The following is a 144,179-nucleotide window of genomic DNA, read 5'->3' on the forward strand; positions in this document are numbered from 1 at the left end:
ATTATAAATTTACTGTATGCTGAGCTGACGGGGGAGGGAAAGCGAAAGCACGCGATGCGCGCGCTGTGCCGCCGCTTTGGTGCTTGAAGGGAGACAGGAGGTGGCCCGCGCAGACAGGAGATGTGCACACGTACGGACTGCACATCTCCTGTCCGCATGTGCCTCCTCCTGTCTCCCTTCCAGCACCAAAGCGGTAATAATAGTCTCGCTAGCGAAACAGCGCCTGTGCTGCGTTCGCACGTGAGACCTAAAAAGAGAAGAGAAATCCAGGGAGAAAATGACTCTTCGAAGGATTTCCCTTCCCCTTCAATGCTCACCTGGCATGAAGTCATGCCATAACTCTTCCACTAGTGAGAAGTGAGCTGTGTGAGCAGGAGCACATTGATGTGCCCGCTGTCACTGCACTCTGGGGAAAAAACGGACTGTGTGCTAGGGCACCACACAGAGCCCGATAGAGACCCTTTTCAAGGCCCCCTTAAAAAACTGCTGGTGCTCAGCACCGGTGAGACCCGGCCCACTTAAAGCCCTGAGCCTCTGTCTTCCTAGAGGAAAATAACTTGTAATCAGCAGGCGCGGCTGGTCCATTGGGGCTGAGGGCCCACCCCCCCCACCTTTTGCCCCTCATGATCAGTGTCTGTCAGGCTGCACAAAGGTCAGCCTGACAGAAACTGTTCACTTTCAGTTGAAGCAGCCAGGAGCCACACATGTACAAAATGTTCAAGCTTCTGGTTCCCTGAGCTGAACTTTGGTGGCCTGAGGAAGTAACAGCTCCTGTGGGCATGACCTCCTAAGCTCAGCAAAGGTCCCTGAGGCCCTCCCTTCAGTGACAAGGGGTAGCGTCACTGATTGCCTCGCACCTGGGCGCTTCAGTGCAGGGTCGAGTGTCAATCAGTGACACTTCATCACAGAGTGGGGTGGGGTCAGCAGTCTGACTGAACCCATACCACTATGTGATGATGTTGGGACTGCTGCCTTCCCTCATTGGCTGACCTCAGCCAATGAAGGAAGGCAGCCAGGGCCGGACTGGCCATAGCAGGTACCGGGCAATGCCCCGGTACGCCGCACAGGTGGGGGCCGGTTTTGGGCCCTCGGGGGCCGTTTTTGTTACAGGGCCGTTTTTGCAGCATAGCTGCAAAATCAGCCCTGTACCAAAATCGGCCGAACACCGGCCCGGCAAAGAGCTTGGTGGCACCTCCAACCGCCCCCCCCCCCCCGAGTGGGGCCAGCCGAGCACTTTGCCCGGGCCGGTTGTGGCTCCCAGTCCGGCCCTGAAGGCAGCCGTCCCAAGCCTCCTGGAACCTCCTAGGCAGAGCTGGCTACAGGTAAGTGTGTTTTGTATTCTTTTTAATTAATGTTTGGTGCGTGTGTGCGTGTATGTATGACTGTTTGGTAAAGATTGTTGTGATTGGATGTGTTTCCGTGCATGCGCATGTGTGAATGCCTAGCTGTGAGTGTTATGTGTATGTGTGCATGTGTGTGTCCTGCCTGCCCATCTCCCTCGAAAACTTACCGGCCGCCACTGGTAATCAGATTCCCATTCAGGCCAGAAATTCGCCTTAATTTCAAAATAGAACACCACAGTTGAGAAGAGCTGAGATGCCATTATTTCTAGGCGGGTTCTCTTCAACCTTTGACATAGTACATCACCCCTCATTTGTATATAGATGAAGAAACCTCGGAATTCTGAGTACCACTCTGGAATACACCTCAATCTAAGTCACCAAAATGTTTTAAACCCAGCTGTCTTAGACAGCTGTGTTAGAGAAAGCGCAGCCCTCCAGTGTTCTGGGGAATTCTGCGATAGGCCGCTCCCTCCAATCTTGATGTGTCCCTCATGTTGAGAAATGCGCCAAGATTGGTGAGTACAGTTTCCTGGTCCCCTACTGGTGTCTGCCTGGAAGGGAGATGACCGGTGGAGGAGGATGTCGCATCGGGCCTCAAGGTAAGTGTTTATTTTATAATTTCTTGTTTTTGCATCCCTCCTTTCTGACCACCCTCTGTACGTGGCAGCCGCCACTGCTTTCCTCTCTAGCATTGAGATGTAGAACAGTCACAAAAAGCGTACTTGATCAAATATTAAGATTCTCTCTTGTGAAACCTGGAACAACAAACATTCTACCAAACTGTGGCCCTTGGAGCTTGGATGTCCATCAACCTCTTTAAATGGCATAAAGAACCTCTTTCTTATCACAGACTTTGACCGTTATCTTGTTCCACAGGTTCAAGAAGTAAGCAAATCTTGCTTCTTCACCATGAAAACCCAATGCCTTATTTCTACACCCTCTAGGTTCCCGCACAGGATGTGGGTCGCAATCAAAAAGGTATTTTGTGCTTACATTATGCCAATAGGTAGTACCTTGTTGTGTGTCTCTTTCTTCTCTGCAGACTCCAGCTCATCTAGAAGGCTAGGGAACATCCACCCTTTTCAACTTAGCTGTCTTTGAGAAGTGATTCTAATTGAAGGAGCTTAGAATTACCCACAAGACCCTTCATGGCAGTGGGTTGACCTTCATACCACTCAAATAATTTAGCACATTCAGCTAAAAAACACCCTAATACCTAGACTAGCCTGTGATAAGACCTACATAAAGTAGCATTTGCATTGCTGGTAAAGTATTCTCATTGTAGAATGCTGTTTGGAAACTCTCTGGAAGCAAGAATAAGGATACTTCACAATCACCTCAACATGTGAAGAACTGTATCCACAAGCAGAGCGCTGTCTACTTCACAATTCTCTACCTCACTTTATGCTTCGGTGTAGCTTAAAGTATACAATAAAATTATGGATGGAACGCTTGAATTAATCTCAGTCACTGGTAATTACTCGGGCCACAGCCCAATCCATTGCTATTTTGCACACCATGCCACCCAAAGTTGGACCCAGTCATATGCCAAGCTATTTTCCTCCCTAAACTAGAACACAAGCAACCCAGGACCAGTTTTTTCTCGTTAGGGCTAATCAGCCAGGTAGAGCTTGGTTCCAGTGACACAGGGCCTCATTACGATGAGGCCCGGAAAGCCTCTGAGTGCAGTTCGGGGCTTTCCGAGTCTTACTGCAGTTTCAAAATTGACAGCCTCATTACAATGCAGGCTGTCAGTTTTTAAACAGGCTGGACATTCCAGCTGGCTTCTGATGAGCTCGGGTAGCCCTTCTGCCAGTCGAAACCGGCATGTAATCCCTATGGACGGCGCTTTACGCTGTCCGGATTATGATGTTGGTTTCTGGCATGGACCCCTTCAGCCAGTGGTCTTCAGTTGAAAGGGTGCGGTAGCACCTATGGTACCCCCTGTCAATTCCTGCACCTCTCGGTGCCTGCCACGCGGTGCAGGGATGAACACAAACTCCCATTTCTCTATGGGAGTTTGTGCTGCTGCAGGTTTCTGACCGCAGCAAAAGCTTCCATACAGAAAGGGAGCTTGCGGCCTCACCATGTATTTTCACATCAAAGTTCAGCGATGGGGACCGCCAACCAGAGGTTAGTCAGACCTGTATCCGCAACAGTGTTGGGGGAACACAAGTCCACCTGACATCGAAATAAAGCCCATGGTGTGGACAGCACCCATATATGGGCATACTTGTCCCACTTAGGGCAATATACAAAAATATACAAAAAAGTGATGGATGGAATGCTTGAATCAATCTCAGCAATTGGTAATAACTTAGGGCTGCATCGCAGTCCATTGTTATTGTGCACAGCATGCCACTTAAGTTTGGACCCAGCCATATGCAAGTCAGTCTTTACCCTGCTCCAAGGGGAAAGGTCCAGCCTGAACTACAAATGCCAGTTCCTCCCTGAAATAGGACACAAGGAACCCAAGACCAGGTTCATTCTAGTTAGGGCTCAGCAGCTAGGAACAGCTAGGTTCCAGAGACACAGTTATGAAAAAGACACAGATCTGGGCATAACTGTTTCACTTAGGGCCACACTTTAGGATACAAAAAAAACCTGCTGCTGAGATTAATGCAAGTATTTCATCCATCCCTTTTTGTATACTTTAGTTTTTTGTACACTCTGGTGCTGCATAAGGCTTGCCACAAAGTGTTTGGCACAGTCTTTTAAACCGCTCCCACTGTTTACAGAAAAGGCGACACTATAGTTGTAAACCTACCCAGCCCACAACAATAAATGTGATAGCCTCAAGCTCGAATTTACAGTAGAGATCTTCAGGGCTGTGGTATGAAGTACTATATAAACTTCAAATTAGAGTACATTATAATAATTATTCTAGTTGGCTGCTGAATTAACGCACAGGCGTACATCTGCCTGCTTCAATATTCTACTGCACCTTTTGTTTATGAGCAGCAAGGTGCACTATGAACTGATGGCCCATGTGTCACAGAGCTGCCAGATCAAAGTCACGGTCTGCTTTGCCCTTTATAGGGCAGGGCAAACATTACTATATTTCCCTACCCAGGACCAGGTAATGATTCGCTCAACATCCAGTGATTCTGGGCAAATCGATAAATCTATCCATGCCTAAACAAAACGTAACGTAGTTTGGTTCTCTTGTAAAGCACTTAGGCCAAGTTCATGATATATAAAATTACAAAAAAGTAAAAACGTACAGAGAGAATATTCCTTGCGAATCATAGTCATTGGCAATGTACCTTTTCAATAACAAACAATTGCTTTGGGAGTTTGTAAAAAAACACTTTGCTGAGCTGGTGACAAACATGGTGATCCCTCGACAAACGTCTCTGCCTGGCGAGCCAGCAGGCCACTTACCAAATTCTAAATGACCCCCTTAGTATTCAGGTTCTCCATCTGGCCCTGTTTTGTGGTCTGGGGGAACCATTTTTCCTCAATGGGCCTCATTTACTTTGGTGTATATTTTGGTGCACCCGAAATTATTCCGTTTCTTATGTACTCTACATAAAACAAAACTCATACATATTTTTTAATGGTCTATATTTTAATCCTATATGATAGTGCGTATTACGTATATAGTACACACACACCAAAGTGTAATTGTTTTCTGACTCGCTGGTGGACAAATTGTTCAGTAATCATGCATTTGAATAAATGTCCCTGAAAATAGTATGATAATCTAATGCACTGAAATGAAACACATACATATTACAAATATAAATTGGTTGAACAAATAGTTAAACGTTTGATATTTTTACTAAAAAAAACAACCAGCAGATATTTCCTGTTTTAGGGGGTCATTTATAGTTTGATTGAAAAAATGTATCCACCAAAAAATGGTGGATTCACCAGTCCACCAAATCGTCTGCCTCCATCAAAGGTGGGTAAACCATTGGGATTCCATCAGCGGACTCTCAGCCTTCCACACAGTAGAAACGTTTAACCTTTCGGACTGTCCATCACAGAACCACTGGGTCGTAGTGGCGTTTGCCTCACGTTTTTTGGGGTCTGGCGACCGTCACTCTTTTTCCCTATCTGGGACCTCCATGTTTAGTGGCTTTATTGAAGGTACAGAGATCCCTGGGGAATATGTTTTAATTTTTTAACTGTAAGAATATAAATATCTTAAACATTTTGTCTTATTTAGATGGAGGGCAAAAACTTACAAATGAGGCATCTGTCCTCTGACAATGCACTGGCACTGATATGCTGTTAGTTCACTCACTGGGAAGAAAAGACCTGAGAGCAGATTAGGCTTTGGGGGTTAGAAAAGTGTTGGTTTTGGGGTGAATTCTGAGCATGCGCACAACATGCACTATAGCCACGACCCCAGCACAAATTTATGGATGAATGCAACAGGAATGTCTGTAGTTAAAAAACGAAATCCCTAAAGTGTCTTTTTTTCTCCCTGGAAACACTTTATGATGTTTCTTTACAACTTAAACACAATGGGGCAGATTTATGATAACTGGCGCATCCCCAGGGATGCGCCAGTTATTTTGCGCCGCTGCTCCGCCACCCATGGTGCGCCGCATTTACAATGCGGCGCACCATGGGGCAAAAACGGCACAGATGCGTGACGCATCTGTGCCGTAAAGGTGGCGCATTGCTGGAGTTGCGTCGCAAGCGCGATGCAGCTCCGGCAAGGCTCGGGGGTGCCCCATCTTTACAATGCTGCGTCAAGACCTACGCCTGCTTAAAGCAGGCGCAGCGTTTTGACGCAGCATTGGCCTGAAAGTGACTGAGTGAAATCTTATAGATTTCACTCAGCCACTTTTGCGAGGCGCACCTGCCACGGAACGCCCACCCTGCGCCGGAACGCTCACAAGTGGCGCAGGGCTTTACAACGTGACGCATCTGCCTAGATGCGTCACATTGTAAATGGGTCGTAGGGATGCGCCACGTTTACGCCGCAGTTGCATGACGCAAACGTGGCGCATTCCCAACATAAATCTGCCCCAATGGCTATTGGAAACGGGCACGCAGAGGCTCAAATAGCTATCGGTCTTCCGAGGCAAGCAGCAGGGCCATTTCACTTTGTGAGAATACTCAACCAGTTTAACAAATGCAGCCTAAGTGTTATTGCTTTATTGCACTTCGAGTGTGAAGAACATTCAGAAATATCTAAAGGCATGTGATGTACCGAAACAAAACGACCGACCTTGGTCCCAAGCCTTATGCTAAATGGCAGATGGCCGCCGGTAAGGGTGTTCAAAATGATTGATTTTCCCTATACTGGAACACATTTTATCTTGTTACAAACAGTCGGAACGAAAATTACATCAAAAGGGTACACGAGGTGATGTGCCTTAACTGAAAACATAAAAATCACAATTTTATTCTTAAGAAATTGACTATTTTTCACAGTTGCATTTTATCTCTTTTAAAATGTAAGAGAGTTGACACATCTTGATTTCAAGCAGCATTTACCCACTCTCTTATAAGAAGGTTGGGAAAAAAGTATATTTGAGAACATTATGGGCCAATTATAATTCAAAGCCTGAAGCTTTTCCAAATGTGGCAAAACACACGGTGCAACCTTGTTTCAAACGATATCAGCTCCCTTCACACCGTCACCCGGTGAGGAGCTGATATCACACAGTGGCCTGGATTACAAGCTAGAAATCACTGCACAGAGTGAATTTCTAACTTGTCGTTATCGACTCTGATCACGGGCTGCTCTAGGCTCATGGCGGCACTGGGCAGGGAGTGTAGGTAGGGGGCCCCGGAACAGGAGGTCCGGGCAGGGCGGAGCCCCCCGGAGCTCAGGAAGGTGTTTTAATATAACGTCCAGAAAAGGCGTTAGATGACCAGTACCTGTGGCTGCTCCTACCCTTCCGAATTCGTCTCAGAATGATAACATTTAGGAGGAGGAGGAGCCAGATTGCTCCTTCCTGTGACGCTACGAAAGCCTGCTGAGCCGCCTTTCTCTTTCGTTTCGAATAACCAGATTAGTGTACTCAAATTCTCTTCATTTTGCTTGCAATGTTATCTACGCCTGTACCAGTGGGCCAGCAGTGAGTAGGGAAAAAAGAAGCCAATCAGGAACCAGGAGGAACGCAGGCATGGAGGCCAGTGAAGAGGTGTTTGGTCAGGGTGTTTGGAAGTGGAACAGAGCCGGAGGCCGCCAAATCCCTGCCAGGGGCCGCCACACAAATATGTATCCATCCTCAGAGGATTATTATATTAAGGATATATATTGGCGTGGCGCCCCCTGGGGTTTGGCGGCCCTGTGCAGGTGCACAGCTTGCACATGCCTAAGCCTGCCCCAGCTCTGATTAGCTGATGTTGATTAAGGGGTGTGAACACACCGCAGACCATTAGAAAGCCTCTGCAAGCTTTTTTTAATTTTTTGGAGGGTGTGTTCATGGAGTAAGGGGGAAAAACCCTCCAAGGACCCGCACTCTTCTTAACACATTGAAATTTCGTTTTTAGTTGGTAGTTCTGTTATCCCCGTGTAGATACCGCTCAACCCAATCACAAGTGTTCTCGAAATACTACACCCAAAATTACACTAATGGCCCTGCTTTTATATTAAAAACAGAGCTTTGGACTATGCCATTTACCACTGAAAGGCAATATTTCTCTCCAGGTGTTCCCACACCTGGCGTGTCACGCAATTTGGTACTTACTATCCCACCATGTTAAAGATCAGTAGATGTTTCAGAACCCAGGCTAATGTGCTGCATAGCTAAATACATATAAGGTCCCAAAGGTGAGACCAATTGCATTGCAAATGATTCCTTTGTTTATGTAGCCTAGGACCTCCTGTTCCCACTATGTTGCCTCTGGCCCTTAGTTTCTGTTCTTCTCCTTGTCAATCCATTCCCATCATTCCTCTCTAGGTTTCAATTTTAGTGCAGACTTTGCTGGTCTCTCGCAGCTCAAGCCATGCCACCATGTTTTGAAGTCAAGGAAAAACCAAGGGCCTTGACTCTACTTAGAAAGGCTGAGCCAATATAATACAAACCGAAACAAGTGCCAGTACTGAACACTATTTGCGACTCAATTTAACACTGGTCCCAATGCAAATTCGTCACTGGTTCCATGAATACTCAATTTCAGAAAAACATTTTCTTTTTATTTTAGTCTTTACCTTATTTTTCAATAAATACATGCAAATACAAATACATAATCAATGACAAATATAAAGGATACAAAAAAACAAACCTTCCCAATTGCACAACTTATCAAGAGACACCACAAACACTCAATCCTCTCCTTCATCCATTCAACATTCATTCCTGACACATAACCAACTCCACATACTCCCAAGTTCACCTAAGGGTTAAGCCAAATTACTCACAGTTTTTTAAAAAGGCAAAACCCAAAAGGGGACACTGCACACACAGCCAAACAACATCAAACTATACTACCAATTAAAGTAAAGCAATGCTTCAGAAAATCAACAAAATCAGCAGAAAATCATGTTAAAGTGCATTATAGACAACAGCATAATTTTAAGTATTTTTGTTTGACTCGAAAATGCGCAAGGTCAAAATGTTTTGAAGTGGTGCATTGACAACTTCTGTCTGCTGTTTCCAAGTTGCCAGTTATCCTCTGGTTTGGTGAAAATCTTGCTAGTCTCTCTCCACAACCTCCATATTTACCCTCATTCATCAGTGTATTAGCTACTTTTGATAGCCCCTCTCTGCTGTGTTCATTTTCCTTATAACCATCTGGCATGGTGCCACCACTGGCCTTCCTTTTTAGTAACTTTCCTTTTGTCCCTTGTCCCAATGCTCCAATCATGTCCCAAATCCTATATTTTGGAGCATCCATTTGTCTTCCACTCTTCGTTTCCACCAAGTTACTCAGATATTTATTTCCATGCTCCCCCTTCTTGTCCCTCCCATTATGATGTCCCTTATCCTTCAATTTGATCCTCCCCCTTGCTGGTGCCATCATCTCCTAGCATGCATCTCCAGACATGCCCTTTCTGCTCAGTATCTCACAGGCTGCAGTAGGCAATTCCAGACCTTAGCTTTGGTACTCCTCTTGCTGGTCACAGTCTAAAACTACCATGCTGCCTCTTACCAGTCATTACGTTGAATCACCCTGTAAGAACATTCACACTGTGACATTATATTAACACTGTCCCTCCGTTTTGATACTTACCTTTGCCTGTACCCCCAATCTATCACCAATGTTTTGTTTTTTTCTTTATTGACTATACAATGCTTTCCTATGCTTTGCAAGGATCAAAGCGCTTTCAGGATGATCTGATTGTATTATTTACGTAGCGCTTCATAACCTGCTGCAGTTGAGAAACATCACATTTCTGGATGACCTTCAAGGTGCATGAATGCAAGGTTAATTTGGGCTTGTTTGTAGTTTGTTCTGCATAGTGCATGCTGGGTGAGGTGATGGTATTAGACAATGTGGTAAAGAAACAATGGGGCCTCAAAGACAAAGGGGTCAGGGGAGAAAGCGGTGGTTCCACAGACAAGCCAGTGAACATTGGGCTATGGAGACAATGAGCCTAGGGTAGGCTACGAGCCAGGAAGGTGTTGCAGAGAGAAAGCTCTGATGATAAAAGGGCCTGGGCCACAGAAGGAGCAAGGTTTAGCAACAATCTGGGAAAACGGAGAAACTACAACAGGAAGTAACTATGAGGCATATTCTCAAGGACTTATCGCCGAGTTATCAGCGCTTTATCGCAGCCAAGTGGCAATAAAGTTGTCGTCGCATTCACAAGCTGGTGCTAACAGCCGCTATCACCCCACAAAAAACATCACCACAGATAACACCAGCAACTAACGCTAATGAGATGCAGAGTAGGCGTTCGCGTGCAAAAAGCCGCAACAAAACTACTTCGCAACATTCTCAACGACCAGCCAGATCAGCAATAAGATCCCAAAACAGGCGATAAGGAGCGTTATTAGCACGGATTTAAAACCTTCTCTTACCTGGTGTAAAGTCGGATGACAACAACACTTTGACGATAGTAATGTACAATGGAATGCACCTCAAATAGATATATCATCAGATTGGATAGTCAAATATTGTTTTCAATTTCACAATTCACAAATTCACAAATGTTTATCACGGTGAATGCAATCCTGCATTGCATTCACAGTGATAAACAATATAACAAACAAATATCCCGGCACTCAGAAGTAAAGACTCTATTCGATTTTTTATAACCAAAACACGCTACATTGAATAGTATCAAAATATCAGTGGTAACAAACAGGTTTGGATTCATACAAAAACTGTAATTTTAAATTTAGAAAGACATTGTGTGAGACATTACAGTATTCAAAAAAGATCAAGAAAGAACCATTGTCCCTGGAATAAATATAATATTGAAGAGACTGTTCATAAAGAGATGGTTGTCGCCTTCTGATCTTGGTCCAAATGCGCAACAGCCGACACGTGTTTCGTCACTTCAAGTGACTTCCTCAAGGCTGCGAAAATAATGACATGGTCTCATTTACACTAATTACATATATCTAAAAACATACCCCAGTTGTTGGGCTCACTTTTCCCAAACCATGAAGGGAAGATAAATTGTGTAAAAGTGAGTGGAACCAGAAAAAGAAGGTGCTACAAAGTGAGATAAGGGATTATTTTTCCAATTACCTACAAGTGCTAACCACCTCAAAAGATAAGAAAATGACTGAAAAGGAGAGAGATAGACCCATTGCCACACCGTGCACCAAAATGATGTCAGCCAATGTGTTTATGACCATTGGTAGTCGTAGTACCTTGACCACAGACAGTTCATTCACTAACCTTTTTCAAATTTAAAGGTTTCAGTAGATGCACATGTACTTGGTTCTCGATGTCTTCTCAGACACAGACCAATATGACCAAAGATCTGAGACAAAATGTATAATCGCAGTATCTAAAATTTAAAATTACAATAAAAGTTTTCAGAATTATCACTATTCTGAACATAGTATTATTTTGCGTATAGGAATGCCGATACTCACTTTCTGATTTATAGGACGCCGTCCACCTATTTTCTTTGACTTAAGTTGCGGAAGAACTCCCAACACAGGTAGTTCAAAAAAGTATATAGCAAATGTTTTCTAATGGACAAAAGAGATGGGGAGAGTATACATTAAGTAACCCATCCCATAACTCCAATAAATAATGACATTTTTCAAACGTCCACTATACCTGTACTAAATCCCAAATTGTAAAAGTTATAACAGTACGTTGAGCCCAAAGAGCCTCTTGTGTATTGTATTTGTCCCCGTTGGCAAGATCTTCATACCCTCATACGACTTCTTTTCCCCAAGGGCAAAAATGGTGCTGTAATAAATTCAGGATATTTGTTTAATGCAATTTCCAAGTAGTCAAGTCTATAGTGACAAAATCTATCATTTTCCCTGAGTCAGGACTTTTGCTTACTTTGACAGTCTCTTGTGTGAAATACACAAATATTGGATTCCCGACGGGCTGTGATAGGCCCCATAAAAAATAAGAGAATTGATTTCCTTATATTAAAGAATGTAATATATTTATTCGTCTCATGCTGGTAGTATCAAGTGATATTCAAGAGTTCTGAATCATAGGAGATATAATACCATTACTTGGCAAGTCAGCGCCAATACCGCTGGACAATATTATTCTAGTGTGTACGTGGTGTTGGTACCAAAAACGCGTACTATGCATTAAGGTACTCCTTTACTTTACCAGTTACGAACGTCATACGAGATAATCAGCACCCAATCTTTATTCCTATTATAAAAACGATTTTTCTTTGACTGTTTTAATGGTAAGAGAGTGGTGCATTTCTCATGCTTCACTAGACCTGAAACGGCTATATTACCCGTTTCTAAAAAAATGTGTTCACTTCTACTGACTCAAGGTTAGTCTATTTGCAAAAAAGGGGTGAACAACCTTTACAACGAAACTTTTACAACGCACTACCATTACAATGCGGTCATTACAACGCAAACCATTACAACGCATTGCGCTGGGGGTGCTCTAGGATAGGGAATATATTTAATTTACTATCCAACACCTTCCCTACTATCCACGGGGACTGGAGTTGGAATAGTAAATTAAATAAATCACTATCCAGCGCCTAAAAGCACTATGCGTTGTAATGGTATGCGATGTAAAAACCGTGTTGTAAAGGCAGGCGTTGTAATAGCCTGCGTTGTAACGTCATACATCCCAAAAAAGGATAGTACTGAGAGGAATATGGAGAACCCCTCTTCATTAAACAGCAAACTGTGTTAAGCAGTACTACATTATATTGACTATATATACAAACAAAGGGGGCACTGACAAATCAATTGTATCGCTCACTGTGTGTTTTTGTATCGAGTTCCAACGGCGTGGGCTCAGCAGGAAGCGTCCGGACGAGACCACATACACATTGTCGGTCTCTATTTAAGCCAAACGGAAAACCAGGGAACCGGAAATGAAGCAAAACGCCGAGAGATAGTCACCTTCTCTGTTTCTCTCGACTCATACCAGGTTTGTAGTTTTTACATACCACCAAATACGGCGGCCATATTTGAATGGTATTTCAGAAAGGTTGTTCTTAGTATCAGACGGGACAAACGTAACAAAGCGGTCATTCCTATAAATTTCAAATACTAGTCTCCCAACAATATTAATTCTCCATATGTTCCGTTTGAATTGTGAAATGGGAAATATAAGTATTATTTATAAAAAGTTTTCTATATCACTGAAAGCATGAGTATATTTTCAGCTCGAGCATTGTTACATATAAAGTCCCTGGTGCAAGAAGAGCCGGCATGTGCCCTGAGGCACTACATCTATGTAAAATGTAGACACCTTGTGTGACGACCGATGCGGAGGACACCTTTTTACGGGTTTTTACGAATTTAGAGACACACCCGGTTATAAGAAAGACATTCTCAAAGTGTAAATTGTGCCAAAGACAAGTCCCTCCACGTGTGTTTTTACTGGAAAATAGAGAAAGAATCAAAAGGAAAACATATTTAACACGTGAGAAAAAAGAGAGAAAAATCACATGACATTTTACATTACATCAATAGCTACTACAATTAGGATACAATTATAGATTCACAATCATGTATCAATCACATTAGTGGTTTTCTAAACATTAGATTCTTTAAATCCCACACCAAAAAGACATGGAGTCAGTCCCCACAAGTTCTCATTCATGCTATACAGAACTCCCTCGTTCTTAACTTCAGCAGTTTAACCAGATATTCTAAATCCTCATTCTGCTAGAAACACATGCAATTCCTTGTCCAAATTGAGCCCCATTTCTACCACTCGCAATTTGATAATCCATTGTGTCTCTGTTCTTCTCAAGGTTAGTGTTATATCACCACCCCTCTGCCCACTCATAGTGTGTGAAACACCGTGAAATCTGATTTTTCTCATGTCCTCCAATGTGTGACTTTGATTGAAGTGTACCGCAAATGGGTAACTACAGTTGTTGTTTCGCACTGTCCTTATGTGTTCCTGTATTCTTTCCCTTAGGGGTCGTATAGTACTCCCCACATAGATTAATCCGCAGCAACAAATAATGCAATAAACCACATAGTTGGTATTACAGTTAATACACTGGTGAATGCGATGTTTGACTGCTGTATTGTATTGAAAATCAAAGGTCTTATTTGCAGCAAACTGGCAGATGCTGCAGTTAGTACATTTGGTTTAGATGGTAGCCAAGTGGCTGCTTTTTTCTTAGGAGGCAGAAGCTTGGACAGAGGAGTTCTCCTGAAGTTGTACCCCTTCTATGTGACACAGTAGGATTAATAGCAGTGTATTTCTCTATTGACTTGTCTAGTTTCAGGATGTGCCAGTGTTTTCGGAAGTTATTTTAGATTTGGTGACTATGTGTATTAAAATCCGTTACCAATGCAATTTTGCGTTCCCTGTTCTTTCTCTTGTCATTATTTCCCGATTTTAGTAGACATGATCTTAGTTTCTGCTGTATCTTGTTCTTTGCACAATCCAATATTTCTTTCGAGTATCCTCTATTTTGGAATCTTGACTTCAGTTTTTGTAACTCCATTAGGAACACTGTGTTGTCACTGCAGTTCCTTTTGAGTCTCGTCATTTCTCCCAGGGGGATCACATTTATTTGAGACTTAGGATGAGCACTACTTGCGTGCAGCACTTCTTTGCAAGCTGTGGGCTTCCTAAATAATCTGGAAACGATCTTATTTTCTTTAGTGTATAAGATTACATCTAAGAATTCTATTTCCAGTTTGCTGATCTTATGAGTGAATCTGAGATTGTATGTGTTATTATATAGATGTTCCAGCAACTCTTGGAGACATTGGTTGTTACCCGACCAAAGAATGAAAATATCACTGATGTAGCGACCCCAATACACTATATGTTCTGTGAGTTTGGTATTTGACATTTTCCACAAGTGTTGCTGTTCAAAAGAGCCCATGTAGAGGTTAGCATAGGACGGGAAATACTTTGATCCCATAGCTACCCCTATCACTTGTCTGTACCAGTTTTCCTGATGTGAGAAGACATTATTTTCTAGAGTGAGACATGTTAGATCTAATAACATCTGGGTATGTTAAACAAATGTTGCATCTCTATTTGATAGGCATTATGCTAGAGCTTGTAGGCCTTTATCCAGGGGTATACAGGTGTACAATGAACAAACGTCCATTGAGACGAATGAGAGATCATCAGTCCATTCTACATCTTCTAATTTACTTAGAAGATCCCCTGTGTCCCTTATGTAAGAGGGAAGATTATGTACTAGGGGTTGAAGGAACACATCTATATATTCTGAGATGTGTTCCGTAGGGGAACCAATGCCGGATATTATCAGTAGACCCTGGGGAAAAGTACTCAGTTTGTGTATTTTGAGTAAGATATACATACAGGGTGACCTAGGTGTAGGATTATAGAGGTACCTAAATTCAGTTTCTGCAATTTTACCAAGTTTCCTCCAACCTGTAAGTTTAGTACGTATCAGGGATGTGATTTCTTTTAAGGGATTTCCCTTTAATTTCACATAGGACTGATCTCCCGTTAGTTGTCTCTCAATTTCTTTAATATAGTGCACATCTCGCATAATGACTATATTTCCCCCCTTGTCTGTCTGCCTCCTTACAAAATAACACCCGGTAGTGCTGTTAGGTTTTTTAGAGCCTTATTTTCCTCCTTGGTTAGATTGTAATGTATGTAGCAATGATTTGAGTTATACCTATCCTCAAGTTTGTGCAAATCTGATGTTACAGCTTTATAAAAGGTGTCCACCAAGTTGTCTGATTGCAGGGTAGGGGTGAACACAGACTTACGTTTGAGACCACTGTCTAAAGTGTGGTCTGGCATAATATTCAGATCAGTGAGTATGTCATGGCAGGAGGTGCACTGAAGCAGTCATCTAAAGATAACAGTAGATATATGTCCTGTATTTCTTTTATTGTCTTGTTACAAGGTATGGAGGCAGGATTTGATGAATACACAGGTACAGATTGGTACTCAAAAATTTCTTTTAGTTTAAGTTGACGGACAAATTTGAACAGATCAACATGGATACTTGTGAAATCAGGTAACTTAGTCGGACAGAAACTTAGTCCCTTACTCAGTACATCAGTGTCAGAAAGGACAAGGTCAGACAAATTCACAATGGAAACATTTTCCATGACAGCAGTCGAGCGACAACCTGCACCCTAAAAGGAATCCCAGCCCAGAGTCACACCAGAAGCATGGAGCTACTGATCATGCAGCTCGGAGCCCCAAGAAGGCCACAACACCCACCCCCCGCCGCCTCCCCTGGACTACCACAGAGGCAGTGCAGACAAAGACAGCGTACCTTCAGAAAATGCACCAGCCTCACAGACTTAACACCGGAGGATGTCATTGCCCACTACAGGCTCAAAAGGACAACCATCCTCCGCATTCTGAACATCATTTCCCACAGGCTGACGGTACCAACACAGCGGACAACCAACATCCCTCCGCAGACAAAGCTGCTGGCTGTGCTGCACTTGTTGGCCTCTGGTACCTTCCAGCCAACAACCACGAGAGTCGAAGGAGTCTCACAGCCAGCCCTATCAAAGTTCATCACCACTGTCTTGGATGCCATCATCAGCTTGGCACCCCATCACCTTCACTTCCCCCACACTGCGCAGGAACAACTGGAGACCAAGCAAGGTTTCTACGTCATAGCTGGCTTCCCTCACGTATTGGGGGCAATTGACTGCACACATGTGCTACTTGTGCCCCCTACCCACCTGTCAACACGGCACACAATTACCGCGACAGAAAGCACCATCATTCCATCAATGTGAAGGCAATGGTGGACCACCAGGGACTCTTCACCAATGTCGTCGCCAACTACCCAGGCAGTGTGCATGATTCCTACATCTTTCGACAGTCCATCATCAACCAGCACTTCCGGGATGGCACCTATGGGAATGCACTGCTCGTTGGTAAGTGCCAACTGAACACACCCCACATCTCAACTCCACAATTATGCAACTCACAACTCTGGGGATGCACATGTTACAAACTCACATACAACAGGCCAAACAACATGCTCACCTACCAGACAGGACAGCACAACTTACTGTGGCAACCTGGGCTGGCCATGTACATAGGACATCAATGGCATGTCACCTCAGCCACACAATAGAAGATTGTGGAGAGAGGTGGGTACCAGGCATGTGCGAAGGAGGCAAGTGACCCATGAATGAGAATGTACACAATGCCAAGTGTGGCGTTGATGTGCTGGACAGACTGCAGTATGCAGACCACAGACAAATCCATGTCGACATACACTGCTGGTGTTTGGAGTGTAGTAGACAGTGGACGCAACCATGTTACCTCAGTAGGGAAGATCACGGAAATGCAGCTTGTTACGTCCCCCCCTGTAAGCGTGAGCAGAGTGGGCTGGCCCGGCGTACGCCAGGATAGCGTAGGGGTATGAATAAAAAGCACATAGCTCTGGACGTGGTTCTCTTGCGGAATGGCTAACGTGTCTGCCAGGTCGGCGCCTCTCACCCCACGACGAGGCCGATGCCGTGAGCGATGTTGCCTGCGATCCTGTGCGCCTGCTGCACCCCAGCCCGCTGGTCCCCAAACCCGCTTTGCCTTTCCCTGCACACCCAGGCCTCACTGCTCACCTGCTGACACCGTCATGTGTCAAAGAGGGCCCACCACGTGCCGGTGCAAGCTCCAAGCCCATGGCCAGCGACCTTGAGAGCCTCGTCAGAGCATCACAGCCTCTGCGACACAGGCCCCCACCATTCCTTTCTCGTTGACGTACTCCACCACTGCTTCCGGCCTACACTGTGGTCTAGTAGGTCACACATTTGGAACTGAGTCTTGATTTTTTATGGCAGAGTTCATATGTTAATGGGACGTTTTCTGTCAATGTACTCCCTTCGATGTGGTGCCACCAATTCTGCGCATAGCATTCCAACGACACCTGTCTGTGGTCCCTTGCTGACTACTGCCTTCGGCCTAAACTGCGGTCAAGTAGGTCACACATTTGGAACTGAGTCTTGATTCCTTTATGGCAGAGTACATATCATTGTACGCAAGGAGAGGAGTAAGAGGAAGACAAGGTTCAGTCCGGAGGAGAAAAGGATAATCATTACTGAGGTGACCGAACACTACCAACAGCTGCTCTGGTGCTACTAACTCTGTGCTTCGCAAGTCAGTGACACGTGGCTGTGGGCCCTTGCTGACTACTGCCTTCGGCCTACACTGCAGTCGAATAGGTCACACATTTGGAACTGAGCCTTGATTTATTTATGGCAGAGTTTATATCATTGTACAGGCCTCATCACAGACTGCATCCCCTTTCAGCTCTGGTGCCACAAACTCTTTGCCCCGAAATTCATAGACACTCTCTGGTTGAACTTTGGTGACATCTGAGTATATGGCCTGGGGGTTGTCTTCAACATCATGTAGCTGATACTGACATGGTGTTAATAATTAGTCTGTATCATTCATCTCCTCCATATTGCCTGTTTCTGCTTGGGTCTGCCCTCTGCATCATGCCCTGGAAGAAAACCTTCCACTGTCCCCCGAAACACTCCAAGACATTCTCCTTGGACATCGACGAGGACCCACTCAGCTCTTGTGGCCCTACCTCAGTGCACCGCAAGTCACCGTACCGTGGTGGTGTGCCTGTGCCAGCCGCAGTGCATCGGTGGACACTAACTCTGTGCAGCTCAAGTCATGGACCCTTGCTGTTTGAACTTTGAACTTCTGCTTGTCTTTTGTATTTGTTGCCAACACCAACCACTTCCTGAGGGCTGGCTTACACTCACCACACACCCATCCGACAGAGGAGTCACTTGACATGTGACCCTGGCAATAGAAGGGGCCGGGCGCAAGTGCCCCTAGCCAGTTCCACAAACTATCTAAGTGTGCCCTTGTGGTTATTATGTAAGCATGAGGGCCCCGGGCCCTACCACATTATATTGTTCTGTGTACAGCGGATGCAACCATGTCACCTTAGGTAGTGGGGTAGACCTGGGACATGTAGCTGTGTTGTACCCCCTTGTAAGTGTAAGCAGAGTGGACTGGCGTACAACAATCCAGCGTAGGGGTGTGGTTCATTAACCTGTAGCTCTGGGTGTGGTTAAGTTTTGGCCTTGCCAAGGAAGTAACTAATGTGTGTGTCTCTGTTGTAGTGTTGGTGCAACCCATCTCACAATGACAATGTTGCAACGTAGCATGCCCCAGGAGTGCCGGCTCAGCCTAAGGGGTAAATGAAGGAGCGCAAGCCCGCTCGAAGTCCGGGATCATACATGCCAACTGTTGTGTGTGTGTCTATTACCGCAGTATAAGCCAAAGGTCTACCCTCAACCGCATCGCAAGTTCAGCCAGCCATGAACTCGACATCTGTGTCCACCCTATCCTTACCATAGGCCTTCACACACGTGGCCGCCCACCTTCAACGCACAACATCACAGTGTCGATGTCAGGCTTGTGGACATGCGCAGACAGGCATGACAATGGTGTGCCATAGGGGTTCAAGTGATGTAACCGTGCTGCGCACACTAGTAAATAGGCTCGGGAGAGGGAGGAGCAGAAGTGAGGCTACATATTACACATTGATGCCGCTCATTTGCTACAAGCAGTACATGTCAATCAGGAATCACTAAGTCATATATAACACACACACCAATAAACCAGTGAGCCTGCCAACACATCATGCAGAACCAACTATTGACTCATGTCTATCTGCACTGTCACAGGTGATCAAGGTTTTGCAATCTGCCCTTGGATGATGACACCCCTCCGAGCCCCGAATACACAGGCCCAGAGGCAGTACAATGCAGCCCACAATTGCACCAGGGGCATCGTGGAACGCACATTTGGCGTGTTGAAGTCACATTTCAGATGCCCAGACATTGTGTGCAAGATGATCGCTGCATGCTGTGGGTTGCACAACATATGTGTACGCACAAATGCCCCATGGACACAAGTGACAGATGCACTGAACGATGATGAGGAATATGAGGCAAGTGGATCACACCCCAATGAAGCCGCAGCAGGAATAGCCAGTAGGAACACCATCAATGACAATTTATTCACACGAGCACGTCTCATTTTCATAGTCCTTAGCAATCATGGGACAGTACAAAATGACCACAGGCACAGCATGTGCAAATGAATACATTACAACACACATTCCCTAAGTGCATGTCACTCCTCTGTACAAGCATATCACTCTGACAAGCATAAGTGCAACATGTAGTGCTAACAATCTCAAAATTTGAAAATAGATGGTGGGTGTGTCACCTATGTACAGAGAGGCTGTTTAGGGTGTCACGTATTAGAAATGCCATTTCTGTGTGTCAAAGATAGTATGGAATCCCAATCATCAGCGTTTCACATGTGTCCCTACTCATTACATATTGGCTGTAATTTGTGACCTACAATTGACAACAGGTCTTCTTTTTGGGTCAGATATCTACCACCATGATGCAGGGAGGCACCCTGTTATTCAAATCCCACAACATGAGCAACATGGACTTAAGGGGGAATCACTGCCCCTACATTTGTCCATGGTTTCATACCTGATTAATCATAGACATGACACATCTGTGTGTATTAGTATGTATTATTCACGTTAAGTGGCGTGTTGAAGCTGTCTTAGTACTGGGCCATGCAGACAACACTTTACAATGTTGCTCCGTGGAGGGCCAGCCAGGGACCTTTATGAATTGACAAGTTACTCAGAAGGGAAGAGTTCAGTCCGCAGGCTGATTGCTCTGTCATTGTTAAGCAAATAAAACATGGCAGTCCATGTCGAGGTCCAAGGTTAGTGTCGCAGAGTGTATCGGGGGACGTAGGAAGGTGTTATTCCAGTGCATGATGCAGAGGGCAGAACCAAGTCGTATTTATCAGCCCAAATCATTTCTTTAACAGCTAAAGACACATGTTGAGCTAGATTTTCGCTCCTGGAAGGTACTACACCGTCCCCCAAGAGTGGCAATGCCACTTCCTTACCAAGTGCGGGCACCGGGGGCGGCTGCCCTTGTACTCCGTCCAGCTGAGGAACACTTGGACCTGCAAGGGGAGAAGAAATTGGCAATGCAACACTGTCGGCGACCGGTGCCGATCTGATTTTTTCTACAAACCTTGCCGCCTCTGCCGCATGGTCTGCAGAATTCGGGAAGGCTCCCCCTTTTTGGAGCCATGGCATCATGGCCGTTAACTGAGACAATAATTCGGGTGGCATTGAATCTATATTACCCCCCGGGACAACAGGTACCACTGGGGTTATGCCCAGTGGTCCTGGCACGGCTGGCAGGGCGGGCGCCGGGTGCGGCCCGCCTGTACCCGGGATTGTGGGCACCGGAGCGGGAGCAGACCCAGCGTCTACTGGTTGACCTGCCGGCACCGGCACCACAGGGGCAATGGGTGTAGGCACATGCGGGGGTGGGACCACCGCAGGCGGTGCGGCTGGTAACGGATCCACTGGGCCTGGGGTGGGGACCGCCTCCCTGGGTCTTTTCGACCTTGGTTTCCCTTGCGGGGTGACAAAATCCCCTCTTGGCACTGGTGCCACCCTCTTGCGGATCGGTCTCCCCGACGGGCCCGGTGCTTCGCCCTCCCTGTCCTCCAACCGGGCTTCCCGCTCCTTAATTTGTCCTAGCTGTTGCTTAATGTCACTCATCTCCCGCATCATAGCCCGCATCATAGCCTCCATGTTGGACCCCCTTTTTCCACCCCTTGGACCTGGCATGACGCTTACCCCAAAAAACACCCGCTGCCTACTTAGCTCCCAACAGGTCAACTGTGTGTACCTTTCAGATGGAGGGTCACCAGGGGGCTTTCAGCACCATGCAACGGCGACCGCAACACTAGCGGCTTGTCCGCTTATGTAAGGGGTGAGTAAACCTAATGTAGACCCACCCGGCGGCCACCAGGAGCGATGAATGCCAGCCCCCCGTACCCCTCTTACCGACCAATCCTGGGAACTCGCCGGCGATATCGGTCTGTGATCACGCCACCACCAGGTTCAGCCACAACTCCTTACGTCCTCTCTGGGAGTAAATTGCACCTAAGTTATCGATAAATGCCTGAAATAGAGAAATGTATTAATACCGTGTGGTATAGGCGGGAGCAGATTGGGAAAAAACCCGGTTTAAATACAATGGAGGCTTGAACCCCCCCCTGGGCACCCTTAAATTCAGTAAGGCCACAAAACTAAATTAACTCACGCTCAAGGCAAGAATAATCGCGAAAAAACAGTGAATTCGCTCTTTAACCTAAATTGCACACGTTTACAGTATTCACCACCTAGCACAATAACACTCTCTTAATGCAAGAACGTTAAAGCAAACACTTATGCAGTATTAATTTACTTCTCCCCTAAAATTGCACACTTTTCATCAAGGGTCTCCCATCCAGGTGCTGCCCTGGTCGACCCTGCTTCACTTCTTGCCCTAGTAGGACGTGCTAATCTGCCCTGGGACAACCGGCGAGCAGAAACAGAAAACGCACATTAGATATTTGAACAACGAGTGCTCTTTGAGTTTTCCCGCTCAGTTGAATTGTCCTGAATGGCGGGAAAAGCGGCAAAATTCTTACGTACTGGCTAACCAAGCTGGAGCCGCTCGAGTCCACCGTGCGTCACCGCCCGGTCTCAAATCCCCAATGCGGCGCCCCACCCCGCCAGACTACCTCGTCACACGCCGGTCCCTCAGATACGCTGGTCTCACCAAAACGGCAATATAGCGGCAATACCGACTTGCTCACTGGTCCCCAGCAGTACCTCGTCACACGCCGGTCCCTCACACACGCTGGTCCCAAGCCGGGCTCACCACAACAGTGAGACAACGGCAATACCGACTTGTTCGCAGGTCCCCCGAAGCGGCGCAGCTCCTTCGCCACTCAGGTGTCTACAAGCACCTTCCCGACCTCCGCTCGCGCTGGGAATCGTCCGCCTGAAACCTGAAAAAGAAAGCGGGAAAATTTAAACAAAACAAAGAAGCCCCGAACGCGGGGCACAACGTTCAGCGAGGGAGCGTCCAGGGACAAGGGGGTCTCCTGGGCGCTCCCTACCTCTTATTCCCGAGGGGCCGGATGGCCCCTCCTAACGCCCGCCCCCCCCGACCCGGAACCAGTCCATTGATTCCGGGTCAGGAGGGGCGCCGGCCAATCGGCGGTGGGCCGCGCCCCCAGGGCACGCCCCCACCGTCGAAGGACACGAGGGGAGAGGGGGTGAGGCGGTCGCCGCGCCGCCATGCGTGCGGGGGGGCCGAGGGCCCCCCCTTTTCATATGCTCACGAGGCTCGTCGAGTATGAAGCTTGCTATGTTGGCAAAACACATTCACCAGACTCCTCAGTGTGTACCCAAAAACCGGAAAGTGGCAAGAAGACGAGAAATTGGTGAACTAATCTATAATAAAACTATACATAGAGAACTGGGCTTGAAGACCACCGAACAGTAAAATCCTATAACATTTTCTTAATACCAGAAACACGTACATTATCTCTGCCTCTACATTTCACTCAATACATATTAATTAATTGTTTTTATCATTATTCGGTTGTACTATTTGAGCGGTCGACAATCCAGACTGCATGCACACCATAACAGAAATTGTCTTCCTGTCCCTTTGCCCTGGAGAGAGTGGCATCAAGTGAAGGCATCAAGTGAAGGCTTACATCTCAAGAGCTCCGTGTGGCAGAACAACCTCTTCTAATCTCTAGAATATCCCACTCTCTCACCTGAGACGCCACGGCAGGCGCTGAGAAGCCCTCAGTGTCATCCACGCACTCGAAGTCCCACGGTTGTGATAAATACTGCCCATATTCGAGTTGTTGGCAAAGAATGTGGATTTTGATGCTTATCGCACCAAAATCAGAATGTTCCAGTGAACGTGCAGTACCCCTCCGCCCCCCACCCCCAACAAAGGCTTGGCCTGTCGGATTTATTACAAAACTCAACATAGCGATATGTGTGCTGTTATAGAATACAAGTGGTCCTAGACTAGCGTTGTATTAGTTAGAAGCAAAACATGGCTAGAAGGATATATGTATATATCAATCACAAAGAATGCTCCATTTTACATCGTTCGTATAGGGGTAGGCCACATTTGTAATGAGAGACCGGATTCTAAATTACATTGGATCTCATATGTAAAAATTGTATTTAAAACAATCACTGCTTCCATTCTTCCGTATTCTTCTATCCTTTTTCACATGAGCACTGATTCTTCACATACCACTTCCTGTCTGATGATGATAACCATGTGATGTAACATTGTATGTTTTGCTTTTTGAAAAAAACTTCATTTGATCGATTAAACTACGTCATCAATCAATATCTTAGTGGCTCTAGAATTGAAATTAATTTCCTTGCGTACAGACTATTGGTGCCTTCTCATTTTGTGATTGATATATACATATATCCTTCTAGCCATGTTTTGCTTGTAACTAATACAACGCTAGTCTAGGACACTTGTATTCTATAACGACATATACCTAGGTCCTTTTGACTATATTGGGTCACCCCATTTTTCCATAATGGTAATAACAGTTACCGCACTTAGCATATTTAACAGGGCAGCTCGTAAAAATGGCGTAAACATATACTTTATAAAGGGAGGCTTTCTAGTTTTTAACATTATAGATGTATTTGTACCATGCTCATGCTTCTGTAAAAGTATTTGCCTCATATATAGCCAAGTTATCTCACGTTTACATCACACATTCTTTCGTTGCTAGGCAGTGTATCAAGCAAGCCGCGTTCTGAGAATGCTGGCTGGAGTAAAGTGAGATTATCTGGCTGGTTTCTGCAAGAAATCTACCTTAAAACGAAAACCTTTTCCTGAGCACGGTGTAAGGTGAGTTGCTAGTCTAAACCACTTCACAGCAGTTTAGACTTGCAAATATCCTTGGGGCAAACTTCCCCGTGACTCAGTTTGATCTTGTGTTCCATGGCTTGTCACTTGATGTGTCAGGTGCAGGAGTCATAAGAAACAGGTGACCTTTGTGCAATAAGCCAAGCGTCTCAGAGTTTACACAAGGAGATAAGTTATTCTCATAATGTTCTGTATAGTATGAAAAGTGTGTATGCACAAGAAAAATATCGCGGGCCGGTCATAAACTATCACATGCTGAGTTGAACTACGATATCTTCACCAAACAAATTAATAGCATAGACTAATCACCCTTCACAAATTAAATCATTTATGGGAGGTATCACTAAAGAAAATTTATATTTACTCAGTGGCGTAAGGAAAATTGAGGGAGCCCCCTGTAAAGTACAGGCAGACCCCCCACCCCCCATGCTCCGGACCCAATCCGATGCTCTCCGACCTGCTAGAGGGGGCCCCTGGAGCTGGGGGACCCCCAGACCACAGAGGCTGCAGGGGCTTTTGTTACACCACTGTATTTACTCACACGTATAGTTAATTCTATTCCTAAATGTAGCTCTACACATTTTTGCTATTCGCCATTTCTAAGTGTGCACCTACGTTTAGTTTTACTGTTATGTCTCCAGTACTTCAAATAAGATGTGGACACTGCTACAACGGGATTTATCAGTGTTAAGTTAGTACAAGTAACTTTTCACACATAGGTGGAGACAGACCTCTGTCACCAAGGTGGCACACTTTGCATTGAAAAATATGGAGGCAGAGGTCTTGCACATTTTGTAGTACATGAGTAATACTCTTGTACTACTATTTTACACACTACAAAAATGAAGTTTTCGAATAGGCCCTTAACTGTACATCTTTTTCTTGAAGCCAAGGCGGTATAGTTTTCTTCCTCCTTATATTAATCATTCACTTTCTCATCAGACTCACTCTCCTCCTCCTTTCAGTCAGGATCAGGAAATTAAAATGTCTGGTTGTTCCCCACTTTCCTCAATCTTCCTGACTGCATCTCTTTTCTTTGGGCCTGGTGAAGGACGGTAATGAAGGACTAAAGAAACCAGGTTAGCCATAACCAGTGGCAGGTGAAGGGTTTACATTTGCTTGTAAAGTTGAAAATGGTCAGGAAAACTTTCTCATTGAAGACAGGCAAGATTCCACCTAACTTCACCAAGATGAAGTTTAAAACGTAGTCAATACACCACGAAAAAGACTGCTAAAGGAAAATAAATTAGTAGGCTATTGAGTAGAGAGGCAACATTCATAATGTGAGCGTTGCCTGAGATCGCATATTGTTGAACAAGATTTCCGAAGAGGTACATTGACTTCTGATACAAAACCCTAATCTCATATTTGATTGCTTGACCTGAAGGAACACATGCAATGTGTTGTGTTTAACAAGTAAAGCAACAACATTACAGAATAAAGAAACAAACAATTTAAACACACACACCAAGTGTAAGTAAAAAAGGAATAAACAAATACAAAAATGAAGAAAAACGGATAAGGGGTTGACATTTTTTTTACTCAAAAATGGGCAAAAGGAGTCCTTGTTTTAGCACTCTGAATACGAGTCACATAAACAATTTGAACAAGAGGGCAGCAATACACAAAGGTCCAGACTTCCAAACACTACCTCACATTTGTGTTAATTATTTTACGCAAACCTCACACAAAGTGTTGTGGTGGGATTAACAATCCAACGCAAATAGCAACTTGTTTTGGATTGCAACTCAAAGTAATGCAAAGCTTTGTAATGGGGATGCTCAATGGGTGGTGCATTGCATAACCATGGGTTTCGATGCAAATCCTTGTCTACAGGTAACTGCAGACAAGGATGTGCACCAGAATCGTGTGCATCCTAGATGCAGGCATAACCAGAAGAAACGTTTTAATTTTTCCTCCCTTTTCTTTCTTTGCATGTGTGCCAAATTCTACAGCACAAATTCAAAGTTGGAAATGCCTTGAAGCAAACAGCTAGATTCATCAATGTCTCAATCTGCGAATCCGAAATTGTGAGAAAAAGCGTATCGCAATTAAGAAATTGCAGATTGGCATTCATGAATTTTTGTGGGAAAAAAAGCGATTCGCAATCGGCCGCAATCGCCAATTGCGAGTTCCAGAAAATCGGTAAATATTCGCATAATCGGCCGATACCCATTTAGAAATTGCGATTTCGCAATTAGCGAGATCGCAAATTGAAAACGGGAAGTCGCATCTTGAGCACAGTGATGACATCACAACCAGGAAGTAGGCAGGTTCGCCCCTCATTTAGCAGTGAGAGCCTGAACAGGAAGCATCACCATCAGAGGTCCCCTCCAGTGTGCCTACAGGAGTTGTGCAGGAGAAACCCCAGTGACAAGCATGTCTGAGGAAGCTGCAGCTGGATCTGCTAGTGGGAGGAAAAGAAAAATCAAATTTTCTGAGCAAGAGCTAGAATTTTTAATAGAAGGAGTCTGCAAGGACTACAATCGGCTGTTTGGGAAAGATTCGAGGAGGGTGCCCGAGGCCGATAAAAGGCGGCTATGGTTGCGCATCCGCGCTAAAGTTAACTCTGTGGGGGTGACCCAGCGCTCGGTGGACGAACTTAAAAAACGCTGGTATGACCTCAGAGGGAGGTCAAAGGAGAAGATAGCGGAGAGGCTGGGGGAGCGTGTGGCAACAGTTGGAGGGGAGCCCACTGTCCCACCGGATACACCACTGGAGGACCGAGTGGAGGACACAATAAATCCACAGACATGCTTGGGTGTGACACAGCTTGACTCCTCCCGACCTACCCAAGACACACCAGGTAAGTGCCATGCGACTGCGACCCCCTGTCCCCTAACTATGTCCATGACTCCAGAGCCTCCCATATCAAACCCCAGTCATGCAGCCAAAGCACACCACTAAAGCGCTATTGCATTGTGGGACATGTAGTCTGACCACAATTACCATCTTGCCCCATTACGCCAGACATGTTTAGTGAGAGTCAATCCTGCCGCGACTCAGTGAATGGTAGTCTGCATGTATGTAGGAAGCCTAAATGTGTAAGAAATATGTCACTAATCAACGTTCACTTTACATCACAGGTGGCGTAGAAGTCCCAAGCACAGACAGCGATGGCCTGGTCATGGACATCACGGAGGACACAGAGGGAGACACAAATCTCTCCCCACAGCCCGGACCATCTGTGCAAGCTGCCGCACCAGCGCTCATCACACCACCTGCCCTTGTGGCCAGTGCCACCCCTGTGCCTGCACGCGCTGCAGTAGCACTGCCCGTCACACAGTCCCCAGTGGGACATGCAACACCAGCTCCAGTTCGCCAACCAACCCGCCGCCCTGCGGCTGTGAGGAGCCAGTCCAGCGGACTGGTGAGGGGTCAGCGCACAAACAATTCCCGTGCTGGTAGGGGAAAAAATGTGCAAGCAGGTGGGCTATCCATCGAGCGCAGGATGCTACATGTGCATCAGACACAGGCACGTCATCTGGGGGCCATCCACCTGCAACTGGACAAGACCGCCCGAAATGTTGCAGTAATGTCTGAGCGCATGGAGCGGATGACAACTGCTATGGAGGCCAACACACAGGCCATTAACAGGCAGCGGGATCTCATTCGCCGCAGACACCGCCAACTGCTGACCCGCCTGTCAGCGTACACGTGGTCGAACTACATTTTAGGGAACGATACCTCCCAGCTCTCGCGACGCTCCTTGGCAATGTAGGTCCAAATGGTCCAGTGCTGCCAGGATGTCGCGAGAGCTCTGGAGCATGTGTCTACTGCAGTCCAGGGTATACAGGCTGCCGGCCAGGGGGGGGGCTGACGACACAAGTGAGGCTACATCCAGCCATAGCAGCCAGTCCCTTCCTCCGGTGGTAGCACCCCGCCGCAGCAACAGGACCTCTGCTCCCTCACGGCCTAATCAGGAGGACGATGGGGAAAGGAGGCTGGGAGCATCTGCCCGGAGGCGGCATCGAACATTAACACTGAAATGAAGGGCCATGCTGCTGCAACAAGCATGCCCTCCTGAAGGACAGACCTATGACGCAATATGTCATTCATGTACCAGTTAGCAGAATGCCAAGTTTATTGTGCTGTAACAATTACTAAAATTCGGACTTACTTAATCTGACTCATGTCATTATTGATGTTGTCATGCATGAGTAAGGTAATGGGTGTGGGGAGTGGTTGCACTAGAAATAGTTCATGCAGATTTGGTTGCGGCGCCTGGGTCCTTCTGCAGGATTCTCGCCGCGTGCGTGACGCACATGTGCAGGTGGTCGGGTTTCCCCTACAGACTCACTGCCAGAGATGTCTACAGGTATCCTGCGCTTGGTTGCAATGTTGTGGAGGATTGCAAACACGGCCACGATGCGGCAGCAGACCTCTGGCTCGTATTTGATGGCCCCACCAGTCTTGTGCAGCATGCGGAATCTGCTTTTCAAAAGGCCAAATGTCCTCTCAATGCAATTTCGTGTGCGTATGTGTGCCTCATTGTAACGCCATTGCTGTGGTGTTGCAGGGTTGAGGTATGGTGTGAGGAGGTACTCCCGGAGAGCGTAGCCGCTGTCACCTGAATGATAGGAGCAGAGGGTGAGTGCCTGTGCTGCGCTGCTACATTATCACAGTGTTATATTGTGGGGCATGTGTACTTACCCAGTAGGTGTCCTTCACCAAAGTCTCACCTGGCCAGTCGTGTGTGAATGCCACTGTGCCGGAATATGAAGGAGTCATGTGTGCTCCCCGGGTACTGTGCCACTATGTCCGTGATTATTGTCTTTGCATTGCACACCATCTGGATATTGAGGGAGTGGTAGGACTTGCGGTTGCGATACATGTATTCCGTTTGTGCTGGTGGGCAGATGTGGATGTGGGTACAGTAAATGCATCCTATTATATGTGGAAATTGGGCTACATTGTAAAATTGCAGCTTGGTGTCATTCAAATCCTGTTGGCTGGTGGGGAAAGAGATGTAGTGGTGTAGCCGGGTCAGCATGGCCTCCAGGAAACTCCTTAGGCAGCGGGGCATGGTGGGCTGGGATATCGCCCCTGCAACAGCGACTATCCCCTGGAAGCTTCCGGAGGCCAGTAGGTGCAGGCTGCACAGTACCTGCACATGGGTGGGAACGGCATTGGTCCTCCTTGTTGGGTGCTGCATCAGGGGGTCTAGGTCCTGGATCAGCTTGATGATCATTGCCCCATTTAGGCGGTACTTTGCGTAAATTTGCTCCCTGGTTTGGCCCAGAAGGGTGACCTGCACACGGAATATCCGCTCCTGGATCCTACGTCTGTTCCGTGCTGCTCGCTGTAGCCTTCGCCGCCTGACCACCATGTAGAGTCCTGTCATTGTGAGAGTCCTCAGGCTCCAGCTGCATGTCCTTAAGTGTGTTTGGTCAGGCCTGCACCTGTTTGTAATTTGCTAACTTTTTTTTGAGTATTTTTTTATTTATTTACTGGTTACCACCTGGTTTGGCTTTTCCTTAAATTGCGCGTCGCAAATAGCGATTTTCGGGTTTTTTGCTAAATGCGATTTTTCATGAATGCCCTTTGCGATAAATTTGCGAATTTGAATAATAATTCGCAGATTCAATGGTTTTTTGCTATTTCCGATTCGCTAATGGGTTTGTTCTCGGATTCTGCGAATTTATTTGCGGACTCGCAATATTTATTTTGAGAATTCGCTATTTTGGATATTTTACTATCAGGAATCCCTTTCTTTGGAATTGCGATCGCAATAGCTAATTCGCAGCTATTGCGATCGCAATTTTGCTTCATGAATCTAGCTGATAGTTTTTGTACTGGAATTGACCATTTCACAGCACGTGACCCCTTCACAGCACAACAGTGCGATTGTGTCTGCATTGGCGTATGGCAGCCAAAAGTGAGCTAGTGCAGAGAGAGAGCAGAACAGGGCTATTTCTTAGTAGATATGGTGCTGTTCTGCTCTCTCCTGTTTACAGAATGTGTTGCAGCAACTTTACTTGCTGCACTGCGTTGCATGAACTGTATTTATATCTGGGCCAAAGAACATTACCTAGGGAAAACGATGTGGGGCCATCAAACTAGTGGGAATGATAACTACCTGCGCAGACAGCATCTCAGTGCTTAGAAGCAATATCTACTCTGCCATCAGGGTGATTACTTAAAATGGTTTATTAAGTTGGTATTTTACAATTAGTCTTTGAGATATCACTCATCTAGAAATCATTTACAAGGGCTCCACGGTGCTCTTAATAGAATAACATTTAACTAAGATCCAATCAACTGTCCAGCAGCTCAACTGCCTCCTTTGTTAGAACAGCTTTTTAAAAAAAGCCTTTTATTGGCATTTATAACAAGAAAAAAAATACAGACATTCCATCTGCATTTCATCATCATTCAGAGGCTACCAAAGCTAATAGCCTTTTGAATCACTTGAGTTCTAGCAATATGTATGGATCCACCCTCTTCAAGGCAAACACAGATACTGCATATTGATTTCCCATATCTTGTGATGTATTTAGGAGCATCCCTTGAATCAGTGCTTTCCAAACTTTTTAGAACCATAACACACTTTTTAGAACACCAAACTTTCATCACCCACTTACCATTAAAGGGCATGAGGCTGGGTGATTTTTTAATGTAACTAATGCATTGTGTGGTAGCGCATTTTGATTTACATAAAGTACAGCTTCCCTTGAAAGTGCCACTAACTTTGTACAGACATACAGTTTATACTGAGAACACTACATAGCACACAAGTGATAATGTGTGGAAATCAGTTTTCTGTGAATATTTATCATTTGTATATCACCAAGTAAAGTGTCTTGACTCCTTTTGATACAATTGAATTTACAGATATTTCCATTTTGTTGAAACAAAGATGGGAGCACACTTTGTTTCATGTTAAATGGCTCCAGTGAGCCTCCGGAGCTGACGAGCTATTGGTGATGCACCTGCGCGCCCGAGAGGCAACGATGCCTGTGACTGTTGTTTGGCAGCCTTCACAGCCACCCCAAAACTGATCTCTACTGATGAAGGATATGATCCTGAAACACGAGTCGTGTCTAGAGATACCAAATACTTACTTGCACCAACCTTGGTGAAATACTTACGAACTTTTTTCTACATCTTCAAGCCATACGAACTGCATGTACCAGAATGCAAAGTGGCGATCCGGCTGAGAAGCTAGGAGTGTGCTCCCATCTTTGTTTCATGTCAAAGGGCTCCCGTGAGCCTCCGTAGCTGACAAGCTATTGGTGATGCACCTGCGCACCCGAGAGGCAACAAAGCCTGTGACTGTTGTTTGGCAGCCTTCACAGCTACCCCAAAACTGATCTCTACTGATGAAGGATATGATCCTGAAACACGAGTCATGTCTAGAGATACCAAGTACTTACTTGCACCAACCTTGGTGAAATACTTACGAACTTTTTTCTACATCTTCAAGCCATACGAACTGCATGTACCAGAATGCAAAGGGGCGATCCGGCTGAGAAGGTAGGAGTGTGCTCCCATCTTTGTTTCATGTTAAAGGGCTCCAGTGAGCCTCCGTAGCTGACGAGCTATTGGTGTTGGCGAGGTTCTACAGGAGGGCGGTGGGGCTATGGTACTCCTGGTTATCCAGGTGGAAGTTTAGGTCTCCGAGTAGGATGTAGTCTGTGGAGGCGAGGGTGTGGGGTGCGATGAGATCAACAATGATGTTGGTGAAAGGAGCTCATGGGGTGGGCGGCCTGTAGGTGAGGGTTCCGCGGAGAGTCATTTTAGGGGTGGTTTGAATCTGGAAGTGGAGATGCTCGATGAAGGTGGAAGTGTCATCCGGGCTGGTGTTTGTCATGTGGAGGGAGTTTTTGTGGACAATGGCGATGCCTCCTCCTGGGGGGGTGGGGCGGTCTTTTCCCAGGATCTTGTACCCATCGGGAATGGCAGCGGTGATGTCAGGCGAGGAGCTGGTGTTGGTCCAGGTTTCTGTGAGGAAGGCGACATCGGGCATGTGGGTGTTGAGGTAGTCCCCGGTTTCTATGGCATGCTTGTGTAGGGAGCACACTTTGAGGAAGATGCAGTTCAGTGGTTTGTGAGCTGTAATGTCTAGTAGGCTGGGCGCTGCTGCTAGGGTCCCCAAGAAGGGTGAAGGTGCAGCAGCAGTGTCGACAGAAGATCGGACTATGGGTGTTGCTTGGTGTTGAGAGCTGACAGTTGTTGCTGTATCCGGGATTGAGAGCATGGAGGGTGCTGGAGTCGTAGCAGAGGCGGGTCGGAGGACCAGGGTACTTGACGCCTTTGGCGCACCTTCGGCAATGAAGATTTTTCATAGGATGTAGAATTAAGTGGCGCTTACTGCATTGACTTGTGCTCTGATGTTCAGCTTGTTGTCCAGGATGATGCCCAGATTTCTGGCATGGTTGGCAGGTGTTGGTGTGGGTACCAGTTCTGTCAACCACTAGGGGGAATCCTACAGGGAGTAGTTTTTTTCTAAAGACCTGTATTTCAGGCTTGTCAAAGATAATTTTCAAGGATGTGGTTTTCATCCCTCCGCTACCAGGGTCATGCATTTGGTTAATTTGGATCTGGTCGTGGGTGTCGGTCAGGCAGGGAATAAGGTGGGTGTCGTCTGCATAGTAGATGATGGTGATGCCTTCAGACCTGATGATACTGGTGAGTGAAGCCATGTAGCCATTGAACAGGGTCGGGCTGGGAAATTAACCTGAAGGACTCTTTATACATGTTTCTTGGCCTCCGATGTGAAAGTTGGCAGTCTGACTCTGGGCTCTCCCTGTGAGGAACAAACAGATCCAGTCGAGTGCTGGTCCTTGGATGCCACTCTTGTGGAGTCTTCTGATGAGTGCGTTGTGGGAGGCTGTCTCAAATGCTGCAGAGAAGTCAAGCAGGTTGAGGGCAGATGTTTCTGCTCAATCAAGAATGGTCCTGATATTGTCAGTGGCTGTGTGGTTTCTGTGCTATAGTTCTTTCAAAAGCCTGATTCTGTGTTGTACAGTAGGTAGTGGAGCTCGAGGTGGATTGTGAGTTGTTTGTTGATGGTTTTTCTGATTACTTTCGCTGGGTAGGAAGGCGGGGTGAAAGGCTAAAACTTGGCCAGTTGGCTAGGGTCTGCTGAAGTTGTCTTGAGGAGGGTGTTGACTGATGCATGCTTCTAGGCTTCTGGAAAGGTGGCAGGGGTGATGGAGGTGTTCATGATATGGGTAAGTGCTATGCTACCGTCCAAGGTTATAGATGTGGTGGGACAAGGGTCCAATGATGCCCCACAGTGGATGATCTGCATGATTGGGGCTGTTACTTTGCTGTTGAGGGATTAGGTTGCCTTGATTTGTGATAAGCAAGTTAGTGATTACTTGGCTGGAACCTGTTTAGTGCACAAAGTTGCTGTTCATGATTTTACTGTGAAAGAAGTTGTATTCGTTGTTGCAGAGTTCTTGACAGGAGGTAATGCTGTTCAAGGAGGCTGTGGGTGTGGTGAAATCATTGATGAACACAATTTCTTTGCCGCTGAAGGATCTCTCTTCGATGCGCTCTGCTCATGCTCTTTCCTTGGTTTCTCTTAGTGGCTGGTGGCATCGTCTGAGTGCAGATTTAAAGGTGGCTCAGTCAGTGCCTTCGTGGCTGACTCTCCACTTTCTCTCTAGCTGTTTGCAGTGTCTTCAAATGTCCTGGTGGTACTTTGTGTACCACCTGCCTTGCTTGTTGGATCTTCTCTGTTTGTTGAGTTTGATGAGTGTGAAGGAGTCTGCACAGTTATTGATCCAGTTACTAAAGTTATTGATGTCCTTGTTGATTCAACACCTCCTCACTGTATGATAAAAAAAAACCATTCCACCAGTCAACATTCAAAGCAAGAAGGGGAGGTATTTCAATTCTTATGCCAAAAACTGTGCCTGGTGAAATAGTCCCAATTTAGAAATTTGAAGAAAAACCTTAAAACATCCTAATACTCCAAAAGCAAATGTTCTCCAGAGGCTAGTCTCACATGTGGGCAGGCAGCTGTCACCAGCTGTTGGCCAGGTTCTTGACAGTTCCAGTTTTCAGAATCAGTTTTTGGAAGGCAGAGATTTTGATACATTATTCTTTATTGTGCTCTAGCAGCGATGCTTGTTTTTGTCTTAACTAAAAAGGAATGGAAGTCTCTATCTTTTGCCCAGTGAGTTTCTTATGTGCCTGTGCAACTAACATAGGCTTTAACCCCTTCGGGGCTGATGACGAGCTGGGCTCGTCATGGTGCACACCGGTTGTGCGCTGATGACGAGCCCAGCTCGTCATGAGCCCCACCCTCGAGGGAAGCGCTGGCGCTCCCCCGAGGGTCTGCGATCTTTTTGCAAAGTACAGGGATGGCAGCGAAAGAGTTTCCGCTGCCCCCCCGCCCCTCCCCATGGGAATCGGTGATGACGTCAGCGCGCACAGCGCGCGCTGACATCATCAGGGATTCCCAGGCACTCGGGAAGCCATTTGCTTCCTGCGCCCCGAGGGAAAAGGTAGGTTTCTCGTGCTTGGGGGGTGTTTGGGGCCGCAAAGAGGCATCAGGGGAGAGGAAAATCTCTTTCCTCTCCCCTGATGTCTCTTTGCTGGGCATTTCTGCCTCACGATCGCGCACAGCGTCGCGATCGTGCGGCAGAAATTCCCCACTAGCACTAGCACCAGGGATTTTTGTTGGGGCAATGTGTTTGTTTTGGGAAGTGACCCCTTGGGTAAGGGTCGCTTCCAGGTGGCCATGATTGTGTTTATGATTTTCTGTCCCCCCTGGGGGCAAATCGGCCTGTTTTGTTTGCCGTTTTGCCCCCGGGGGGGGGCAGAAAATGCCGACTAGCACCAGGGAATTTAAATTTTGTTTTTAGGAAGCGACCCCTTGGGCAAGGGTCCCTTCCAGGTGGGCTGTGATAATCTTTTTGATTTTCTGCCCCCCCCTTGGAGGCAAATCAGCCGTTTTTTTCGGCCGTTTTGCCCCCGGGGGGGGAGGGGCAGAAATTCCCCACTAGCACCAGGGATTTGTTTTGGGGCAATGTATATGTTTTGGAAGCGACCCCTTGGGCAAGGGTCGCTTCCTGGTGGCAAGTAGTTATGTTTTTGAATTTCTGCTCCCCCCCCCCCCCCCGGGGCAAATTGGCTTTTTTATTTGACGTTTTGCCTCCTGGGGGGGGGGGGCAGAAAATTGCCGCTAGCACCAGGGTTATTTTATTTTGCATGGTTTGTATTGACCCCTTGCGCAATGGTCACTTCGTGGAGGGGTCTTAATTTTTTATGTTTATTTTTGCCCCACCCGGGGGCAAATAGGACAGTTTTTTTGCCCGTTTTGCCCCCAGGGGGGGCAGAAAATGCCACTAGGCACCAGGGATTTTTTTTTTTGTGATGGCGGCTACCCCTTGGGCAATGTTTGCTTTTTAGAGGGAACTTGTTTTAGGAATGTTTTTCTGCTTCACCCCCACACCCCTGAGGGCGAATTGGCTCTTTTCTTTTCTGTTCTTTGGCCCACTAGGCCCTAGGATTTGAGTTTTGTAGTCTGTCGAAGCGAGCCCTTGGGCAAGGCTTGGTTCCAATGGTGGTTATATTTTTGGTTGTTTTTTACTGGCCGCCTCCCTTGGTGCCAGTTGGTCTTTTTTTGTCCTTACTGCCCCCGTGTGATGGGGGTACTGTTAGGAGCAAAAGACCGACTGGCACCAAAGGGGTCAGGCAGTAAAAAACCTTCAGAAAATTAACCAGTGTCTTGATGGTTTTCCTCACCTAATCCCAATTTGTCTAAGCCCTATTTGATGGCCCATCTGGGCGAATGTAAATTTGGGGGGCAAATTTGTGTGTTGTTTTTTTAATTGTTATATTGTTTGTGAAATATGATAGTAATTTTGTTTTTCATCTCTAATTTTGTCTTGTTCCAGGCTTTTGCTGTTTGGATTGTTGTAGGTTGCGGGTCTGTTACTGCTGGTTTTGCAACTTGTGTAGTTGCTTGTGCTTGGTAAGTGAATGTATTTTGTACTACTTTCCCTTGATGATTGTCTTTTTGAAAAAGGTGTACTTATAGCAGTTTGTGTGGCTCTGTGTTTTTTGTTTGTTTATTTTTTTTCAGCATTAGTGCTTGATGTGCACTTTGTTTTCTAATCTGTAGATTTTTTTTTCTTTCTAGTGGGATATCATTTCTTTTTGCTGTTTCTCAGCAGAGTAGGTGCTGGTGAGTGAAGCTATATTTGGTAAGAGTGAAATTGTTTTGGATTGTATTGATCTTTGTGTGAAAGCCTTACCTTGTTTACTTCTTACTTTGCACAGTGTAGGTTGTTGTTCACTTGTGTGTGCAGTCTTCTTGCTTTGTAATGATAATGGCTAGTCACAGGATTACTGCTCAGCAGGTTCTTGGTTTGCTTTTTGAGTCTTCCTCTGACCATGGTTCAGAGACTGAGTTCGATTTGGACCCAGAGATAGGGGCAGAAGATTCAGGCAGTGAGTTTTCTCTTCGCATGTAATCATCGGATGATGAATCTTCTTCTAGTGCTGATGAAGTGCCTATGGTAGAGGAGGACATTGATGTGCCGGTAGTGGGCCAAGAGGCATCAGTGCGGCTGCCTAGGGCTGCAAGGTTTCCTTTCTTTTTACGTCGGCAAGAGGCAGGTGGGCTGCAGCCTGCGCCCAAAAGGCTTCATATTACTGTGGTGCGCCAAGAGGCATCTGGTGCTGTTAGTCTTCCTGTTGGTGTAGAGCGGCAAGAGGCATCTGGGCCACCTTGGTTTCCCGGTGGTGTAGTGCAGCAAGAAGCATCTCAGGCTGCTAGGCTTCCCGTTGGTGTAGTGCAGCAAGAGCCCTCTGGGGATGCTATGTTTTCTGTTGGTGTTGTGCAGCCAGAAGTATCTGAGGCTTCTGGGCTGGAGGCTGGGGTGGCTGCTCCCCCCGTTGATAGGGATGGCCTCTGGGTACCCCCTGGCATGGTGCAGCCGGCATTGCAAGAGTTCACTGGTGTTCCTGGGTGTAGAGTGAATACTGAGAATTTTCTGCCAATACATTTTTTTCAGTTGTTTTTTGACGATGTGTTTTTGCAAGAGATTGTTGAGCAAACTAATTTGTATGCAGAACAGTTTTTGAGGGACAACAGTGCCAGCCTTAAGCCCCATTCTAGAGCTACCCGGTGGACTCCCACAAATGTTGAAGAGATGAAGAAGTTTTTGGGATTAACTTTTTTGATGGGCTTGCTAAGGAAGCCATCAATGTCTTCATATTGGTCCACTAGTCCCTTGATGGCAACAGCTAGATTTCTAGCAGTCATAAGTCGTGATCTGTATATGCTTCTTCTTCGGATGATGCGTTTTGTTCATAATGGTTTAGCGTTGCCACGCGATCACCCTGATAGTGACCGTCTGTTTAAAATTCGGCCTGTCCTTGATCACTTTGTTGATCGTTTTTCTGAGACCTTTGCTCCTGGTAAAGAAATTGCAGTGGATGAGTCTTTGCTATTGTTCAAGGGCCGCTTGGTTTTTAGGCGATACATTCCTAGTAAGACGGCACGCTATGGAATCAAACTGTATATGCTGTGTGACAGTGAGACTGGATATGTCTACAATTTCAGGGTGTACACTGGTAAGGAGTCCAGAATTAACCCTCCTGGTTGTCCTTCCAGTTTTGGAGTGACTGAGAAAATTGTGTGGGAACTTGGTAGAGGATTATTTAACAAAGGCCACCATTTATATGTAGATAACTTCCACACTGGTGTGCGGTTGTTCAAGGAGTTGGCCAAAGTGGGCACTGTTGCTTGTGGCACATTGCGCTGTAACCGTAAAGGTTTCCCAAAGGAACTTGTTTGCAAAAGGCTTGAGTGGGGACAGGCTAGTGCATTGCGATGTGGGGAGCTTCTAGCTGTGAAGTTTTAAGACAAGAGAGATGTGGACATGCTGACTACTATCCATGATGAAAGTACTGTACCTGTGCCTGTTAGGAGTCAGGGTGCTGAAGTGCGCAAACCTGTGTGCATTTTAGCTTACAATAAGTACATGGGAGGTGTTGACAGAGTAGATCAGAGGTTGGAACCTTATGCTGCTCTTTGAAAGGCTTAAATTTTTTGCAAGAAGTTGGCTATCCATATTTTCCACTTGGCATCCTTTAATGCTTTTGTTGTGTTCCAGAAGTCTTGTCCTGAGTCGAAGATGACTTTTGTTAAGTTTCAGGAGTCTATAATAGGCAGCCTTGTACTAGTGGAGCAGGCAAGTGTTCCTAGATTTGGAGTGGTGGAGGATGTGGCTAGATTGAAAGATCGCCACTTTCCTGAATACATTCCTCCCACTTCCGCAAGAGACTTTCCTACTAGAAGATGCAGAGTCTGTTGGCGAAGAAGCGTGCGGAAGGAGTCTCGTATGTACTGCCCTGACTGTCCTTCTAAGCCTGGATTGTGTGTGTCAGCTTGTTTTAAATCGTACCACACGCAAAAGAAGTTTTGGGAGTTTTAATGAGCTGTAAAGTGAATTGCCTGGTCTGTATTCTGTAAACATTTTTAGTTTGTTTCAAGTTTTGGCATTAGTGCAATGTGTTTAGTTTTAGAATTTGTGTTAGCTGATTTGTAGGTATTTCCATTGTTTAGTGTTATTTTGAAAAAAAGAATTCTAAATGTGATTGTGGTGTGTGCAGGCTGGTGCTTGGATGGCGGTGTGCGTGGACTGGCGCTTGGCTGGTGGTGTGCGTGGACTGGTGCCTGGCTGGCAGAGTGCATGGAGTGGTGTTTTGCGGGTGGTGTGTGTGAATTTTTGTTTGGCTGGCGGAGTGCATGGTTAGGTGCTTGGCTGGCGGTGTGAGTGGATGGTGCTTGGCTGGTGGAGTGCAAGGATTGGTGCTTGGCTGGTGGTGTGCGTGCACTGGTGGTTGGCTGGCGGGCTGCCTGGACTGGCGTTTGGCTGGTGGTGTGTGTGGAGTGGTGCTTGGCTGGTGGTGTGTGTGGAGTGGTGCTTGGCTGGCGGTGTGTGTGGAGTGGCCCTTGGCTGGATGGTGTGCGTGGAGTGGTAATTGGCTGTCTGTGCACGGAGTGGTGCTTGGCTGGCGGTGTGTGTGGAGTGGCGCTTGGCTGGATGGTGTGCGTGGAGTGGTACTTGGCTGTCTGTGCACGGAGTGGTGCTTGGCTGGCGGTGTGTGTGGAGTGGCGCTTGGCTGGTGGTGTGCGTGGAGTGGTACTTGGCTGTCTGTGCGCGGAGTGGTGCTTGGCTGGCGGTGTGTGTGGAGTGGCACTTATCTGGATGGTGTGCGTGGAGTGGTACTTGGCTGTCTGTGCACGGAGTGGTGCTTGGCTGGCGGTGTGTGTGGAGTGGCGCTTGGCTGGATGGTGTGTGTGGAGTGGTACTTGGCTGTCTGTGCACAGAGTGGTGCTTGGCTGGCGGTGTGTGTGGAGTGGCGCTTGGCTGGTGGTGTGCGTGGAGTGGTACTTGGCTGTCTGTGCACGGAGTGGTGCTTGGCTGGCAGTGTGTGTGGAGTGGCGCTTGGCTTGCGGTGTGCGTGGAGTGGTGCTTGGCTGGTGGTATGTGTGGAGTGGTGCTTGGCTTGCGGTGTGCGTGGAGTGGTGCTTGGCTGGTGGTGTGTGTGGAGTGGTGCTTGTCTGGCGGTGTGTGTGGAGTGGCGCTTGGCTGGTGGTGTGCGTGGAGTGGTACTTGGCTGTCTGTGCACGGAGTGGTGCTTGGCCGGCGGTGTGTGTGGAGTGGCGCTTGGCTTGCGGTGTGCGTGGAGTGGTGCTTGGCTGGTGGTGTGTGTGAAGTGGCGCTTGGCTTGCGGTGTGCGTGGAGTGGTGCTTGGCTGGTGGTGTGTGTGGAGTGGTGCTTGGCTGGCGGTGTGTGTGGAGTGGTGCTTGGCTGGATGGTGTGCGTGGAGTGGTACTTGGCTGTCTGTGCACGGAGTGGTGCTTGGCTGGCGGTGTGTGTGGAGTGGCGCTTGGCTTGCGGTGTGCGTGGAGTGGTGCTTGGCTGGTGGTGTGTGTGGAGTGGTGCTTGGCTGGCGGTGTGTGTGGAGTGGCGCTTAGCTGGATGGTGTGCGTGGAGGGGTACTTGGCTGTCTGTGCACGGAGTGGTGCTTGGCCGGCGGTGTGTGTGGAGTGGCGCTTGGCTTGGCTCAGCTGGCGGTGTGTGAGTAGTTACTTTCTGTTGGTCATTACACACACTGCTAGTTGAGTGACACTCCACGCAGTCCATCATTTTGTGAAGTTGCAGTGTCAGATATGTGGGCGTGTGAAAGTGATGGGCCCTTGAATGGCGCTGTCTGCTGGTGTGAGTGTTGTAATGTGATGGGTCCGCGGCTGGCGGTGTGAATGTTTTGTATGTGTCACACGTACGAAAGGTGTATGAATGGCCTGTAAAGAGGTTGGTGCCTTGACGTGGATTTACAGCTCACGAGCTGTGAGTCAGTGGTTCAGTTTATCATACTTTCAATTACACGCAGTGTATTTCATTTTTGTGAAATTACTTGCGAATACAATTGTATGTACTGAGTCATCACTCACCCTCGTGCCAAATCCAACCAGTATGTGTGTGTGTTTGCGGTTTAGATGGCTGTCCAGTAATATGTCTTTTTTCTCTTTCTGAAGTAGGGTGTACCTTGTCCCTTTTTGTGAATGTTGTAATGTCTTGCTTTTCCTTCCGGATGGTGTCAATGGTCTGGTGTGTATCAGGTATGAAAGGTGCGTGAATGGCCTGTAATACGGTTGGTGCCTTGTTGCAGCTTTACAGCTCACGAGTTGCGAGTCACTGGTTCGGTTTTTATGCATTTATTTATTGACAGAGCATTTCATTTTTCTGAAATATCTTGTTAATAAAATTTTATGTGCTGAACCATCACTCGTCCTCGTGCCAAATCCAACCTGTATGTGTGTGTCTTTGAGGAATAGATAGCCGTGCTTGAATGTTTGACTTTTGAGTAACTCTGTTAAGGTGTACAATATAGCTATAAATAACTTACTAAATTTAGATATTATTGTTAAACCATGGGAGTATATGGTCATGTCTTTCTGGTGTAATCTATTGTTTTTTTTTATCCACAATCTCCTGCAAACTTGAAAATGTCTGTCACATTTGCCATGCAATATTGTCCCAAGAATCGCACGCTCTCAAATTGAAAACTTAATTCTTTCAAAACAATTTGGTTTTGCAAGGGGGTTCCCATGAGTTTTTGGCCCAGGGCTCGGCGGGAATCTTTGGAAACTACCATACCCAAACTGTTCTGAAAACTAGACACCCGGGGGAGTCCAGGGATGTACGGCATGCGTGGGTCCCCCAATGTTTTTCTATCCAGAAATCCCTGCAAACCTTAAATTTAGTTTAAAATAAGCACTTTTCCATACATTTTTGCGTGCGATCTCCGTGCCGGCACAAATGTCCTACCACCCTGCGTTTCCCTTGATCTCCCGAGTAAAATGATACCTCACTTGTGTGGGTGGGTCAAAGGCCTGTGACTAAGGTGAGGTGCTTAATTTGTCAATCCCAAATACTAAAATTTTTAAAAATTCATTTTTAGCCTGTTCTGCTTTGGGGCACCCACACAAGTGAGGTATCATTTTACTCGGGAGAACAAGGGGAACACTGGGCTGTAGGACATTTTTGCCGCCACGGTGATCCCATGCAAAAATGCATGGAAAATTGTTTTTTTAACCTAAATGTAAGGTTTGCATTGATTTCTGGGTAGGAAGACATTGACTCCTGAGCAAACTGGCGGAGAAACATGTCAACATCCATGTCTCCAGTTTCATAGAGGCAACAGGGGGCCTGGACCACTCACAATCTGGGTTCAGGCCCAACTACAGCACCGAATCAGCACTCCTCTCCGTGACCGACAACATCAAGATGTCACAGGATAGAGGAGGCTCAATGATTCTGGTGCTGTTAGACCTGTCGGCCGCTTTTGATACTGTGTCTCATAAAATACTTCTAAGCCGTTTGCAGGGAGTGGGCATTGGAGGACAGGCTCTGTCCTGGCTGGAGAGTTTCCTCACCGGGCGATCACAATCTGTCAGCTTGGGCCCCTATCGTTCCACCTCAAGGGTGCTCACGAAGGGGGTGCCACAGGGCTCATGCCTAAGCCCCACATTGTTTAATGTGTACGTGGCCCCCCTTGCTGAGATTGTAAGGAAGTACGGATTAACACCGGTGTCTTACGCTGACGACACCCAACTTCTCTACCCTTTCCATTCTCTTAACTCGATTATTAGGGAATATTTTGCTGAGGGTATGAGGGCAGTGACAAATTGGATAGCTTCCAACTGCCTCCAATGCAATTTCGGGAAGATGGAGGTAATGCTTTTTGGGAAAGCCACCATACTCTGGTCTCCCGACTGGTGGCCTCAGGACTTGGGACCAGTACCCTGCCCAAAGTTGACCGTGAAAAACCTGGGTGTGAAGTTAGATCAAAATCTAACCTTAAAGGAGCATCTAAATGTAATCTCGGGAGCATGTTTCCACACCATTGGCCTGCTAAGGCGAGTTTTTCCCCTCCTGCCCGACGCGTGTAGAAAGACCCTTGTAGAAGCCCTGGTGATAAGCCAGGTTGGATTATTGTAACGGGCTCCTGATATTAGCTAACGAGGATGCTTTAAACCGGCTGCAGGTGGTCCAAAATACGGCGGCAAGACTGATCCTGAATGCTCCTGCAAGAACCCCCTCCAAGCCCCTCCTGAGAAAACTCCACTGGCTGCCGATACGGCAACGTATCAAGTTTAAAATCTGTTGCACTGTTCATAAATACCTTTTTGGAGGTGGCCCCAAATACCTGGCCCAAAAATTCCAGCTCTATAAACCGGATCGCCTTCTTCGATCAAGCAACCAACTGTTACTAAAATCTCCGTTCATTAAGAAGACCAGACAAGGTGGCCGTGCCCTCTCTCTTGTGGGGCCGACCTTGTGGAACAATCTGCCCCTTAGCCTCAGACAAAACACCAACCACATATCCTTCAGGAAAATGCTTAAAACAACTCTGTTCCTGGAAGACTAATGGCCTTTAGCTCATCCACATAGGTACGAACTTTTCCATCCTGGCGTGCAAAGCGCGGAGATACCCCATTGGGGTCGATTCTGGCGCGATATAAGAAACTAAATAAATAAATAAATTGGGGGACTCACGCATGCCATACCTCCCTGGACTCCCCCGGGTGTCTAGTTTTCAGAACTGTTTGGGTTTGGTAGTTTCCAAAGATGGCCACCGAGCCCCGGGCCAAAAACTCAGGTGCCCCCCCCCAAAAACAGAAGGTAGTTTTTCTATAGGTTATTTTAAATTCTCCACCGTACGATTTGGACCTTTTCCTGTTGCAGCCACTATGCCTACCCACGCAAGTGAGGTACCATTTTTATCGGGAGACCTGGGGGAACGCAGGGTGGGAGGAAATTTGTGTGAGCCCAGTGATGCCACGCTTTCCCACACAAAAAAGTTGAAATTGAGGTTTGCAAGGGATTCTGGGTAAAGGAACGTTGGAGGAACCACGCAAGCCATACCTCCTTGGAAGCCCTCGGGTGTCTACTTTTCAGAAATGTGTGGGTTTGGTAGGTTTCCCTAGATGGCTGTCGAGCACGGGGCTAAAAACCCGGGTAACTCCTCATGCAAAAGCTGGTGGTTTAGTGATAGGTTATTTTGAAGTCGCCTCCTTAGGTTTGGTGCCCTTGCCTATCACGGGTCCTTGAGTCACCCACGCAAGTGACGTACCATGTTTTTTCGGGAGACCCTGGGGAACGCTGGGTGGGTGAAAATCTGTTGATTCACGCAGATTCCAGAACTTTCCACCACAGAAATGTGAGGAAAATGCGTTTTTTTGTCAATTTCTTAGCTTTGCAAGGGATTCTGGGTAACAGAACCTGGTGGTAGGCAGTCGAGTCTCCCCTGGGTGTCTAGTTTTAAAAAATGTATAGGTTTGCTAGGTTTCACTAGGTGCCGGCAGAGCTAGGGTTCAAAAACAAAAGGTAGTCTCTTTGCCCAAAAAGGGCACGATTTCACTGCGAAATTGCTGTGCGACCTCGTTGCATTTTGCGCTGTTTCCTGTCGCAGGCACTAGGCAGACCCAGGCAAGTGAGGTACCATTTTTTTCGGGAGACCCGGGGGAACGGTGGGTGGGTGGAAATTTGTTGATCCATGCAGATTCCAGAAATTTCCACCATAGAAACGTGAGGAAAATGCGTTTCTTTTTGGCAATTTCTTAGCTTTGCAAGTCATTCTGGGAAACATAACCTGGTGGTAGGCAGTCGAGTCACCCCATCCTGAATTTCCCTGGGTGTCCAGTTTTAAAAAATGTATAGGTTTTCTAGGTTTCCCTAGGTGCCGGCAGAGCTAGGGTTCAAAAAGAAAAGGTAGTCTCTTTGCCCAAAAAGGGCACGATTTCACTGAGAAATTGTGGTGCAACCACGTTGTATTTTGCGCTGTTTCCTGTTGCAGCCACTATGCCTACCCACGCAAGTGAGGCACCATTTTTATCGGGAGACCTGGGGGAACGCAGGGTGGGAGGAAATTTGTGTGAGCCCAGTGATGCCACGCTTTCCCACACAAAAAAGTTGAAATTGAGGTTTGCAAGGGATTCTGGGTAAAGGAACGTTGGAGGAACCACGCAAGCCATACCTCCTTGGAAGCCCCCGGGTGTCTACTTTTCAGAAATGTGTGGGTTTGGTAGGTTTCCCTAGATGGCCGTCGAGCACGGGGCCAAAAACCCAGGTAACTCCTCTTGCAAAAGCTGGTGGTTTAGTGATAGGTTATTTTGAAGTCGCCTCCTTAGGTTTGGTGCCCTTGCCTATCGCGGGTCATTGAGCCACCCACGCAAGTGACGTACCATGTTTTTTCGGGAGACCCTGGGGAACGCTGGGTGGGTGGAAATTTGTTGATTCACGCAGATTCCAGAACTTTCCACCACAGAAATGTGAGGAAAATGCGTTTTTTTTGTCAATTTCTTAGGTTTGCAAGGGATTCTGGGTAACAGAACCTGGTGGTAGGCAGTCGAGTCTCCCCATCCTGAATTCCCCTGGGTGTCTAGTTTTCAAAAATGTATAGGTTTGCTAGGTTTCACTAGGTGCCGGCAGAGCTAGGGTTCAAAAACAAAAGTAGTCTCTTTGCTCAAAAAGGGCACGATTTCACTGCGAATTTGCGGTGCAACCACGTTGCGTTTTGTGCTGTTTCCTGTCGCAGGCACTAGGCAGACCCAGGCAAGTGAGGTACCATTTTTTTTGGGAGACCTGTGGGAACGCTGGGTGGGTGGAAATTTGTTGATCCATGCAGATTCCAGAACTTTCCACGACAGAAACGTGAGGAAAATGCGTTTTTTTGTCAATTTCTTAGCTTTGCAAGGGATTCTGGGCAACGGAACCTTGTGGTAGGCAGTTCAGTCACCCCATCCTGAATTTCCCTGGGTGTCTGCTTTTCAAAATTGTATAAGTTTGCTAGGTTTCCCTAGGTGCCGGCAGAGCTAGGGTTCAAAAACAAAAGGTAGTCTCTTTGCCCAAAAAGGGCACGATTTCATTGCAACATTGCGGTGCAACCATGTTGCGTTTTGCGCTGTTTACTGTCGCAGGCACTAGGCAGACCCAGGCAAGTGAGGTACCATTTTTTTGGGAGACCCGGGGGAACGCTGGGTGGGTGGAAATTTGTTGATACACACAGATTCCAGAACTTTCCACCACAGAAATGTGAGGAAAATGCATTTTTTGGTCAATTTTTTAGCTTTGCAAGGGATTCTGGGTAACAGAACCTGGTGGTAGGCATTCGAGTCACCCTATCCTGAATTCCCCTGGGTGTCTATTTTTCAAAAATGTATAGGTTTGCTAGGTTTCCCTAGGTGCCGGCAGAGCTAGGGTTCAAAAACAAAAGGTAGTCTCTTTGCCCAAAAAGGGCACGATTTCACGGCGAAATTGCGGTACGACCACGTTGCGTTTTGCGCTGTTTCCTGTCGCAGGCACTAGGCAGACCCAGGCAAGTGAGGTACCATTTTTTTTCGGGTGACCCAGGGGAATGCTGGGTGGGTGGAAATTCGTGGATCCACGCAGATTCCAGAACTTTCCTCCACAGAAACGTGAGGAAAATGTGTTTTTTTTGTCAATTTCCTAGCTTTGCAAGGCATTCTGGGTAACAGAACCTGGTGGTAGGCAGTCGAGTCACCCCATCCTGAATTCCCCTGGATGTCTAGTTTTCATAAATGTATAGGTTTGCTAGGTTTCCCTAGGTGCCGGCAGAGCTAGGGTTAAAAAAGAAAAGGCAGTCTCTTTGCCCATAAAGGGCACGATTTCACTTCGAAATTGCTGTGCTACCACATTGCGTTTTGCACTGTTTCCTGTTGCAGGCACTAGGCAGACCCAGGCAAGTGAGGTACCATTTTTTTGTGGAGACCCAGGGGAACTCTGGGTGGGTGGAAATTTGTTGATCCACGCAGATTCCAGAACTTTCCACCACAAAAATGTGAGGAAAATGTATTTTTTTTGTCAATTTCTTAGATTTGCAAGGGATTCTGGGTAACAGAACCTGGTGTTAGGCAGTCGAGTCACCCCATCCTGAATTCCCCTGGGTGTCTACTTTTCAAAAATGTATAGGTTTGCTAGGTTTCCCAAGGTGCCGGCAGAGCTAGGGTTCAAAAACAAAAGGTAGTCTCTTTTCCCAAAAAGGGCACCATTTCACTGCGAAATTGAGGTGCGACCACGTTGCGTTTTGCGCTGTTTCCTGTCGTAGGCACTAGGCAGACCCAGGCAAGTGAGTACCAGTTTTTTTTGGGAGACCCGGGGGAATGCTGGGTGGGTGGAAATTTGTTGATCCACACAGATTTCAGAACTTTCCACCACAGAAATGTGAGGAAAATGCATTTTATTTGTCAATTTCTTAGCTTTGAAAGGGATTCTGGGTAACAGAAGATGGTGGTAGGCAGTCGAGTCACCACATCCTGAATTCCCCTGGCCGTTTAGTTTTCAAAAATGTATAGGTTTGCTAGGTTTCCCTAGGTGCTGGCAGAGCTAGGGTGCAAAAACAACAGCTAGGCACTTTGCCATAAAAGGGTCAATTTTTAACTGCAAAATTGAGGTGTGACCATGTTGCATTTTGAGCCGTTTCCTGTCGCAGGCACAAGGCCGACCCACACAATTGAAGTACCATTTTTATCGGGAGACTTAGGGTAATTCAGATTTGTAAATCAACTGTTATTACCAATTGAGTTTTCATGTATTTCTCCCTTCCCAATGAAAGACATTGTGTAAAAAAAATCTTTTTCACAAATGACCAATAATTTTTATGCTGGTATGAGTATTCCCAATTTTGAAAATGTGCAAATATATACTGTTTCTAAACTCTATAATTTGTACCCAATTCAGAAATACATAGGTGTCTTTCATACAGATTGTTCCATGTATACATTTTCCAAGAAAAAGTGCTCTATACCCAGTAAATAAAAAAATACCATTGCAAGTTGCTGCTCAGTTTGTGGATCTGGGTTCGTCGGGTTCTTGGTGAAACTACAAGTCCTATATATCCCCACAACCAGGAAGGACTAACGGATGTAACGGTATATTGATTTCCAAGAGCTGTCAAAATTACAAGAAGTTATAGGTGAAAACGTTGAGACAAAAGGCTGTTTTTTTAAACAAATTTTCAATTATTCCAATATTTAACTGTTAGTTTCTATAAAGAAACCTTTATGGATTTAGACAAATGACCCCTTTCTGAATTCAGAATATTGTCTACTTTTCGAAAATGTATAGCTTTCCAGGATCCATTATTGCTTTCAAACTAATTTCTACCATTAACTGGAAGGAGGTTGAAAGCTCTAAAAAAAGAAAAAATAGGCTATGTCCCCGAAAAATGCCAAAACTGTGTGAAAAATGTTGGTTCTCTGACAAAAGACTGTCATTCCCTAAAAGCTGAGAAAATGGAGATTTCAGCCCCACAAACCCTTTTTTGATAACATTTGCAGGGAAAAACCTAGAGGCTTTCATTTGCAGCCCGTGTTTCCCATTTTTCTGAAAAAAACAAAAATGTCACTGTATTTTGGTTAATTTCTGGTACCCCTCTAAGGGAATCCACAAACCCTGGGCACCTTTAGAATCCACATGATGTTGGAAGAAAAGGACGCAAATTTGGCATGGATACCTTATGTGGTAAAAAAGTTACAGGGGCCTAAGTGCGCACTACCCCAAATCGCCAAAAAAAGGCTTAGCACAGTAGGGGAAAAGGCCTAGCAGCGAAGGGGTTAAAAGCAAAGTGATCCTAATGCAGTGCCTAAAATGGTACCATGCTCCATATTCCCACTTTCATCTCACCGTCACATTCCTCCACACCATTATTGTCAAGCATTTTGTTTCATCGATAGACTTCTTCATCATCAATCAGCATTTAAATATAATGGGCATCTTGCACCTCTAATACAAAAGGGGACCTGAGTTGTTCAGAGGGTATATGAATTATCAACTTTTCCCATTGAGAATGGCAAGGGCTTTCGATGGTCTGGTGAATGTGAGCAGCGCAACCTCTGCTAAGGAACAAAATGGGGCATGCAATGAAAAAGAATGGGTGACATCATAGGGTTACAAGTGAAGTCTAACAGATGTGACTATAATCCAGCGAAAGGCCAGGATGACCATTTCACAAATCACCAATTACTCCAAATGGGCCCATATCACATTCAAGTTTCTTGACTGTTTCGCTGGGGGTCAAGTTTTGTTTCACTTTGATCTGAATTAGTCAATGTCTAACCAACCTTCACAGATCAACACTCTTCCCTTGGTCAATGGACCATTAGTCAAGTAGTTGATGGTGATATTAACAAATTCATTAATCTATCTTATAACTTTCAAAAAAATAATCACAGACGCCAAGTAAGATTCAATACATTTTATCTAATAACTCATTCAAAGTGAACGCTCATTTGTACAGATTCACAGTGCAAACTCCATCAACTTTCAAGGGAGAGAAAAATTGATTTGTCAAATAATCATTCAATTACACAAACACATTCAACAATCTTAACGCATTAGAAGTGATAGATAAAGAGACAAAAGACAGAGAAACTCATACTTTGCAAAGGATATGCAAATTCAATACAGAAATGTAATTACCGAGTTGTGAAATGGGAAACCCAACCCCTGGCCAAAAGGATTGGTGGAGGTCACCTGATAAAGAGTCAGGAGACAAAGACTATAGGACAGGTGCAGGATAGGATTATACGTACTACACTTGCCTAGAACCTGATACACAGGAGCACATCTCTCTCTTACACTCTCTCCCTCCTCGATATTCTTCCGCAATTCTTCAATCTTATCAGGTAGTCGTTCAGAATTGAATCTTACCAGTCAGTTCTTCTCCAGCAGCAGCTCTCGCTCACACCTCACTCAGTATCGACGTCAACCACTTCTTAACTTTTAATCACTCAAGTTATACTCTTTAATTCTGCATGTCCCACCCTCAAAACTTGCAAGTATTCGTGAATCGTGGACTGTGAATGGGCACTGCCAGGGGAGTTGTCATCACCTCATGCTGTCATTCTTTATTTCTTAACCAATTCTTTGTTTAGTAAACCCTTCCCATTTAATTTTTAAAATGTTCAGGAACACTTCCTTTCACACACATTCAGGAAATAAATTAGATACAAATTATTATAGAATTCTACAGATGAAGAGTGTTCCCAGACATCTTTCCTTGGTTCTTGGCAGCCGGTCAATGATCCCGTCATCAGGCCACTTCAAACTACATTGCGCAGACTCACCTTACGTTACATTTCAACCGGCATGGTGTGCTTTCCCTTGGCTTAGCACATCAGGCAAAAACGCACACTATTAATAAAGGAATCATAAACAGATGTTATTGTCTCAAATATGTTATTATCACTGTTCACCAGCCACTTCTACATTATCCTATGTTAATTTCTTCTTGGTTAAGCAAAAGCATTAGCAGCGACAGCTTCTTTCAAATCCAGGCAGGCATATGCCAGGCATGCGGTGCTTTGAGACCTACAGTTAGTGACTCCTTGTACATGCGTGAGAGTTTTTCTATCACATGGGTTAATCACATGGTTATTTGCGCGGTATTGGTTTGCACATGCGCAAGACAATTTTTGGTTTCAAGCTGGATTTCAGTTACACAGCAAATTATTCTTTGCTATTTAAGCAAGCACAAAGCCTTTTCCCGATGTATGGATGTTGTGTGTATGTTCATTTTCTTTTATCGACCATTTCTATTTGTTAGTATCTGTTAACGGGAGGTTGAACCAAGCAAGTTTCTTTTCCCCAAATCCTTGCTCCATCAACTGCATTATTCTGAACTCACCAGACATTTACTGCTCAGCATACTTGTTATATACAATACTTCCATAAGAGTCCTATTGCACATGATCACACAATACTACATTCCCCTTCATTAAATAAAAAATACTGACAACATATATACACTAGAGTTTTTCAATGAGTCGTCGAGGTACTTGCACCAATATTCCAGATAGAGTTGTACGAGGTGAAGGAGTTGCACTGTCATCGTCATCTAGCATCAGAGATGTTGGCTCAGATGCTTGACTTGTGCACTCAGGTGGACTTGTCTCGCTCGTAAGGCCTGGAACCGATGAACATCAAGGCAGATGCTTGAAATGTGACGAGTCTCTCATAATGGACTTTCTGGGACATTAAGGGGTCACCAAATGTCCTTTACTTGCCAAGACTGTCAATAGTTCAGCATCAAATGGAGCATCAGTCCTGTTTGACTAGGACCTGGTGTCCATCCTTAAGGACTGTGTCCGAAGCATATTGGCTCTTATGTGCATCGACATTTATCCTACTTTTGCAAGAAGTGTTCATGACACAAATCTCATCAGTGTCTTTTATTCGGCTTGTGGCCCATTGTGGTAGCTTTGTCCCAATGGCTCTCTCGAACAGCAAGGTTGTAGAATGGGGAGTTGACCGGCAGGCACAAAGGGCTAGACATAAGGCTGACTTGAAATCAATTCCTGTGAGTGCAGCACGCTGAACCGCTTTCTTCAGGGTGGCCATAAATCATTAAACAATGTCACTCGCCTGTGGCCGGAGAGGTGTGATTTTCTGATGCTTGACATTCGAACAACTAAGAAAGTCCCTACATTTTCTCCCACGCTTGTTTAGAAAGGTCAGACATATTTAGCAGCATTTCTGTTGTGTTGCAAGATGAGCTGTAACACAGGTGACATGCTTTTATTTCCTTCTTGAGTACAATGCCACGATGTCTTTTGTGTGCCAATTCAATGACTTGTTGTCTCAAGCTCTCAGGTGTGACAACCTTCAAACCTCTCAGTATACTACCTTCTTGAGTGACAGAAAGTTCTTCTTGCACATTTATACATTTTTTTATATTCAACGTCATCTGTGAGAGGTTGAGTATGCTTTTCGCATGATTACGTTGCAATGATATCCTTGACTGTGAGTATGGCTCTGTCTGTGTTGGTAGCAGCAATGATCTGCTCAATGGATAGAGCTGCAGGGGTGCTAGACTTTAACATGAAATTGATGTATGGTTCAGCCACTTTAGATGTTGCACTGTGATGTTGTAACAGCACTTATCAGAAGAGGATTTGATTCTTCCCCTACTTCTGCACAATAGTGTAATCATACTCTTGCAATCTCAACCCCAACCTCTCGATGCAAGGGGGCATCTTGTGTTACAGATTTCTGAAAAGGGTGAGCAACGCCTGGTGGTTAGTGACAAGGGTGAAATGCTTTCCATACAGAAACACGTGAAAATGTTCACAAGCCAACACTACACCCAGGCTCTCTTTTTGTTACTAAGAATAGGCACACTCTGTCTGAGATAGACTTTTGCTAGCATAGGCCAAAACGTGTCTCGAGTATTTGGATGTCCATTGTTTTGAGCAAGGATCATGCCCAACCCCACTGGGCTTGCATCTACAACAATCTCAATATGTAACTTTGGATCAAAGTAAGCCATTTCAGTCACATTTTCAATTGTGTGTATTATGTTATTTGAACTTCAATCACATTCAGAGGATCATTGGAATGAAAAATTCTTCTTTGTCAATTCTCTTAATGGGGTACTCACTATGGCAAAATCACAAATGTATCTGGAGGATGCCTAAGAAGGATCACAGCATGGTTACATCATGACAATGCAACTCAGACTTTTCTGCATTTAACGTGTGACCTGCATCGGCGAGCAAGAGACATACATGTGTGAGAGTGTTGGACCTGGCCCTTTTTGCAGGTTTAGCCCTAACCTTTTGTGCCTTTCTCCTTTAAGTGATTTAGTTGGCTTTAGGACTCTGGGCACCACTGCTAAAGAGTGCTAAAGGGCATATATGCCCTCTCCTCTAAAAGATGGTATGATTGGCTTCTCCATGATTGGCAAATTTGATTTATACATAAGTCTCTAGTACCGTGCTCCACATGTGCTCAGGGCCTCTAAATCAAATGCTACTATTGGGCCTGCACCACTGATTGTGCCACCCACATGAGCAGCCCTTCAAATATGTCTCAGACCGGCACTGCAGAGCCTATGTGTGCAGTTTTAAACTGCCATGTCGACCTGGTAAGCTCAACTACTTCTCATGCCCAAACCGTCCCTTTTATTACATGTAACGCTAAGGTAGGACCTAGGTATCCCCATGAGTGGGGTGCAGTGTATTTAAAAGATATGTCATGTATGTTTGGGTTTTGCATGTCCTGGTAGTGAATAGCTGCTAAATTCTGAGGAACTGCCGCAGCATGTTTCTCGACAACACCCCACCAAGTTCAGTGGTGCACCATCTCAACTCCTACGCATCCCTGGCCCTGTGTGAATCTTGATTGATCATTGCCTTTGGTCCAGCAGTTCGACTTCGACGCCGAAGGAATCTATGGTCCGTGCTCTCAACATCGATACATCATCAACACCGCTTCACCTTCAGCAACCAAGGTCCTGCAACAGCAACTGATGCATCACTTCCTCTGCGCAACTCATCGTCACGGAGCAGAAAAGCTTCAACGAACCTGCACTGCCTTAAGGAACTGATGCTTCATCTGCATCTGCGATGCCTCATCTCCTCTGCTTGACACATCTTCTTTGGTTTCCGATGCATCCAAGGTACTGTAAAAAGCTCTACATGACTCATGTATCCGGCTCGCACTCCATCATGGTTGGACTAAACTTTTAGATTTGTCCCGGTCAAGCTCGACCAGATAGCCCTGTTTGGAACTATAGACTTCTATGCACTGAATTTTATTTTAATCTTTAAAAAATCATATCTTGACTTGAGTATTTTTGTGATTTTGGTCTTGTTTTACTCAGATAAATGTTGGCTATTTTACTAAACTGGTGTGGAGTGCTTTGGAGTTTTCTCACTGTGTTACTGTGTGTGTGTCTGTGAGTACAAATACTTTACACATTTCCTCTTTAGTTTAGCCTGACTGTTACGTGCCAAGCTACCAGAGGTGAGGACAGGTAAACTTAATGTGGACTATAATTACCCTAACTAGAGTGAGGGTCCTTACTTGGACAGGGTGCATACCTCTGCAAACTAGAGACCCCATTTTTAGCAGAGAGCATTGTCATCTTCCTTTCATATGGTCCCAAACACAAATGTATCATCACTGTAGTTAAGAGCATGTGTGACAGGTTGAATTACTTGATGAATAAATCCTGAAAGATATATGCAGCAAATGACACACCAAAACTGAGTCTTTTGTATCTGAACTAACCAACATGAGAAAAGTAGTAATGTACCTACAGTCCTATTCCAGCTTAAGTTGATGGCATCCTTTGTTCAAATCAAGATGAGAGAAATCATTTAGCTGTGTAATCATGTCCACAATATGTGGACCCGGATGTCTTCTCTCTATCGATTGCTCTGTTGGCCTGGTTCTAAGGAATTTCGTGCCGAATGCCGGCTACCGGTGGAGTCAAGACGTGGCTCGTGTACCCTATCGATACAGCATTTGAAGGGACACGGAGGACGACTCAAAGGAGGGGCCCTCTCTCGATTTTAATCAACCCATGCAGCTGGTAGGAGTCACCATGGCTCAGCAGGGTCTTGTGTAAATGTTGTGTCCAGCATTGATGTAGTGGCAAGAGAATATACGCCCTGATGAAGTTGCCTCAAATGGTAAAAGGCAATGAAACATGTTGGCTTGAGGGTCTGGGCTGTATGACTAGCAACCTATTCCCCTTCCTCTTTTAACCAGTTAGGCTGCACTAAGTTTAAAGAATAAAGTGACCAGTTACGTGCATTCCTAACTTTATAAGACACTTTTTCTTGGTTTTCTTCCCTTTTTTCTTTCACTGCACTTGCACTTACATTACATTTGTGTTTGGACACGTTTCTTTTTTCGAGGCTTGATGACCGCCGATGATGAGAACAGGGCAATTCTGGTGAGTACCAACCTGATATCCCGATGGAGGTGCGCCTGTGAGGGGTCATCTCGCTTTCTCACATTTCTTTAGGCACAAGTAAAGTCACTGTCATTTATTTTTGTTGATTGTCAATGTGGGATGCTGGTGAATCTTTTTAAACTAGCCTATAAATAGTGTACTCTCTACCCCTACTATCATTCAAGTGAGGGGAGATAAAATAATTGAACAGATTCGATAAGATGTACATTTTTTGAAAGAATATAAAGGCATATCAGGATCTGGTCATTTGTGTTGAATTTACTGGTGCTTATCAACCCAAATGCGCACTGCACCTCTACTGTCCTTCCTTAGCATTACCACTATGGGTAAAACCCATGGCATCAGACCAGTAGAGCGCTCAATTATGTCATGCTTCAAATCAAATCCAAGAAACTTTATCTAGCCAATGATGGCCATAAAAGACATAGATTAATACAGTACTATCATAGCACAAAATTTAAAAACAAAATCATGCACAATAGCAAAGCCCTGGTATTCGAGAGTTGACATTACTGTCATGCTCTGTTAATGTTTCTACTTCTTTCTCAGTGGACTCTTGTAAATGATAAGCAATTCGATAGCGTCACTGAGCAACTAGATGAATGTCCTCATTAATGTGAAGTTGCACCTTCATTGTCTTGCGATTTCCTAGTTGACGAAACAACGACTGATTGACTTGCTATTTCTGAATATGCATTGAGGTTGTAGTTGATGGAAATTAGTCCCGTGCCAGCAGAAGTGCTGAATCTGAGTAGGCATGCACTTGACCAAGAACCTTGGAGAACATGACTTGGCACTTGTACTGTTTTTTTCTTATGCCGCAAAGTCGCCACAAATGATGCTTGACTTTTCAATGGCGTAGAAGCAGCCCATGCGTACACCTTTGTTTTCAATGGCGTGAGACTTGGCATAAGAGACATTTTGTTGTATTTTTCTGCCGGCATGATATTTATTGATGCACCACAATCTACAATGAAAGTTGTAGGGCATCCATTTAACTTTAGCATGTTCTTTGGGAATTGGCCAAATGAATTTGGTTTCTTTACATGGCTATCTCTCTTTAACTTGTGTTCTTCTTTGCAAGCAGCCAATCCCACATGTGCATGTCTTTCTGTGGACAACTTCACCATTGCACACCCATTTTCTTCTCTGTCGCCCGATGATGATGCTGAAGAGCCTTTGGAGGGTGAATTTGATTACAAGCAACTTTGTTTAGTCTCTACTAGCCTCAATTAATGATGATGTTTGGCCTTGTGGGTGTGGTTAGAATGCTTCTGAAACTTTCTGTAGCCCATTTTCACTTCTCGTCATGAAGCACTTAGTTTCACATTCGCTTTGCAGACTGGTATGAAATGTTTTTCTCTCCTACAGCCTTTGCATATATGTCTAAATGCAGAGCATTTACCTTCTTGTGGAAACGAGAATCCACATCGGAAACACAATTTCTTTTCTTCTGAGACCTAATCTTCTAGGACTCCACTCTGTGTTTCTCCTTACATTTCATGATTAACGTTGATTAATTCTGTGTTTTTCCAGCTTCCATATCAGCAGCCTGTTGATCTGCACATTCTGCAGCTCCCGTAGTCATGAGTACCTTTTCTAGACTGAGTGTCTCTCTCAGCATCAGCATTTTTTATTATTTTTGACAGTTTTTTATAGCGCACACATGAACCTTGCGGGTATCAGAGCGCTTTACAAAATTTCAGTGAGCAGAGTGATAATAACAATATTATCATGTTCGAGAGAAAGAAAAAACACTGGATAGGGTAGTGCGCTTAAAAGGGTGGTAAGCTTTACCACCCTTCAGTGAGCAGAGAAACCAATAAAAAACGCAGCTATCATAGTCAAGAAAACTGCAGGATTAGGCATTGTTGTGAAAAAGGAGGGTAATGTCAGGCCTGATACATTAAAAATACTAAAGTAGCCGGTGAGAAGTAGTCATGCATGTGTTTGAGGTATCGGTATCTTAGGATCTAGAGAAGAACTTTGTTCATGAAGAGAACTTTGACTTCTTGCTTGAAAGATACAGTTGAGGGATTCATTCTGACTAATTGAGGCAAGGTGTTCCAAATTCTCGGGGCAATCCCAGAGAAAGATTGGTTGTAAATAATGTTGTTGTGGAATGTCTATGATTTCAGAAGTACGGTGTTGGAGCTTCTGAATGATCTGTAGCCACCAGAACGTTTAATCTTCTGAGCGAGATACCTAGGGGTTTTAAAGCAGAGGGCTTTATGTGTCATGCAGGCATTGTTTTGCTGGATTCTTGCTTTCTAATGGAGCCGGTTGTGGGATTTCAGATCAGGGGTGACGTGGTGGCTTCTTTTGGGGCCAGTGATGAGCCGTGCAGCAGAGTTGAGCAAGGACCTTGGAGGAGCCAGTTTTGAGCTGGGCAGTTCAGAGAGGGTTGCACTTCCATAGTCCAACCTGGAAATAATGAGGGTTTGCACTGCATGCTTGAAATTTTTGTTGAGGAGGAAGGGTTTTAATTTTCTTAGAATTATCATTTTGTGATTCGCTCCCTTGGTGGAGCACTGTTGTGCTTTTGCATATTGAGGTTCTTGTCGAGAGTTAATCCCAGTGATCTCACTGAGTAAATGACTTGTGGAATTCATTTGAGGGCTGTTGGATGTTTCAACCATTCTGCAATGACAGGTCACTGGTTGGGTGGGGCGATTCGGAGGAATTCAGTTTTCTGAGGATTAAGTTCGTGGTGACTGGATGCTAGCCAACTTTGAGTTTTCTGAATGGCTGTGTTGAGGGAACTGATGTATTCTAGGATGAAGAGTTTTAGGTATAGTTGGGTATCATCAGCGTACATGAGGTAGAGGATTTTAGATGAACTCAGAATTTCTGTTAGAGACTCATTGAATAGATTAAAGAGAGTGGGTGAAAGTGAGAAGCCCCGTGGGAACCCTATTGAGACAGGAGTGGTCTGCGATAGTGAGTGGTTAACCATGACTCTATGAGTCCTGTTTTGGAGATAGGAGGTGAACCAGTTTTAGACTGATCCTCTTAGCCCCATACAATGTTCCAAAAGGTCTAGTAGTTTGTCATGCTTAAACGTATTGAATGTCGACAGCATGCGTCGTCTGATCGGATCATAGAGGCGACCATTGATGACACTGAGACGCATGGCTTTTTCATCATTTAATATACTGAACTTGCAATGCTTGGTGAGGGAATCAAGCCTTTTGACAAACTCATTCATCGTTTCGCCAGTTTGCTGTCTTGCCTTTTTGAAAATGTACCTTTCATTATCGACATTCTGCATTGGATTGAACTTGACTTCCAACTATTCTTTGATTTGATGGTACAATACTTCATCAGCTTGTGATATTTTCTTTATCAATTATTACACTCTATCACCTGCAAGGTTCTTTAAGTAAGTGATGACATTTTTGTCATCCACTTCTTCTAGAGCATCTATTAAGTCATCAATAATCTTTATTTGGTTTCAAATTTTGAAACCATAAAAGCACACAATAAATAATAAATCCAACAATAAATCGGATGGAACAGACCACACCGGGTGCAGCCGATATGTTAAAATAACTTGTGCCATTGGAAATACAAGCAGACCATGGGCTACGTATTGCATAAATCCAACATCATTAAGAACAAAACAACATGTGATTTTGCAAGTGGTACGATTATGGGAAACAGGCTAGTTAGTCACAACTAGATCTAAGTCTGATTGCAGATTAAAAAAACTTAAAGTAATAAAGAACACAATGCTGCCTCCCAACATCTAAAGATAAATAAAAGCTGGGCGTACTTGCGTAAAATTAGCTCTTTTCAAGATTGGGATTATAAAAGACTTTCTAGGGGCTTCATAAAAATTACAAAACATCATAAAATGAGTTATGTCCTGTGGAGATTGACCATCGCAGCCACAGGACAGCATTGTTTGGCCCTTGATACAGCCCCTAGGATGAGCAAGAGGAAGATGGAAAAGGTTAAACCGGAACCTCGTGAATAAGAATCTATCATGCAAAGTTTTGAATCCCAGTAGGTAAGGCTCCTCCGTCTTGGTAGTTTTTAACATGTATAAATTCATTGAACATTTTGATCCACGCATCTGGCACCGATATTCTGCTTTTTGAGATGTCAAATTTTTTGTTGGGACTTATTGTGTTGAGAGTATATGCTGTCCCAACAACAGCTGCTTCTCACTTGGACATGCACCTTCTGTAAGCATCAGCTGTGTGCTTAAAATCAGGGTCATCGTGCCCAGTGTGATGTTGTATGGTGACATCTTTTTTCTTGATCATGAGTAACTGTTTTGTCTTTTGCATATGTTCATCACCACTCTCAACTTAGTGCATTGTACCTGGTTATCGTTTTCTGTAGCACATCTCTTTGTGCCTATTCATCACTGCCTTTAACACTTTCTTGCACTTGGCTGTCACTGCCTTTCTCGTTTCTACTTTGTATTGATGATGGCTTTGTGCTACACTGTGGTGCAGTATCTATTCTTTCAGCCTTACCAGTAGGCTTCTGGCAGGCTTCCTAACTGTGCTCCTCTGTATGGCCTTCACCTTCTTCAGGGGCCTTGTACAAGCGAAAGCTGCACTTTGACTCTACATATGCTAGCCGTAGCTTGCTTCTTGGAGCGCACGTGGCACTTATTAGCAGTTTGCTGGCCCTCTGCAGACTCTCAGGAAGAACAGTCTTTTTTCTTTGGGGCATGTATCCCCTACTCGTCACCAGATGTAGCATCCACCCAAGTTCTGGAGCACGTTAATGACTACACACACGGAGCTCTTCAATACAGGTCTTTATTCTTCGGCCTGCAACTGTTAACTGAACACACTGCATCAGTGACTTTATTGACCACACCCAGGCACACCCAAATACCTCCCAACTGATCACATAAATTGGAAGGAGTCTGCCTCAGACCCCAAGGGTCCTACTGCACATGATCATACAACACTACAGTAACTCGTTACATATTTCTTTCATCCTTGCTTGCAGGGAGTTATGTGCTAAAGCTGGGCTTGGTTTGCATTTCATGATTGCTTTGTACCTCCTTTGCCCAGAGGCTCATTTGCTTCCACTCGTGAATACATTTTTTATTTTACATTGCATTATGCAGTTAAAAAATCCACACTGTGTACAGTATAATATTAGCTACTGTTTGTGATCTCAAGCAGAGCCCATTTATACCCACATGTAATGTGCAATTCTAAAAACGTCTGGGTGGAACTAAAATTTGCACTGAGTATCAGGTTTGTTTTTCCATCCAATTTACAGGAGTAATGGGATTGAAAGAACAAACAGAATTGGCGCAAATTTTTCACATATGTAGCACTGCATTTGCACCCCTTTACCAGAAGTGCTAAAACAGGTGCAAGTACCATAATTAACCACTACAAAGTTGATATTCCTGAAGTTGGAAGCTGCACAATCTCGCTATTTACAAAATCATCCCGCTGATTTTTTTGTTACCACTTAAAGATTGAAAGATATGAATATTACAGTTTTTCTTCCATTGCTTGACATAGATATTTGAATTTTTCAATTACATCAGTATCAAACAAGCCCTGTTTTTAGGCCTAGGCAGCACGCATGATCTGTCTGCTGTATTCTATAAAGGACTTTGCTTCCACCTGCTGCTTATGATTGGTTCAATCCAGTATTGCTCTTCTTTGCTGCCTCCAAACTAGTTTTTGCAGTGACACCTCACTTCCATTTTTTGCAAAGGAGGACTGGCCAAGTACAGTTTCCTTTCACTTACATTCTTCATCGTTTGTTTCGGGAACTCTTTTTTGTAATTGTTGCAGCGTGGAACGCCGTGCTTTATTTGGCCACATTTTATTCAAGCACTTCCATTAAGTGTCTGTATTTATTTGGCTTAATTTCTGCAGCATCCTCATCACAGACGCCGCGTGTCGTGAGCCTTTCTTTTGTTTTATACTTTTTTTTGGTTCAAATTTGTTATGAGTGTTTCACACTCAGCGCGAGGAAGTTTTCTTTTTTACATTTTGGACGAGCATTTCCAGGACTCTCATCTCCCACCTGTCTGGAGAACAGGGGCTTCAGCCATGATGACCTGGTGACACATATCCCAGAATTCCTCTCTAAGCAGAACTCGTCTTCCGCCCTCCTCTGGGTGTTGCCTCCACCCCCTCTGCTTCATCACGAGACAAGGTCCATAGAAGGAGCCTTTGTTTTGCCTGCTCTTTCAAAACAAACAAGGAACACGGGGGTGTATATTACCAAGGGCATTATCGCCGCATTAGCGGGACTTTTTCCCGCTAATGCGGCGATAATTTGATCGCCCTATTACCAAGCTGTTGCTAACACCAGTTAGCGACAGGTTGTAGGCGATAGCGGGCATTTAGGGGCCCGCTTTGCATGTCAGCGATAATTATCGCTAATGACATGCAAAGTGGGCGTGCCAAGATGTTAGCGACTGAAAACAGTCGCTAACATCTCTAACTCCTATTAACAACTTTTGGAAATATTCGCGCTAAGCGCGAATGTCTCCAAAAGCTAACGCCTGCTAAAAGCAGTTCTTAGCCATGTTATCCAATGGAAGGTGGATAACATGGCTAAGATCATTGTCACGATAATGCATGAATATCGCTGATTTTTCAGCGATATTCATGCATTTCGCAGGATTTTTACCGCTTTTGAGATAAACCTTGATAATATCAAGGTATCTCAGCGGTAAAAATCCTCGGTGCTCGGCGATATTTTTTTCCCGCTAACCAAGCAATAGCGATAATTATCGCTATTGCTTGGTAATATGCCCCTAAGGGGCATATTATCAAGGGCTTTATCTCCGCTTTTTTGGCTTTAAAAGCCAATGAAGCAGAGATAAAAATATATCCCTATCAGCATACAGGGTGCTAACATGCTAAATCGCATGTTAGCACCCTTTTCCACTATGCTTCCCTTTGCATTTCTAATGAGATGCAAAGTGGGTGTTCCAGAGCAAAATAATAGGAGAAATGTCGCTAAGCTACATTTCTCCTATTATTAAGCTTCACCCTAACCCTGTTAGAGACAAAAAAAGCAGCGGTAACCACGGTTAACGCTGCTTTTTTACGTCTGCTAATTTTTAGACTTAGCCATGTAATCCAATGGGAGGTGGATTACATGGCTAAGTCCACCATGGGGTATCAACAAGGATATCCCTATCCTTGTTGTTTTATCGCTGCACTACCAGCGATAACCTCCTAAAATGCCGCTATCGCTGGATTTTTTATTGCCTAGGCGGTTTGCGTTGTTAATAACACGATAAACAGGTGATATTATCCAACGATAGCGGGCGTTAATAAAATTAGCGCTAAGCACCCTTAGAGTTCATTTTCCCTGTTCCTTGTTAATATGCCCCTAACTGTTCGCATCAATTTAAGTCTCTCTGACTGCATTTGTTTAATATAATCAGGAACAGCAGACACAGGCAGCCAGAAACCTCCATCTTCCATTCCTGGAGAATCTAAGTACAGAGCAGCAAAGTGCTGAGGTCGGAGTAAGAGGCAACTGTTATTCACTTTCACTGTACAGTACACGGTATGGTGTAGATTTCAGAGGCATCCTATCCGTAATGTGCAGAGCTCTAGCTGCCTATGCTTAGTATCTAGGTAATATTCAGAGCTCCTGATCCCTATGTTCTGCTTCTGGAAAATCCAGAAGCGACACCTAGCAGCATATGGTATCTTTCTGTGGATTGGTGCCACTCCAGCCTCTTTGAAGCAACATCTTCGGACACTGATCAGGCTGTGTGTGCCTCTAATTTTTAATTATGTGTACAAGTTGACTGTGAAACTCCACTACTCATGACACAAACTCTATCCTGCCCCTTTACCTATAATGTATGGTCCGAAGGGGAATTGTATTAAAAATTTGCGGCTGCAGTGTTCCACTTAACACTTCATCTAGGGACCAGCAGTGGCATTACAGAAAGCTTTACCTTTTCCAGAAGGGTCACTTAGTGGCAAAGGGCCTCCCTAGCAGCTTTCAGAAGGGACATCTATCGGCAGATTGGTGCCCTAAAAGCCTCTTTGAACAGATATCTTTGTACACAGAGCAGGCTGTGTGTGCCTCTAGTTTTTCATTATGTGTACAAATTGACTGTAAAACTCCATTCCTCATTACACCAATTCTAGCCTACCCCATTACCTACAAGTTATGGTCCAGAGGTGAAATATATTAAAGATTTTAGACTGTTGTGCTCCACTTAACACTCCATCTAGTGACTAGCAGTGGTATTTCAGCGTGATTTACTTCTTCCAAAAGGGACACCTAGCAGTGAAGGGTTTCCCTTGCAGCTTTCAGAAGACACATCTATCGGTGGATTGGGGCCATTGCAGCCTCTTTGAAGGGATATCTTCGTACACTGAGCATGCTTCGTCAACTCCAGTATGTTAGTCAATACTCCATCTGCACAGGGGCGTAGCTAGAGCTTCTGGCGCCCGGGGCTATCCCTCAGATTGCCGCCCCTTGGGGGAAGGGGGGGGGGGGGTGCTGGGGAAAAAGGACGGTGAGCACAATTAAGAGACAAAATAACAGGTCCCACCATTGTTTGCCAGCCATCTTATTATTAAAGAACAACAGACCAGGAAGCAGCGTTGCAGCCTTGACTGGATGACTGGTGTTATTGTGACACTGGTGACTTTTCCATGAGTCAGTCCTGTTTTATAGGCACAGGGAGTTCACTAACTAGGGTGTAAGGTGAAGCGATTTTGGAATGACCTACAATATTACTGTGCCCTTTAAGATATAAAGGGAGGGTGACAAGGAACGACTTGCACAAATCTAGCTCATAATAGCCCACCACTGAGATCCAGATTGTGTCAATATTTCCACCCTTCCTCGTGAATTGAAAATTTGCCTGCATAGGAGGGATTATGGGTATAATACTTCTCTCCCCCCTCCGTGGTTAAAGTGGACGATGCCCAACTAAGGGATTTTAAAGTAGTGGTTCATAGCTGCCAATGTTTCAGATTGCTTTGTGTGACATTTTCATAATTTCGGTACAAAAGGGGGTGGTGATGGACGGAGCATCTGAACCAATCAAACACTCAGACCCAGTCAAAAGATCTGGGTTTAAACCATCACCGTCTTTAGCCCACTCTGCCACCCCAGTTCAGACATGGCTATATGCAAATCAGTCTGACCCTGTGCCTCATGGGAACAGTCCAGCCCGAACTGCCAAGCCATGCCTTCCCTGGACTGGAAACAAGCTTCCGAGGACCGGTTTCCGGCATTACAGCCATCTTCAGCCCGACTTGCTTGAATCCAGTGGCAAAGTGAGCAAGTGACTCACGTCTGAGCATACCCTGCCACACTTATGGTGGCCAAAAGCGGTACAAAAGGGGGTGGTGATGGACGGAGCATCTGAACCAATCAAACACTCAGACCCAGTCAAAAGATCTGTGTTTAATCCATCACCGTTCTTTAGCCCACTCTGCCACCCCAGTTCAGACATGGCTATATGCAAATCAGTCTGACCCTGTGCCTCATGGGAACAGTCAATCACCACCCCATTTTGTACCATTTTCATAATTTCAGCGTAAGTATGAGTGACATTTCAAAAACTAGGAGTGACACTTTTTCCGCAAAGCAAAACCAGGCAATTAGAACGAGGGAAACATAAATATCAGACATTACACCCATAGGGGTCACAACCCGGACACAGACTGTATATTATTTCAAAAAGACACAATGAGCAGTTTAATAAAAATCAATTTGCGGATTATAGCAGGGTGCGCAGCCCCGCTCATTATTTATTATTTACCTGAGGCTGAGAATACATGTTATTGCTATTCTAAGCCATTACCATACGACACAGTAAGGCATCGGAGGGAGGGGAGGGGGGGGGCAAGGTAAGCCTCAGGAAGAGAGGCTGACTGAAGTACACATAGCCTAGTTCAGAGCCCGACTGTAAGCTGTATTATCTAAAAAATACTCTTTTTGAGAGAGTGAGTAGTAATAATCATAAATAGTTGCACGGCCGTCAGCCCTGGCCATGGTTCACTGGTATGTCACCACCTCTACCTAAGAGTACTTGCACCAGTGCGTGTCATGCAGGCTGTCTAAAAACACACATATGGCACAGAAGTCTTAATTTTAAAACATACCGGCACTCTCTCTTTCTCTGGTACGTACTTCATTCTGATGACCAATGGCTTCTTGTGGCAGCTGAGCCCAACTGCACGTGTGCGGCAGCATCAAGCTGGTATCGGATCCGGCCTAGGGAAGTCAGATGCCAGCAAGCTCTGCTCCTTTATTGCTGCACTGCTTCGCCGGCTAATCATGAGGCCTGCCAGGTGCATCACTCAAGTAAAGCACAGATAGGCCTGGGGTCAAGGGGTTCAGTCGCTGGGCTGGCGAGATCCCATTTGATCTGTTCGGACTCCGTCCCCAAAGACAATTCAGCTGTGGCCGGCGTTGCTTGGGCCCGGCAGTCACGGAGTGGCGAGAAATAGTGACAATCCTCAAGATCCCCAGCGCAATAGCGTCAAATAGCTCGAAGCGGGCTCCCAGGCTGCTGCGCAGTTCAGAATTACGGCTCTGCCTAAAGTGCAGCAAAAACTTTTTAGAATGCTGCCCGCTCGCACTGCGGGCAGCAGCTGAGTTCAGCAGGGCAATGGGGGACCTGTGACTCATCCCCCACCTTAGACTGTGTCTGTCTCCGATGCGCTCACATAGTCAACCATGAGCACTGACTCCTGTAAGGTCGATGGCAGTAATGTGCATGCGAACTCGGGGCTCCGGGGTGGGGGTATCTCACTCCAATAGAAACATTGCAGCCGCGGTCGCCTCAAAAATGGTGCTGCCTGGGGCGGACCACCCCCTCGCCCCCCCCTAGCTACGCCGGAACCTTCAGATCTGTGGGTGTGTGCATAAGTTATGGATGGGCCACCTAACGGGGAAGGGTCTCCTTTGCAGCTTTCAGATGGGACATCTATCTGTAAATTGGTGCCATTGCAGCATCTTAGAAGGGGCACCTTTGTACCCTGAGCAGGCTGTGTACACTTCTAGTGTTTAATTATATGCACGAGTTGAACGTAAACCTCCACTCCTCGTGACTCCAACTCAGTCCTACCTCTTTACCCACACTTTATGGTCCGAAGGTGAAATATACGAAAGATTTGCAGCCCCTGTGTTCCACTTAACACTCCATCCAAGGGACCAGCAGTGGTATTACAGCGTGCTTTACCTCATCCAGAAGGGATACATAGAGTTGAGGGGCCTCCCTTGCAGCTTTCAGAAGAGACATCTATCAGTGGATTGGTGCCATAGCAGTCTCTTTAAAGGGACATCTTCGTACATTGAGCATGCTTCGTCTGCTTCAGTATGTTTAGCAATACTCCGTCTGAAGTGCACCCGATCTGTGGGTGTGTGCAGAAGTTATGGATAATGTGCTGCATGGCTAAACACTTATAAGTTCCTAAAGGTAAACACATAGCTAAAAGACATTATCATTTACAATGCCAATAGCTCTAACTCTCCCAAACGCGAGACCTATTGCACTGCAAATGCTTGATATATTTGTAGATAGGTCACGATGAGCCTTTGAATTCCATCTTAACTTAAACATTGATCAGAAAGCTTTTTTTGACAGGCAATGCTGAGCTACCTACTCCTCTTCATGTGGAAGCAGTAAAGCACCTCTTAGTTGCGCGTCCCGCTGACAATTAAATGAACACAAGCCATGTCAGAAAATGTCACCCCGAGGGCCTTAACTTTATATGCTTGTTCCTGACGCTCAAAGTAATGCCCTCCGAGGCTGAGTATTTGAAGTCCTTGCTTTGTGGTCCCTTACCAACTGCCTGCACATGTCTACGTTTGAAGCTCTGACATTTAATACAGCAGCTGCCTCTTTAATGCCTTGACCTGAAATTGTATTTTCAAGAGCGCGGGATTGCTTGTCTTTTTTTCTTTTGGAGTCAGTTTACAAGCCAATTCCCCCAACTACTCTGTTTCTCTTCATTGTCACAACAGTCTTTGTGCTGTTGTGTGGGAGCAGCGTAGGTGGGAAACGGCGGGAGGTTACTGGCACAGGTGCTGCACACAGGCCCAGAGACTGGGCGTGCGGGTGACCCAGGACCCATTCATTCCTCTCCCTCCCAAGCATATTTCTTCCCCCTTTTTGTCATAACCCCTGTATGCACTCTAATGTCCTCCTACCTCCCTGCACCTATGGTGATCTCGTACCCTGTCATATCTGCAGGGGCGGCTGGTGACATTTGAAAGTGGAGAGGCGTAAACTAATTTGCATATTGCACCGCAGCGATCGAGCGCAGCCCGAACCACCTTGCATCCATCCATATATCATTCATGCATCCACCCATCTATCCACCCACCCACCCTGCATCCATACATCATTCATTCATGCATCCACTCATCCATCCATCATCCATACATCATTCATTCATGCACCCACCCATCCATCCACCCATCCATCCATCATGCATCCACCCATCATGCATGCATCCATGCATCCATCCATACATCATTCATGCATGCATCCATCCATCCACCCATCCACCCACCCATCCTGCATCCATACATCATTCATTCATGCACCCACCAATCCATCCATCCACCCATCCATCATGCATCCATCCATACATCATTCATTCATGCATCCATGCATCCATCCATCCATCCATCCATACATACATCATTCATGCATCCACCCATCCATCCATCCACCCACCCACCCACTCTGCATCCATACATCATTCATTCATGCATCCACCCATCCATCCATCATGCATCCACCCATCATGCATGCATGCATCCATACATCATTCATACATCCACCCATACATCCACCCACCCATCCTGCATCCATACATCATTCATTCATGCACCCACCCATCCATCCATCCATCCACCCATCCATCCATCATGCACCCACCCATCATGCATGCATCCATGCATCCATCCATACATCCGAACATCATTCATGCATCCACCCATCCATCCACCCACCCACCCTGCATCGATACATCATTCATTCATGCATCCACCCATCCATCCATCATGCATCCACCCATCATGCATGCATGCATCCATACATCATTCATACATCCACCCATACATCCACCCACCCACCCTGCATCCATACATCATTCATTCATGCATCCACCCATCCATCCATCATGCATCCACCCATCATGCATGCATGCATCCATACATCATTCATACATCCACCCATCCATCCACCCACCCACCCTGCATCCATACATCATTCATTCATGCATTCACCCATCCATCCATCATGCATCCACCCATCATGCATGCATGCATCCATACATCATTCATACATCCACCCATACATCCACCCACCCATCCTGCATCCATACATCATTCATTCATGCACCCACCCATCCATCCATCCACCCATCCATCCATCATGCATCCACCCATCATGCATGCATCCATGCATCCATCCATACATCCATACATCATTCATGCATCCACCCATCCATCCACCCACCCACCCTGCATCCATACATCATTCATTCATGCATCCACCCATCCATCCATCATGCATCCACCCATCATGCATGCATCCACCCACCCATCCTGCATCCATACATCATTAACACACTGAACTATCTCAAGTCATTTGTGCAAGCTAGTTTACTGGAACACCGAAAAACACACACTCTTACCTTGCTGCCGGTCCCGCACACGTCACAGGCTCACAGCGCCCCTGGCCAATCCTGGCACCAGGGGCACAGGTACCCTCTCGCCCGCAGCACGCCCATTAGGGCTCCTGATGGGCATGCGCAACGCCGCCAAAACACAATTGCGCATGCGTGGGCACGGGTAAAAATTCACCCTCCGTCCCCACGCATGCGTACTTGTGTTGCCGTCCGTAAAAACATGTCAATGAATCAACATGACGCCCGCCCGGCGGTCTGACGTCATGTTGATTCATTGACATGATTGTCATGAGGGAGCTGCGGGCGGGCAGGGGGGCTACGCCCCCACGCCCCAATGGACGAACCGCGTCTGCATATCTGTATCCCCCGCCACCCCCTCTTCAAAATCTTCCAACCTTCACTCATGTGAAGAAGTGAAGATTAACAGTCCAGTGCTCAAGAGGAAACTTTTCTGATAGGACCCTAAACCCACGTGCACAAGTAGTTTCATGCAAATGCCTGCTTAACCAATAGGTTCTACGAGCAGTGCATCAATTTCCACGGGAAGTTGCCACTAGGGACATATCTGATGCACACGTATTACACCTTCATGCATGGACACACACAATAGATATGCTCGAGTGTGCATCCTCACTGTACCTGCACTCACTACTCACCCTCGGGAGCTGAACCCATTGGCAGGCGCGGTTCGTCCATTGGGGCGTGGGGGCGTAGCCCCCCTGCCCGCCCGCAGCTCCCTCATGACAATCATGTCAATGAATCAACATGGCGTCAGACCGCCGGGCGGGCGTCATGTTGATTCATTGACATGTTTTTACGGACGGCAACACAAGTACGCATGCGTGGGGACGGAGGGTGAATTTTTACCCGTGCCCACGCATGCGCAGTTGTGTTTTGGCGGCGTTGCGCATGCCCATCAGGAGCCCTAATGGGCGTGCTGCGGGCGAGAGGGTACCTGTGCCCCTGGCGCCAGGATTGGCCAGGGGCGCTGTGAGCTTGTGACGTGTGCGGGACCGGCAGCAAGGTAAGAGTGTGTGTTTTTCGGTGTTCCAGTAAACTAGCTTGCACAAATGACTTGAGATAGTTCAGTGTGTTAATGATGTATGGATGCAGGATGGGTGGGTGGATGCATGCATGATGGGTGGATGCATGATGGATGGCTGGGTGGATGCATGAATGAATGATGTATGGATGCAGGGTGGGTGGGTGGATGGATGGGTGGATGCATGAATGATGTATCGATGTATGGATGGATGCATGGATGCATGCATGATGGGTGGATGCATGATGGATGGATGGGTGGATGGATGGGTGGGTGCATGAATGAATGATGTATGGATGCAGGATGGGTGGGTGGATGTATGGGTGGATGTATGAATGATGTATGGATGCATGCATGCATGATGGGTGGATGCATGATGGATGGATGGGTGGATGCATGAATGAATGATGTATGGATGCAGGGTGGGTGGGTGGATGGATGGGTGGATGTATGAATGATGTATGGATGCATGCATGCATGATGGGTGGATGCATGATGGATGGATGGGTGGATGCATGAATGAATGATGTATGGATGCAGGGTGGGTGGGTGGATGTATGGGTGGATGTATGAATGATGTATGGATGCATGCATGCATGATGGGTGGATGCATGATGGATGGATGGGTGGATGCATGAATGAATGATGTATGGATGCAGGGTGGGTGGGTGGATGGATGGGTGGATGCATGAATGATGTATGGATGTATGGATGGATGCATGGATGCATGCATGATGGGTGGGTGCATGATGGATGGATGGGTGGGTGCATGAATGAATGATGTATGGATGCAGGATGGGTGGGTGGATGTATGGGTGGATGTATGAATGATGTATGGATGCATGCATGCATGATGGGTGGATGCATGATGGATGGATGGGTGGATGCATGAATGAATGATGTATGGATGCAGGGTGGGTGGGTGGGTGGATGGATGGGTGGATGCATGAATGATGTATGGATGGATGGATGCATGGATGCATGAATGAATGATGTATGGATGGATGCATGATGGATGGGTGGATGGATGGATTGGTGGGTGCATGAATGAATGATGTATGGATGCAGGATGGGTGGGTGGATGAGTGGATGGATGGATGCATGCACGAATGATGTATGGATGGATGCATGGATGCATGCATGATGGGTGGATGCATGATGGATGGATGGGTGGATGGATGGGTGGGTGCATGAATGAATGATGTATGGATGATGGATGGATGGGTGGATGCATGAATGAATGATGTATGGATGCAGGGTGGGTGGGTGGATAGATGGGTGGATGCATGAATGATGTATGGATGGATGCAAGGTGGTTCGGGCTGCGCCCGATCGCTGCGGTGCAATATGCAAATTAGTTTACGCCCCTCCACTTTCAAATGTCACCAGCCGCCCCTGCCCATTGGTCTCTGCACACATGGAACACGCTTCGGCTGCATCCATTTCCATTTGCTCCTTCACACACTGGTATCAGTTCTCGCACCTGCCTCCTCTGAACCAGCAACCATTACAAACACTGCACTGGCTTCCTCTGGCCCCTGTTATTGACCTACATCCAACAACACCTACACTGAGCCTGCACTCACTGGGGCTCATTTATGAGCCCTTGCGTCACTTTTACGCTGCTGGTGCGTCACGTTTAGTGACGCATCAGTGGAGTAAAAAATGTGCCTTGTTGCACCACATTTACAAAGTGACGCATCTACCTAGATGCGTCACTTTGTAAACCCCTGCGCCACATTATACCTGCGCCAGGTATAATGTATGCAAGGGGGGCGTTTTGTCGCAAGAAAGAGTCATAGAAGTGACGCAATGAAATCTATAAGATTTCACTGCGCCATTTCTTGGACGCTAATGCGTCAACATCTAACGCCTGCCTCATGGCAGGCGTAAGACTGACGCAGGCCCTCTCACATGGGGCTTGCCCCATGTGAAAGTACACATTGCTGGAGTTGCGTCACTTTGAGTGGTGTCAGTCTTAAAAGATAGTTCATGTTTGTGTGAGGGCTCTTAGATATATGTGTACCTGTGAGTAGTGTCGTGCATGGAAGACAGTGCATGTCTCCGTGAGATCGCTGGGATGTATGTGTACTGTGAGTGGTTTCGTGCATGGAAGACAAGCAGCACACGTCTGTGTGAGCATGCCAAGATGTGCATGTGCCTGGGAAGTGGTGCAATAAATGGAAGCCTGTGCACGTGTGTTACATATCCATGTCTAGATATGTGTCTGTGTGTGTGAAGGGCACAAATCATGGAACCTCTGGGTTCCATTTTGGGACATCCAGGACCTGTTGGCATGTGGAGGCAGAAGAGACCCCCAGACAGATTTGTGGATTGCTGCCTTTCTGGGAGTTGTGAGGGACACACACTGGAACAGGAGCCAGGCTCTTTAATACACTTACAAATAACTCATAGAAAGAGGTGTCTGGGGAAAGGTGCATGGGCACATCCAAGAAAGGAGATGGTACTGATAAGAGAATCATAAAAGTTAGCGCTGGGAGGGGGAATGTAACTTTTGGATAAATGTATAATTGTGAGGCTTACATCCAGGCATGATCCTCTACTCACTCCCATGGCTTGTTTTTGGGGGTTATAAAGTGTGGAGACCTTCCAGCTGTGACACACTGACTTCTGAAAGGAAGATGAGTGGTTTCTTCAAAGTGGGCAGCATTGTAATACAAATTTCAAAGATTCAGATTCTATATTACATTCACACAGGCTATAAAAATAAAATGGGAGCTTGGGAATCCCAATTGTTTCTAATTGAAGCTGTTCATCAGCATGGAGAAGCCCAGCATTAATTCATTCTTCCTGTTGTGGCAAGGACTGGGTACTGGGAGTCGGCCAGTCTCTGTGCTGGGTGAGGGGACTTCACCTCAAAGAATCAAAAATACTCACTCCGAGCCTGGAGCACCCCCTTCTGCCTGACCCTAGACCAGGTTCAGTGGGTATCCTGTTGAGTGGATACCGGGGAGCGAAGTGTGGAATTGTGCACCGTCAGAATCACTGCTTGCTAGACATGTATGCTGTGTCAACCCTGTATGCCAGATGGGGGCCACAGAGAAGGTTGTACAGCTGCAGCGGACCATTCTCCCGTGTGCAAAGTCTACAACTTTTGTGTCCCAAGTGGGGGCCACAGAGAATGATAGGGGTCATTGCCCTAGTGCTGTGCTGTGGCAAGAGAAGAGCAATCTTCTTGTGCAGCATCATGCACCAAGGTAGACCACTGCTCTACTGTGCTGTTGCAACCCCTGTATATCAGGTGGGACCCGTGGTGAAAATTGAGGGCCATCGCTCTGGTGCACTGATGTAAAAAGAAGTGTGCCATAGCCATGTGCAGTGCTGTGACCTGAAGGGACTGTCTCCACATGTGCTACTGTGTGACCCCCATATGCCAAGAGGGGGCTGTGATGAAGTGAGAAGGTGGTTGCCTGTAGCAGCAAGCAGCTGTGAAGAAGTGGGTTGTGACCCACAGAGGAAGAGATGCAAGTCATCCACCTAGTCCAGGGATACCCAGGACCTGCTTCCGGATTGCGAAAGGCTTACTGCGAGACTGGTGGTGTGCATGTCCAAACCAACACTCCAGTGAGACAGGGTAAGACTGAGTGGCAGGCATTTCTCGCAAGGAATGCGCATACGCGTGCACGCGCATATGCGCAGATCACAGGGAAACGCAGAGGAAAAGGAGGACGGCAGCCCGGTGATGCTGCAGTCAAAGTTTGTTTTTATTATTTTACCTTTAATGTATATTTATGTCATTCTTAATAGGGGGGTGGAGGAAGGGGCTGGTCAACTCTGCTCCGCCACTGAGTGTGCTGAGATTTGCCTACTCCGCGTTCTCCGCGGAACACGGAGGAAGCAAATCTCTGCATACTATGCAGGCGGAACAGAGTACTGCACCCACGGTTAGTCCTCACAATTGCAGCAACAAGGTCACCATCAACTCGCCGGAATCATCCAGCATTGATGGGCATTGCTCTTCCATGCCACTTGGTCACTCCTGAGTGGCATGGACTCTGTCCCCTCTGCTTGCTGAATCCACCATTGGATTTCATCGGACTACTTCACCTTCTTCTCCAGGGGCACTTTTCTCTAAGTCTTCCATTGTCGTCTACATAGGTTTCTCACATCTCTTCACCCCTATGCACCTGGCTTCCCTGGTGTAGGTAACTGGGGCATCCACGAGTGGGCTGGGTCTCTAACCTTCTGCCCGCCAAAGGAAATCTTTGTGGTCCTCTGGGAATGGTCCTCCTTTTGTAAAACTGCAACTGTGACTTCTCCCTTGACTTCCAACGGGCACAAGGCTGTGTTGCCTTGGGTGGTTCAGTGTGTCCCTGGTTCTTCTGGGTCATCTGGTCCAAGTCCCATCCTCTTCTGCAGTTTGTTTTCCACTTTCTTCATGTATGGTTTGGTCTTCTGCTGGAGTCCACTGTGTTTTGTGCTACTTACCTTATTGCAATAGTAGTATTTTTGTATATTGTGTTAATATCTCTGGGTAGAAGACACACCAATGTGTTAGTGAGTGTTGTTTATTTTTACATAAATACAGTGTGGTTCTTTTTCTTTTAACCTGTACTGCATGATTAAACCGGTAAAACGAGCTGCTTAACATGCCTATAAGATATGCCTGGAGGTTGATCTCCACAGCTACCAAATATGAGAGCTTTCTATGGTTATCAAAGACCACTGAACCCAGCAAAAGGGTTGCCTGGATTAGAGCAAGGTGCATTACTTAAATAGTTGTGCACTATATACTAAGCCAGCCGCCTACAGAGGGCATATGTGCAGCTCTGTACTCTGTATTTCCCAATTTACTGTTAAGTGGGTATGTTTCAACTTTATCTATTATTGATGAGGGACTACTCTTGAGCTAAGTAGACTACTTAATATTAAAGATATATGGCGTCATAAACACCCAAACCTAGCGGGATACACATACTACTCTTCGCCCCATAGATCTTGCTCGAGAATTGATATGGTGTGGGCAACCGATCGAATACTGAATAACTGTAAGATCGAACTGTGCCCAAGGATCTCTTCCAACCACAACCCTATATTACTAGAATTCGAGAATGGAGAGTCGAGGCCTGACCTAAGACAATTTACATTCCCAAGATATTTACTGACTGACTTGGGCTTTGTCACTTCCCTAAAGAAACATATCAAAGAATTTATCGAATTGAATATTAACTCAGCCAAAATTGACGTAGTTTGGGACACATGTAAGTGCAGCATAAGGGGGTTTACCCAACAATTTATCTATAGACTCAATGCCGAAAAGCGTAGGACTACCGAAAAAGCTACTTCAGATATATTGCTATTGGAGCAGAAACTAGCCGAAGAAACTAAGTCACAAAATGGAAATATCCAGGAGATAAGATTTGAACTATTAAAATTACAATCTTCTCTTAAAAAGACGTTAAGAGACAGATATTGCTCTAAAATACATAAATACAAATTAAACCAATATGAAGGAGGAGACAGAATAGGAAAAATACTGGCATACAAAGTTGCGGATAAAAAGGCGAGAACTAACATCAAAATAATTAAAGGGTCCAATTTACAAGAATACGATCAACCAGAACAAATTCTAGGTCAGTTTGTTAACTACTACCAGAGCTTATACACTCCTGATACCACTCCTTCTAGAGCAAGAATCACACAATATCTGGATAAATATATGCCCATATCAAAAGATACAGTTAAGGAAAAATGGCAACTCCTCAATTAAAAAATAACACAATCTGAAATAAATGCAGCGATCTTAGCCTCACCATCGGGGAAAGCTGCTGGGGAGGACAGTTTGCCCATGGAACTATATAAGGTCTGTGCAGACGAATTATTACCTTTGTTAGAAAATGTTATTGACTCTATAGACAACTTGTGAAAAGTACCTATGTCATGGGAAATAGCCAAAATTGTATTCTTTCTCAAAAAAAAAAAACCACCGGAAGACTGTGGCTCTTATCGGCCGATTTCACTGCTTAACGCAGATACTAAAATCTTTTCTAAGATATTAGCAAATCGCCTAGCACCCAATATGCCGACTTTGGTCAACCCACAACAACATGGTTTTGTGACAGGGCGAGATACAACGGCCCATGTAAACACAGCGATTACAGCCTTTGATGTCGCCTCGACTACCCTCACCCCACTCGGAATGGTAATGTTAGATGCCGAAAAAGCATTTGACCGAGTGGGGTGGGAGTATCTGTGGGAGGCATTAAAGAAGGTAGGCATTCAGGGTCAATGCCTACAGTGGGTCTGTTCATTATATGACAGCCCGCAGGCTGTAATCAGCTATGGGGGGAAAGAGTCAAGGAGCTTTGCAATAGGGAGGGGAACTAGACAAGGGTGTCCCGTGTCTCCCCTGCTCTTCGCTCTTTCCTTGGAGCCATTATTAAATGCGCTAACTATGCAAGGAAATATTCACCCATTTGTACATGGTGGAGAGAGTTTGAAAATCACTGCGTTTGCAGACGATATAGCTGTATTTACCACAGACCTAGTAAAAGCTACACCTGAAATAATAAAAGAAGCTATTAATTACAGCCATGTTTCAGGCTACAAACTAAATGTAGGTAAAACACAGGTAATAGCCAATTATAAACCTCTGGTACCGATCCCAGGCGTATGTCAAAGCGCTGCGTATTTAGGCATCAAATTAGCATCCAATATTGATAAAATTACAACGCTAAACTACGATTCTATTCTAAAAGAAACAGCAAAGTCACTCAAAAAATGGCACAAGATCCCGATCAGTCTTCTGGGACGTATTAATCTAGTAAAAATGAAAAATCTGCCGAAGGTGTTATATCTATTTAGATCTATTCCTTTGCAACCCAATAACATCTTCTTTAAAAAATTGGAGGGTATATGTAGCAGCTTCATATGGGCATACAAAAAAGCGAGAAGGGCGTTGAAATTGCTAACACTGACAACAGAAAAGGGTGGATTAACATTTCCTGATTTTAGGTTTTACTTTCTAGCTACTTTCTTTTGTCGTATTAGAAGTTTGCTAAAAAATGACAGTCCATTATTTTTTCACCGGCTTATGTTGGGACTGGATAGCAACCAATTCTTGCATCGCTCGCAAGACCCAAACTACTTCAAGCGAGTGAAATTTAAGTCAGCCAAGCATATCAAAAAAATTTGGGACCAAATAATGACTATTGGGAAAATCACATTTTACAACGCAGAGCTCAGATTATGGGACAATCCAGGGCTTCCTGATATCTTTTCTGATGGAGCAGGCTCCAATTGGAAGAGACACGGCATCCACATACTAGGGGCTCTGTATGGTCAGAACGTTTTTTTGGATTTTGAAGCACTTAAGATTATTTATAACATAAGGGATAATACGTACTTTAAATATATTCAGATAAGGGACTATTTGCTTTCTAAAATGAAAATTACGGAAGCGATAGAATCAGACATACTTAAATGTCTATATTCTAACAAAATAAAATCATTAATAAGTCTAGGGTATGGATATTTGATACAAGGAAAAAATGAAGATTACACGAAAATAGCCGCCAAATGGTCTCTTCGATTGGGTATGAATATTAATCCTTCACAGATCTCATACTCTTTACGTCACATAAGCTTGATCGTTCAGTCTACTAGTTTGAGATTACAGACGTACAGAACCATCACTCAACTTTATTATACACCACAGAGGATAGCTAGTTGGGTACGGGGTAATCAAGTCAATAAGAAAACTAAGTGCCCGAAATGTGACCATGAAGCGGCAGGCATAGAACACATGCTTTGTGGCAGTGTCCCCGACCGGCTTGGCGAGACAGGTCTGTCTTTGGCAACAAAAGATTGTATAGCGCTTTTTTATATTGAACTTTTTAAATAATTACTTGTGCTAAATTGTTATTTACTTGTGCGAGAAATACAATATCCCCTGCACCACACGCCATTACTGACTTGGCTTTAGTTCCGGAGCCGCCTCCCTATTCCACCTCGTGGGGGCCAGCAGTCATTTCCGGTTTGCCTGCACGAAGAGCGGTTAGCGCTCTAGTGCATTAAACTTCTGGGCTATTTAGCCCTTGCAGTCTCACGAGCGCGCAGCGGTCGCGCGCAGCCCCGCCGAAGACCCGCCAAAGAGCTGCCCGTCTGCGCCCGTCCGCGCTAAGGCAGCGCCAGGCGCCAGTGCCTCTGCTGTTTCGGGGCTGTAACCTGTGCGGTAAGATGTGCTACTCTAAGCAAGAGCTGCTGAATCTTCAACATCATACCTGTACTTGTACCAGGCGGAACCCAGCGCATATCTCGCATCCACTGTCACACCCTTCCAAGCTATGTACTGTCACTAAATTAAAGCCAAAACCTCCTCAATCCACACAGACGGCCCTAAGGTTGGGACACCTTAACGTCAGATCGATGCAGAAGCACCATCTAGACATACACGATCTCCTAGCAGACTACTCCCTTGATGCCCTGTTTATGACCGAGACGTGGCTCCATGATGACATGGACTCGGTCATCAACCTGGCCACCCCCACGGGATTTACCACATATACCTTGAACAGGAATTCAAGAGGGGGCGGACTAGCGCTCATAGCTAAATCGCACCTCGCCTGCCAATTAGTTAAAGCTGATATTAAGGGCAGCGAAAGTGCTAGATTCTCTATTAAAGCCAATCCACAATTTTGCGCGACCGGCCTCTTGATTTATAGACCCCCCGGCGCCGACACTCCATTCATTAACTCGCTCCTACAGTACCTGGCCGCCAACATCACTAAAACCTCCAATCTCACGATCATAGGTGACCTTAACCTACACCTTGACCGGGACACTGAGCCCAAAATCACCACCTTTCTTGCAGACCTTGCCGCCCTCCAGCTCAATCAACTCGTGAGTGGCCCCACCCACAGAGCGGGACACCTCCTTGATCCCATCTTTTCGAACATCGCAAATGGGATTGTTGGCACACCCATTCCCATGGCTTGGACAGACCACCATCTGGTGATCATGACTGTCCCTTGCAAACCTGCCCCCGCTTCTGTGCCTACCCCTCAAGTCCAGAAGCGTCCGTGGAGAAAACTCCACCTGGAAGATCTCCACAATCTCCTGAGGACAAATCCCCCTCCCCCGAGTGACGACCTTGACTTAGGATACGACCAGTTCTGCCACTGGATTACTCAAGCATTGGACACCCTGATCCCAGCCAAATGGATCAAGGCCCGTGCCCATGTGGCTAGCCCCTGGTACAATTCAGAATTAGCCACTCTGAAAAAAGAATGTAAAAAGGCGGAAAGAGGATGGAGGAAAAATTATGATACCAACCTCAAACATAAATATGTTCAACTTCAAAAAACCTATCATCGTCATGTCTGCAGAACAAGGGCGGCGTATTATGCCACCGAAATCAACAGTAGCACCAACGTTTCGAAAACTGTCTTTAAAATTTTAAAAGACCTAACTGCAAAAAAAAAACGCCATTTCTGCCGCCACCTCTCTGGACCTATGTAATAATATGGCCAATTTCTTTACCGACAAAATAAAGAAAATTTACGATACCTTCCCCAACTCCCCCCAGATCTCTGTCACTTTGGACCCCACCAGACCCTATCTCTCCTCCCTCCCTACACTAGAGCGTGAGAGCTTTCAAAAAATCTGTAAAAAAATCAAATCTGGCTCCCCGGCCGATCCCCTAAAACCCGAGACCTTTTGTGAAGCCAATGAGCTTGTCACGGAACCTATACGGAATATCATTAACCTGTCTCTTTCCACTGCCAAAATACCCGCTAAATGGAAGCAGGCATGGGTATCTCCCATCTTAAAAAAGCCCACCCTAGATCCCACTCTTCCTGAAAATGTTCGGCCTATTTCACTTCTCCCCTGGCCAGCTAAAATTATAGAGACACACGTTAACACCACCCTCACCAATTTCCTCCTAACCAATAACATCTTGGATAACTCCCAACACGGGTTTAGAGCTGGTCATAGCACCGAGACAGCCTTGCTCAGTGTTACAGAGGACCTCCGTGCCATTCTTGACACCGGCGGAACGGCAGCACTGATCCTGTTGGATCTCAGTGCTGCCTTCGACACGGTGTCACACGAGGTCCTTCTGATGAGACTGGAGGAAATTGGAATCACAGGGACTGCCCTGGGATGGTTTAGAGACTTTCTTTCCAACAGATCCTTTAAAGTCTCCACCCCCCCTTACCTCTCTAAAGAGCACAGCACTGGATAGGGGGTGCCTCAGGGGTCATCACTGAGCCCCACCCTGTTCAATGTTTATGTTCGACCGCTAGCAGAAGTGGTTAAAAAGAGTGGACTGGCGTTAGTGTCTTACGCAGACGACACCCAGTTGGTGGTAGCTCTCAATGACAACAACGGTTTGGAGGCCCATCACTTCAAACAGACCCTTACTGACATCACCAACTGGATGACGGCGAATTTCCTCCAGCTCAATGCGGGGAAAACAGAGATACTGCTCCTGGGGAAAAACACTGCATCCTGGGGCGAAAGCTGGTGGCCCGACACCTTGGGCCAACCTCCTAAGCCCAAGGAATGTGTTAAAAATCTGGGTAGACTCGGCATTGAAATTCACCCAACACACCAAAAAAGTGGCAGCCACCTGCTTCGGCATCCTGCGCAATCTAAGACCCATCCTGAAGTTCTTCGACTGCCACACCCGCCAGTTAATTGTCCAAGCTAGCATCCTTTCTTGGCTGGATTACGCCAGCTCCCTTTTATTGGGCGCTAATCTGGCGGAAACTACCAGACTTCAGAGAGTCCAGAATGCTGCCGCCAGGGCCCTGGTAGGTCTCCCCCGCCACTCCTCGGTGGCTGGAGTCCTGAAAAAACTGCACTGGCTCCCGGTGGGAAAAAGAATTCAGTTTAAGGCACTCTGCTTAGCCTTCAAAATCCTTAAAACCGCCTCTCCCCCGATGTTGCGCCCCCTCCTGGCGGAGTATATTCCTAGTAGGTCACTTCGTTCAGAAGGACAACATCTTGTGGTCATTCCCCGTACCAAACTGGCCAGAATGGGCGGCCGTTCCTTCAGCCTGCTCGCTGCCAAGCTTTGGAACAGCCTACCGGAAACAATCCGTGGCATACAGGACCTTCTGGCTTTCAGGAAAGCCATCAAAACCCACCTCTTTCAGTAATCTCTCCTTCTCCCCTCTGGTGCTTTCTTCTTTCTGCTTTCAGCTTCACTCGCAGCGCCGGGACGCCCCTTGGCTGGGGCAGCCGAGCGCTATATAAATCCCAATAACATAACATAACATAACATATTCATGCCCAGCGCTCTTGTTATTTTGGAAAGAACTGTCTGAAATCTTAAATAATAAACAAATCGTCATACCACCACTCTCAGCACAATTGGTTTTACTAGATATCCAGGAAACGAATTGTCCCTATAAAGAATTAATAACTATCATCTTTGCTTGTGCCAGGCTAATCGTCGCTAGATTATGGATATCTAAAGATATCCCAGATGTCTTCGATTGGTGGCTTTTGATGAAAGAAATCAACACCATGGAATTGTCATTAGCAAGGCATAGGGGCCTTAAGGCTCTACAAAAGAGGGAAAAAATCTGGTCAAACTTTTTTGAATCATGATTTATATGAATTAGAAAGAAAACGAGGCCAGCTTAAATATTTGTATATTATTTGCAAATCTTTATTTCTTTCTATTACTATTTCTGTCAACGCTTAGTATTTGTTAGATCTCTGCTTATAACGTTTCTTCTGTCTATAAACTGTCTACCTAATTAGTATTGTAACTACTTATATACTTTGTTCTTTCTTGAAATGTATAACACATGTGTTTCTTGTTCTTCCTTCAATAATAAAAACAATTAAAATAAAAAAAAATAGTGATGAGGGACTACATAGCCCCTGAGCCAAATGCACAGCTCTGTGCCGCTATTTAGCGTGCACTTTAATTCAAAATACTTTCATCCTGAATCCACAATAATCCAATATTTAACCATATTTTAACTCTAATAATTCCAACTTTAATTTTCTCCACTTTGTCCATGATCCAACACTCTGGATATGATGCCATTTTACAGGTTTCTAGTATTCAAACTGTGCCCATCCGGTGCCTCTTAGCAAGAATACGAATGATGCAAAAAGTCCATCGCAAGCAGTATTTATTATTTCATTAAAAAAAAACAATGCATTTCGGGCCATCATGTGCCCTTCGTCGGGGGTCACTACAAATAAAACACAACATAAGTACATTATTACCACTTCTTTCACAGCATAAGCAACGTTACAATGTTATTACAAGAATTCATACCCTACGTCATCGCTTTGTTAAAAAAACTGAACTCCAGGCTACATAATCCCACTGAGTCTCCCTCTTAGTTAAATAGGTCATCACGCGCCGTGTCTTCTTGCTCAAGGTGTAAACCCGACTAACCCTGCTGTTAATTTATTCAAATACTCCCAATTTTTCTCCATTTGCTCGCCCTTTGTGCACATAATGTTACTTTCTTTTCTTGAAGGAGATCCCTATTTTTATCAGATCTATGAGTTTCTAAACATGTACTGTATTGCGTTTTTTTCACATTTTGGTATAAACCCATTCTCAAATCAAAGTCCCTCATACATGTGTCCTATCAATACGTACACCTGAACTCTCCCACCCTTCCACATACCTGCTTTGCTGATAAATAAGCATCTCCCTCTCTCGTCATTATGGCTCCAAACACTTCTAGACTATCCCTTTCCGCCCATTCTTTTCAATCACGTCACCCCAGCACTCTCCCTCCCTATTGGCTCGGAGCCTACGGCTTCCTGTTCCTTCTTGCCTTAGTCTATAAGGAAACTACAATGCCCAGAATCCATGTCTACAATACATGATACAGTTCGTAAGAATTATACATAGACAAGTGTCGCAGTTTATATATCCTTGCATGCCGTTGCTGTCTGTACATATTATTGTTTTAAACCTCATGCGATGAACTTTGATTGTTGCTCCGAATGTTGAAATCCCCATGCGTTCTTCATTCTCTTCTCTTGTAAAGCCAGTCTTATTGTGGGTGCAAACCCTGGGTAGGGCTGTAGTTACGACAATTTAGTAAGATGAGGGAATGCACACCTTATTTATGAACCTCATTTTCCATTTCTTCAATTTTTGTCATTCCTTAGGTGCAATTGCGTGCAGATTGGCTGATAGGCATGCCCTACTGCCACATAGTTACATAACATTAGTGATGAGGGACTACATAGCCCCTGAGCCAAATGCACAGCTCCGTGCCGCTATTTAGCGTGCACTTTAATTCAAAATACTTTCATCCTTAATCCACAATAATCCAATATTTAACCATATTTTAACTCTAACTTTATCTATGGCATACACATTTATGTTGGGTTCTGGAATAAAAATGGTTTCAAACCAGGCATAAAATTAAGCACATGCCCTGAGAACAGACAACCTAACTTAACCACGCCTCCTGCAGAATCTATGTCCCAGAGCAGTGCTCACCGTTACTCACCCCTCTCATGGGATTTTATAATTTACCAAGGAAAATGAATATCTACTGAGTTCAACATCAATAAGGGTAAGCCTAAAACCTAGGAGTTTTGTGCGTGCTTTTTTGCCAATATTAGGCACTAAGGGGCAGATTTACAAGCCCTTTGCAACACTTTTGCACCGCCATTGCGTCACTTCTTGTGACGCAGCGGTGCTGTAAACAAAGCGCCACATTGCAGTGCATTTAAAACGTGACGCATCCAGGGAGATGCGTCATGTTATAAAGCCCTGCGTCACATTATACCTGCGTCAAGTATAATGTATGGAGGGCGGGTGTTCCATTTCACGGCGTCACTCTACACCTTCACAGCGTCAAAATCCCTACGCCTGCCCCTACCAGGTGTAAGGAATGACGCAAGGCTTTTTAAATGGTACTCACCTGTCTGTTGTGGTGCAGTGCTGGAGTTGCATCACTTTCAAGAGCAACTTCAGCAGTGCGTCACTTTTGGTTCAAAAGATGCATCAGAATTTCTGACGCATCTGTTAATTCTTGCGCCATGGTGCGCTGTATTGTAGATATGGCACATCCATGGTGGAGCGATGGTTTCGTACAGAGGCGCAGGGAAATTGATGGATCAGTACAGATGCGTCAGTTTCTTGTAAATCTGCCCTTAAATATGTAAAGCTTTTTGGGAGAAACCCCAAAGAAAAAGCAGAAGACACTCAAACATAAAAAAAAAACATAAAAACACTCAAAAGGCCTCAATTTGTTCGACTTTGGCTTCGTAGAGAATGCAACTGTACAAAAATAGTAAGTGGTCGTTAAATCTGGATTTTTGCAGCACACAAATGGACTTGCCCTCGCTGTCCTGACCTGGGAGTATGATGACTGTTTTCCTTTGGAAACGAAACCTGACTCCATTCAGTGTGAGTAAGACATCTTTCTCACATATCAAAACAGAGGGCAGCAGGCATATCGTGTTGCGTCAGAGGTTCATCAGGCAGATTGGTTTCACTGAATAAAAGACACTACAAAGAACTGTGATGCTTCTCATTCGGCTTTACAGACATTTATGTAAAATGAATTACCAACGCCTTGCTGTGGCTGATGTCTGCCTCCATTTGAGCAACGAAAGACTTTTATGGTACTACTCAGAATTACCCTAGCTGCAAGGGCCGCACCAGCAGCGACAAGTGGGCAGAAGAGAATAAAGGTCTCTCTGCCAAAAATATCCCCCCCTGAGGCGGTCTATGTTCAAGACGAAGAGCATGGATTCCTGGAAGAGAGAGGAGTCCACGCTGCCATTCAAAGAACGTCACATGCGCATCCTTCCGCCATCAAAGGCCGCCGACACCAGAGTCCCAGGCCGACATAAAATAGACGGCTCCTTCAAACAGGTAAGTCCTAAAACACAGACCTGCTCCGATTCCAGGAATTCTTTTCAAATTGATCGCTACAGTGATCACAGGCGGAGGGCCGTAAATAGGTACTTTTTCTTGAATTGAATATTTGAAGTCCCCTCCTCACCTGAAAGATAATAAATAAATCCGTGCATACAATTCCCGCACACCACGTACTTGCATCTGAATGCTTACTATGGAAAGAAGTTAAGTCACAAAGGCATTCCTTTCCCCCATATCTGCTTTTGCAGGTGTCTGAACCAGAATTTAGCAGGTACTGTCATTGAATGTTCTACTAGTTTGGGGTAGCAAACCATGTCGTAAATTTACAAACTTCACGATCTGAACAGAAAAAAATCATACTCCTTGAATCAAAACATCTTCCTCCATTGTACCTCAAATATGCACCTACAACACATAACTTGCTATAGCTGCACCTGGCATATAGTTCAATGCACATACTCCCCTGCAGCGCACAAGGCAGAGAGGATGGCATAGAGAATGAGAAGTGCGCGAAGGGCAGAAGTAAGATTCTTTGAGGAAAGCGCACGTAGCGGGGTTCCATACACAAAGCTGCCTTTATTCATTGGAAGTTTGATACTGCTGAAAAGAAAAGCTTCTGCTACAGCTTCAGCAAACACAACAATGATGGACAGAATGTGGATCAATGTCACACATTCACCCCAGTCTAAAGATCTGGGCCCAAATCCATAGTTTTTCCACTCCACACCACCCTGGGTTAGACAATGGCGATATGCAAATCAGCGCTGACCCTCTGCCCCATGGGAACAGTCCAGTCCGAACTACAAAAGCCATGTCCTTCCCAGAACGGAAACAAGCATCCGAGGACCGGCCCGGTTTCGAGGTAACACCTCTCATCATCCCGGCTAGCTTGATTCCAGTGGTGTGGAGTGCCTGGGACTCACGTCTGAGCATCCCCAGTACACTTAGAGCGGTAACTGCAAACACAACAATGATGGACAGAATGTGGATCAATGTCACACATTCACCCCAGTCCAAAGATCTGGGCCCAAATCCATCGTTTTTCCACTCCACACCACCCTGGGTTAGACAATGGCGATATGCAAATCAGCGCTGACCCTGTGCCCCATGGGAACAGTCCAGTCCGAACTACAAAAGCCATGTCCTTCCCAGAACGGAAACAAGCATCCGAGGACCGGCCCGGTTTCGAGGTAACACCTCTCATCAGCCCGGCTAGCTTGATTCCAGTGGTGTGGAGTGCCTGGGACTCACGTCTGAGCATCCCCAGTACACTTAGAGCGGTAACTGCAAACACAACAATGATGGACAGAATGTGGATCAATGTCACACATTCACCCCAGTCCAAAGATCTGGGCCCAAATCCATCGTTTTTCCACTCCACACCACACTGGGTTAGACAATGGCGATATGCAAATCAGCGCTGACCCTGTGCCCCATGGGAACAGTCCAGTCCGAACTACAAAAGCCATGTCCTTCCCAGAACGGAAACAAGCATCCGAGGGTGGTGTGGAGTGGAAAAACGATGGATTTGGGCCCAGATCTTTGGACTGGGGTGAATGTGTGACATTGATCCACATTCTGTCCATCATTGTTGTGGTTGCAGTTTCTGCTACAGCTTCAGCATCATAGTGACAAATACTGTGTATATTCACTCCAAGACATACAGGCACATTGGCCTGGACCAGACTGTCCCTGCATTCTTAGATTTTGAGTTCCTCTAGTAGGAGCCTTGGCAGGGGAACAGTAGCTATTATTCTGTCTCTCTATTTAAAACAATGTCCATTCATAAAATATCGAAGTATTATTGGCTTTATTAGCAGCTCCAAAGCACATACAACTTACTCGACACAGGGAAGCACAATCCACATCATTGGGGTGCTTGTTAAACAGGATACAGCTCTGCTGATGAGCCCTCACAGTATGCCCTGGGACAGAAGAATTACTCAAAGGATTTCCTTTACACTAGGACAGACAGTAAGATGGAACGTTCATGCTTCTTATGGGAGTGTGTAATTTCTTTTCCTGTAATCACATTACATTTCGGGGAAATTACGCAAAGTTGTTCGGAATTCAAATCTGGCATTTAGTGATATATTTTGATGCAAAAATGGAGGTGGCGCTGCTTTTCGTGCTGAAAAAAGTGCAGAAAACACAAGTGTCTCGAACAACAGCTGCTCGTATTCTGCTTGCCCGAGTTGTTCCCGTATTCCCATATTGGGATATTATTTCGTAAATGTGCAATTAGTCGACCTGGTGTCATCTTGGTGAAATCTGCACAAGTGTATTTAACGATACTGGCAATTACATGAAATCATGCCAGCCTAATGTTTTTTTTTACCCAGGCATAGTTCTTAACACTGCATAATTCCAGTTTACTAGCAGAGAGCGTTCAAATGGGGTTACCTCAAACCCTGGAGTGGCGCAGTTCTCCTCGTTGTCCCAAACCCCAAGTGTTGCAGCAGGGAAGGTTAGAAACTCATCACCTGGAACACAAAAGAGAAGCTTTTCCTCATTACCTCACAGAGTATATCCTACGGGGCTGACACCTCCAGAACGTTCAGTAAGGCAGTTGCCTTACAGCACCACAAGAGGGAGAAGATACATGGCAGCAGTGTATTACAAATGCAAAAACAACAGTTGATGGACAGAATGCAGAACAATGTCATACATTCACCCCAGTACAGAGATCTGGGCCTAAATCCATCGTTTTTTTACACTCCACACCACCCCAGTTCAGACATGGCCATATGCAAATCAGCCTTGACCCTGTGCCTCATGGGAACAGTCCAGCCCGAACTGCCAAGCCAGGCTATCAGCCATCATCAGCCAGGATAGCTTGACTCCAGTGGTGTGGAGAGCAAAATAAAGATGGATTAAACCCAGATCTGTGACTGGGGTGAATGTTTTGCCATCGTGCAACATTCCGTCCATCATCTTGTGGATTTTGCTGTTCACCCTATGTGGGAAGGGTATGCCTAGACGTGGGTCCCGTACTCACGACGCCACTGGAGTCAACCTATCCTGGCTGAAGACGGCTGATAGCCAGAAACCGGTCTTAAGATGCTTGATTCCAGTCCAGGGAAGACATGGCTTGGCAGTTCGGGCTGAACTCTTCCCATGAGGCACAGGGTCAAGGCTGATTTGCATATGGCCATGTCTGAAATGGGGTGGCTTGGTTAGCAAAATAACTATGGATTAAACCCAGATCTGTGACTGGGGGTGAATGTTTTGCCATCGTGCAACATTCCGTCCATCATCTTGTGGATTTTGCTGTTCACCCTATGTGGGAAGGGTATGCCCAGACGTGGGTCCCGTGCTCACGACGCCACTGGAGTCAAGCTATCCTGGCTGAAGACGGCTGATAGCCAGAAACCGGTCTTAGGATGCTTGATTCCAGTCCAGGGAAGACATGGCTCGGCAGTTCGGGCTGAACTGTTCCCATGAGGCACAGGGTCAAGGCTGATTTGCATATGGCCATGTCTGAACTGGGGTGGCTTGGTGAGCAAAATAACTATGGATTAAAACCAGATCTGTGACTGGGGGTGAATGTTTTGCCATCGTGCAACATTCCGTCCATCATCTTGTGTATTTTGCTGTTCACCCTATGTGGGAAGGGTATGCCCAGACGTGGGTCCCGTGCTCACTACGCCACTGGAGTCAAGCTATCCTGGCTGAAGACGGCTAATAGCCAGAAACTGGTCCTAGGATGCTTGATTCCGGTCCAGGGAAGACATGGCTTGGCAGTTCTGGCTGGACTGTTCCCATGAGGCACAGGGTCAAGGCTGATTTGCATATGGCCATGTCTGAACTGGGGTGGCTTGGTGAGCAAAATGACGATGGATTAAACCCAGATCTGTGACTGGGGGTGAATGTTTTGCCATTGTGCAACATTCCCTCCATCATCTTGTGGATTTTGCTGTTCACCCTATGTGGGAAGGGTATGCCCAGACGTGGGTCCCGTGCTCAAGACGCCACTGGAGTCAAGCTATCCTGGCTGAAGACGGCTGATAGCCAGAAACCGGTCCTTGGATGCTTGATTCCGTTTTCAGGAAAGACATGGCTTGACAGTTCGGGCTGGACTGCTCCCATGAGGCACAGGGTCAAGGCTGATTTGCATATGGCCATGTCTGAACTGGGGTGGCTTGGTGAGCAAAATAACAATGGATTAAACCCAGATCTGGGGGTGAATGGTTTGCCATTGTGCAACATTCCATCCATCATCTTGTGTATTTTGCTGTTCACCCTATGTGGGAAGGGCATGGCCAGACGTGGGTCCCGTGCTCACTACGCCACTGGAGTCAAGCTACCCTGGCTGAAGACGGCTGATAGCCAGAAAGCGGTCTTAGGATGCTTGATTCCATTCCAGGGAAGACATGGCTTGGCAGTTCGGGCTGGAGTGTTCCCATGAGGCACAGGGTCAAGGCTGATTTGTATATGGCCATGTCTGAACTGGGGTGACTTGGTTAGCAAAATAACTATGGATTAAACCCAGATCTGTGACAGGGGGTGAACGTTATGCCATTGTGCAACATTCCGTCCATCATCTTGTGTATTTTGCTGTTCACCCTATGTGGGAAGGGTATGCCCAGATGTGGGTCCCGTGCTCACTACGCCACTGGAGTCAAGCTATCCTGGCTGAAGACGGCTGATAGCCAGAAACCGGTCCTAGGATGCTTGATTCCGGTCCAGGGAAGACATGGCTTGGCAGTTCGGGCTGGACTGTTCCCATGAGGCATAGGGTCAAGGCTGATTTGCATATGGCCATGTCTGAACTGGGGTGGCTTGGTGAGCAAAATAACGATGGATGAAACCCAGATCTGGGAGTGAATGTTTTGCCATTGTGCAACATTCCATCCATCATCTTGTGGATTTTGCTGTTCACCCTATGTGGGAAGGGTATGCCCAGACGTGGGTCCCGTGCTCAAGACGCCACTGGAGTCAAGCTATCCTGGCTGAAGACGGCTGATAGCCAGAAACCGGTCCTTGGATGCTTGATTCCGTTTTGAGGAAAGACATGGCTTGGCAGTTCGGGCTGGACTGCTCCCATGAGGCACAGGGTCAAGGCTGATTTGCATATGGCCATGTCTGAACTGGGGTGGCTTGGTGAGCAAAATATCGATGGATGAAACCCAGATCTGGGAGTGAATGTTTTGCCATTGTGCAACATTCCATCCATCATCTTGTGTATTTTGCTGTTCACCCTATGTGGGAAGGGTATGCCCAGATGTGGGTCCCGTGCTCACTACGCCACTGGAGTCAAGCTATCCTGGCTGAAGACGGCTGATAGCCAGAAACCGGTCCTAGGATGCTTGATTCCGGTCCAGGGAAGACATGGCTTGGCAGTTCGGGCTGGACTGTTCCCATGAGGCATAGGGTCAAGGCTGATTTGCATATGGCCATGTCTGAACTGGGGTGGCTTGGTGAGCAAAATATCGATGGATGAAACCCAGATCTGGGAGTGAATGTTTTGCCATTGTGCAACATTCCATCCATCATCTTGTGTATTTTGCTGTTCACCCTATGTGGGAAGGGTATGCCCAGACGTGGGTCCCGTGCTCACTACGCCACTGGAGTCAAGCTATCCTGGCTGAAGACGGCTAATAGCCAGAAACCGGTCCTAGGATGCTTGATTCCGGTCCAGGGAAGACATGGCTTGGCAGTTCTGGCTGGACTGTTCCCATGAGGCACAGGGTCAAGGCTGATTTGCATATGGCCATGTCTGAACTGGGGTGGCTTGGTGAGCAAATTAACGATGGATTAAACCCAGATCTGTGACTGGGGGTGAATGTTTTGCCATTGTGCAACATTCCCTCCATCATCTTGTGGATTTTGCTGTTCACCCTATGTGGGAAGGGTATGCCCAGACATGGGTCCCGTGCTCACGACACCACTGGAGTCAAGCTATCCTGGCTGAAGACGGCTGATAGCCAGAAATAGGTCCTAGGATGCTTGATTCCGTTCCAGGAAAGACATGGCTTGGCAGTTCGGCTGGACTGCTCCCATGAGGCACAGGGTCAAGGCTGATTTGCATATGGCCATGTCTGAACTGGGGTGGCTTGGTGAGCAAAATAACAATGGATTAAACCCAGATCTGTGACTGGGGGTGAACGTTATGCCATTGTGCAACATTCCGTCCATCATATTGTGTATTTTGCTGTTCACCCTATATGGGAAGGGTATGCCCAGACGTGGGTCCCGTGCTCACTACGCCACTGGAATCAAGCTATCCTGGCTGAAGATGGCTAATAGCCAGAAACCGGTCCTAGGATGTTTGATTCCGGTCCAGGGAAGACATGGCTTGGCAGTTCAGGCTGGACTGTTCCCATGAGGCACAGGGTCAAGGCTGATTTGCATATGGCCATGTCTGGACTGGGGTGGCTTGGTGAGCAAAAAAACGATGGATTAAACCCAGATCTGTGACTGGGGGTGAATGTTTTGCCATTGTGCAACATACCGTCCAACATCTTGTGTATTTTGCTGTTCACCCTTTGTGGGAAGGGTATGCCCAGATGTGGGTCCCGTGCTCACTACGCCACTGGAGTCAAGCTATCCTGGCTGAAGATGGCTTATAGCCAGAAACCGGTCCTAGGGTGCTTGATTCCGGTCCAGGGAAGGCATGGCTTGGCAGTTCGGGCTGGACTGTTCCCATGAGGCAGAGGGTCAAGGCTGATTTGCATATGGCCATGTCTGAACTGGGGTGGCTTGGTGAGCCAAATAACGATGGATTAAACCCAGATCTGTGACTGGGGTGAATGTTTTGCCATTGTGCAACATTCCGTCCATCATCTTGTGTATTTAGCAGTGTATTACAACCTGGACTTGAAATAGTGGCATTTTTGCTGCCACAGTGGGATGGGGTGACTCAGGCAAAAATGTGTATTTGCCAGTGGCACTGATAACCCAGGTGCAGTTCTTTATACCCAGTTTGGTTATTCAATGGATATCAGTGCATGACAATTAGCACACAAGGGGTACATGAAACTGTGAAGCAATGGACGGCCTCCAGTAACACATTCATTTTAAAGGAGCCCAAGGTAGTGAGACTGTTTCAGATGCATGTGACTTGCACCAGCTGGGGTGCAGATCCCTGAGACATGTTGCAAGCTATTCAATGATTGGAGGATGCAAAGGCATGTCAGTCAGGTAGATGATGGTTTCGCGATCACACCAGTATCCTCCATAGTGTAGGAATGCATCCCCTCCATGGGGAAAGGAATGTGAGCTGAGGTAGGAGGACAATGCTTTCTAGAGCGCTCTCGTGTTCTTTCAAGAAAAAAAATGACTGCTACCCTCGCCAACCTTTGTGGTCAGAGTTTAAAATGAAAACATAGAAATTTGGGCTAGTCAGACAAGGCTGCCGGTTAGTGCAGAAAGTCCTTAAGCTGGGCATAAAATAATAATAATTATCATTATCATCATCATCACCATCATAATAATAACCAGAGCACTGGCATGAGGCGTTTCAACCCACACGGTGCTTCCACTTGCAGTTATGGCCCCATTACTCCAGGGCCCCAAGCATGAACAATATGGATCGTGGGCAGCATGGCAAAGAAGCACAGGGAGATCTCCAGCCCTTCAGGGGACAAACTGTTGTCAAGAAAGAACTCTTTTCCTCTATGATTTAACATTTCAAGTCAAAGTATCAACATGTTTTGGCCCTTCAAGCACAGGGGCTGCTGAGTTCTGCCAGCATTCAAGTGCTCTTTAGAGGCAGGTGAACCCAATTTTTTGCCTAAGCAGTAGTTGCTTGACTACAGTGCTGATCCCATAACGTTTAGACATCTAGCCTAGGATTAAGGAAGTCACTATTATCCTGCGAATTCTGACATGGTTGGATACCATCTATCGTTTTATTTAACTATACTTGCTGAATCTTGTATTTGTGACGTGTATATTTGCTCAACGTCTATTCTGACCAGTTTATTTTCCAATCCCCAAGCAAGAATTGCATCTCCTTTATTAATTGCATTTAAGTGAAATCCAGCAGGCTTTTTTCGAATGCAGAGCGACCCTGGTCCCAGAGCGTCAAACCTCTTTATATAAGCACCAGTGTAGGTTACATTGTTTAGGCATAGGAAGATTTGCCCATTATTAGAGGAAGTTTAACCGAGGCAGGACTCGAACCCGGTTATATAGTTCCAAGGTTGTTAGCTCTAGCCGAAATGATGCATGTGCTATGGAGTACCCCCGGTGTTAACATAATGCTTTCTATATTTTAATTGGCGACAATAGCAGTTCAAACCATTACTGCAAATATTTTTTAAGTAGATGCGTTGCACCCACGGAATCTTTCACAACCCTCCGAATTCAAAACTTCAGAAATAAATGCCTTTGTTTACATCATGTCAATTCAACATATATATTTTAAACATATTGAAAATGTAATTATCTAACAACTGAAAAAGGTTAAAGAAACAAAATGTATCTGGATTTCATGCTACTCCAGTCATAGTTTACACTCTAATGTAAAAATAATATGATACACGCAATGAGATTATGTTTCACAAGCAGGACCCTCTTTTCATGGGATCCTTGTGATACATGCATTGGTAAAGCCAAAAGGGTTGTACTTTGTGACTATTGGTTTTGCCAATGCTTTTTGCTGAAGATGTGGCCCATCAGCAAAAAGAAAAATGTGAGTTGCAAATGCTGTGTATTATCCAAAAACAAGAGGAAAAACAAACAGGTGCAATACCTTGGACCAAGATGGAGGCTGTGTCATTCCCTAGGCATGTGCAGGCATTGTGAGGTTTATGGGTGCATGCATCAATATTAGGGTTCCCGGTTTTATGGTATTGATTATTTTGCCATTTCCGTCTGTACTTATCCATACTTATTTTTTGCTAACTTTATCTGTATCTATCCATATTTATTTTGGGTTTTGTGGAAAAATTAAGCTGAAATAAGTTTATTTCCACCTTTATTTAACCAATAAATATGCACTCATACTTGGATGTCTGACAGATTTAGGTGCTGTGAACACCTGCAGAAGATAAATCAGTGCACTCATATGAAAATATTCAAATTTCAGTATCAACTTTGTGCCAATCTACTGCTGTTAAAGCCTCTTTACTAAAATTCCTCTCTTTTTTTTAACCCCTTTATCTATCAATCAACACATTTATTGGCCTGGCAGTCATGGCAGACAGCATTTAGAAGTACTCAAACGGGAACCCAAATTTCCGTTTTTATCCATATTTAAAAATAAATACAGACAAGAAAAGGAATGTTTTCTGTCTGTATTTATTTGTAAACATTTGTAAAAACGGAAAACAGGGAGCCTTAACCAATATGCATGTGCACATTTATGGAAAGACTGGGTAACTTTTTTATTATTAATTTACTGATAATTTGGATTGAGAAATAAAAACAATAAAATAATTAAACAGCTCTTCACTGCAAAGGGATGCAGCAGCAAATGACAGTTGCAGAGCCAATAAAAAAATATAAATGAATAAATAAATAAATAATGTAATAGACTGTGATGAGTTCAAAGACCAATGGAGGAGAGGATGGGGGACCCAGGGAGAAGCAACGGTGAGTGGATGGACGGGAGAGGGAGCAATGGATGTGCCTGAGGCAAGGTCCATAGAGGCCCAACATTAAAATAATAAACCATGTATTAGCCATATTATACAGCAATGTGGCTGCTCTTCTGCATGGCTAAATGTTAGTGGTGTAGAGGAAAATGGAATAGAGTAGTGTGTCATAGAGAAGAGTGGTGTAGTGTGGAGTAGAGCATCGTAGAGTGGAGTGGCACAGAGTGATTTAGCATAGCGTAGAGTTGAGGGGAGGGTTGAGGAGTGGTATAGAGTGTTGTGGAGTAGAGTGGAATAGAGTGGGGAAGAGCGGTGCAGAGTGGAGTAGGGTAGAGTGGAGTGGAGTGGTGTAGATTGAAGTGGTGTAGAGTGGAGAGGCATAGATTGGAATAGAGTGTCGTAGAGTGGAGTGGCATAGTGCTTCGTAGAGTGGGGTGGCATAGAGTGGCATAGACTGAAATGGAGTACAGTGGAGTGGTGTTGAGTGGAGTAAAGTGGCACAGAGCAGCATAGAGGTAGTTATGTGGACTAGAGTAGAGTGAAGTAGAGTGGAGTAGAGTGGAGTTGAGTGTGATAGAGTGGAGAGGAGTAGTGTGGAGAGGAGTAGTGTGGAAAAGAGTGTCATAGAGTGGGGTGGCATAGAGTGCAGTAGTGCAGTGGAGTAGTGTGGCTCAGGGTGAAGTATCGCAGAGTGTCATAAAGTACAGTGGAGTGTTATATAGTGTAGTAATGTAGAGTAGAGGGGCATGGAATAGAGTGTTGTAGAGTTGCGAGCATAGAGTGGAGTAAAATGTTATAGACTGGAGTGTTGTAGAGTGGCATAGAGTGCCATAGAGTGGAGTGGTGTTGAGTGCAGTGTCATAGAGTGAAGGGGCATACTATGGAGTGTTATATAGGTGAGTGTCATAGAGTGGAGTGGCATAGAGTGGAGTAGAGATGTATAGTGGAGTGGAGTGGTGTAGAGTGGGGTGGCTTAGAGTGGAATAAAGTGATCTAGAATTAAGTGGCATAGAGTGGTGTAAAGTGCCGTGGAGTAGAGAGGCATGGAGTGGAATATAGAGTAATCGAACGGAGGGCGTGGAGTAGAGTAGAGTTGAGTGTCGTTGAGTGGAGTAAAGTGGAGTAAAGTGGTGTGGAGTGGCATAGAGGTAGTTGCGTAGTGTCAGAAGAGTGAAGTAGATTGGAGTAGAGCGGAGTGGAGTAGAGTGTTGTAGACTGGAGCGGTGTAGAGTGTAGTCGAGTGTCATGGAGTCGAGTGGCCTAGAGTGTCATAGTGTACAGTAGAGTGCTATATAGTGGAGTGACAGAGTGGAGGGACATAGAGTAGAGAGTTGTAGAGTGGCGAGCATAGAGTGGAGTATAGTGTCATAGAGTGGAGTGGTGTAGAGTGGCATAGAGTGTCGTCTAGTGTAGTGTAGTAGAGTGTTGTTGAGTGCAGTAGAGTCAAAGAGTGGAGTGGTGTAGATTGTAGTGTCGTAGAGTGAAGTGTTGTAGAATGGAGTGTTATGGAATGCAGTGTCATAGAGTGGAGTGGTGTAGAATGTAGTAGAGTTGTATAGTGGAGTGGCGTAGAGTGGAGTGGCTTAGAGTGGAATAAAGTGGCCTAGAGTTAAGTGGTATAGAGTGTCGTAGAGTGTAGAGGCAAAGAGTGGAATAGAGAGTCGTAGAGTGGAGGTAAACAAATGATGAGCTAAGTGTAAACTATAAAGTAAAGCTGTGTCCCATTTCGTGAGGAGAGTTTAATTTGCATGTGTTCAGTTTAATTGTTGTCAAGTTGATTGTCAGTTGGAAATGGCATTTCAAATCAAGTGGTGTTGAAACACTGAAGCAGATCTATGGTGCAAGTTCAAGTACAAGCTGTGGTAGAGCAGATAGACCTTTAGTCCTGGACTGAGGCAAGACTCAACAACATGACAATACATAAAGTAGAGTGAAGCACTTTAGACCCCACAGTGATGACAGAGAGGAGTAGATTTGTAAACAGTGATGGTTTATTAGTAAATTATCAAAGTTACAAATTCAAATCATTTAATGTCAAAATCGTTGATTAATACATGAATACCAATTAGTATAATTCAAACCAATTCAAAACAGAAATTACAAAGACAAATTGCTTAAAGTACTCGTGAATCAAATCGAGCAAACTCAGCATCCCATAAAGGGAAGTTGCCTAATGTGTTAAGGTAAAGGAAATAAGATAATGTCAGACAGGAGATGTCATTAAGTAAAGTCTCTAAAAGGCAGAATCAAAAAAAGTTTCAATCGGGTAATTAACCCCTTCTACGCTCATGACGAGCTCAGCTCGTCATGAGCGTAACCTGCGCTACGCTGATGACGAGCTGAGCTCGTCATGTAACGCGGGTTTTTGTAAATCGCAGCGCGCAGCGGGAAAACTGCTAGTGCGCATGCGGTTAAGAATGGATTTGCTCAGGAGTCTAGCTCTTTGAGCAGGAGCAGAAAAGATGATCTTCTTAATTGAGTGTGAAGGCCATTGGAATATAACTAACTCAGCAATGCACAGTTAAAACATACAAATGTCCACAATGTAGAGCAACTCCCTATGGTTCCCATGAAGAGAGACAAATAAGATCGAACAATTCATAAGACAGTTTCAGCCTTATTCTCAATCGTCACACAATGGAAGTCTCTGCTGTGCGACATTCAAGAGACATCTTGTAGCAGGAAGATAGCATCGTGGTCAGCACATATTCAGTGCAGGTGCAGCGATTCATTATTCAGCTCTCTATGGAAAACATACAAATAAACATTCACACAGACACTTTAAACAAGAAAATATATTGAATTAAAATGTGGCCATTACAGATTGGCACCTCAAGTGAGAGAAGGAGAAAAAGTGCACAGCATCCAAAAAGAAGATTCCATGTTATTGGGAATCATTTAAACTGAAGCCTACATTAGAAATGGTCATCTTTAACGTTATACATGTGTACATGCAGTGCAGATTAATGTAAATGTTGTTCAAAGCACAATATAGTGAGAGGCTGCCACCACTGGAGCAAATCGTGGCATCCCTCTTCCCTTATGAGTAGGGAAGGAATATTATATAGTAAGGGGCATACTTACAAGCCCCATGCGCCGCCCTTGCATCACGTTGCATGACGCCCTAGTGGCTCAGCCTGAATGAATGAATGAATGAATGAAATTATTTGTTGAGCGCACGATGGCCAAACGGCTTCCTGGCGCTGGGAGGACTCGGGAGCAGAGTAAACAGGCCAGGGAGGATTAGCAGGGGTAGGCTAAGGAAAACAAGAATGTTTTAAGCGCTTTACGAAAATGTGAGAAGATAGGGATAGAATGCATAGAAAGAGGAAGAGAATTCCAGAACCGGGGTGCAAGAACAGAAAATCTAGACCCACCGGTGCGAGTTTTGCGGAAACGGGGAAATTTGCTAAGGGATATTTACAAGCACAGGTAAAGTCACCCTCCGTGACTTAACCTGTGCTTGTAAATATCGCCCTAGTTCATGCAACACTTTGCTTGTTAGGGGCGGGACATGGGTGTTGCTGTGGGTGTTCCCACGCAACACCCATGTCCACTGAGGCATTACCAGATTTACTAGAAATCGTAAACCTGGAAATGCCTCAGTTTGCTGCACCACCATAGGGGTGGCGTAGCCAAGCGAAACGAGGAGAATTTTTTTCATTTCTCCTAGTTTTTTCCTCTTTCAATGCGACCTGCATTCTACAGCACGCATTGAAAGAGGAAAATGCCTGCAGTGATTGCTTTTGTGCAGGAAGGGGTCCCTTCATACACAAAAGCAATCTCCCCATGGCGCAGTCATCCTTGCAGCATGGTGCAAGGGTGCCTGCGCCGGCGCAGGGGGAGCACAGAAAAGCGACAGATCATTGTAGATATGTTGTATTCCTGTGCTCTGAAAGTGCTGCAGCGTGGCACAGCCAAAGGGATTGCGGGGGCGCTGCGGCACTTTCTTGTAGATCTGCCCCTAAATGTTTTCTCATAATAGTATAAATGAAAATAGGACATTGAACTTGCCATCTGGGAATTGTGTAGATTTGTATTTTAAAATCTTACCAACAAGTGCTTGATATTCCTGAGAATTACCTCAGGTTTTCACTTTATCTAACATTAGATCAGTTTGACCTTAGAATTCAAAAAAAGATGAAGAGAAATATTTATGTTTTCATCATTTTATTTAAGGGGAAGGAGGATTAAATGAGGAAGAAAAATCTAATGTAAAAAAAAGAAAAGACGCTTGGTCAAAATGGATACAAAACCACTTTTCCAGAATGAATGTAACCAAATCTGCCAGTGAAGGTTACCTAGATATCCAAGTGAAATTTACAGATGGTCTAGTCAACTTTCCACGCGGTATGATCTATTGTTATTTCTCTCCATTAATTCATATTTTCTTACATATCTAAGCCTATGCAAAATTTTTGGTGATGTTTGTATAATTTGCACAATTTGTGCATTTTCATGTTACACAATCTACAACATTTTTTTGGAAAGACAGTACTGTAATATTACAAATTCGTTTTGTATGCACGGGACTTGATTAGACAGAAAATGTCTTGAGGGAGAAAAGTTGGAGCAGAAAATGTGTCGCAAGAAAATATTTTCTCCTCCAACCAGTCTCTTTCTTGGTATCTCGAGTGACATTTGAATGCGAGGTATGTTTTATTGTTTAAATTTCTCTCAGGATACCCCAAAGTGTATTTCATACAATATAGGCATCATTTCGTGTAATTTTGGGGAAAATAATCATGTAATTTCGCACACCCTGACCTACAACCCAAAGATGGGGAAATGAAGACCATCAAAAACAAAATAAAGACTGATCGATGTGGTGGTTTTTGAATTTATCTAAACCACTGAAAATCAACATTGGCATATTCCATACAATTGTTTGTGTTCCTTTGATGTCTGTGTCATTGCAGAACAAGGGCAACCACATATAAATACGTTTTCACACTGCCCCAAAAGTGACTGCCCAGTTCAAACTGCTGTATTACCTCCTGTACCTCCTGACAGGGTACACAGGGGCATTCCACCTTTTGGCCCTCATCCGTGATGGCAGCTTCAGCCTTTAGTGCAAGGAGGTAAGCCAAAGGCTGAAGTGGGCTGTCCCGGTGCCCCATGGTATACGCTGTAATGGGTGGAACTAAAAAGTGAAATGCAAACTAAAAGGCCAATGGATGAAGAGATACTACCAAAATCCCTTATAAGTTGGATTATTTGATATATATATATATATATATATATATATATATATATATATATATATATATATATATATATATATATATATATATATATATATATATATATATAAATAATTTATGAACTTCAAAAGGTTTTTAGCTAACGTCAGACCAAACTATGTAGAAGTTTAAGACTAAGGCATACATCAAGGCCCCTTTGCTAGCCCTTAATATCAAAACCAAAAGTCTACTTTCCCAGTCAGCAATACATGTGCTATCTTTCCCATAAAAATCTTGAAAGTGGAAATGTGTGCAGGGAGGACCGGGGCACTGAGCCCACCCCACCTTCAGCTGATACCGAGTACACGTCACTAAGCACAAAGCAGGTCACATCTGCTCACATGGGTATTGTTTCACTCGCACCTCAGCACTCGGGCCCTCGATAAAGGGGAGAGAAGCAAGGAATGCGTTCCCACGCTATTTATATTCCGTCAACAATAGTTCTGGGGTTTCATGCTTTACACGCTTACTTCAGCTGAAACTGGGATGCAGAAAGTAAAAACACACCTGGAGCATTTCCTGAGAACTACTCATTTGGACAGAATGAGTAATAAAGCCTCCGGCCAGAGCCATAACTAGGAAACAATGTGCTCTGGAAAAAGGAAAGTGTCTGCCTGAGAGTTTCACTCTCACCTGTTTCCCAAAATAGAATTTGGAAAAAGAATGTGATTTGCTGAGCACGTCACTCGCTCCAATAGCACAAAGAGAGAATGCTTGGGAAGCGTAGAAATAACAAAGAAATAAAGAAGAGATAAAACGGAGAAAGGGCGAAAGGAGAATAAAGGTTTAACAAATGACACTGGTCAGACAAGAAAGAGTATGATCTAGGCAGGGAGAGAATTCTAAGAATACAAGAGGAGAACAGGGTAGAGAGGAAAAGCAAGAAAGGCAAAGGTGTTTAGAAAGAGTTAAGCATAGAGAAAATCATAGAGTGGAGTGAGGGGCAGAGGAAAACAAAGGTACAACGGAGGAGTAAAAAGAGGGACCAGATAGAAGATCTAAGGAAGATGAAATAAAAGCTAGCTAAGTTAATATATGACAAAGAGGAAGGCGGGGATTGATGAGTTGTCAGAGCAGCAACATATAAGGCATTACTTTATTCATTAAAAGGCAATGTGAGCCCAAGAAAAACAATAGAAGTATTTGGAAAAAAAGGGCCTGGTTTAGAGTTGGGTGGAAGGGTTGCTCCGTCACAAACGTGACGGACATCTTGCCCGCCGTATTTTATTACAAGTGCCATTGGATATAAAGTCTGTGACAGATTACTTTGAACTCTAAATCAGGCACAAAGACACTTATTTGATTTTTGTGAAGCAATTATATTTATTGATTTTGAAATAACAAAAGGAACACATACACCTGCCTTCATCCTGTGGGCCAACTGGGTAAACAACCCATACAAAGCCTAACAACAAAACCCTCTTCTTTTGTGCTTCCTCCTCCCACGTCACCCCATGCCAAGCCATACCAGAGATTCAGTCATCTGGAGAATCCTTTAGCAATCGCCCAAAGGCTTGGCCAGTAGGCCAAGCTCAAGTCCTTTGGATTCATTACATAAACGTTTGGTTATGACGGTCCCTCTTTCGGAGTTGTTAATATTAGCACCCTAAGGTACCTGGGGCAAGTCATTTCCCTGAATTAATGGCTAAAAGTGTGAGGCATGGGCCTCTTAGCTTGTTAAAATATTTCCCTTTCTGTTCCACTGACATGGATATTTTCTCTAAAAATATTATTTACTGGGTCTTGTATGGCCACGGTCAATGGTCAGGAACCCTGTCTGTACCCCAGGCAGCCACAATCACTGGTTTTGATGCCCATAGGAGGATTGTGATACGTTTTCTCCTGGACATCAGAGCTGTAATTTTAGTGTATTATCTACCCCAAGGATTATCTACGCTGGGATTCTTAAAATTAGGCAATCAAACATTGCATTCATGTCATTCACCACCTCTCCACAGTACAAGGAAATCTTGGGGCACTGCTAAAGTGGGTGCAAGAGTGAGAAAATTCACCTGCAGCTCCACCAGCAATCTTTAGATTTGGAGTTATCCTGTGCATGTATTCTCTCTGTGGAAAAATACCACTCTGAGACCAGTTTCATCATAGTTTCCGTAACTATTGCACTGGTCTCAGAAACTTGCCCTGTAGAAACTGTGCTGCACTCCCTGATTTCTAATGGTCTTCCTCACTTAGGGGCCCATTATGATGGCGGGGGCAATCCGCCCTCCATCCACTCTCGTGCCCCCCCCCGCCATATTAGAATGGCGGGGGGGACCTCGGCGGACGGAAAGACCGTCCGCCGCTTTTTCGCCCCGATCGCCTTGCGACCGGGGCGGAAAAGGAATAATATGGTGACGGTGTCTATCAGACACCGCCAGCCATATTATGAAGGGCTCTTGGCAATGCCTTTCCGTGGCGGCAATGCCGCCACGGAAAGGCAGGCGGACTTCACTCTGGGGGCCCGTGCGGGCCCCCCGAGTGAAAGAGAGTAGGGGGGTGCACATGGGGGGTACCTGTGGTACCCCCCTTCATTTGCATTTACAAAGCGGCAGGCACCGCGCGGTGCCTGCCGCTTTGTAAATGCAAATGATGTAATGCAGTTTTAGCATTGTGGCGGGCGGTGCAGAGAGCACCGCCCGCCACAATGCTAAAAATACAGGATGTGCCCGCCACTGTGGCGGGTACATCCTAATATCCCCCACGGGACCCCCACCCTTATGGCGGGCAGTCCCTATTACCACGAGGATGGCGGGCGGCCAAAGTCCACCCGCCATCCTAATGACCCCCTTAGTCTCCCATCTCCTCTGTCCTGCCGATTTCCCAGTGACCCAACTATGGAATAAGTGCTTATAAATTGGTGATAGAATGTGCATGCCCCCTCACTTGGTAATTAGCCTTTCTCAAAGATTAGTAAAGGTCTATTAGCTGCTTGTTTATTGAGGTATGTAACACAATGTAGTACTGGGTAGTTCTAAATCTGTCCCCTTCTGGTAACCCATAATCAGATTTGACCTGCTCACAAGATTTTATGCCCTTCCAGTCATATAAGCCCCCTAACCTCCTGCATCCCATCCTCTGCCATTGCAAAAAAAGTCCCCGACTTCAATATTGTGATGATATTGGAATTACAGATGATCAGAGTCCTAGGTGATGGGATTGTAACTGAACCTGGCTTAGCCATTCCAATGTCCCAGGCCATCATAATCTCTCACATCACTGGAGAAGAATCCAAGCCCCACACTCTATGGGGCATAATATCAAGGGGGGCGATAAGCAATTTTTGCCGATTTAGCGGCGATAATACTATTGCCCTATTAGCAAGCTGTCGCTAACAGCAGTTAGTGACAGCTTGTAGGCGATAGCGAGCGGTTTGGGGCCCGCTTTGCATGTCAGCAATATTTATCGCTTATGACATACAAAGTGGGTGTACCTAACCTGTTAGCGACTGAAAGCAGTCGCTAACATCGCTATCGCCTATTACCAACACAGGCGTAGCGATGGAAATATTTGCGCTAAGCGCGAATATCTCCAAAAACTAACACCTGCTCAGACCAGTTCTTAGCCATTATATCCAATGGGAGGTGGATATAATGGCTAAGACCCTGTTAGCGATAAGGCGTGAATATCGCTGTATTCTCAGCAATATTCACAGATTTTGCCGCTATCACCGGGAATGTTACCGCTTTTGAGATAAACGTTGCTAATAGCACGTTATCTCAGTGATAAAATCCTGTGATGCGCGGCGATAAAAAAATTGCCGCTAACCCTACTTAGCAATAAATATCGCTATTTGTTGATAATATGCCCCTGAATTCCTTAGAGAATCTTTTAGAACTGGGGGTCTCTAGTTGGCAGAGGTAGGTACCACTGTCCAAATAGGGACCCTTGCTTCTAGTCAGGGTAAGGAGGAACCACTCTTTAGATAATCCCTGCTCACCCCCTTGGTAGCTTGGCACGAGCAGACAGGCTTATCAAAAGCAATGTGTAAAGTATTTGTACCAACACTCACAGTAACACAGTGAAAACACCACAAATGGACTCCACAACAGTTTAGAAAAATAAAGGTATTTAATCTGAACTATACAATACCAAAATGACAAAAATCCAACATACACAGTTCAAGATATTTTTTTTAAAGAGTTCTTAAGGGTTGCGTCAAAATAATCCACAGTTGCGTTATAATAGTTCACAGTGCTTCACATTTAGCCAACAGTACCTTTAGATGCGACAAAGTTCCAAAACAGAAGCTGGTACAGTGGAAAACAAGTGATGCATCGCTCCTGAGACCCTGGGGAGGCGATGCGACAGCCCCGCTGGACGCAGCGGGCGTGTTGCGATGGATCTGGTCTGTATGGGGAGGGAGGCAATACCTTGTATGGATTCTGGAGCGTAGGTTCCGTAGGGAGCGTCTCGCAAAGGCGCGATGCGACAATCTTCAGGACGGCGATGATCTCAGGTGCGGCGGCGATGCACAACGCAGCGTAGATCTTCTCCTCTCGCGGCCCCTCGATGCGATGGCTCTGCGACGATACTCGCAGCGACGTGATGCGGTCCGCAAGCAAGAGGTGTGGTGATCTCACCCAGTGACGACAGGCTCTGCGACAATACTTGCAGCGATGGTACTTTCCCCGCACCGGAGCGCTGCGTTCCGCAAGCGAAGGATGCGTCAGTTCTTGCAGCGGCCACAGGCGCTGCGACGATCTCGATCTTCGCGGCGGCGGGAATTTCCTCGCATTGACGGGGATGCGCTCCGCAAGCGAGCGATGCGTGAAAATTTGCAGATAGTCTTAGTTTCTTGTTCTCCAGCTTTCCAAACAGCAGGCCACAAATTCCAGATGCCCCTCAGTTGGATTCAAAGCGATAAAAAAGGGGATGATGGACGAAGCGTTTGACTAAATCAAACACTCACCCCGAGTCAACTGATCTGCGTTTAATCCATTACCATTCTTTAGCCCACTCAGCCACCCCATTTCAGACATGGCCATATGCAAATCAGTCTGACCCTGTGCCTCATGGGAACAGTCCAGCCCGAACTGCCAAGCCATGTCTTCCATGGACCGGAAACAAGCATCCTGGGACCGGTTTCGGATTCATAATCCTCATCAGCCAGGCTATCTTGAATCCAGTGGCCAAGTGAGCAAGGGACTCACGTCTGAGCATACCCTGCCACACTTAGGGCGAACAAAGCGATACAAAGGGGGATGATGGGTGGAGCGTTTGAGCAAATCAAACACTCACCCCCAGTCAACTGATCTGGGTTTAATTCATCACCATTCTTTAGCCCACTCAGCCACCCCATTTCAGACATGGCCATATGCAAATCAGTCTGACCCTGTGCCTCATGGGAACAGTCCAGCTCGAACTGCCAAGCCATGTCTTCCATGGACCGGAAACAAGCATCCTGGGACCGGTTTCGGATTCATAATCCTCATCAGCCAGGCTATCTTGAATCCAGTGGCCAAGTGAGCAAGGGACTCACGTCTGAGCATACCCTGCCACACTTAGGGCGAACAAAGCGATACAAAAGGGGATGATGGACGGAGCGTTTGAGCAAATCAAACACTCACCCCCAGTCAACTGATCTGGGTTTAATCCATCACCATTCTTTAGCCCACTCAGCCACCCCATTTCAGACATGGCCATATGCAAATCAGTCTGACCCTGTGCCTCATGGGAACAGTCCAGCCCGAACTGCCAAGCCATGTCTTCCATGGACCGGAAACAAGCATCCTGGGACCGGTTTCGGATTCATAATGCTCATCAGCCAGGCTATCTTGAATCCAGTGGCCAAGTGAGCAAGGGACTCACGTCTGAGCATACCCTGCCACACTTAGGGCGAACAAAGCAATACAAAAGGGGATGATGGACAGAGCGTTTGAGCAAATCAAACACTCACCCCCAGTCAACTGATCTGGGTTTAATCCATCACCATTCTTTAGCCCACTTAGCCACCCCATTTTAGACATGGCCATATGCAAATGAGTCTGACCCTGTGCCTCATGGGAACAGTCCAGCCCGAACTGCCAAGCCATGTCTTCCATGGACCGGAAACAAGCATCCTGGGACCGGTTTCGGATTCATAATCCTCATCAGCCAGGCTATCTTGAATCCAGTGGCCAAGTGAGTAAGGGACTCACGTCTAAGCATACCCTGCCACACTTAGGGCGAACAAAGCGATACAAAAGGGGATGATGGACGGAGCGTTTGAGCAAATCAAACACTCACCCCCAGTCAACTGATCTGCGTTTAATCCATCACCACTCTTTAGCCCACTCAGCCACCCCATTTCAGACATGGCCATATGCAAATCAGTCTGACCCTGTGCCTCATGGGAACAGTCCAGCCCGAACTGCCAAGCCATGTCTTCCATGGACCGGAAACAAGCATCCTGGGACCGGTTTCGGATTCATAATCCTCATCAGCCAGGCTATCTTGAATCCAGTGGCCAAGTGAGCAAGGGACTCACGTCTGAGCATACCCTGCCACACTTAGGGCGAACAAAGCGATACAAAAGGGGATGATGGACGGAGCGTTTGAGCAAATCAAACACTCACCCCCAGTCAACTGATCTGGGTTTAATCCATCAGTTGGATTCAGCACTCAGGAAGGGCAGATCTCTCACAGCAGAGTTCAGGGAAAGCTGGGGGTGAAGTCCTTTTGTTCCTGGGACTTCTTAACAGGAGGCCAGCTCACAACAGGCTCTTGGAGATCTCTTCAAGTAAGGGGACAAAGCAACAAAAAGTCCTTCCCCTCTCCTTGGCAGCAAAGCAACTGCAGGTCAGTCCAGCAAAGCAACAGCAGGACAGTCGTCCTTCTTCAGTCTTCCAGCTTTCTCCTTGGCAGAGGTTCCTAATTTTCTGTAGTCAGGGGTCCTGTACTTATACCTCTAAAAGTCTTTGTTTCCCTTGTGGAGGAGGGCTCTGATCCCGGTCTGAACCAGTTCTGGGTGTTCCTTGAGCACTTTGTTTTCCTGGCTTCTCCTTTCCTTTCAGAGTGAGGGGCAGGGTCATCAGCCGCCCAGCAGGAGGTGGAGCCAGCATTGTGGAAGGCAGGCACAGCCCTATTCAGGCCCAGGGGCTATGCCCTCTCACCACTCTAGATGCAGATGGAGCTATTCAGCCCAGGGAAGGCCCTCTCAGCCTCTGGGAGCCACCCAGCCCCTGTCACTCGCAAACCAGACAGTCAATTCACAAACAGGCCAAGGCACACAGAAAGGTCAGACAAGAGAACAGCCACTTTCTAAAAGTGCTGTTCTCAAACACAGGATTTAAAAACAACCTCTCCTAAAAGATGTGTTATTAAATTCTGAGTTCACTGATACCAGACTTTTATGTCCTATCTTGCTCCTATGGGAATATATGCTGGTAGCCACTGTAGCCAGCATTCCCCATGATAGCCTATGGGGCAAGATAGCCTTACAATAGTGAAAAACCAAAATGGCTGTAATTCACTACCAGAGTATGTCACCTGCACTAGCACATGCTCTACCTTTCACATACAATGCACCCTGCCCAAGGGGGTACCTTGGGCCTTCCATAGGGGTGACCAATGTGCACAGAAAGAGAAGGGTTCGGTCTGGTCAGTGGGGACACTGACCAGGAGGACATGGCAGTTCTCAGACTGCACACAGGCACTGCGGTGGCAGGCCTGAGACACCATTTTAGGGCTACTCATGTGGGTGGTACAATCAGTGCTGCAGGTCCACTAGTAGCATTTTAATCACCAGCCCTGGTACTCTCAGTGCACTTTACTAGGGACTTCTTGGTAATACAAATATGCCAATCATGGATAACCAATCACAATAACACTTTATACAGGGAGCACTTGCACTTTGACACTGATCTGCAGTGGCAAAGTGCCCAAAGCATCTAAACCAGCAAAAACGAAATCCAGGACAGCATCAAAAATACAGGAGGTAGAGGCAAAAAGATAGGGGGAAACCACACCAAGGATGTCAGATCTAACAGAACCCAATTGTTTGTCATGTATGTCTACTGGCTGTAGTCTGACCTATGAAGCACCAATGCTTCTTGATTTCCTCGCTGTGCCATTTCTCCAGATATCATAGTTGCGCCACGTAGCCGGGACATGGCTTTCAGACTTCTCCGGCTTAGGGCTTTCCCACCATTGTCAACTATCACACCGGGAACCTGTTCTTCAGCAACCTGCCATTGTTGAACTCTGTTCCGGATTCAGCTTGCAACATGCCCAGCCGACAACTTCAACTCCACTTTTCCCCCTTAAAGTTTACTACGTCAGAACGTATAGTTTTACCGGTAGGCACCTCGTCCCTCCATCTAACCAGCTCTCCATCACGGTCGGCTTTAACTTTTGACTTTGACCCGTTCCGGGGTGACCAGATGCCAGCAGTTGGCACTTTTGGCTTTTTGGCGCTATTTTCAACTCAAACTTTAAAAATTCATACCTTTGGGTCAATGTATTAGATTATTGACATTTTGGTACCACTTTATTTAATAAAATATAATCAATTTTTATAAATTGTTTGAGATTTTTTTATATTGCGTTTTGAATGTATTACTGCTTGAGTGCCTCATAACCACATTGCTACTAAGTTAAGCCTGACTGTTCTGTGCCAAGCTAGCAGCAGGTTGAGCACAGGTTTGCATAGTGAATCTACTGGCTCACCCTAACAAGGATTGTGAATATTATTTGAGGTGGGTTCTCATTTCGTTCAATTAATACTCCAATTTCCTACAATGCTGCAATCTTTATGGCCGTTATCTTTGTTTATTATGCTTAAAAGTACAGTGTCAGAGGTTCTAGTGGCATCTGTTGAATGGGAAGTGTAGAGGTATACGAATGGTTTGTTTAAACTCTGGTTGTGTTTGTTATTTGGTAAATTGGGTGCAACAATATGTTGAAGGTATGACTAGAATCAGAGTGTGGTTATTAGTGTTGTAGAGTAAATCACTGCCAAATTTGTGGTCCTTGGCACTATGCTGTTTGCAAGGAAGTAAGTTGTTGCTACATCTAGGGTGTGTATTGAAATTAGCATTTGCTGCGGGAGAACAGCCTGCTGATTGCATATGCTGTGAGGCTAATGCATCTAGTTGCTACTTCAAAATTGTGGTCTTTGCTTGGATTATATTACTGGATAATGTAAGTTATGGGTGAGTTTACTTTTGATGCAGACATATAATGATAGTTGTATTACATGTTCTAGACGTGTGTAAGAAATGTTAACTCAATCTGTCTCTGTATTTATTGCTGTTGAAGATCAACACCTTGCCTTCATTTTGACTGTAATCTCCATGTTGCTGGCATGAGAGTGTAGTGTTGGGTTATCAAGGGGATTATTTTCAGCTAACGTTACAAATTGATCGGGCCGTGACCCTTTTGTTGGTTGCATGATAGATAGCATATGGTTGGCCAGTCTATTGGTAAGAGTTGTATTGGTGCAGGAAGCTGTTAAGATTATGTGGATTTAAGCATGATAAACTATCAGTCAGTTGGTGCAATGTATTGCGGATTTTTCTTTTAATCAAATGGCACATTGCAGTTCAGTACCTAAAAGCATTAATGTTCTGCTAACAAATATAATCATTGTTCAAAGCTATAGGCCAAACATGGCTGGGTAATTTGAAAGTTTACACAATCGAATATGTGGAAGAAAAATCGAATGTCTCCCAATGGTAGAAAACATCACTAAATGAAAAACTAACCCGATATATCCGAAATATTTATTTAACAAAAAGACAATTCTGGTACATAGAATAGAAGACTTTAATGTTTTATACTGCCAAGATTCAATAAACACGTTTATTGATTCAATGTCGAAAGCTAGAAAGGATACAGCCAGTTGGAAAGTGAAACGCGTTGAAATTAATAGAGTGTACAAAAAATGTACAGACTGAAAAAATAAAGAAAACTATGTAAAGTGTATGAAGCAGACATCTCGGTCAAGGCCCAAGTTAATACGGCGCCCAAATATTGCATTTAAAAGCAAACCAAACTTAAGCGTTTATTAAGCTTTAGAATGGTAGAAAATTCATGCCCTAAACAAGGATGGGACTTTAACTCCACCAGTTGTCTGGAGTCTTTGGCAGGGGCGTAACACAGGCCCCTGCAGCCCCCGCGGTGCAGGGGGGGCCCTCACCCTCCAGGGGGCCCCGTCGGCACCGCACTTCTGCTGGGAGCTCTAGATTGAGTCCGGAGGGGGCCCCTTTATGTACCCTGCAGGGGTGCCCCCTCAAGGTTCGTTACGCCACTGGTCTTTGGAGGTCGGTTTTGAAAACCCATTGCCATGCTTTGTGCCTCTATCACTTTCCCCAGCTCCTCGAGGGTAGGCATCGGGAGGCTTCAAGAGGAAAGGGAAGGTGGGGGGGGGGGGGGGGGGGGCGGGGGTGTTCACGGGGGAGGGGTAGAGAGAAAGCGATTAGCGAAGGACAAGAGATAGCAAAGAGAGAGAGAGAGAATGAATGGAAAGAGAGCGATATCACGAGTAGAAGTGCGCAGGGCTGGTTCAAGCATTTTTGCCACTGATGCTTTTGGGTCTCCAGTCCAACCTGGTCTAAAGTCAACTCCAATGAGCCCACTGGTGAAATGCACAACAAAGATAAAGTAAAGTTTGTTTGTTGGTCCCTAAATTCAGTCCGTTCAGAAGGGAAATACGTCTATTGCCAGTCGACACTCCCATGATCTAAAACCTCCTGCCATGAGATTTTAATCAGATTCAGAAAGAAAGAAACTGACAAGTTGTTTGGTTAGACATGTTTAAGATCTGTGCCAAGAGAAACATAAGGATGGTGGGTGATTTATAAATGATGTTCATCAGTTTATCTCTCTGAAAAATATTTAGTAGCCTATGGCAAGTTCCCATTTTGAATGTTGTCTCCACTGCTGGAGAGGTAATAATGGAACAATATTTTTGTGAATAATATTTAGGAAACAATAATATTTGTCAGACAATATTTCTGTAGAAGATATTCTGATATAGGAGCATAGAAACATAGATGACTACAGAACGTTCGGAATACAAGAACATTATTACAATACTGAAATTCTTTTTACAAAAAATGATGAGTTGGACATTGGGGCATTGCATGGTGCACAAGCACACTAGAATATTGGCATGGCAAACCCAGTTGCTACTTTATGACACCTCTACTGCCCTATGGCCATTAAAGTACTTTTCCAACAACCCCAATTTCACTTTTGCCCAGATCAGTGGGCACCCACACCACGTAATCCAAAACCAGGTGAGTCACTCATAATACTTAAAACTGCACGTATGAGTTGCAATATGTGCTCCTGCCAAGTAAGGGTGTCTCAGTCAATACTGGAACCGCAACTCAGACTGGGATCTGGCAACTATAGTGCTGAGTATGAAATGGTAAAGCTTAAGGCATGTCTGTCAGCCATGGAATAGAAATAGGCAAGCTAAATAGGCCTTGCAAATCTTATCTGTCATCAAGTACTATGGGTGCAAACGAGCAAAAGAAAAATTGAGTTGCTCACATACGAAAATCAGGTTCAGCTCAGAAATAATATATCATTGCAAAATTCAGGGGAAACCATATCAAATACTGGGGAAAGCCTAATTACAAAGCAACTGGCAATATCAAAGACTCCCCCCGCTATTTTTTTGAACATATACACACCAAAAAAGTAGTTATGGTAACCAAGAAAAAAACATAAATGTAAACAAACATCCGAGTTGCATCTACACATTTTAAGATAATTTAGACCTTTGTGATTAATCTGGTGGTAAAAGTCAGCAGTGGAATTTGTGTTTCCAGGAGTTCTGCCTGAGGCCCTTTGGGACAATATTCACTTTGTGAATGGTGGCAGTCTGCCTCAGGGTAGGCAGGCAGTGGTCATGGACAGTACTGGAAGGCACTACTGATGGGGCTCATGTCTTCATATTGCAAACAATAATACATTTAACACGTTTAGTGCTTCTGTCGGCCGTTGGACGTCGCACGAGCTACCTCCCTGGTGCTGCGCGCGTCCAACGGCCGACACGGCCCCACCCGTTTCTTCGAACATTCAGCACTGGCGCTGAACGTTCGAAGCAGTTAAGGCGTTAAATAAAAAGAGCAAAAGTCTATGCTAAATAAACATGTATTGTGTATTAACACTTTTGCAGTAAATAATCATACTCAGGCATTATAAGCATATAAAAGAAATAATAATCTGCTGATTTAAGTTGACCTGTTGATGCGATACTAACATATATGTATAAGCTACCATTGAAAGCCTGTTTTTCTTGTTGCATTGTTATTTTGCATGAGTTGTGTTTCTCTTTCACTGCAGATGCTGTAACTTTTCAAAATCTTTCTATCAGTCAATAGACATTTGGTTTGTATTTGACAACTGATAGTGAGGTTCTCACTGGGAGAAGAGGAGACAACAGGAAGGATAATTTATGGGAAGAACTGTCTAAACCGCAAAATGTGGATGAAGTACATTTTCAAAGACTTATTTCTGTGGCCTATTGTGAAGATGTGAGAAACCGGGGAATTTATCTAGTCCCAGGAGTGTGCTGTAATCTTATTGGATGCTGTGATGCAAAATATATCTGCTGATTTATAACTGAGCATGGTTTGCACCTTAATAATGTATTTATCAATTGAAGTGCAGTGGCTTCATGCTAATGTATTTATTCTCTCATCAGATCTCTTTATTGGGTGTCTGAACTGACACCTTATTCCATTCATAATTGTAATTAGTTTAGGGTAATTACGTTATGGAACACACTTGTTGCATTATAATAATTTTTACCAATATTGTGTTTTATCTTGGATTGAAATATCGATTATTGGATTGTTTTAATTTGTAATAACAATGACTGAAGACTAATAATTTCTAAATAAAATAGTTTGAATTTACTAAATGGTTAATAAAATCCTTTAACAAACACAAATTCTCTTTATGAAATTAGGAAATGTCAAAAAAATTGCTTCTACTGAAGGTTTGATGTAAATGATTACTCCTTTTAAACTCTTTCTCCCTTTTGATGACCAGGGTCCATACGACCAGTGGTGGGGGTATTTAATGATTCCACCCGAAGAGTAAGATATAAACAACCCTGTTCAATCAATGCAGTTAATCTCTTCTCTCTTCAAGAAAGAAGCAACAACTGGCTCCAACTCTGTTGTGGCACTAGAAGAGTGCCGAGCTATGCAGAATCGTTTTCTGTGACTTTTGACGAGCAGTTGCAATTGCCATTTAAGGTATACAACAGCAATGTTTTAGACTAACAGAATACAAAAAATGTGTGCTAAATTATGTTTGCAGTGGTTTTATTTGGTTTTCAGATCGGTACATGTGTGTGTTGTGACTGAACCTCTCACATATGAGTAACCCTGTTGGAGTAATATATACCGACACCTTCTCCTACAGCATTTCTGGTGTTTATTTTATGTTTTTTTTATTTTTCCATTAATGTATTAATTAGCTCAGAAGTGTCAGAGCATTTTATATTCAAACTGAGATTATACAGTCTAATGGTAGTAGAATGGCATACTTCGAGTTCAGATACCACAGTCAGTTGTTAAGGAGAGCCTTACAGAGGTAAGTTTTCAATGTTTTGTGGTGCAGTGGGAAATAGCCTATGATCTTCAGGAAGGGATATCTAGTCTACTTATTCTGTGCTTGAATGCTTGTGTAAATATATGCACTTTCGGTTTATCGAGTAGAAATTCAGAATTGTTTCTAGTATAGGCATATTGGTTTGGAGGTTTATTTCAATCTGTGGGCGTGTTAGTGTGTTACAGCAGTGATTTAACACTCTCTGGTATGAACCGATTGTTAGTGTCCTATGATAAGGTGAGCAAGCAGCATTCATTGAAAGCATCCGTTTTTACAAATTAGAGATTTCTTGTCCCAGTAGAACTTCTCTTGCCTATAAAGAAGCTCTTCTCTTTCATTTTACTTCACTCCAATTATTCCAATATTTCTCTGTGGATTTCTCTTCAGATCTGTGTACTGACAAAGAGGCTTCGTGTGACAATTCCATTTACTTTTCTAACACTGCCCTCAGAGACTTTTGGTCAATCAATCAGGCACATTTATAGAGCGCACTACTCACCCGCAAGGGTCTCAAGGCGCTGGGAGGGGGGGGGTGCTGCTACTGTTTGAAGAGCCAGGTCTTGAGTTGCCTCCTGAAGGAGAGATGGTCCTGGGTCAGTCATAGGTGGGTGGGGAGGGAGTTCCACGGCTTGGTAGCCAGGTAGGAGAAGGATCTTCCTCCGGTGGTGGTTCTGCGAATCCGTGGGACTTTGGTGAGGGCGAGGCTGGCGGAACGGAGCTGACGGGTGGGTGTGTAGAACGTGAGGCGGTTGTTGAGGTATTCGGGCCCATGTCGTGGAGAGCTTTGTGAGCGTGGGTGAGGAGCCTGAACGTGATCCTTTTGCTTACGGGGAGCCAGTGCAGGTCTCTCAGGTGGGCAGAGATGTGGCTGTGTGTTAGGAATGCCAGAGAATCCACAGGAGTCGACGCTAGTCCCAACGCCCACCACCTCAACAGACACTCGATAATAAATATCGAGTAACTCCTAAAGTGGTGGGGGGAGGGGAAGTGGAAGAAAAAAGAGAGACAGCCTCTGCGTTTTTGACGATAGTGCTCAGATCGGTCCACCCAGGCTCTTGTGTTTGCACCCTGCAGAAAGACACAAAATATAGCACAAGCCAACCCCAACTAAACAATTATATCAACACTAGTGATGCATTAGATTTGTTCTTACCCTTGGACCCTTGGCTATTGCTGCTCTCTGTGGAATTGTAGTAGGAGTTCAGTTGTCTGTGACTCTCTGTGTAAACATAACACCATCAGTAACATTTCATTATGACTAAACTTGACTCTATGCAATTCTTTTATTCCTTAAATACCTGTCACAGATTTGACTCCTTTGATAAACAAAATTCTTCAACTGAAGTGTGCCTTACTAGGATATAAGGTGCTGTTCACTGGTTCTAAAAATATGCGCCCCAACTATGTGTAACTAAGAAAACTATAGCGACAATGCTTCTTGACTCTGGTTTATCTCCAGATAAATTATTGTCTATACGACAAAGAAGGTTCTTGGAAATTCTTCACCTGTGCCAGAAAATGACGCTCCTTAGTAGCTTCAAAACAGTCTCTTTAATACGTGGCAAATCATTTCTTACTTGATATCCCACGCTGCGCATGCGTTTTTACTGGAACTTGCAAAACAAACTGGAACCCAAATACGCTTAATTTCGGAGCGTGTAGAACAGGCGCTCCGACTCCTTGGACAGCGACAGTTGAAGTGCGCAGTTCGTTATTCGAACGCGCTTCTCATTCCCTCCGCCTGCCGCGAGCCAGAAACACTAGACCAGCAACCCTGAATACTGCCGCGTCTCAAAGTCTCTCCATTAACTGTCCCTTGATCTCGTAACACGGATAGACACAGTCTCAAAAATAGTGATGACACCACATGATGCCTCCTCCATCGTGAATATGTAGATTGCGCCTTGGCATGAGAATTTTTTTTGACTTTTCGCTTGTCAGATAACGTAGTAGCTAAGGAGGTCTTGACAGTACCTCCCTCCAAATGGGGTTCCCCCAATTTGGGTTTCTTTGGGTATGTCTAGTGAAAATTCCTAACCAGCCTTGGAGCATGAACGTTTGTAGATGGTTCCCAGGATCTTTCTTCTGAACGGAACCCTTTCCATTCCACCAAGTTAAATAGTTTCTTTCTAGAAACTCTAGAGTCTAGAATTCTGCTGACTTCGACCTCTTCACCTGACTCCACCTTTATAGGTGAGGGAGTTTCTTTTAATCTTGCATTCTCTGGGTTCTTTTTTAAGAGTGAAAAGTGAAAAGCTGAGTGAACCTTCAAAGATCTTGGGAGTTGCAATTTAACTACCACAGGATTAATTTTTTTGAGCCTTATCATAAGATACCTATAACTCAGTCATGACCTTAGTATTAGCTGGCACTATTTCATCTGATTTACCCATGACTAGATTTGGGTGTTTTCCAGAGTTGAGATAGAATGGGGAATACCCCGTGGAGTCATGCACTGCGTTATTATAGGCAAATTCGTCCGTCCACAACAATTCTGACCAGTTGCCCTCCTGTTCCAACAGATAGAGTCGGAGGTATTGTTCCAGTTCCTGGTTCACCCTCTCACTTTGACCGTCCGTTTCAGGATGGTAACTGATAGAATATCGCGTGTCAACCCCAAGATTGTGCATGAATTTTTCCCAAAATTTTGATATGAATTGTGTCCCTCTATCTGAAATGATGATTTGTGGAATTCCATGAGCACGAACTATGTGTTGATTGAATATGTGCACTAACTGTGGTGCGGTGGGTACTGGTTTTAAGGGAATGAAGTCCCCATTTTAGAGAACGAGTCTACAAACACCAGTATAACAGTATTACCCAAACTGGATGGGAGATCTACTATTAAGTCTAGTGACACCGTATGCCAAGGATATGGTGCATTGGGCAAAGGTTGTAACAGGCCCTGTGGGGCGCTTCGGCTTGGTTTTCCTTTAATGCACAATTCACAGGTTGAAACATACTGCCCTATTTGAGCCGCCATGCCAGGCCACCAAAAATGTTGCTTAATCAACTCTAGAGTTTTCTTAACTCCCTTATGACCAGCAAGACGATCATCATGACAACCTCTCACAGCTTTCTCTTGCAGCTCCTTTGATGGTAAGTATAGCTTCCCTTCATAAAATGGAAGACCTTCCACAACAGTTTTCTTGTTGTCTGATTCAACCCAATCCTTCAATATCTCAGAATAATTCTTCAGAATTTCTTCCGTAAATTCTTCTAAGTGTATTGCTCCAATTATTTTATTCAAGGGAATGATTGGTTCTGGAAATGAAGTTCTGGTTTCTTCAGAAGAATTTAATCTTGACAGGGCGTCGGCCTTTCCATTTTTTGCACCTGGTTTGTAAGTGATCACAAAATTAAACTCAGAAAAGTACAAGGCCCATCTTAGTTGACGAGGCGTGAGTGTCTTTGCGGATTTTAAAAATTGCAGATTACGATGATCTGTGAACACAGTCACGCAATGTTTGGTCCCTAACAGGTAATGTCGCCAATCTTGAAAGGCCTCCTTGACGGCCAACAACTCTTTATCTGCAATTGAATAATTGCATTCGGCCTCGGATAGTTTCCTTGATCGATAGGCCACCGGGTGGAGCTGTCCTGTTTGTTTATTTCTATGAGATAGAATTCCTCCAGTGGCGAAATTCGATGCATCAGTCTCCACATAAAAAGCTTGTTTTGAATCTGGGTGCATTAAAATGGGAGCAGTAACAAAAGCCTTTTTTAAGTTTTGAAAAGACTTATCCGCTTCATCAGACCATTCAAATTTCTTCCCTTTTTTCAGCAATTGCGTGATGGGCGAGACCTTGTCTGAAAAATTTGGTATAAATCTTCGATAAAAATTTGCGAATCCAATAAAACTTTGTATCTCTTTCACACTTCTCGGCGAAGACCACTCTTGGATAACTTGGACCTTTGAATCATCCATCTCCACTCCATCAGCAGACAGAACGAATCCCAAAAATTCCACATGATCTGCGTGGAAGGAGCATTTTTCGAGCTTGACATAAAGATGATTCTCCAGCAGCTTCTGTAAAACCGCTCTCACTTGCTTCACATGTTCCTCTGTATTGTTTAAAAAAATCAAAATGTCATTCATCTATATACACCAAAGCCACTCGATCTAAAAATTCCCGTAGGACATCATTGACCAAGTGCTGGAATGCTGCTAGGGCGTTGCTTAACCCGTAGGGCATTACTTGATATTCAAACAAGCCATATTTGGTCCGAAAAGCTGTCTTCCACTCATCGCCCTCAGTAACTCTCACCAAATGATACGCCCCTCTTAAATCAAGCTTTGTATAGATCTTAGCCCCTTTGACCTGGTCCAAGAGTTGCGAAATGAGTGGAAGAGGGTACCTGTTCTTAATGGTGACTTGATTCAGGGCTCTGTAGTCAATACAAATTCGAAGAGTCCCATCCTTCTTAGGCCGGAAAAACAAAGGCGATGACACTGGCGATTGGGACGGCCGTATAAATCCAATTTCCAAATACTCATCCAAGTATTTTTTAAGATAGGTGTTCTCGGCTTCAGTTAGAGCATAGATGCGACTGCAAGGTGACACCGCTCCCAGCTCAAGTTCGATTTTGCAGTCGTAATCTCTGTGTGGCGGAAGTCTCTCTGCATTCCTTTTGTCAAAAACACTAGCGAGATCTTGATATTGGGTATTTCCTGTTTTTCCACACTACAAATACTGGTGGTGATCAATGCGAGCTTTGAAACCGGGGACTCTTCAACCTTATGTTCTCTTCGGGAAAAACAATTCTCTTGACAATATTCCGAGTTCATCTTCACTGTTCTTCGATCCCAATCTATAGTGGGATTATGCTCGGACAACCACGGTAATCCCAGAATCAGTTGAAATTGCGGGGCATCAATAAGGTTGAACCTTATATATTCCCGATGACCCTGCAATCCCACCATTTCTAAGGTCTCTGTTTCATCCACAATAGGGCCTGAGGTCAGGTTAGTACCATCTACAGCCTTCACTATCTCTGGATGTTTCTTCCTGATGGCCTTGATACCAATTTCCTTAGCATACCTCAAATCACAGAAATTCCCCGTGGCACCAGAGTCAATCATGACTGACAATTCTTTAACCTCTTGCGACCCAAATTTCACAGTGAAAGAGATGGTGAGATGTGGTGCCGACGACTGTAAGGTGTTAACCAATTGTTGATGTTCAAGAGTTGACTCATCGCAACATCCCACCAGGGCAACTCCCTCTACTGATGGGATTTGTCTTTTAACCTCTGATTAATTTTTGTTTTTTTAGGACACTCCTTTACAAAATGACCTGAGGCCCCACAATACAGACACAGATGGTTAGTATGTCTCTTCTCCTTCTCTTCCTTGGACAGTGGCCCTCTAATTGATCCTATTTGCATAGGTTCTTCACCGGTATTGACATCAGTTTTGTTACCTTCAGATTTGATGCGATCTAGACGAGGAACGGAAGATTTGAACTCTTTTCTCTTCTCTGACCGTCTTTAAAAAAGATTTAGTTCTTCAGATTCAGATTTAGTTCTTCAGATTGATCACCGTCTTTAAAAAAGACGGTGATCAATCTGAAGAACTAAATCTATCAATTCAGAAATTTCTTAGGGTCGCTTGGGTATCTGTGCTAATGCATCCTTTAGTTCGTCCTTAAGGCCTCGGTAAAATATAGCAGAACGCTTCTCTTCTGGCCAGTCTGTTTCCACGATTAATTTGATAAATTGAGCAATATAAGCTACCAAATCGCGATTCCCTTATTTAATATCCAAAAGCTGTAGCTTGATTTGCGGTTCTACTGTCAAAAATTCTTAGGAACTCTTTTTTAAAGATCGCAAAATCATACAACGCTGGGTCATTACGAGAGATCAATGGCATGGACCAGGCTGCGGCATCACTACTCAAATATGACAGCATGAATGCAACCTTTACTTGATCTTCCTTAAACACTACTGGTCTGCATAGGAAATGTAGTGAACATTGGGTAAGAAAAATTTGGGCCTTATGAGGATCCCCACAATACCTCTCTGGGTTAGCCAAAGGAACTACACGGGCAACTGAATGTATAACTTGAGTAGCTGCTTCAGTAGATGAGCTATTAATATGATTTATTCCAGGCAGGGGAGTAGTTCCTGCCAGAAGTTCCTCCATTTTTACTTTTACTTGATGAGTCTCATGTTGAGAACGCTTAATTTCGGCTCTAAGTGCTCTATTCTCCTCAGCCGATTGTGTAAGCTGATTTTGTAGACCCTCTAAGATCCCTGCCAAAGACTTTCGGTCCAAACCCTCTGCCATGTCGACTCAGGTGGATAAATGGCACTTCAATCTGTCAGGAATGCCAGAGAATCCACAGGAGTCGACGCTAGTCCCTACGCCCCACCACCTCAACAGCCACTCGATAATAAATATTGAAGTAACTCCTAAAGCGGGGGGAAGGGGAAGTGGAAGAAAAAAGAGAGACAGCCTCTGCGTTGTTGACGATAGTGCTTCAGATAGGTCCACCCAGGCTCTTGTGTTTGCGCCCTGCATAAAGACACAAAATATAGCACAAGCCAACCCCAACTAAACAATTATATCAACACTAGTGATGCATTAGATTTGTTCTTACCCTTGGACCCTTGGCTATTGCTGCTCTCTGATAAATTCTTGTCTATACGACAAAGAATGTTCTTGGAAATTCTTCACCTGTGCCAGAAAATGACGCTCCTTAGTAGCTTCAAAACAGTCTCTTTAATATGTGGCAAATAATTTCTTACTTGATATCCCGCGTTGCGCATGTGTTTTTACTGGAACTGGCTAAACAAACTGGAACCCAAATACGCAGAATTTCGGAGCGTGTAGAACAGGCACTCCGACTCCCTGGACAGCGACAGTTCGTTATTCGAACGCGCACCTCATTCCCTCCGCCTGCCGTGAGCCAGAAACACTAGACCGGCAACCCTGAATACTGCCGCGTCTCAAAGTCTCTCCATTAACTGTCCCTTGATCTCGTAACACGGACAGACACAGTCTCAAAAATTGTGATGACACCACATGATGCCTCCTCCATCGTGAATATGTAGATTGCGCCTTGGCATGAGAAATGTTTTTGACTTTTCGCTTGTCAGATAACGTAGTAGCTAAGGAGGTCTTGACAGTACCTCCCTCCAAATGGGGTTCCCCCAATTTGGGTTTCTTTGGGTATGTCTAGTGAAAATGCATGGTGCACAAGCACACTAGAATATTGGCATGGCAAACCCAGTTGCTACTTTATGACACCTCTACTGCCCTATGGCCATTAAAGTACTTTTCCAACAACCCCAATTTCACTTTTGCCCAGATCAGTGGGCACCCACACCACGTAATCCAAAACCAGGTGAGTCACTCATAATACTTAAAACTGCACGTATGAGTTGCAATATGTGCTCCTGCCAAGTAAGGGTGTCTCAGTCAATACTGGAACCGCAACTCAGACTGGGATCTGGCAACTATAGTGCTGAGTATGAAATGGTAAAGCTTAAGGCATGTCTGTCAGCCATGGAATAGAAATAGGCAAGCTAAATAGGCCTTGCAAATCTTATCTGTCATCAAGTACTATGGGTGCAAACGAGCAAAAGAAAAATTGAGTTGCTCACATACGAAAATCAGGTTCAGCTCAGAAATAATATATCATTGCAAAATTCAGGGGAAACCATATCAAATACTGGGGAAAGCCTAATTACAAAGCAACTGGCAATATCAAAGACTCCCCCCGCTATTTTTTTGAACATATACACACCAAAAAAGTAGTTATGGTAACCAAGAAAAAAACATAAATGTAAACAAACATCCGAGTTGCATCTACACATTTTAAGATAATTTAGACCTTTGTGATTAATCTGGTGGTAAAAGTCAGCAGTGGAATTTGTGTTTCCAGGAGTTCTGCCTGAGGCCCTTTGGGACAATATTCACTTTGTGAATGGTGGCAGTCTGCCTCAGGGTAGGCAGGCAGTGGTCATGGACAGTACTGGAAGGCACTACTGATGGGGCTCATGTCTTCATATTGCAAACAATAATACATTTAACACGTTTAGTGCTTCTGTCGGCCGTTGGACGTCGCACGAGCTACCTCCCTGGTGCTGCGCGCGTCCAACGGCCGACACGGCCCCACCCGTTTCTTCGAACATTCAGCACTGGCGCTGAACGTTCGAAGCAGTTAAGGCGTTAAATAAAAAGAGCAAAAGTCTATGCTAAATAAACATGTATTGTGTATTAACACTTTTGCAGTAAATAATCATACTCAGGCATTATAAGCATATAAAAGAAATAATAATCTGCTGATTTAAGTTGACCTGTTGATGCGATACTAACATATATGTATAAGCTACCATTGAAAGCCTGTTTTTCTTGTTGCATTGTTATTTTGCATGAGTTGTGTTTCTCTTTCACTGCAGATGCTGTAACTTTTCAAAATCTTTCTATCAGTCAATAGACATTTGGTTTGTATTTGACAACTGATAGTGAGGTTCTCACTGGGAGAAGAGGAGACAACAGGAAGGATAATTTATGGGAAGAACTGTCTAAACCGCAAAATGTGGATGAAGTACATTTTCAAAGACTTATTTCTGTGGCCTATTGTGAAGATGTGAGAAACCGGGGAATTTATCTAGTCCCAGGAGTGTGCTGTAATCTTATTGGATGCTGTGATGCAAAATATATCTGCTGATTTATAACTGAGCATGGTTTGCACCTTAATAATGTATTTATCAATTGAAGTGCAGTGGCTTCATGCTAATGTATTTATTCTCTCATCAGATCTCTTTATTGGGTGTCTGAACTGACACCTTATTCCATTCATAATTGTAATTAGTTTAGGGTAATTACGTTATGGAACACACTTGTTGCATTATAATAATTTTTACCAATATTGTGTTTTATCTTGGATTGAAATATCGATTATTGGATTGTTTTAATTTGTAATAACAATGACTGAAGACTAATAATTTCTAAATAAAATAGTTTGAATTTACTAAATGGTTAATAAAATCCTTTAACAAACACAAATTCTCTTTATGAAATTAGGAAATGTCAAAAAAATTGCTTCTACTGAAGGTTTGATGTAAATGATTACTCCTTTTAAACTCTTTCTCCCTTTTGATGACCAGGGTCCATACGACCAGTGGTGGGGGTATTTAATGATTCCACCCGAAGAGTAAGATATAAACAACCCTGTTCAATCAATGCAGTTAATCTCTTCTCTCTTCAAGAAAGAAGCAACAACTGGCTCCAACTCTGTTGTGGCACTAGAAGAGTGCCGAGCTATGCAGAATCGTTTTCTGTGACTTTTGACGAGCAGTTGCAATTGCCATTTAAGGTATACAACAGCAATGTTTTAGACTAACAGAATACAAAAAATGTGTGCTAAATTATGTTTGCAGTGGTTTTATTTGGTTTTCAGATCGGTACATGTGTGTGTTGTGACTGAACCTCTCACATATGAGTAACCCTGTTGGAGTAATATATACCGACACCTTCTCCTACAGCATTTCTGGTGTTTATTTTATGTTTTTTTTATTTTTCCATTAATGTATTAATTAGCTCAGAAGTGTCAGAGCATTTTATATTCAAACTGAGATTATACAGTCTAATGGTAGTAGAATGGCATACTTCGAGTTCAGATACCACAGTCAGTTGTTAAGGAGAGCCTTACAGAGGTAAGTTTTCAATGTTTTGTGGTGCAGTGGGAAATAGCCTATGATCTTCAGGAAGGGATATCTAGTCTACTTATTCTGTGCTTGAATGCTTGTGTAAATATATGCACTTTCGGTTTATCGAGTAGAAATTCAGAATTGTTTCTAGTATAGGCATATTGGTTTGGAGGTTTATTTCAATCTGTGGGCGTGTTAGTGTGTTACAGCAGTGATTTAACACTCTCTGGTATGAACCGATTGTTAGTGTCCTATGATAAGGTGAGCAAGCAGCATTCATTGAAAGCATCCGTTTTTACAAATTAGAGATTTCTTGTCCCAGTAGAACTTCTCTTGCCTATAAAGAAGCTCTTCTCTTTCATTTTACTTCACTCCAATTATTCCAATATTTCTCTGTGGATTTCTCTTCAGATCTGTGTACTGACAAAGAGGCTTCGTGTGACAATTCCATTTACTTTTCTAACACTGCCCTCAGAGACTTTTGATCAATCAATCAGGCACATTTATAGAGCGCACTACTCACCCGCAAGGGTCTCAAGGCGCTGGGAGGGGGGGGGTGCTGCTACTGTTTGAAGAGCCAGGTCTTGAGTTGCCTCCTGAAGGAGAGATGGTCCTGGGTCAGTCATAGGTGGGTGGGGAGGGAGTTCCACGGCTTGGTAGCCAGGTAGGAGAAGGATCTTCCTCCGGTGGTGGTTCTGCGAATCCGTGGGACTTTGGTGAGGGCGAGGCTGGCGGAACGGAGCTGACGGGTGGGTGTGTAGAACGTGAGGCGGTTGTTGAGGTATTCGGGCCCATGTCGTGGAGAGCTTTGTGAGCGTGGGTGAGGAGCCTGAACGTGATCCTTTTGCTTACGGGGAGCCAGTGCAGGTCTCTCAGGTGGGCAGAGATGTGGCTGTGTGTTAGGAATGCCAGAGAATCCACAGGAGTCGACGCTAGTCCCAACGCCCACCACCTCAACAGACACTCGATAATAAATATCGAGTAACTCCTAAAGTGGTGGGGGGAGGGGAAGTGGAAGAAAAAAGAGAGACAGCCTCTGCGTTTTTGACGATAGTGCTCAGATCGGTCCACCCAGGCTCTTGTGTTTGCACCCTGCAGAAAGACACAAAATATAGCACAAGCCAACCCCAACTAAACAATTATATCAACACTAGTGATGCATTAGATTTGTTCTTACCCTTGGACCCTTGGCTATTGCTGCTCTCTGTGGAATTGTAGTAGGAGTTCAGTTGTCTGTGACTCTCTGTGTAAACATAACACCATCAGTAACATTTCATTATGACTAAACTTGACTCTATGCAATTCTTTTATTCCTTAAATACCTGTCACAGATTTGACTCCTTTGATAAACAAAATTCTTCAACTGAAGTGTGCCTTACTAGGATATAAGGTGCTGTTCACTGGTTCTAAAAATATGCGCCCCAACTATGTGTAACTAAGAAAACTATAGCGACAATGCTTCTTGACTCTGGTTTATCTCCAGATAAATTATTGTCTATACGACAAAGAAGGTTCTTGGAAATTCTTCACCTGTGCCAGAAAATGACGCTCCTTAGTAGCTTTAAAACAGTCTCTTTAATACGTGGCAAATCATTTCTTACTTGATATCCCACGCTGCGCATGCGTTTTTACTGGAACTTGCAAAACAAACTGGAACCCAAATACGCTTAATTTCGGAGCGTGTAGAACAGGCGCTCCGACTCCTTGGACAGCGACAGTTGAAGTGCGCAGTTCGTTATTCGAACGCGCTTCTCATTCCCTCCGCCTGCCGCGAGCCAGAAACACTAGACCAGCAACCCTGAATACTGCCGCGTCTCAAAGTCTCTCCATTAACTGTCCCTTGATCTCGTAACACGGATAGACACAGTCTCAAAAATAGTGATGACACCACATGATGCCTCCTCCATCGTGAATATGTAGATTGCGCCTTGGCATGAGAATTTTTTTTGACTTTTCGCTTGTCAGATAACGTAGTAGCTAAGGAGGTCTTGACAGTACCTCCCTCCAAATGGGGTTCCCCCAATTTGGGTTTCTTTGGGTATGTCTAGTGAAAATTCCTAACCAGCCTTGGAGCATGAACGTTTGTAGATGGTTCCCAGGATCTTTCTTCTGAACGGAACCCTTTCCATTCCACCAAGTTAAATAGTTTCTTTCTAGAAACTCTAGAGTCTAGAATTCTGCTGACTTCGACCTCTTCACCTGACTCCACCTTTATAGGTGGGGGAGTTTCTTTTAATCTTGCATTCTCTGGGTTCTTTTTTAAGAGTGAAAAGTGAAAAGCTGAGTGAACCTTCAAAGATCTTGGGAGTTGCAATTTAACTACCACAGGATTAATTTTTTTGAGCCTTATCATAAGATACCTATAACTCAGTCATGACCTTAGTATTAGCTGGCACTATTTCATCTGATTTACCCATGACTAGATTTGGGTGTTTTCCAGAGTTGAGATAGAATGGGGAATACCCCGTGGAGTCATGCACTGCGTTATTATAGGCAAATTCGTCCGTCCACAACAATTCTGACCAGTTGCCCTCCTGTTCCAACAGATAGAGTCGGAGGTATTGTTCCAGTTCCTGGTTCACCCTCTCACTTTGACCGTCCGTTTCAGGATGGTAACTGATAGAATATCGCGTGTCGACCCCAAGATTGTGCATGAATTTTTCCCAAAATTTTGATATGAATTGTGTCCCTCTATCTGAAATGATGATTTGTGGAATTCCATGAGCACGAACTATGTGTTGATTGAATATGTGCACTAACTGTGGTGCGGTGGGTACTGGTTTTAAGGGAATGAAGTCCCCATTTTAGAGAACGAGTCTACAAACACCAGTATAACAGTATTACCCAAACTGGATGGGAGATCTACTATTAAGTCTAGTGACACCGTATGCCAAGGATATGGTGCATTGGGCAAAGGTTGTAACAGGCCCTGTGGGGCGCTTCGGCTTGGTTTTCCTTTAATGCACAATTCACAGGTTGAAACATACTGCCCTATTTGAGCCGCCATGCCAGGCCACCAAAAATGTTGCTTAATCAACTCTAGAGTTTTCTTAACTCCCTTATGACCAGCAAGACGATCATCATGACAACCTCTCACAGCTTTCTCTTGCAGCTCCTTTGATAAAGTATAGCTTCCCTTCATAAAATGGAAGACCTTCCACAACAGTTTTCTTGTTGTCTGATTCAACCCAATCCTTCAATATCTCAGAATAATTCTTCTGAATTTCTTCCGTAAATTCTTCTAAGTGTATTGCTCCAATTATTTTATTCAAGGGAATGATTGGTTCTGGAAATGAAGTTCTGGTTTCTTCAGAAGAATTTAATCTTGACAGGGCGTCGGCCTTTCCATTTTTTGCACCTGGTTTGTAAGTGATCACAAAATTAAACTCAGAAAAGTACAAGGCCCATCTTAGTTGACGAGGCGTGAGTGTCTTTGCGGATTTTAAAAATTGCAGATTACGATGATCTGTGAACACAGTCACGCAATGTTTGGTCCCTAACAGGTAATGTCGCCAATCTTGAAAGGCCTCCTTGACGGCCAACAACTCTTTATCTGCAATTGAATAATTGCATTCGGCCTCGGATAGTTTCCTTGATCGATAGGCCACCGGGTGGAGCTGTCCTGTTTGTTTATTTCTATGAGATAGAATTCCTCCAGTGGCGAAATTCGATGCATCAGTCTCCACATAAAAAGCTTGTTTTGAATCTGGGTGCATTAAAATGGGAGCAGTAACAAAAGCCTTTTTTAAGTTTTGAAAAGACTTATCCGCTTCATCAGACCATTCAAATTTCTTCCCTTTTTTCAGCAATTGCGTGATGGGCGAGACCTTGTCTGAAAAATTTGGTATAAATCTTCGATAAAAATTTGCGAATCCAATAAAACTTTGTATCTCTTTCACACTTCTCGGCGAAGACCACTCTTGGATAACTTGGACCTTTGAATCATCCATCTCCACTCCATCAGCAGACAGAACGAATCCCAAAAATTCCACATGATCTGCGTGGAAGGAGCATTTTTCGAGCTTGACATAAAGATGATTCTCCAGCAGCTTCTGTAAAACCGCTCTCACTTGCTTCACATGTTCCTCTGTATTGTTTAAAAAAATCAAAATGTCATTCATCTATATACACCAAAGCCACTCGATCTAAAAATTCCCGTAGGACATCATTGACCAAGTGCTGGAATGCTGCTAGGGCGTTGCTTAACCCGTAGGGCATTACTTGATATTCAAACAAGCCATATTTGGTCCGAAAAGCTGTCTTCCACTCATCGCCCTCAGTAACTCTCACCAAATGATACGCCCCTCTTAAATCAAGCTTTGTATAGATCTTAGCCCCTTTGACCTGGTCCAAGAGTTGCGAAATGAGTGGAAGAGGGTACCTGTTCTTAATGGTGACTTGATTCAGGGCTCTGTAGTCAATACAAATTCGAAGAGTCCCATCCTTCTTAGGCCGGAAAAACAAAGGCGATGACACTGGCGATTGGGACAGCCGTATAAATCCAATTTCCAAATACTCATCCAAGTATTTTTTAAGATAGGTGTTCTCGGCTTCAGTTAGAGCATAGATGCGACTGCAAGGTGACACCGCTCCCAGCTCAAGTTCGATTTTGCAGTCGTAATCTCTGTGTGGCGGAAGTCTCTCTGCATTCCTTTTGTCAAAAACACTAGCGAGATCTTGATATTGGGTATTTCCTGTTTTTCCACACTACAAATACTGGTGGTGATCAATGCGAGCTTTGAAACCGGGGACTCTTCAACCTTATGTTCTCTTCGGGAAAAACAATTCTCTTGACAATATTCCGAGTTCATCTTCACTGTTCTTCGATCCCAATCTATAGTGGGATTATGCTCGGACAACCACGGTAATCCCAGAATCAGTTGAAATTGCGGGGCATCAATAAGGTTGAACCTTATATATTCCCGATGACCCTGCAATCCCACCATTTCTAAGGTCTCTGTTTCATCCACAATAGGGCCTGAGGTCAGGTTAGTACCATCTACAGCCTTCACTATCTCTGGATGTTTCTTCCTGATGGCCTTGATACCAATTTCCTTAGCATACCTCAAATCACAGAAATTCCCCGTGGCACCAGAGTCAATCATGACTGACAATTCTTTAACCTCTTGCGACCCAAATTTCACAGTGAAAGAGATGGTGAGATGTGGTGCCGACGACTGTAAGGTGTTAACCAATTGTTGATGTTCAAGAGTTGACTCATCGCAACATCCCACCAGGGCAACTCCCTCTACTGATGGGATTTGTCTTTTAACCCCTGATTAATTTTTGTTTTTTTAGGACACTCCTTTACAAAATGACCTGAGGCCCCACAATACAGACACAGATGGTTAGTATGTCTCTTCTCCTTCTCTTCCTTGGACATTGGCCCTCTAATTGATCCTATTTGCATAGGTTCTTCACCGGTATTGACATCAGTTTTGTTACCTTCAGATTTGATGCGATCTAGACGAGGAACGGAAGATTTGAACTCTTTTCTCTTCTCTGACCGTCTTTAAAAAAGATTTAGTTCTTCAGATTCAGATTTAGTTCTTCAGATTGATCACCGTCTTTAAAAAAGACGGTGATCAATCTGAAGAACTAAATCTATCAATTCAGAAATTTCTTAGGGTCGCTTGGGTATCTGTGCTAATGCATCCTTTAGTTCGTCCTTAAGGCCTCGGTAAAATATAGCAGAACGCTTCTCTTCTGGCCAGTCTGTTTCCACGATTAATTTGATAAATTGAGCAATATAAGCTACCAAATCGCGATTCCCTTATTTAATATCCAAAAGCTGTAGCTTGATTTGCGGTTCTACTGTCAAAAATTCTTAGGAACTCTTTTTTAAAGATCGCAAAATCATACAAAGCTGGGTCATTACGAGAGATCAATGGCATGGACCAGGCTGCGGCATCACTACTCAAATATGACAGCATGAATGCAACCTTTACTTGATCTTCCTTAAACACTACTGGTCTGCATAGGAAATGTAGTGAACATTGGGTAAGAAAAATTTGGGCCTTATGAGGATCCCCACAATACCTCTCTGGGTTAGCCAAAGGAACTACACGGGCAACTGAATGTATAACTTGAGTAGCTGCTTCAGTAGATGAGCTATTAATAGGATTTATTCCAGGCAGGGGAGTAGTTCCTGCCAGAAGTTCCTCCATTTTTACTTTTACTTGATGAGTCTCATGTTGAGAACGCTTAATTTCGGCTCTAAGTGCTCTATTCTCCTCAGCCGATTGTGTAAGCTGATTTTGTAGACCCTCTAAGATCCCTGCCAAAGACTTTCGGTCCAAACCCTCTGCCATGTCGACTCAGGTGGATAAATGGCACTTCAATCTGTCAGGAATGCCAGAGAATCCACAGGAGTCGACGCTAGTCCCTACGCCCCACCACCTCAACAGCCACTCGATAATAAATATTGAAGTAACTCCTAAAGCGGGGGGAAGGGGAAGTGGAAGAAAAAAGAGAGACAGCCTCTGCGTTGTTGACGATAGTGCTTCAGATAGGTCCACCCAGGCTCTTGTGTTTGCGCCCTGCATAAAGACACAAAATATAGCACAAGCCAACCCCAACTAAACAATTATATCAACACTAGTGATGCATTAGATTTGTTCTTACCCTTGGACCCTTGGCTATTGCTGCTCTCTGATAAATTCTTGTCTATACGACAAAGAATGTTCTTGGAAATTCTTCACCTGTGCCAGAAAATGACGCTCCTTAGTAGCTTCAAAACAGTCTCTTTAATATGTGGCAAATAATTTCTTACTTGATATCCCGCGTTGCGCATGTGTTTTTACTGGAACTGGCTAAACAAACTGGAACCCAAATACGCAGAATTTCGGAGCGTGTAGAACAGGCACTCCGACTCCCTGGACAGCGACAGTTCGTTATTCGAACGCGCACCTCATTCCCTCCGCCTGCCGTGAGCCAGAAACACTAGACCGGCAACCCTGAATACTGCCGCGTCTCAAAGTCTCTCCATTAACTGTCCCTTGATCTCGTAACACGGACAGACACAGTCTCAAAAATTGTGATGACACCACATGATGCCTCCTCCATCGTGAATATGTAGATTGCGCCTTGGCATGAGAAATGTTTTTGACTTTTCGCTTGTCAGATAACGTAGTAGCTAAGGAGGTCTTGACAGTACCTCCCTCCAAATGGGGTTCCCCCAATTTGGGTTTCTTTGGGTATGTCTAGTGAAAATGCATGGTGCACAAGCACACTAGAATATTGGCATGGCAAACCCAGTTGCTACTTTATGACACCTCTACTGCCCTATGGCCATTAAAGTACTTTTCCAACAACCCCAATTTCACTTTTGCCCAGATCAGTGGGCACCCACACCACGTAATCCAAAACCAGGTGAGTCACTCATAATACTTAAAACTGCACGTATGAGTTGCAATATGTGCTCCTGCCAAGTAAGGGTGTCTCAGTCAATACTGGAACCGCAACTCAGACTGGGATCTGGCAACTATAGTGCTGAGTATGAAATGGTAAAGCTTAAGGCATGTCTGTCAGCCATGGAATAGAAATAGGCAAGCTAAATAGGCCTTGCAAATCTTATCTGTCATCAAGTACTATGGGTGCAAACGAGCAAAAGAAAAATTGAGTTGCTCACATACGAAAATCAGGTTCAGCTCAGAAATAATATATCATTGCAAAATTCAGGGGAAACCATATCAAATACTGGGGAAAGCCTAATTACAAAGCAACTGGCAATATCAAAGACTCCCCCCGCTATTTTTTTGAACATATACACACCAAAAAAGTAGTTATGGTAACCAAGAAAAAAACATAAATGTAAACAAACATCCGAGTTGCATCTACACATTTTAAGATAATTTAGACCTTTGTGATTAATCTGGTGGTAAAAGTCAGCAGTGGAATTTGTGTTTCCAGGAGTTCTGCCTGAGGCCCTTTGGGACAATATTCACTTTGTGAATGGTGGCAGTCTGCCTCAGGGTAGGCAGGCAGTGGTCATGGACAGTACTGGAAGGCACTACTGATGGGGCTCATGTCTTCATATTGCAAACAATAATACATTTAACACGTTTAGTGCTTCTGTCGGCCGTTGGACGTCGCACGAGCTACCTCCCTGGTGCTGCGCGCGTCCAACGGCCGACACGGCCCCACCCGTTTCTTCGAACATTCAGCACTGGCGCTGAACGTTCGAAGCAGTTAAGGCGTTAAATAAAAAGAGCAAAAGTCTATGCTAAATAAACATGTATTGTGTATTAACACTTTTGCAGTAAATAATCATACTCAGGCATTATAAGCATATAAAAGAAATAATAATCTGCTGATTTAAGTTGACCTGTTGATGCGATACTAACATATATGTATAAGCTACCATTGAAAGCCTGTTTTTCTTGTTGCATTGTTATTTTGCATGAGTTGTGTTTCTCTTTCACTGCAGATGCTGTAACTTTTCAAAATCTTTCTATCAGTCAATAGACATTTGGTTTGTATTTGACAACTGATAGTGAGGTTCTCACTGGGAGAAGAGGAGACAACAGGAAGGATAATTTATGGGAAGAACTGTCTAAACCGCAAAATGTGGATGAAGTACATTTTCAAAGACTTATTTCTGTGGCCTATTGTGAAGATGTGAGAAACCGGGGAATTTATCTAGTCCCAGGAGTGTGCTGTAATCTTATTGGATGCTGTGATGCAAAATATATCTGCTGATTTATAACTGAGCATGGTTTGCACCTTAATAATGTATTTATCAATTGAAGTGCAGTGGCTTCATGCTAATGTATTTATTCTCTCATCAGATCTCTTTATTGGGTGTCTGAACTGACACCTTATTCCATTCATAATTGTAATTAGTTTAGGGTAATTACGTTATGGAACACACTTGTTGCATTATAATAATTTTTACCAATATTGGGTTTTATCTTGGATTGAAATATCGATTATTGGATTGTTTTAATTTGTAATAACAATGACTGAAGACTAATAATTTCTAAATAAAATAGTTTGAATTTACTAAATGGTTAATAAATCCTTTAACAAACACAAATTCTCTTTATGAAATTAGGAAATGTCAAAAAAATTGCTTCTACTGAAGGTTTGATGTAAATGATTACTCCTTTTAAACTCTTTCTCCCTTTTGATGACCAGGGTCCATACGACCAGTGGTGGGGGTATTTAATGATTCCACCCGAAGAGTAAGATATAAACAACCCTGTTCAATCAATGCAGTTAATCTCTTCTCTCTTCAAGAAAGAAGCAACAACTGGCTCCAACTCTGTTGTGGCACTAGAAGAGTGCCGAGCTATGCAGAATCGTTTTCTGTGACTTTTGACGAGCAGTTGCAATTGCCATTTAAGGTATACAACAGCAATGTTTTAGACTAACAGAATACAAAAAATGTGTGCTAAATTATGTTTGCAGTGGTTTTATTTGGTTTTCAGATCGGTACATGTGTGTGTTGTGACTGAACCTCTCACATATGAGTAACCCTGTTGGAGTAATATATACCGACACCTTCTCCTACAGCATTTCTGGTGTTTATTTTATGTTTTTTTTATTTTTCCATTAATGTATTCATTAGCTCAGAAGTGTCAGAGCATTTTATATTCAAACTGAGATTATACAGTCTAATGGTAGTAGAATGGCATACTTCGAGTTCAGATACCACAGTCAGTTGTTAAGGAGAGCCTTACAGAGGTAAGTTTTCAATGTTTTGTGATGCATTGGGAAATAGCCTATGATCTTCAGGAAGAGATATCTAGTCTACTTATTCTGTGCTTGAATGCTTGTGTAAATATATGCACTTTCGGTTTATCGAGTAGAAATTCAGAATTGTTTCTAGTATAGGCATATTGGTTTGGAGGTTTATTTCAATCTGTGGGCGTGTTAGTGTGTTACAGCAGTGATTTAACACTCTCTGGTATGAACCGATTGTTAGTGTCCTATGATAAGGTGAGCAAGCAGCATTCATTGAAAGCATCCGTTTTTACAAATTAGAGATTTCTTGTCCCAGTAGAACTTCTCTTGCCTATAAAGAAGCTCTTCTCTTTCATTTTACTTCACTCCAATTATTCCAATATTTCTCTGTGGATTTCTCTTCAGATCTGTGTACTGACAAAGAGGCTTCGTGTGACAATTCCATTTACTTTTCTAACACTGCCCTCAGAGACTTTTGATCAATCAATCAGGCACATTTATAGAGCGCACTACTCACCCGCAAGGGTCTCAAGGCGCTGGGAGGGGGGGGGGTGCTGCTACTGTTTGAAGAGCCAGGTCTTGAGTTGCCTCCTGAAGGAGAGATGGTCCTGGGTCAGTCATAGGTGGGTGGGGAGGGAGTTCCACGGCTTGGTAGCCAGGTAGGAGAAGGATCTTCCTCCGGTGGTGGTTCTGCGAATCCGTGGGACTTTGGTGAGGGCGAGGCTGGCGGAACGGAGCTGACGGGTGGGTGTGTAGAACGTGAGGCGGTTGTTGAGGTATTCGGGCCCATGTCGTGGAGAGCTTTGTGAGCGTGGGTGAGGAGCCTGAACGTGATCCTTTTGCTTACGGGGAGCCAGTACAGGTCTCTCAGGTGGGCAGAGATGTGGCTGTGTGTTAGGAATGCCAGAGAATCCACAGGAGTCGACGCTAGTCCCAACGCCCACCACCTCAACAGACACTCGATAATAAATATCGAGTAACTCCTAAAGTGGTGGGGGGAGGGGAAGTGGAAGAAAAAAGAGAGACAGCCTCTGCGTTTTTGACGATAGTGCTCAGATCGGTCCACCCAGGCTCTTGTGTTTGCACCCTGCAGAAAGACACAAAATATAGCACAAGCCAACCCCAACTAAACAATTATATCAACACTAGTGATGCATTAGATTTGTTCTTACCCTTGGACCCTTGGCTATTGCTGCTCTCTTTGGAATTGTAGTAGGAGTTCAGTTGTCTGTGACTCTCTGTGTAAACATAACACCATCAGTAACATTTCATTATGACTAAACTTGACTCTATGCAATTCTTTTATTCCTTAAATACCTGTCACAGATTTGACTCCTTTGATAAACAAAATTCTTCAACTGAAGTGTGCCTTACTAGGATATAAGGTGCTGTTCACTGGTTCTAAAAATATGCGCCCCAACTATGTGTAACTAAGAAAACTATAGCGACAATGCTTCTTGACTCTGGTTTATCTCCAGATAAATTATTGTCTATACGACAAAGAAGGTTCTTGGAAATTCTTCACCTGTGCCAGAAAATGACACTCCTTAGTAGCTTCAAAACAGTCTCTTTAATACGTGGCAAATCATTTCTTACTTGATATCCCACGTTGCGCATGCGTTTTTACTGGAACTTGCAAAACAAACTGGAACCCAAATACGCTTAATTTCGGAGCGTGTAGAACAGGCGCTCCGACTCCTTGGACAGCGACAGTTGAAGTGCGCAGTTCGTTATTCGAACGCGCTTCTCATTCCCTCCGCCTGCCGCGAGCCAGAAACACTAGACCAGCAACCCTGAATACTGCCGCGTCTCAAAGTCTCTCCATTAACTGTCCCTTGATCTCGTAACACGGATAGACACAGTCTCAAAAATAGTGATGACACCACATGATGCCTCCTCCATCGTGAATATGTAGATTGCGCCTTGGCATGAGAATTTTTTTTTGACTTTTCGCTTGTCAGATAACGTAGTAGCTAAGGAGGTCTTGACAGTACCTCCCTCCAAATGGGGTTCCCCCAATTTGGGTTTCTTTGGGTATGTCTAGTGAAAATTCCTAACCAGCCTTGGAGCATGAACGTTTGTAGATGGTTCCCAGGATCTTTCTTCTGAACGGAACCCTTTCCATTCCACCAAGTTAAATAGTTTCTTTCTAGAAACTCTAGAGTCTAGAATTCTGCTGACTTCGACCTCTTCACCTGACTCCACCTTTATAGGTGGGGGAGTTTCTTTTAATCTTGCATTCTCTGGGTTCTTTTTTAAGAGTGAAAAGTGAAAAGCTGAGTGAACCTTCAAAGATCTTGGGAGTTGCAATTTAACTACCACAGGATTAATTTTTTTGAGCCTTATCATAAGATACCTATAACTCAGTCATGACCTTAGTGATAGCTGGCACTATTTCATCTGATTTACCCATGACTAGATTTGGGTGTTTTCCAGAGTTGAGATAGAATGGGGAATACCCCGTGGAGTCATGCACTGCGTTATTATAGGCAAATTCGTCCGTCCACAACAATTCTGACCAGTTGCCCTCCTGTTCCAACAGATAGAGTCGGAGGTATTGTTCCAGTTCCTGGTTCACCCTCTCACTTTGACCGTCCGTTTCAGGATGGTAACTGATAGAATATCGCGTGTCGACCCCAAGATTGTGCATGAATTTTTCCCAAAATTTTGATATGAATTGTGTCCCTCTATCTGAAATGATGATTTGTGGAATTCCATGAGCACGAACTATGTGTTGATTGAATATGTGCACTAACTGTGGTGCGGTGGGTACTGGTTTTAAGGGAATGAAGTCCCCATTTTAGAGAACGAGTCTACAAACACCAGTATAACAGTATTACCCAAACTGGATGGGAGATCTACTATTAAGTCTAGTGACACCGTATGCCAAGGATATGGTGCATTGGGCAAAGGTTGTAACAGGCCCTGTGGGGCGCTTCGGCTTGGTTTTCCTTTAATGCACAATTCACAGGTTGAAACATACTGCCCTATTTGAGCCGCCATGCCAGGCCACCAAAAATGTTGCTTAATCAACTCTAAAGTTTTCTTAACTCCCTTATGACCAGCAAGACGATCATCATGACAACCTCTCACAGCTTTCTCTTGCAGCTCCTTTGATGGTAAGTATAGCTTCCCTTCATAAAATGGAAGACCTTCCACAACAGTTTTCTTGTTGTCTGATTCAACCCAATCCTTCAATATCTCAGAATAATTCTTCTGAATTTCTTCCGTAAATTCTTCTAAGTGTATTGCTCCAATTATTTTATTCAAGGGAATGATTGGTTCTGGAAATGAAGTTCTGGTTTCTTCAGAAGAATTTAATCTTGACAGGGCGTCGGCCTTTCCATTTTTTGCACCTGGTTTGTAAGTGATCACAAAATTAAACTCAGAAAAGTACAAGGCCCATCTTAGTTGACGAGGCGTGAGTGTCTTTGCGGATTTTAAAAATTGCAGATTACGATGATCTGTGAACACAGTCACGCAATGTTTGGTCCCTAACAGGTAATGTCGCCAATCTTGAAAGGCCTCCTTGACGGCCAACAACTCTTTATCTGCAATTGAATAATTGCATTCGGCCTCGGATAGTTTCCTTGATCGATAGGCCACCGGGTGGAGCTGTCCTGTTTGTTTATTTCTATGAGATAGAATTCCTCCAGTGGCGAAATTCGATGCATCAGTCTCCACATAAAAAGCTTGTTTTGAATCTGGGTGCATTAAAATGGGAGCAGTAACAAAAGCCTTTTTTAAGTTTTGAAAAGACTTATCCGCTTCATCAGACCATTCAAATTTCTTCCCTTTTTTCAGCAATTGCGTGATGGGCGAGACCTTGTCTGAAAAATTTGGTATAAATCTTCGATAAAAATTTGCGAATCCAATAAAACTTTGTATCTCTTTCACACTTCTCGGCGAAGACCACTCTTGGATAACTTGGACCTTTGAATCATCCATCTCCACTCCATCAGCAGACAGAACGAATCCCAAAAATTCCACATGATCTGCGTGGAAGGAGCATTTTTCGAGCTTGACATAAAGATGATTCTCCAGCAGCTTCTGTAAAACCGCTCTCACTTGCTTCACATGTTCCTCTGTATTGTTTAAAAAAATCAAAATGTCATTCATCTATATACACCAAAGCCACTCGATCTAAAAATTCCCGTAGGACATCATTGACCAAGTGCTGGAATGCTGCTAGGGCGTTGCTTAACCCGTAGGGCATTACTTGATATTCAAACAAGCCATATTTGGTCCGAAAAGCTGTCTTCCACTCATCGCCCTCAGTAACTCTCACCAAATGATACGCCCCTCTTAAATCAAGCTTTGTATAGATCTTAGCCCCTTTGACCTGGTCCAAGAGTTGCGAAATGAGTGGAAGAGGGTACCTGTTCTTAATGGTGACTTGATTCAGGGCTCTGTAGTCAATACAAATTCGAAGAGTCCCATCCTTCTTAGGCCGGAAAAACAAAGGCGATGACACTGGCGATTGGGACGGCTGTATAAATCCAATTTCCAAATACTCATCCAAGTATTTTTTAAGATAGGTGTTCTCGGCTTCAGTTAGAGCATAGATGCGACTGCAAGGTGACACCGCTCCCAGCTCAAGTTCGATTTTGCAGTCGTGATCTCTGTGTGGCGGAAGTCTCTCTGCATTCCTTTTGTCAAAAACACTAGCGAGATCTTGATATTGGGTATTTCCTGTTTTTCCACACTACAAATACTGGTGGTGATCAATGCGAGCTTTGAAACCGGGGACTCTTCAACCTTATGTTCTCTTCGGGAAAAACAATTCTCTTGACAATATTCCGAGTTCATCTTCAATGTTCTTCGATCCCAATCTATAGTGGGATTATGCTCGGACAACCACGGTAATCCCAGAATCAGTTGAAATTGCGGGGCATCAATAAGGTTGAACCGTATATATTCCCGATGACCCTGCAATCCCACCATTTCTAAGGTCTCTGTTTCATCCACAATAGGGCCTGAGGTCAGGTTAGTACCATCTACAGCCTTCACTATCTCTGGATGTTTCTTCCTGATGGCCTTGATACCAATTTCCTTAGCATACCTCAAATCACAGAAATTCCCCGTGGCACCAGAGTCAATCATGACTGACAATTCTTTAACCTCTTGCGACCCAAATTTCACAGTGAAAGAGATGGTGAGATGTGGTGCCGACGACTGTAAGGTGTTAACCAATTGTTGATGTTCAAGAGTTGACTCATCGCAACATCCCACCAGGGCAACTCCCTCTACTGATGGGATTTGTCTTTTAACCCCTGATTAATTTTTGTTTTTTTAGGACACTCCTTTACAAAATGACCTGAGGCCCCACAATACAGACACAGATGGTTAGTATGTCTCTTCTCCTTCTCTTCCTTGGACAGTGGCCCTCTAATTGATCCTATTTGCATAGGTTCTTCACCGGTATTGACATCAGTTTTGTTACCTTCAGATTTGATGCGATCTAGACGAGGAACGGAAGATTTGAACTCTTTTCTCTTCTCTGACCGTCTTTAAAAAAGATTTAGTTCTTCAGATTCAGATTTAGTTCTTCAGATTGATCACCGTCTTTAAAAAAGACGGTGATCAATCTGAAGAACTAAATCTATCAATTCAGAAATTTCTTAGGGTCGCTTGGGTATCTGTGCTAATGCATCCTTTAGTTCGTCCTTAAGGCCTCGGTAAAATATAGCAGAACGCTTCTCTTCTGGCCAGTCTGTTTCCACGATTAATTTGATAAATTGAGCAATATAAGCTACCAAATCGCGATTCCCTTATTTAATATCCAAAAGCTGTAGCTTGATTTGCGGTTCTACTGTCAAAAATTCTTAGGAACTCTTTTTTAAAGATCGCAAAATCATACAACGCTGGGTCATTACGAGAGATCAATGGCATGGACCAGGCTGCGGCATCACTACTCAAATATGACAGCATGAATGCAACCTTTACTTGATCTTCCTTAAACACTACTGGTCTGCATAGGAAATGTAGTGAACATTGGGTAAGAAAAATTTGGGCCTTATGAGGATCCCCACAATACCTCTCTGGGTTAGCCAAAGGAACTACACGGGCAACTGAATGTATAACTTGAGTAGCTGCTTCAGTAGATGAGCTATTAATAGGATTTATTCCAGGCAGGGGAGTAGTTCCTGCCAGAAGTTCCTCCATTTTTACTTTTACTTGATGAGTCTCATGTTGAGAACGCTTAATTTCGGCTCTAAGTGCTCTATTCTCCTCAGCCGATTGTGTAAGCTGATTTTGTAGACCCTCTAAGATCCCTGCCAAAGACTTTCGGTCCAAACCCTCTGCCATGTCGACTCAGGTGGATAAATGGCACTTCAATCTGTCAGGAATGCCAGAGAATCCACAGGAGTCGACGCTAGTCCCTACGCCCCACCACCTCAACAGCCACTCGATAATAAATATTGAAGTAACTCCTAAAGCGGGGGGAAGGGGAAGTGGAAGAAAAAAGAGAGACAGCCTCTGCGTTGTTGACGATAGTGCTTCAGATAGGTCCACCCAGGCTCTTGTGTTTGCGCCCTGCATAAAGACACAAAATATAGCACAAGCCAACCCCAACTAAACAATTATATCAACACTAGTGATGCATTAGATTTGTTCTTACCCTTGGACCCTTGGCTATTGCTGCTCTCTGATAAATTCTTGTCTATACGACAAAGAATGTTCTTGGAAATTCTTCACCTGTGCCAGAAAATGACGCTCCTTAGTAGCTTCAAAACAGTCTCTTTAATATGTGGCAAATAATTTCTTACTTGATATCCCGCGTTGCGCATGTGTTTTTACTGGAACTGGCTAAACAAACTGGAACCCAAATACGCAGAATTTCGGAGCGTGTAGAACAGGCACTCCGACTCCCTGGACAGCGACAGTTCGTTATTCGAACGCGCACCTCATTCCCTCCGCCTGCCGTGAGCCAGAAACACTAGACCGGCAACCCTGAATACTGCCGCGTCTCAAAGTCTCTCCATTAACTGTCCCTTGATCTCGTAACACGGACAGACACAGTCTCAAAAATTGTGATGACACCACATGATGCCTCCTCCATCGTGAATATGTAGATTGCGCCTTGGCATGAGAAATGTTTTTGACTTTTCGCTTGTCAGATAACGTAGTAGCTAAGGAGGTCTTGACAGTACCTCCCTCCAAATGGGGTTCCCCCAATTTGGGTTTCTTTGGGTATGTCTAGTGAAAATGCATGGTGCACAAGCACACTAGAATATTGGCATGGCAAACCCAGTTGCTACTTTATGACACCTCTACTGCCCTATGGCCATTAAAGTACTTTTCCAACAACCCCAATTTCACTTTTGCCCAGATCAGTGGGCACCCACACCACGTAATCCAAAACCAGGTGAGTCACTCATAATACTTAAAACTGCACGTATGAGTTGCAATATGTGCTCCTGCCAAGTAAGGGTGTCTCAGTCAATACTGGAACCGCAACTCAGACTGGGATCTGGCAACTATAGTGCTGAGTATGAAATGGTAAAGCTTAAGGCATGTCTGTCAGCCATGGAATAGAAATAGGCAAGCTAAATAGGCCTTGCAAATCTTATCTGTCATCAAGTACTATGGGTGCAAACGAGCAAAAGAAAAATTGAGTTGCTCACATACGAAAATCAGGTTCAGCTCAGAAATAATATATCATTGCAAAATTCAGGGGAAACCATATCAAATACTGGGGAAAGCCTAATTACAAAGCAACTGGCAATATCAAAGACCCCCCCCGCTATTTTTTTGAACATATACACACCAAAAAAGTAGTTATGGTAACCAAGAAAAAAACATAAATGTAAACAAACATCCGAGTTGCATCTACACATTTTAAGATAATTTAGACCTTTGTGATTAATCTGGTGGTAAAAGTCAGCAGTGGAATTTGTGTTTCCAGGAGTTCTGCCTGAGGCCCTTTGGGACAATATTCACTTTGTGAATGGTGGCAGTCTGCCTCAGGGTAGGCAGGCAGTGGTCATGGACAGTACTGGAAGGCACTACTGATGGGGCTCATGTCTTCATATTGCAAACAATAATACATTTAACACGTTTAGTGCTTCTGTCGGCCGTTGGACGTCGCACGAGCTACCTCCCTGGTGCTGCGCGCGTCCAACGGCCGACACGGCCCCACCCGTTTCTTCGAACATTCAGCACTGGCGCTGAACGTTCGAAGCAGTTAAGGCGTTAAATAAAAAGAGCAAAAGTCTATGCTAAATAAACATGTATTGTGTATTAACACTTTTGCAGTAAATAATCATACTCAGGCATTATAAGCATATAAAAGAAATAATAATCTGCTGATTTAAGTTGACCTGTTGATGCGATACTAACATATATGTATAAGCTACCATTGAAAGCCTGTTTTTCTTGTTGCATTGTTTTTTTGCATGAGTTGTGTTTCTCTTTCACTGCAGATGCTGTAACTTTTCAAAATCTTTCTATCAGTCAATAGACATTTGGTTTGTATTTGACAACTGATAGTGAGGTTCTCACTGGGAGAAGAGGAGACAACAGGAAGGATAATTTATGGGAAGAACTGTCTAAACCGCAAAATGTGGATGAAGTACATTTTCAAAGACTTATTTCTGTGGCCTATTGTGAAGATGTGAGAAACCGGGGAATTTATCTAGTCCCAGGAGTGTGCTGTAATCTTATTGGATGCTGTGATGCAAAATATATCTGCTGATTTATAACTGAGCATGGTTTGCACCTTAATAATGTATTTATCAATTGAAGTGCAGTGGCTTCATGCTAATGTATTTATTCTCTCATCAGATCTCTTTATTGGGTGTCTGAACTGACACCTTATTCCATTCATAATTGTAATTAGTTTAGGGTAATTACGTTATGGAACACACTTGTTGCATTATAATAATTTTTACCAATATTGTGTTTTATCTTGGATTGAAATATCGATTATTGGATTGTTTTAATTTGTAATAACAATGACTGAAGACTAATAATTTCTAAATAAAATAGTTTGAATTTACTAAATGGTTAATAAAATCCTTTAACAAACACAAATTCTCTTTATGAAATTAGGAAATGTCAAAAAAATTGCTTCTACTGAAGGTTTGATGTAAATGATTACTCCTTTTAAACTCTTTCTCCCTTTTGATGACCAGGGTCCATACGACCAGTGGTGGGGGTATTTAATGATTCCACCCGAAGAGTAAGATATAAACAACCCTGTTCAATCAATGCAGTTAATCTCTTCTCTCTTCAAGAAAGAAGCAACAACTGGCTCCAACTCTGTTGTGGCACTAGAAGAGTGCCGAGCTATGCAGAATCGTTTTCTGTGACTTTTGACGAGCAGTTGCAATTGCCATTTAAGGTATACAACAGCAATGTTTTAGACTAACAGAATACAAAAAATGTGTGCTAAATTATGTTTGCAGTGGTTTTATTTGGTTTTCAGATCGGTACATGTGTGTGTTGTGACTGAACCTCTCACATATGAGTAACCCTGTTGGAGTAATATATACCGACACCTTCTCCTACAGCATTTCTGGTGTTTATTTTATGTTTTTTTTATTTTTCCATTAATGTATTAATTAGCTCAGAAGTGTCAGAGCATTTTATATTCAAACTGAGATTATACAGTCTAATGGTAGTAGAATGGCATACTTCGAGTTCAGATACCACAGTCAGTTGTTAAGGAGAGCCTTACAGAGGTAAGTTTTCAATGTTTTGTGGTGCAGTGGGAAATAGCCTATGATCTTCAGGAAGAGATATCTAGTCTACTTATTCTGTGCTTGAATGCTTGTGTAAATATATGCACTTTCGGTTTATCTAGTAGAAATTCAGAATTGTTTCTAGTATAGGCATATTGGTTTGGAGGTTTATTTCAATCTGTGGGCGTGTTAGTGTGTTACAGCAGTGATTTAACACTCTCTGGTATGAACCGATTGTTAGTGTCCTATGATAAGGTGAGCAAGCAGCATTCATTGAAAGCATCCGTTTTTACAAATTAGAGATTTCTTGTCCCAGTAGAACTTCTCTTGCCTATAAAGAAGCTCTTCTCTTTCATTTTACTTCACTCCAATTATTCCAATATTTCTCTGTGGATTTCTCTTCAGATCTGTGTACTGACAAAGAGGCTTCGTGTGACAATTCCATTTACTTTTCTAACACTGCCCTCAGAGACTTTTGATCAATCAATCAGGCACATTTATAGAGCGCACTACTCACCCGCAAGGGTCTCAAGGCGCTGGGAGGGGGGGGGGGTGCTGCTACTGTTTGAAGAGCCAGGTCTTGAGTTGCCTCCTGAAGGAGAGATGGTCCTGGGTCAGTCATAGGTGGGTGGGGAGGGAGTTCCACGGCTTGGTAGCCAGGTAGGAGAAGGATCTTCCTCCGGTGGTGGTTCTGCGAATCCGTGGGACTTTGGTGAGGGCGAGGCTGGCGGAACGGAGCTGACGGGTGGGTGTGTAGAACGTGAGGCGGTTGTTGAGGTATTCGGGCCCATGTCGTGGAGAGCTTTGTGAGCGTGGGTGAGGAGCCTGAACGTGATCCTTTTGCTTACGGGGAGCCAGTGCAGGTCTCTCAGGTGGGCAGAGATGTGGCTGTGTGTTAGGAATGCCAGAGAATCCACAGGAGTCGACGCTAGTCCCAACGCCCACCACCTCAACAGACACTCGATAATAAATATCGAGTAACTCCTAAAGTGGTGGGGGGAGGGGAAGTGGAAGAAAAAAGAGAGACAGCCTCTGCGTTTTTGACGATAGTGCTCAGATCGGTCCACCCAGGCTCTTGTGTTTGCACCCTGCAGAAAGACACAAAATATAGCACAAGCCAACCCCAACTAAACAATTATATCAACACTAGTGATGCATTAGATTTGTTCTTACCCTTGGACCCTTGGCTATTGCTGCTCTCTGTGGAATTGTAGTAGGAGTTCAGTTGTCTGTGACTCTCTGTGTAAACATAACACCATCAGTAACATTTCATTATGACTAAACTTGACTCTATGCAATTCTTTTATTCCTTAAATACCTGTCACAGATTTGACTCCTTTGATAAACAAAATTCTTCAACTGAAGTGTGCCTTACTAGGATATAAGGTGCTGTTCACTGGTTCTAAAAATATGCGCCCCAACTATGTGTAACTAAGAAAACTATAGCGACAATGCTTCTTGACTCTGGTTTATCTCCAGATAAATTATTGTCTATACGACAAAGAAGGTTCTTGGAAATTCTTCACCTGTGCCAGAAAATGACGCTCCTTAGTAGCTTCAAAACAGTCTCTTTAATACGTGGCAAATCATTTCTTACTTGATATCCCACGTTGCGCATGCGTTTTTACTGGAACTTGCAAAACAAACTGGAACCCAAATACGCTTAATTTCGGAGCGTGTAGAACAGGCGCTCCGACTCCTTGGACAGCGACAGTTGAAGTGCGCAGTTCGTTATTCGAACGCGCTTCTCATTCCCTCCGCCTGCCGCGAGCCAGAAACACTAGACCAGCAACCCTGAATACTGCCGCGTCTCAAAGTCTCTCCATTAACTGTCCCTTGATCTCGTAACACGGATAGACACAGTCTCAAAAATAGTGATGACACCACATGATGCCTCCTCCATCGTGAATATGTAGATTGCGCCTTGGCATGAGAATTTTTTTTGACTTTTCGCTTGTCAGATAACGTAGTAGCTAAGGAGGTCTTGACAGTACCTCCCTCCAAATGGGGTTCCCCCAATTTGGGTTTCTTTGGGTATGTCTAGTGAAAATTCCTAACCAGCCTTGGAGCATGAACGTTTGTAGATGGTTCCCAGGATCTTTCTTCTGAACGGAACCCTTTCCATTCCACCAAGTTAAATAGTTTCTTTCTAGAAACTCTAGAGTCTAGAATTCTGCTGACTTCGACCTCTTCACCTGACTCCACCTTTATAGGTGGGGGAGTTTCTTTTAATCTTGCATTCTCTGGGTTCTTTTTTAAGAGTGAAAAGTGAAAAGCTGAGTGAACCTTCAAAGATCTTGGGAGTTGCAATTTAACTACCACAGGATTAATTTTTTTGAGCCTTATCATAAGATACCTATAACTCAGTCATGA

The sequence above is a fragment of the Lissotriton helveticus genome, chromosome 1_1 (genome assembly GCF_964261635.1).
Source record: "Lissotriton helveticus chromosome 1_1, aLisHel1.1, whole genome shotgun sequence".
NCBI classification, from domain to species: domain Eukaryota; kingdom Metazoa; phylum Chordata; class Amphibia; order Caudata; family Salamandridae; genus Lissotriton; species Lissotriton helveticus.